The sequence below is a fragment of the Coturnix japonica genome, chromosome 27, assembly GCF_001577835.2.
Source record: "Coturnix japonica isolate 7356 chromosome 27, Coturnix japonica 2.1, whole genome shotgun sequence".
NCBI classification, from domain to species: domain Eukaryota; kingdom Metazoa; phylum Chordata; class Aves; order Galliformes; family Phasianidae; genus Coturnix; species Coturnix japonica.
Genome location: NC_029542.1, coordinates 1149524 through 1283063, shown reverse-complemented (window position 1 = coordinate 1283063; position 133540 = coordinate 1149524). Strand labels below are relative to the sequence as shown.

Genomic DNA, 133540 nt, shown 5'->3' with positions numbered 1-133540 from the left:
TTGGGGTATTCACTGCACACACCCCATTGCTGCAGAGAGGCAAACATTCCCTACATGCTGGGCTCTTGCTTGGCATCCTGGAACAGGATTTGGCTCCAGATGGGGCATTGAATCCAAATCCAGAGTGGAGAGCAGCTGGGGACTCACCATCCTGAGTCCCAGCTGAGTGCAAGGCATTGCATTCATCACTGCTCACATGCAGAGGGACCAAGCAGCTTTCTTGGCTTGAGTCTCAGCTCTGCCCACCCTGCTTACCACAACCAAAACCATCCTGCAGCTCTCTATATGGCAACAAAAGACTTCAAAAACCTGAGCAAAAAACCACTCAGATGGGGGCACTTCAAGCTGTGGGTTCCCAAAGAGAACTCAAGTCGTGGCATCCAACCCCAAGCAGCTCTGCTGGTCCCTGTATCCTAAAACCACTCTTCCCCCTGGATAATGCACAGAAGCAAATGCCTTTCCAGCAGCGTGCTCAAACCTCACAGAAGCAGCAGCCACTTGTTGTTGCTAATTAGTTGTGTTTTGTGGGAAGGAGAGGGTCAATATTTTAGTTTTCTATGGCCAACTTGACACCACCAAGACAACTTTATGGCTCCGACAAGATTTCCATCTGCCTTGGGAAGGATTGGCTGCCAGAGCAGAGCTCTCCATTCGCCATCTGTGGCAGGAGAGGAGGGAAAAGCCTTTCATCCATTAAACATGAAGGCAGCTCAGGAGGTGTGCGCAGGGAAATGAATGTGAGCGCCAACCCAGTGCAACAAGGAGCTTGTGGGCAATCAGCCTCCATTACTGCAACAGAGCTGTGGCACCAGCTGGGACCAAGGAACCCTCCCAGGCTTTGCTTGGGAGATAAATGCTTAGATATGCTGTAAATTCCCTCAGTTCCCATGTTAGAGGTGCCCATTCTGGATCCTCATGACTGAGTCAGACCCTGCTTGTCCAACCCAGGGATGGATAATGAACCTCCCCCCTACAGCCCCAAGGCAGCACCGCCTCTGCAGTCACTCTGTTAAACCAATAACTTGTGTTAACATCACCATCCCCAGCAAAGTTTTATGACACGCCGTAATCAACTCAAAGCAATGCAGGCTTAAATGGGGATGTGATATGAATTATTGAAGAGGGTCCAATGGGCTGGAAAGTTTAAATGCAAAGAAATTATCCACGACTCTTTGCTGGCTGTAAAAAGATGTAAAAATGTTGATGTTCCTTCATACCCCATTGGGGTCATTTGCTACGTGGTGATTTGCTGAGAGGAAAAGAATGGGAGCACCATTGAAACAAGGGGTCTGATGGAGAGGGTCGGGGCTGTTGGGATGAGTAGATAGAGGGAGGCTGCTCTGCTAAAAGGGAAATTGAAGGCAGAGAGGGAAACCTGGTGTGATTGCAGAAGGGTTTGTGCAGCAAGAGAGGTTTCCCTTCATGCTTCAGCTCCTGGATCCCTGCAGATATGAGGGATTCATCTGCATTTCTCATCGTGAAGGAGGAAAGGCTGAAAACGAAGGAAGTAAATAATGGAGCATCACTCCAGCAACATGCAGCGGGTGGGAGCCAATGCTGCTCCATGGTCCTGCTTACCCAGACAGGGCATGCAAAAGCACCTAAATGCCCTGAACTTGACCCATTTGCCCAGGAATGGTGACACAGCTCTGAGCTGCCCAATGTGGGTGATGCCATTCGCTCCCATGAGCTGCAGTCCCCAAAACTCAAGGGAAAACCAGACCAAAGTCAGAGGGCAGAGCTGCTCCAATGGGCCACCGCAGTAAGAGACTGCAGGGGGATGCAAGACATCCGATGCGGGGGCAAAATGGTATTTGGAGGAGGGAGTTATGAGAGAGAAGCAAAGAAATGTGCTCCCCAGAAGCAGTTCAGAGCCCATGCAGTGATGCTACAGCAACGTGTCAGATCCCTTCCTCCCCAAAAACAAATGGCTGAACACAGTGAGGGGGAAACCAATAAGCAGAGCCATCGCTTCTCTCTGAATGACAGGAGCACGATGCTGATAGAGGTTTGGATTATGTCCCCCTTCCTCCCACCCCTATTCCCACAGCATACATTATGACTCAGGATCTTTGGGGTTTCTCTCTGAGGATGGCGGATGTTTATTCCCCTCCACCCCCAAGCAATCAGCCCTTGCAGTGCTCTCCCATTTAGGTGCTGTCTCACACCTAAGTGGGCCCAGCAGCACTTTGCAGATCCACGATCCATCCCATTGGCAGTGCTTCTTCCCACCGAGAAGCAAAGCAAAGCCATCCACACGCTGCCTAAGCGATGGGAAGAGCTGCTACTTGCTTCTGTTTGAATCTGATTAAGGACAGAACGCTTCATTTCCTCCACAAACAGCTCTGAATCTCCTGCCCCCAAATAGTCCAACACTGCAAGCCGTAATAACTCTGGGTTTGAAGAGATGCAAAACAAGGAAATAATGGGCAAACCATCACCCAGCAACGACAGCAGGTTGCATTTGCACGCTGTGGCATTTGCATGCTTTGGAATTTGCACGTCATGGCATTTGTTTGCAGGTGCATTTGCACGTTGTAGCATTTGCACACCGTGATATCTGCATGCATTTGCACAATGTGGCATTTACACACCATGGTATTTGCAAGTCATAACATTTGCATGGCATTGCATTTGCATGCTGTGGTATTTGCATGCAGGTGCATTTGCTTGCAGGTGCATTTGCACACTGTGGCACTTGCTTGCAGATGCATTTGCACACTATGATATTTGCATGCTGTGCTATTTGCATGCTGTGGCATTTGCACGCTGTGGAATTTGCATGCTATAGCATTTGCACACCATGGCATTTGTTTGCAGGTGCATTTGCATGCTGTGGCTTTTGCACACCATGACATTTGCATGCATTTGCACACTGTGGCATTTACACACCATGGTATTTTCATGTCATAACATTTGCATACCATTGCATTTGCATGCTGTGGTATTTGCATACAGGTGCATTTGCTTGCAGGTGCATTTGCACACTGTGGCACTTGCAGATGCATTTGCACACTGTGGCACTTGCTTGCAGATGCATTTGCACACTATGATATTTGCATGCCACGACACTTGCATGCTGTGGTATTTGCACACTGTGGTATTTGCACGCTGTGGCATTTGCACACCACGACATTTGCATGCAGTTGCATTTGCACGTTGTGACATTTGCACGCCGTAGCATTTGCATGCAATTCCATTTGCATGCCATTGAGTTCGTAGCTATGGCACTTGCTCATCAGGACCCACATATGAAGGAGGATTCCGTGCTGCTCACACCAACTCAGGAGCTGTAGCATTAGAGCTAGAAGTTAACCCACACACCACACTGAAATGCAACTTGCCCCCACTGCAGCAGAGCAGCGTTTTGCCCTTAGTCCCCATCAGCTCCCTGTGTGCTGTCCCCTTGTCTCAGCCATGCCACACACTGCACTAACTTCCAAAGCCAGTGAGGACAGAAATCAATGGCTCTTGATGGAGAAGGCAATTAGCTGAGCATGTTAGCGACATCCTCTATGCCAGCCAGCCAGGGTGATGCTACAGAGAGCTGTGAGCACCGAGAGCTTTCTCTATATACCAAAGGGGAGAGGATCAGTTTGTTAAGGCAAAAACCCACCGACCCCCACAGCTTCCCCTGAAGCTTTAAAGCCCTGCAGCTGTCCCACTCCTATGAGCAGCCAGCTTGGCTGGCAGGGGAAGCAGTAAACGAAATAAGATGCTCTGCAGAGTTTATTTGCTACTGCTTTTGCCATAAAGCACAGCTTAAATTTCACTTCACCCGTTTTCTTGCTTAAATGAAGACCCATCTTCAGCTTCAATCTGCCTAAACTGCTCCATTCCCACTTATGATTTTTACTGCCTCCAACACTTCTCTCACCTTCGCTTATTGGCTGCCAGTAAAAATGGCAGAGAAGTGCCTTTAGGGAAAGCTTTCTCCATTAAAAGAGGTGGATTTGAACCAAGCAGAAGCTGCAGGCGTTTCTGCAGCAGCTCACCTCCAGGTGAGGTGGGGTTTTGCTCCCCACTGTTACAACCTGGCTCCCCAATTGCAATGCTCTGCACCCCCAGCTCCGACCATCACAGCCCCAACCCCTCCATATGGGGAAGAGATTCCCCTACAGCCACATTAATTCCCCACAGGTTGGCTCAGCCCCATCCTTCTGCAGGGCCCATCTCACAGCACATGTCTGCTGCTGAGCTTCCAGGTGTACAGCTATGTGCAGAGAGCTATTAGCCCTAATTACTACACAATGCCACAGGCCACCTGGGGCTGGTGACAAAAACACAGAGACCAAAGCCAAGCTATGCAGGGCATGCTGAGCTGGTGAGCAGGATGGTATTTATCCCCCCAAATTGAGCCAGCAATATGCAGTGCTGTGAAAATGAGTTTGTTTGTGGGGTTTATTTTGCTATAGCAAGGAGGAAAGAAGGAAAAATCCCAAAGCAGGAGCCAGGCTCACAAGCTGGTCGGTCTCCCAGTTTGAGGCAGGTTTTCCAGTTCATAAAGCAAACCTGGTGCACAAATGCTGTATTTGCTGACTCCCCTATTGTGGAGATGCTTAATGAATGCCCTTGGTCAGGGCTGGGGTCACCAAGAAGGGTTAGGATGCCTCATCCTGGGTTGCATTCCTCATCTCCTTGCAGACTTCAGCTCTACACCCACCCTCAGTGCTCGGTGCTGTGCATATCACCTGCAATGTTTCCTTGCATTATGGCACCACAAAGCCTCTTCCCTTAATTGCAGCCACACCAGCCTTGGATTAATCCTCACCTTTTTATGGATGGATGCTGTAAGCACCCCTGGGTCCGTGCCCCTCACAGCAGTGCTCCAACCCTCCCCCAGCCCTCAAGGATCTGCACCATGACTGCTGGCCCCTGCCCAGGCAAGGCACCATGTCCAAGCTGCATTGAGTGTTAGATATTCCACTGGGGCCTTGCCATGGGCTTGGGGTCCCACATAAGGATGGTGAAAGCCCACCAGCCCTATATGGCCATGGGGTGACAGCCATTCCTGGGATGCTGTTTGGGTTTTTGCTCCTTTTTTCTCTCTTAAGAGGCCCAAGAAAGTTCAGTTAGTGTTTCCCCTGACTATCCACTGATAGGTTTCCTCATTGCCCAAGGGGTTGTGGAAACCTCATCCCTGAAGTTGTTTAAAGGCAGTTTGATGAGGCAATCTGATCTAGTGCTGCATCTACTAGTTGGCAACCCGCTATGTAGCACTGGGAATGGAACCTGATGATCCTTGAGGTCCCTTCCAACCCGACCCATTCTGTGTCTCAATGACTCACATTCTGTTTTTCCAGCCAAAATGTCAAGATCTTCTCTGCAGAAAGCCATGTTTTTTAACAAAACATCTCCCCAGGATCTCCCCACAGCCCTGACCTGAGATCTTGTTTGTTTCCTCTACAAGAAGTGCCCCGTAAACCAACCCTTGCTCAGCTGGATGTGCTCAGTGTAACCTTTACCATCTCCTTGCCATAACTAATAGTGAGTTGCTGCCTATAGCACTGGCTCTTTGGAGAAAGGGCTCACCATGCCCTTGTGGTAGCAAGATTAAGGGAGAATCGAGGCTTTTCAGAGTGGGGTGTTTGGTGGAAGCCTGGCCATGTATTCATTCAGAGGATTTCAGCTGGCAGCTAAATATTTCCTATTGGAAGGGATTCACTCTGAGACTTCTATCTGCAATGCTGGAACAACACACACTTCATTACCGCCTCCTCCACCAGGAAGGTTGTTGCAGCCATTAGGTGAAAAACCCCGAGCACCTGATGAATCTTGACGTGCCTCCTGGGCTGCAGCAAAGGCTCCTTTCACAATCTTTCTGCACCTTTATTTTCTTTCATTTTATTTCCTTGGGAGGGGGGAATAAAAATAATAATAACACAGCTGAACTGTATTAATTTTGCTGTTACCAAACAAGACGTTCAGCCTGTGCGTTTGTCTGACTGCTTTTTTAATCAAGCTAACCCCAAGGGCCAGCAAACCTGCCTTGGGTTCAGTTGGTATAAATGAGTCCAAGGCTAAAGGAAGATTAACACGACAAAAGTACGTGTCATTTTTTGAATACCAAGGGTTGAGCAGCAGAGTTATGCAGAGTCCCTGAGCAGAAACTCCAATGGATTGGGGCTGTTTTTAATTAGATGCTCTGATTTGTATTTACAGCGAGGAAGAAGAAAGTGGTTGCTTTGCACAAAGGTGGTGCAATGCTGGGCAAGCAACGCTGGCGTCTCAGCACCTTTCTCTGCTAATGCCGTGGCCAGATGATCAAAGTGCTGCAAAGGGACTCCTCTAATGCATCCACAAAGCAAATCCCTCCAGGAGTTGGTGCAGAGATTGCACTGAATCACACAGAATCACAGAATGACCCGGGTTGGAAGGGACCTCAAGGATCGTGTAGTTCCAACCCCCCTGCCTAGCAGGGCCACCAAACATACACCTTTACTAGATCATGTTGCCCAGGGCCCCGTCCAATCTGGTCTTGAACACCTCCAAGGACAGGGCATCCACAACCTCCCTGGGCACTGCACCTTGTAAAGATGGGCATAGCTCAATGGGTACAGACAAATGGGCATGGAGAGAGCTAAGCACAGTTCAGTGAGCACGGACAGAGATGGGCAAAATAGGCACAGACAAAGCTGGGCACAGTGGGTAGGGACAGAGCTGGGCACATCACTATAGGCATGGACATAGCTGGGCACAGTGAGTGTGGATAGAAGTGGGCATAGTGGGCATGGATGGAACTGGGCACAAGGGTATGGAGGGAGAAGGGCACAATAAGCACAGACAAAGCTGGGAACAATGGTAGGGACAGAGCTGGGCACAGCACAGTGGCTATGGAGGGAGCTAGGCATAATAGACATGGACAGAGCTGGGTACAATAGGCACAGACAGAGCTTGGCATAGCACAGTGGGCATGGACAGAGCTGGGCACAGGGTATGAGCAGAGATGGGCACAGCACAGTGTGTATGGACAGAGCTGGGCAAGGTGGACATGGAAGCTGCTGGTGTAGGAGAAAGAGCTGAAGAAATAATGGAAGATTTGAGGATAGCTGTGTTCCCTAAGAAGGTTTTACTTGCAAAGAAGAACAGATGGAGGGAGAGGCAGAGAAGGAGTTTGTAAGAGATTTAAAAGTAAGCCAGTCCTGTGAATACAGGTTTTACAAGGCTCTTTAATAAAAACCAGAATGCCTTGAGATGTAGCAATAAAAACAGACCACATAACCTACAAATAGCTTCTGGGGGAGATGATTATAGTGCCAGGAAAAGTAATGTGTATATGCTGACAGATAGAAATCCCAGAAAGACAAATAAAAGCCTCAGAGAATGACCCAGGGATAGTTTATGAACTGAAAATGAAGAGAGTTTGGGGTCATCCACACGTAGCTGTGAGCCCAGATACTGGGCAGCCACTCAGCAAAGCCCCAAAAGGAGCCACCTCGAGGCTTAAACACTCTTTGGGGAAGGACCAGAAAGATCTGGGCAGGAATTAGACTAATTGGAAACAGATGGAATTGAGCAGCGCTGATCCTTACACAGCCTGAGAGCTCAAAGCTGTATGGCCCAAAGATGGTGGGAAAGCTTCATGCAAATCCCACAGCACAACTGTGTTAGAGCCCAGACCTCCTGCAAAGACCTCACGCCTCCCAAATCCCAGCTAGAAACCAAGAATGCCCCAAATAATCAATTCCTCTCAGTGGGGGGAATACAATACAATAAACAATCACGTTCTCGCTGAGATCCAACCAGAGATATTTCTTTCTTTTCCCCCTGTTTCAGCCAGAAAAACCATTGTTCTCACACAACAATGTGCTTGTTTATGGATTCCAGCAAGAGGGAACAGCAGAGCTAACGAGCATAGGGAGACTGAAATACAAACAGCAGCAGACTGTGGGAAGCCAGAAGGTGCCCAGCATTGAGAGGGACGTTCTGAAGCTCTCCCAGTATGGGATGGTGAAACTGAAGGCTCAGACGTGGCCTGTGTGGTGTCACAAACAGATGAGGAGGGAGAAAAAGCAGAAGGAAAAGTGGCAGGAGGATGGGAGTAGAGGAAGGGAAGTGGGAGAACAAGAGTTTGTGGCCACAAAAAGAAGGAAAAAATAGCAATAGCCCTACATTCAAGATGGATTTCCTCTTGATGGCAGCCAACTTCGTCATCCACAACCATGGCTGGTGCCACGTGCCTTGGTGTCATGGAGAAGCTCCATCAAGGTTTGGGATGCACAAATTTAGGGGTGAAAGAAGCTGTGGGATTTAGGTGTATTTTAGTAAGTGCAAAGTTTAACCATTTTCTGTCATCTTCCGAAAGAAATCATCACCTTTTTGATGTGACCTACACAGCCAGCCCTCTGTGCTAAAGGTCAGCACACATTGCATTGCTTTCCCATCCTCATGGGGGTCTTCACATCCTCACACGAAGCACGAATCCACCAGAAGAGTTGAGTCTGGTCATAGATAGCTTCATTATTATATATCTCTATCAAAAAGGGTTCATTGCAGATGGGATCACTGGGGAGATCTCATGCACAAACTGTCCCATGAGGTTAGACCTCTCCAGTTGGATCTGTACAACCCAACCAGCAGTTAGGAGACCCATTTGTAGGTCTTTGGAAGATGAACTGATCTTCAGTTGTATGACATGTGCCAACCCATAATGGTGCTAAAATACTTGGCACACTCCTTTCCTGGGTTGGTGCTCAGTGCCATCCCATTGCTGTGTGACTGAGTTGCTCTAAGGGCACCCAACTATCAGCGGATGCTCCTCAGAGGTGCAGAAGCATCTCTGATGGCTCCTCCAAGGTTTTGTCCCGTCACCATTCTATCTGCATGTGGAAATGGCATTTCCTCGATGATATCTGTGATGTTTTGTATCCATCTGTGGCCAGATGTGATGCTTTGATTGATGCTACTCAAGATACAGAAGTTATAGTCCTCACCTGCTGCTTTATCAGATGGTAGACCCAACACCTCTTAAACATTCTTTCTCATGTCCATAGGCATAGAAATGTCCCCCCCCCTATGGACACACATGCAACCAGAAGACGACAGAGCTATGTCCCCCCACTGTGATCCCACCCCACTGACCCACAATGTCTCAGTGCCCATAAAAGCAAGGCCAAACTGGCCAAAACCAGCTTGATATTCTCATTCCTGGATGAACTTCATCCAGATGCTCAGCCAAGCTGTGGTAATCATGATGGATATGAGGGAAATTTGGTAAAGAAACACTTCATAAATCAAGACAATTAAAAAAAAAAGAAGAAAGAAAGAAAGCATCCAAAGCATAAGTAACCCTGCTTTTACACCACGCTATATTTCTTGAGCTGTTTGTTTGCAAGCACCCTGAAGACAATAGCTCTGCACAACATTAATTTTCGTTACAAAGCCCCAGGCAGTGAATTGATTTTACCTGGGTTACGTTCAGCTCCAACAAAGAAAGGAGCAGCAGTGCAAAACCATGACTGCTGCAGGGGCAGGTGGTGCAGAGCTGCCTGTCTCTCATCACATCACCAGGCCCTTTCACACCCATTTATTTTGCAAGCAGCCTCTCTAAGATGCTAAAACCTGTTTGCTGATGAGCTTTCCCCGTGCCTTTAGCATCTGCTGTTGGGAATAGCTGAGACCACACAGAGCTGCTGTACACCCTGGTGGGATATGTGAGCTCTCTGCAGGATTTGCTATTTGCCTTCATTGAGGACTAAGTTGATCCATGGTTCTATGGTTCTGTTATTCTATGGTTCTATCATTATGTGGTTCTATGATTTTATGGTCCTACAGGTCTATCATTCCATGGTTCTGGGATTCTATGATTCTCTGTTTCCCTGGTTCTGTGGTTCTGTGGTTCTATGGTTCTATAATTCTATGGATCTATGATTCTGTTGTTCTATGACTCTATGGCTCTGTGGTTCTATGGTTCCACAGTCCTAGGGTTCCATGCTTCCATGACTTCACATTTCTATGGTTCTGTGACCTGTCCCTTTGCTCTGACCCGATTCACACTCAGGGCTATTACCAGCCCAACATACAACCAAAACAATTCACATATCCTAAGATATCCAAGTGCAGAACTGAGCTGCAGATATTTAGGCACAACCGTGTGGCTCATGTTGATGGATAAAACCAAGAAAGGGAGATCTATACAAGACTGAACCAAAAGCTGATGATTTCACCCCATTTCCAGGGCATTCCCAGGATCCTTGTGATGATGGGAGGACAGCAGAGACCAGCTTTGGAAATTCCAAAGCATGGTCCAACTGTGGGGAAATAGTTTGTCCACTTCTAGTTGGTCCAGGCCATGCAAAGCCTTCCTGAACCCTGCTCAAGGATCATTGATCTGAGCTGAGCTCAAAGTGGAAGAAAACCAACACAGAAGCCCAATGACTAATCACATTGACATCTGAACTGATTACTGGGGAGAAAAGAAAAAGAGCTGGGATTAGGGGCTTCATGAGGGCTGTATCTTCTATTCTCTTTATAGTAGCCTTGCTGGTAGAGCTGCCATGGAGTTACATTGATATCAACACTACAGCACTATCCCCCACAGCAGCAATAGCAGCCCCAGGGGCTGCATTGAGCTCCAGTCCCTCCTGCTAGTGGCAAAGCTCTGCTACACACCGATCAAGCAGCCCATGCATGGGGTAAGCAGAACAGCAAGCCTGCTGCCAGCACAGCACTGCATCCTCGTGAGCATCCTCCAGCATCACCCCCTGCATGCATCAAACCAAGCTTTAGGGAAATAAACTCTTGGCCAGACTGCAAACCTGCAACGCAGCCCCAGCAATCTCCCTCCTGGGGGCAGGATCTGTGTTCAGGCTTTGCAGTTTTAGCAGCACAGAGAGATACGGATGTCGGCTGCCTTTGCTTTGTCTCCTAATTTAGCGGTTCCATCAAAAATGTAATTAAGTTTGTCTGGCGTGATTTGTTCTTAATAAACCTGAGCTGCTCGTGGTACTGCTATCCTCCTGGTGTTTATAGCGGTTAATATTTGCCCAGCAAATTTGCTGGGATTTGAAACGAGATTTATATAAACCAGTGTATATTATCTAATTAATAAGCAATAGCAACACGCAAGAGGAAGAAAAGGAGACTTTGTGAACTCATTAATTCTGCCACTGCTCTGCTCTGTGTGCTGGGATCCCATACCCTGGGCTCACCCGTCTCCTCCTGCGCCACCATGTAGATCACAGCATCCCTGCATGCCTGGAAGCCCCCATGAGTATCTTTGGAGCTGCAAAAGGTCACTGGCTCCTTTAGAAATTGATTTCTGGAGTAACCAAGTGCATGGATGGCCAAAAGGCTCTGGTTTATGAAAACCATTAGTTCCATCATATGTTGTAATTAATGTCAATATTGGGTGACCCGCGTGTTGTGAGAGGAGATGAAAAGAGTCAAAACCAAAAGCCAAAAATGACAACGAATTACAGGAGGAGGTCCTTGCTTCATTCAGAAATGTCATAAATCTTGGTTATATTCTATTGGTTGCTCTCCTGGTGCTCGCTGTGGGTTCAGATGTAGGGTGGGCAACACATAGAGCCAAGCTTCAAGGCTAAGCTGTAGGAGCAAGGGTCCACCAAGAAAACTTCCACCCCTGTGAGCTCATCCATAGGGCAGAGCCGTGGCCATCCCCACATTTTGCACCCAGGACCCAACAATTCCCTGCAGCCCCCTCCCCATAACCTGCTCCACTGATTCCTGGCAGCTCCCTGCACCCCGTTCCCCACTCAGCTGCATTTAAAGGTGTGTTCCCCGTACAAAGTAGATGTTTACAGTTTGTAACGGTGTTCCACTTATGAGCTGGGAAAGCACCTGGAATCGAGCCTGTCTCTGTTATTTATGGGCAATGTAATCCTTACCCAGTAGATACCTCTCATGAAGAAAGCTAACATTTCTCACCAGAGCACTGAAAGCAATACCTCAAGCTAATAAAGTCTGTTATCAGAGGGAAGGAAGCCTGCACAGCCACTCACTGCCTCCCCAGAGAAGAGCATCCTGCAGCACAGGGATCCAGAGGTCTTGATCATAAAGCAGCATCTTTCCTGTGCTAACAGCATCTCTCCATTTCCCTCGTGCTGCACTGGGCTCATTTGGGAGCATCTGCAACTGGAAATTGTTTCACACTTTTGGGATGCCTTGTTGCCTGCTTCTCCAGGTGCCCTCGTGCTGCAGGGATGAAGGATGCTTGAAACAGCTGAACCTGGTTGTTCCTGGGGCACTTAGGGTGCCCAAAATGTCAGACATCACCTGGCTGCCTGCAGTGTCCCATATCTGTGGGGTGCCTGCTGGGTGGTGACACCAGGACCTAAAGAACCATTGAACCACAGAATCATTAAGGCTGGAAAATACCTCTAAGATCATCAAGCCCAACCTCCAGCCCATCCCCACCATGCCCACTGACATCATCCCTCAGTGCCACATCCACCAGCCTGGGGGTAGTTCACCTTGTCTTGCTCTGTCTGCATAGACTGCTCCAAGGCAGAGCCCTCCAAGCATCTTCTCCAGGATGCACAGTCTGATGGGCCTCCAGCACAGGGCATATCTATGTACATAAAGTATTATTGAAGCTCAGGAAGGAGCTAAATGCTTGAGCAAACCCACCCCACTGTCCTCAGCTCTATTCCCCACTGTAAGAAGAGCAGCAGGGAGGGCAGTCAGCTTCATCTCTCTCTTGGTGACCTTGATTTTGCATGACAAGCTGCATACTTAATTAATTACAAGGAAAAAAAACCCTCTCTCGGTTCTATCTAAAAGGCCATTATTTTAATTTTGACAGGTAATTACAAGAGAAGAAATGATAAATCTTCCCGAACGCTGTTTGTCTTTAGAGGAGGCGTTAATTATGGATGCTCGAATGCTGTGGCTGAAGACGTGTCAATGGGTGAAGAAGGACTCAGGACCATCTCATAGCAGCCCCATCTCTGTGCTTCTTGGTTCTCTATAGAATAGAAAGGATCGTGCTCCATAGCAAGAGCAAGGGATTGAGGCAGCTGCATAAAACTCCCTAGAAGCTCAGACTGGCGTGACACACTTGGCCTCCGGAACTCATTGCCATCATAGATCATCAGGCAGCATTTCAAAGAGGTTGTCATTTTAGGCAGATAAGAAAATCCAAAGTTGTATCCGAGGGAAAGGAAAAATAAAGAGCCAGATCTGGTTGTGAGCTGCCTGATGTGGGTTAGTGTGTTAAGCCCCTTAAATCTGCACATCCCACAGTGATATCCCCTCCTCCGTGTCCTCTGGAAGGCATCACCATCCTTCTCTTTGGCCATTGGGCTGATCCCAACCTCAGCACCCAACAGCCCATGTTCCCCTTGCACCAGGCATTAATCTGGGTTGCTATTCTCTGCCAAACCTCTGCAGGAGATGTAGGATCTCCATCAGCCCTTGGACCACTCTACACTTGGATGGGGTTTGATGAGGAGGAGTTGCACACCGTCATCCAAGGGGTCCCACTGCAGCATGAGCTGCATAGGAAGGGGTTTTCACTGCCCCTTCTGCCTTGGTGCTTTCAGCCCATTGCTTGCAAAGACTTCAGGCATAAAACCATGGGATCTTGTTGTGTCGCTCCTGGTAAAACTGTTAGTAATAATAATCAATGCTGGAGCCAGAAAGCAAGCAAAGTGCTTCAACTCCCAACCTGAGCATCCCAGGTGTAGTGGGGAGCACAGGGATCTCTTTTCTCCCCATTGAACTTCAACCAGCTAGAGATGAGACACCACTGTCCTCGTGCTCGATGCCCCAAGGCTTGGCAAAACACTGGCATGCCATCAAAAAGTGGCTTTAAGCTGCTCTGGTGCAGCTATTAGTTGCTTATCATGACCCATACAATGGGATGAGCACCAGCAATGCAGGCACGGTGACAGTGGGACACTGGGGACAGACTCTTGGAGCAGCTGCCAAGCAGACAGTGGCATCCCATCCTGTTCTTCTTCCCAACCTTTTGGCTTGCAGCGATTTCTTGCCTCTCTATGAATAAGCCAAAGTGCATCTGTCACTAGCAGGGTCATTTGCACATGCTGGAGTTGCAACCGTCATTAAGAGGGAGATTTGTGAAGACAAGCAGTAGGTCAATTAGGTATGACAGGATGTTAAAAGCAATGCCTGTCTGCAAAGGGGAGCTGATGGGCAGCTCACATTTCTAGTGCTGGCTGCCTCCTGCTTTGGCCCATCTGCCCATAAAACCCACATTCAGCAGAAGGATTTAGTCTGTTCCCAGCTACCCCAGCTGGCATCTCCTCCGGTAATTACACAGTGCTAGACTGAAGCAGGTGGACAGGTTTGGTGCTCTGGGGGGATGTTGGTAATGGGATAAAGAACCCAGAAGCTCCCATTGCCATTGAGTGATGGAGAGGGGCTCAGCTGGGGGGGATCTGCTGGACATAGACAGGAGCCTGGAGCATAGTGCTAGAGCACATAGACTCCAGCATTTGTCTCTGCTGTGTGTTGTGGGGGGGGATGGAGGGGGACATTTATCTCATCCTGGAGAAAGCTGGAGTTTTTCCATTCTGTTTTCCTTGCCAGAGGGCAGGTACAGCATGAAGGCATCCCAGCAAGCTGGGCTGGGCTCCTGCACAAAACACCCTGCCACCAAGCAACCTGCAGAGCACCAACAGCTCCAGAGCACAGCTGGCAGACACAAGAACCTCCTGTGCATTCACCCAAAGGAAACCACATCCCAAACACTCTAGAAGTGGCTGTGCAGGCTTTCTATGTGCCCAGGAGGAGCCCCCACAGTTCTTAACACAGCTGCTAAAAGAGAGCATCCCCAGCTGTTTAGTCTAACCTAGCATCTCTCTATTGTTCTTTGAGCAGCCTTGGACAGAAGCAAAGAATAAATCCAAATTATTAAAGCCCTTCATCACTTCTTGTCACCAAGCACAGAGAGAAGGGACAAGGGTGGGAGCATCAGGGACAGCCACAGCTGCTGTGGGGCTGAAATAGGGTGAAGTTGAGCCACCAGGGATGGTCTCCCACAGACCCTGCTGCACACAGCGGGTCCACGAGGCTCCCATGCGCTTTGTGGTCCCCAACCTGCTCCTTCTTCTCTTGTAAGCATCATGGGGCCAGCAGTGCCACTCTGCAAGAGCACTGAAGATGGTGAGGTATATTACTATGGTAACAAGACTGCCACATACCTGAGACAGACCAGGAGTTATCCATAGACCTCCATAAAAAAGGGGTGGAGAGGTGAAGAGGAACAGGAGGCTTATCCTAGCTCTTACTGTCTAGGAGCAGGCACCGTGCTATCAGCTGGACTGGTAGGTGATAAAGCTGATGGGGTGGGAGAGCTCTGCTGGGAGCTCAGAAGGGACAGACAGACAGACAGACACAGGGCATCCCAGCATGGCTCCAAAGCAGCAAGCATTAGGAAGGCAGTGTCCGCAAGGTGATCTGATGCAGAGCACCTTAATGCAGCCTGGGTACCACCTTGAGGCTCCAGAAAAACCCATCTCTTCCCTAATAAAACCTCATTTCTCACCCTTCTCCTGAGTGATTTGCTCCTTCAGAGATGCTCACACTGCAATCAATCCACCTGGCAGCTCTCTTTTTGAGGGGCTGAATAGCACAATCCCTTTCCCCCCCTCCATCAGGTGCTTTCTCCTGCTCATCCCTCACTGCAGGAGCAGCATAAAGGAGCCCATCCTGCACCCCCCCTCCCACTACCAGGTGTGGAAGGAGTCGGTTTGATCCCCTTTGCCTGCACAGAACTGCTCACACAGGTGCTCCAGGATTCGCAGAGGGGTATTTTTATCATTTACTCATCAAAGCTCTTCCCGATCCCTTAACGAGATGCAATTCAAGGCTGTTTGAAGAAGCATCGGCAGCTTCTGTAACAATCGACTCAAAAGCTCCATCCAAGTGCCTCTTTTATGTGGTTTCACCCATCAGCATGGCAGGGAGATAAACTTCTGTAATTTATTTCCTCTAATACAGTCAGACAGCAATTGATGCCTTTATGAGGGTGACTGTGTCGGTGGGATGTACTGATGTTTATAGGCTGCTAAATCTGATTTATACAGAACAGCCAGTGCTGCTATTGGTGAATGCCCAGTGTTTCCAGGAGAGCTAATAAGATTTGCATTGATTAGATTAATAGCAATTAAGCAGAGTGCAGAGGGGTGATTTCCACCCTCTCCAGCCCCAGCAGACGAAGGTGCTCTTTGCTTTCACGTGTTGGACTCGCAGCAGAAGGGATTTTGTTGCTCTCACTTGGATGAGCATCCCAGGATGCAGCAAGGAATGCAGCTCTCCTAATGCAGGAAGAATTGCCGAGTCCCAGAGAGGTGGGATTTAAATGGAAGGGCGTGCAGCAGGATGCAGGACGTCCTCTGGATGGGGAAGGTGAGGAGGGACTTTGCAGCCACAAACCATCACAGCGGTGTTCCAGTGCCCTCTTGTGCCCAAACACGACGGGTTAATGGAGGGGTCGATGCTGCCGTGTCTCTCTGTTGGTAATTCTGGGACGAGAGGAGGCGGCTCTGCAGTGGGAGCAGCACCCCCAGCGAGTGCTGTCCAATGGTGGAACAAAAACACACGAGGATGACCGATTTAATCCCGTTAAATACCGAGTGCCTGGGAAGGCAGGTGATGATGGAGCATCATAGGGCAGCTCAGTGCTTGGGATGGGTCTGGAGAGGATGCTGAGGGCCAAGGGACCTGATAACTGAGGTTCCCATCTCTGTACCCGGGGTGCTCAGCAACTTAAACTGATGCTCTCAGAGCATCTTGGCTGAGGTGTGCTGGAAGCACATCCCAGCTCTGTATTGCGGTACCAACAGCCTTTACCCCCCGACCCATGGGGATGGGAGGGACAGAGGGGGACCATCCCCAGGCTCCAGGCAATACAACCCATCCTGAACCCATCACAACCCCTTCTCACAGGGTTGGAGGCTCCGGATCCAACCTGAAAGCCTACAACCAACTGAGTGATGGTGCAATGAGGCAACAAACCCCTCCCTCATCAAAGCTGATAGGGAAACCTTCCTTGCATGGGGTAAAGAACTGGTTTCTGGCTGATAACTTACAGCCTCATTGCACACTTGGCTTCTTGCACACACACCCATAGAGTGGGAGATATGGAATCTAAAGGGGCTGGATGGATCTCTGTATTGCTGGTCACATTTATGAGGGATGTGACCTGTTCAGCACCCAAGCAGCAAAGATCTGTCCAGAGCTTCGTGCAAAACTTGCTGCTTCCCAAGCCAACATCCCTGCAGGCCAGGAAATGCTGCAACTCCCATCTCAGCCCTTTCCATGCAATAGGAGCTGGGGAACCAGTGGCAGGTGAGAAAAACAATGCAGGAAAAACAAACCAACCTGTAGCTGGAGATGTGCTCTATCATTTGTTCCTCTTGAACCCTGCAGCTCTCCTGCATGTGCAGCACCTGTCAGATCTGCTGCTTTCCTTCCCCACCCTCCCATCCCTCCGTCTCCCCAGCAGCACAACATAGAGGCTCACCACCTCCCTTCCACCCCCAGAAGCAGGATTTGGCCGGCAGAATGGATCTGCAATCTATGTGTTAATCATTATCTGCCCCCAGGAACCGTGCTGACCTCCTGAAAGGGAGTTTTCATTAACAAACACGCAATGGATGCTCCCAGTTTGCATCCAGAAAGAAAGTTTCCATGTTGGGTGCAAACTCACCAATGGGGGTCTCCCTAATTAGGCATCAGCCTGTGCTATGTGACAGGGAGAAGAGGCTGGGATAATTATCTCCTCCATAAAGGTCCTTTAATCAGCTCGCTCTGCATTCTGACCCTGTGCTAACGATGTGGCACCTGATGGGAGAGTGGAAAAGGGGAAGATCCAAAGAGGAACCCCAGCAAAGCATCGGTGCTCATCAATCACAATGAGGAGCTGGAAGCAGAGCTGGAGCAATGGGAGCAATGAGTGCAGGACTGGGAGGCAACGAGCTGCCCCCAGTGTGAGTTATGAGACATGCACAACCAGCTGCACGGCTGCAAACACACACTTGCACAGCCAAAGTGCAAAGCAACATGCCTGCACGTGCATGGTGCATGCACACGTGGACACATGTGCAAACACATGTGCAAACACACGTGCACACGTGGGCACATATGCAAGCATGTGCACACACATGGACACGTGCACAGCTGTGTACATACACATGTGCATGCATACGTGTGCACAGCTGCACATGCATGCACACACAAGTATGCATCAAAACACATGGACATACCCTGACACGCATGCACATGCATGTACACACTTACATACATGCTCACACATGTCCACATGCAGGCACATTTACACACATGTACACATGTGTGCATACACATAGAGACACGTGCATGTGTGTGCATACATGTGCACATATAGGCACATGCAAACATGTGAATACACATGTGCACACATACACATAAGGACATGCCTGCACATGGAGGTACATACATACACACAGAGGTACATACATGAGGTGTACACATGAAGATCCATATACACCCACACACACATGTATGAACATACATGCAATCATATGCACATATAATCACATGCACTAACAGCTACACACGTGTACACACATGCTAACACATGTACCCATGCACATCCATGCACACATGCAGATGTGTTTACACCACCCACACACATACACACATACATGCACACACATGTACACACGTACGTACATGTACTCAGGAAAACACATATGAACACACATGTACACTATTATGAACACGTGCACACATGTACACATACACACACATGCATGCAGAGTGGGCACGCATATGCACACACGTGTGCACACATATGCACATATCAGATGCATACACGGCCCTAAACATGCAAACACACACATGCTGGCAGAGATATGTGCACACAATCACACACATGTGCACACATACAGCCAATGGGGGCGGGGCCTCACAAGTGGGCGGGGCTTTGTTTAAGGGGCGTGGCCACACAGAGGGGGCGTGGCTTAGTGAAGGGGCGTGGCTTAGTGAAGTGGTGTGGCTTATTGGAGGGGGCGTGGCTTAGTGGCGGCTTTTGAGGGGGTGTGGCTTGGCAGAGGGGGCGTGGCTTTGCTCTGGGGGCGTGGCTTAGCGGAGGGGCGTGGATTATTGGAAGGGGCGTGGCTTATTGAAGGGGGCGTGGCTTATGGAAGGGGCGTGGCTTATTGGAGTTAGCTTGGCTTAGTGGATGGGCGTGGTTTATTGGGGGGCGTGGCTTTGCTCTGGGGGCGTGGCTTAGTGGAAGGGGCGTGGTTTTATCGGAGGGGGCGTGGCTTAGTGAACGGGGTGTGGCTTATCGGAGGCGTGGCTTTTGCTTTGGGGCGTGGCTTATTGGGTGGGGCGTGGCTTAGTGAAGGGTGTGGCTTTAGTGGAGGGCGTGGCTTATAGGATAGGGCGTGAACGGGTGTGGCTTATCGGGGCGTGGGTTATCGGGGGGCGTGGCTTTTTTCTCTGAGGGCGTGGTTTAGCGGAGGGGCGTGGCTTAATGTGGGAGTGGGCGTGGCTTAATGTGGGAGTGGGCGTGGCTTATCGTGGGAGTGGGCGTGGCTTATCGGGGGTGGGGGGCGTGGCTTCTCACGCCGCGCGCTCCCTCCGCTCCGGGCGCCGCCGCTTCCGAGTAAACAGCGCCGGGCCGCCCCCCCAGCTTTAGGCCCGGCCCGGTTCGGTTCTGCCCGGTCCAGCACCGCCATGGCCGCCCGTGGAGCTTTCCCTCTCAGCCCTCTGCCTCCCTCCGGCTCCGCCGCTCCTCCTCCTCCAGGGCCCGGACCCGGTATGATGAGAGGCCCCAACCCGACTCCGGCCTCCGGGGCCGCTCCGGGATATCGTCCGATGGGGCCTTCGGGAGCGCAGTACCAGGTGAGGGCGGGCGGGGGGCGGCTCTGTGCTCTGTATTGGGGATGGGAGGTGGGAGGTGGGATTGGGGGGTTACTTAGAGGCCTCCAAAGGGGCCGTGGGGGTTCAGAGGCCTTTTGGGCCCGGAGGAAGCGGCGCTGCTTCCTGAACGTGGGGCCCTGGCGGTGGGGGGGGAGCGGGGCTCCATAGGGGCGGCTGTCCTGGCCCCCCACCCCCATTAAAAAGTTAACGGAGAAGTGTTCTGCCCTATGGAGGTGGTCCCGTACCCCCCCAGGCTGTGCTGTGGGGGTCCTGGCCCAGGAGGGTCCATCACAGCCATCCTTGTGCATTTCCAGCTCCGGAGATGGAGCTGTGATGGTGAACGTTAAAGGGAAGGAATGGGGATAAAGGGGAGTAAATGTGACCCGCTGCAGTGCTGGAAGCTGTGGACTCTGCTCTCTTTCTGCTGCCTTTTCTGCTGTTGGTTCAGCCCCCACGTGTTGTGGGGTTGTTTATGGAGAAGCCTCGTTCTGCGATGAGTTCTGAGTTCCAAACCGAAGAAATCCAGTCATCCACATGGGGGGAATTTCCAACTGCTGTATCAAAGGAGGAGAAACAACCCGTGAAGCTGAAAAACCCCGAAGTGAAAACTGAGATGAGCTCAGCCAGGCCAATAGGGCCCTGCATTGGCTGTAATGTGACTCAGAGCTATAGGGAGGCTTCATCCCGACCTTCCCAGGTTGCAGAACCCAGCGGGCATCGCTCTGTTGTGGGTAAACAGGGGCACATATGTTTGCTTTCACCCCCCCCCCTTATCCCATGCTGGCCATAATACTGCACTCATGGCAGGTGTTGGGAGCGTATGGATGGGGTAGGGTGAGACTGGGAGCATATGGCAGTGCTGCAGTGTTTGGGTAATGCAAGTCGTTGTTGTCGTGTCTGGCCGGCAGTTTGCTGGCACAGGGAGGGGATTGGGGGCTGATCGATCCGGTCTGTCTTTTGTTTTGCAATTTGCAGGCCTGTTTAAAGCAGCTCCTCCCCACCAAGTGGTCAAAACTGCGGTGCCCGCAGGACTTCTCAGGGGGTAACCAGTGAGTCAGGCTCCTTCTGCTGCATTATGCTGGCTAGGAGAACACAGCAGCCCTCATGTATGGCAGCGGGTGCTTAGGGGCTCTTTAATCAGTGGATTATTAAATGTATGTTAATCCTTTGACATCCCTTGCCTGCCTGGCTATGCACCAGCAGCTCAAGAAGGGAAATGGGGAGGACAACTCACTCTAGCACTGATGTTTCCAGAGCAGAAAGGAGTGGGAGTGTGTTCATGCAATGGGCGATCAGCTGCACGGTGGTGTGTCCACCCCCATCCCAAGGCTCAGGTTAGCATAAATCCATCAGGAGTTCCCTCTGTTTGTTGTAATGGAGGTTTCAGGCTTGGGAGATCCTTCCCGAGTTATCAGGTTGATGCTGTGGTAGGGAATGGGCTCAGCTCTGTGATGCAGTGGAGGAGGGGCTGTGCAGAATGGCCTTGAGGTTGCCCTGTGCTGTCGCTTTGCTGGCGTAGATCAGTGGCAAAAAAAAGAAGAAGTGGAGTTAATGAAGTGCCCCGTTAAAAGCATTTCATTGGCACTTGCTGACAAGCAGGAATCCCATTTCCGTGGGACGGAAGGGCTGTTGCAAGCCAAACAACTGCTAACAAAGTGATATTGGAGGAAGCGTGGCTGTGCATGGAAGGAGTTGGAGCTTTCTGCTTCCAAACAGACCTGCTGGATCCCATTAGGAGAGGAGAGCTGGGTGCTTGTCCCATGGTTGGCCTGGGGACGGCAGCAAGGCTGGAAGTGCAGCACACAGCAGGGATCTGCAGCTTGCATTGCTGCATGACCCACCCTTCCCAGTGGGGGACTGTTTCCAAGGCAGGTTTCATCAGAGGCTGAGCATCCAGCAGAATGAAGCCGTGACACAAAGCAGAGCAATGCTGTGCTCTCAGTGCTGGATAGAAGCAGGCAGCAGCAGAGCTCAGGGCACCCTTTGTTTCTCCTTAAGGCTCATGGAGGTTCTGCTCGGTGGGAGCATCTCCAAAGCTTCCTGCTGGAGGCCTTTGCTCTGTCTTCCTCCATAGGGACCCTCAGAGCCTTTCCCTGCACATCTGAGCAGTGTTTTCCACTCTTCCCATTGCTTCCCCCTTTGTATTACTTGAGGCTGCCACGTTTTCAAGCAGGAACCCAACACCTTTCTTCCTTGTTCCTGCTTGTGTTTAAGGCATAAATCCCCTGAGTTCTTTCTCTGCCTGCTGCAGCCTCTGTTCCTTAGGTTGCTCTTTGTTTTACACCTCCTTCCCCCTCTTACCCTGTGCTCTCCATGGCCATCAGCACGAGGTGAAAGTCCCAGGCTGTAACTCGTGCATCCCTTCTGTTCTCTTGCCAAGTCCCTGCGGTGTGGAAGCTGCTGAGAAAACTTCACTTAATGTGGCCTTTCCCCTTCAGTGTCAGCATGGCTGCTGGGTCCTGGTGTGAGCGCTGCAGCCTGCACTGCTTGCAGCCCATGACCTGGATCATCTGCAGCTGCAAAGCCACACGTGGGCAAGTTTGCCTGAGCCCAGATATCTCAGCTGGTGCTTGACGTGTTGCCAGCACGTGTCCTCAGTCTGCTCGGCTTCGCTGCCTGTTGCTTTGCTGTCCGCTCTTTAATTTAATGCTTCCTCACCAAGTTTTGTAGCTGAGGCTCCTGCTGCTGGAGCACTGGATTGCAGCTGATCTGAGCATCGCAGCAGCCTGCCTGCATCCAAGAGCTTGCAGCGAAGGACGGACGCCTCACCAGCAGCAACAGCTTCCTGCTCATGTTCACTTTGTCTCCTCCCCTTGCAGGATGGGGTTTGCAATGCAAGTGTTTTGGGGTGTGCTGCAGGGGTTTCAGTTCATCCCAAGCAGTGCTTTTGTTGGGGCTGAGCAGCCCAGTGCAGAGCTGGGTTCCTGTTGTTGGGGCAGGGTTTGCTTTAGCCCACACCACAGCAGGAAGTGATGTGGGATGCACAGGGGGGGCTGGCAGGAAGAGCTGCCCCCCGGCACCTTTTGGGTGAGGACACACACATGGGTTTTCATTCCCCAATTATTTAGTGGGTGCCAAGAGCAAACTGAGTGGAAATGGGGCATTGCATCAGGACAGCTCGATGCAGTTTGGGGGGTTTTATGAGCCTTCCTCAAGGCTCTGCTTGGGGAGCCAGCAGGGAGCTGCTGGTGCTCAATGCATTGCAGCCTTCTTGCATGCTGGGGAGCTCACACCCTGCTCGTGGTCCTGGCATTGCCACAGTGGGAGGGGTGAGCTCAGTGCAGGAGGTTTGTGCAGCACCCCCTCACTGCTGGGTTCTGGAGAGAGGCTGATTTCTGACTTACTGCTTTTCTTCCAGCGTAATCTTCACCCTTCTTGCAGATCTATCCTTCAATGTTATGGCTGCTCACCACCCCACCCTCCTTTATTTCCCCCTTTCTGCTACCAGCATCTGCTTTCTGGCCTGTCCTTCCTCAAGAAGAGGCCTTTGGCACGCTGCAATGCTCCTGTCATGCTGCAGACTGTCCATCAAGAAGCATTCCAGCCCCTGCTTGCTCCAATTGAAGCTGACTCTAAACAGAGCTCCCCAAATGCAAGAGGCCTGTGCACTGACCTGGGATGAACCTCTGCTCCGCGGCCAGCCCGATTCGTTCTTCCAGCTTTGGCAGGGAACAGAAACAAGCTGTTTTTTGTCCCATTTCCAAATGGCTCTACTCATTCTCTGTGGGGAGGGCTGGATGCCATCCAGCTCTTTCCTGCTTGCGAGATTTTGCCCTTTGTCCGCCCTGTTGGTGGTGGGAGGAGGAAGAGGAGGAGGTTGTGGGGCAGAGAGGGGAGGATGAAGAAGCATCTGATAGGGGTAGGACCACAGTGCTGCCCCAAATGAAGGGGAGAGGATATCTGTTAGCCAGGAAGGATATAAGGAAGGTCACCATTTGAGCTGCTCTAATAAAATTTCCTGAATTTAAGCCCTCTTTGCATCCTGCTCAATTTGCAGGGCTTCTCAAGGGTGCTGGAGGCTTCACCCTGCTGGGGCTGTAATGCTGCTTAATGGCTTAGCTGGGGATTTATGGCTGTGCTGTGTTTGCGTGTCCAGAGCCGAGGGGGCTGTTTGCCCTTAGCAGGACTGCATGGCCACAGCAAAGGCTGCCTTGCTTTGCTCAGACACTTTTCCATTGCAAATCTTGAGGGCAAACTGAGAAATAGATGCACATGGAGGATTCCCCCTTCCCTTTTTTCCTATTGGAGGGGAAAAAAGGCGAAATGACTCCGTTCTGAGGGTTTCCATATGTCTTTGCTGCTAATCACAAGTGTCACAGCCTCTTTTCTTGCCCGTTTGTTCTCCATTAGCCCTTGCAGGCAAATCAACACGGTTCCTGCAGCGCCCATCCTGCTGTAGCCATGCACAGCCCCAGGCAGTGCCTTGCAGCGAGCAGAACCCTGCAGACAAAGCCTGTGCAGCCCTGTTTGCAGCGAGGCATTGCCAAAAACGGGGCTGATCAAAGGGAGCAAAACATCTGGGGGCTGTTAGGAAAAGCTTGTGTGCCTCGTAGCTCAGGCAGGTTGGCGAGCAGCTTCAAAGGGAAGCCAAGCAAAGGTGAAAGCAGCAGATGGTTGTGCAATGGGTTTCGTGCGTGTACTTGATGAATTCCTCCTGCAGTCCCCATCCTGCCACCTCCTGGGCTGCTGCTCTTTGGCTTTCCAGCTGTGGAATGCTCCTCCATGCTGAAGCTGGTGTATTTTGGGGGTTTCCTGCTGGGTTTGGCACTTGGGAGGGATGCCCGTGGCTATGGACTGTGGAGCAAGAGCTGTTCATATATTGTCCAGCAGCCTCAGCAATTCTGTTGTTTGCATTTATAGGCTTTTGGGCTATTCCAATGAAGGAGGTGAGTGGGTTTTGGCTCCAAGCACCCACAGTGTGGCTCTGAGCCTGCCTTTAAAAGCTGCTGAGGCCAGGCTGGCTGCTGCTGGTGATCTTATGTGGGATTTGCACTGGAATTAATGCCTACATGCAGATAAGCTCGTCAGCCTGCAGCATTGCCTGCGGCTGAGCTCTCCTTGCTGGACTCCTGGCCCCTTTGGGATAACGAGTTGGCTTTGCTAGCTCCTGTGCACCGAAGCTCTGTGTCTGTCTGCAGGATGTGGGTCAGAAGGCAGCAGGGGAGCTGCAGGAATTGTCTTGGCATGTCAGGGAACCTGCAGAGGGGAAGAAATGCTGTTCTGCTGGCTCGGTGGCTTTCCCAGCTTCACCAGTTCCTTGCCAGGGGGGAGCTGGAGGATCAGAGAATAACAGAGAGCAGGCAGAGCGTGCTGGAGCAAGTAGGGCTGAGCAGCAGTGGGGTGCTGGGAGCTTTTGTTGAGCACACAAGGGCTGTGCATGGGGCAGACCCAGAGTCAGCTGCTGATGCTGGAGATAGAGACCACAAGAACTGCTCCAGGCTGGAATTCATGCAACAGAAGTTAAACATCCCACGGGGGGGGGGGGTTGTAAACGCCCTGTGTAGGTGCCTGGAAGTGAAAGGATTCAGCACTACATCCATCAGGAATGAAGGCCACCCTCCTGATGTCCTTGCCCTGGTTAAGGGGCCCATGTTTAACACCCCCCTCTCTTGTCTCTCTCTCCCCTGCCAGCGCCCCGGGATGCCACCAGGCAGCCGTATGCCCATGGCAGGGCTGCAAGTGGGACCTCCAGGAGCACCCCCATATGGAGCAGCATCCCCACTGCGACCCGGCCTGCCACAGTCCATGATGGATCCCTTCAGGAAGCGTCTGCTGGCTCCCCAGTCCCAGCCACCCATGGCCACCCAGAGGAGAGGGTAAGGGCTGACACAGGAGCACCCTCAGCCAGTCTGGAGCGGAGGGGTTCACTCTCTACATCTGGTTGCTGTTTTCTGGTTGCATTTCTCCACTAAAACCTACAACATGGCCCAGTTGTTGGCACCGCAGCTGGTGGGAAAGCAGCCAGGGCTCAGTGCTGGGGTGGTGGGTCAGGCTGGGGTGCATCACTTGGCATGCAGCTTCCCCATGCTCTGATCTCCCCAATGCTAACCAAACAGCTGAATGCTTTAGCTTAAGCAGCAGCTTGTCAGAACCATTCCCTGTTCTCAGGGGCTTTGTGCTGTCCTGGGCAGGCACAGAGATAGATGGACACTCAATTCCCAGCCCTGGAAGGAGACAGGCAGAACTGCAGAGAGCTTCTGGCAGGTTGCAGGGATCCTCCCCAGATCTGTGGCTGTTTACTTGGGATGGTCTCTGTGAGCCATGAGGTTTTGCCAGCAGCTCCTCGCTTGTTTATGATGCTGCTAATCCCTCTGCTCTGTTCCTGTTTCTGTGAGGGCTTCTAGATTACTGGAGGTTATTCCTCAGGGTCCCTCAGTCCTAATGGATGTTCTGGTCCTGTTCCCTGCCCTTGCTGCACAGTGAGGCTGATGGCTTTATGATCCCTTTGCAGGGAGTGACCAGTGTCTCTATGCCAGGGCTGTGCATCCATTCTGTGCTCCAGAGCAAGCTGGGGATTAAGGACACAAGGCTGATGGGTCCTCGCCCACTGAACAGGGACGTCAGCAGCTGGATAAAGCTGTGGCTGCGTGGGATCAGCTGTGCTGGGGAGCTCAGGGCTGTGCACAGAGCTCTGCTGAGCTTCCCTGCTCCTGACTGGCTGTGGAAGGAAGGGGATTATAAGGGTGGCAGCACCAGCCCTTAGTGGCCAAATCCTGGGATGCCTCAGGATGGCAGCAGTAGTGCCACATTTTAGTGCCACATTTGCTGCCCTGTTGCTTTAGGTACTGTCAAGGGAAAGGAACTGTCCTGTGCATGCTGGGCTATAACGTAACTGTGAAAAATGGGGCCAAGTAAGAGAGCATTTTCCCATGTGTTTCTCTCTGTTCCTGGGGTACAGTGTCTTATCCACTTGCTTCCAAGGTTTCTGCTATTAGTTGCTTTTACAGCCTTTCTTCATTCCCTTCCTGCAGTTCTGAAATGCCTGTCCTGTAGCTGATGGGGGCATTTCCCCTTGGATCACGTTGTTTGCTGCAGTAGGATCTTGGAACCTGGCTTGAACTGATCCATCCCCATGGCATCACAGCACTCCCCAAAGCCTGGCCCCATGCATGGCCTGGGTGGGGCCAAAAGAGCCCCCACGCTGTGTCCCCCAAGACAGGCAGCCAATGAGATCTGCAGTGTCCTGAGGTTGCTGCAGGATGATTTCTTTTACTTCATTCTAATTGCAGGGTGAAGAGGAGGAAGATGGCTGACAAAGTCCTGCCACAGAGGGTGAGTGTCACTTTGGTGCATGGAAGGAGTTGACGATGAAACCCCCATGGTAGGACGATCTCATTGAACCTCGTGCTGCATGATGAATTGGATGAAATGCCTGGAACGTTTCAGTCTTGTAGGTTAGAGAGAGGGATGTGCACAGTTAAAACAAGCAGGGCTTTGGGTGAGCAGGGAGCAGCCCTGGCTTGCGATGCAGACCTCTGGTCATTCCCAAGCTTTTCTCTTGGGGTTCCTCTTGACAATGCAGGGTTATAATCCCTGCCTGTGATGTGGAGCAGGTACAGTGACAAGCTCCAATCAGTGCAGCTCTGTGGGCTGGTAAAGATGCTGGGCTTGAAATGGGATGCAGCACCACCTTCAGCACATGAGGGACTGACTTTTATCATTTGATAGATCCGGGAGCTTGTCCCAGAATCTCAGGCCTACATGGACCTCCTGGCCTTTGAGCGCAAGCTGGACCAAACCATCGCTCGGAAGAGGATGGAGATTCAAGAGGCCATCAAGAAACCACTGACGGTGCGTGGCTGGCCAGGAGGGCAAGCAGCTGAGGGAGGGTAGAGGTAGGAAATGGGAGCTTGCAGCCATCCTCTCGCTCCAAGCATCCCCACTCTTTGTTTTCCTATTCCACAGCAAAAGCGGAAGCTGAGGATTTACATCTCCAACACTTTCACCCCGGCCAAAGAAGAAGGGGAGGGTGGTGAGCGTGTGGCCTCTTGGGAGCTACGCGTGGAGGGCAAACTGCTGGAGGACGTAAGGATCTGGGCAGGGATCAACGTGGCAGTGGGAGGAGGGCTGAGAGCTCTGGTGCTCTGTGCTGAGAGCCTGGCTGGGATAGATGCAGCCTTTTTCTCCCTGGCTGCTGGAGGCAGGCGGTGTTTTGGGCTGGGGCCCTCCATGGTGTTGGCAGCATCAAGGCCAAGCCTCGCACGCAATGTTTTGCAGCCAAGCAAACAGAAGAGGAAGTTCTCCTCCTTTTTCAAGAGCCTCGTCATCGAGCTGGACAAAGAGCTGTACGGGCCAGACAACCATTTGGTGGAGGTGAGATGTCCTTGGCTGCACTGCGGGGCTGCACCCCAGGAGGGATGAGAGCTGTTCAGTGCAATGGGAGGTAGCCCTGCTTACCCAGCAGTGCTGAGCCATCCCCGAGGATCACGTTGCTGTACTTCCTAGGCTGCAGTTTGCAGCTCAGTGGTGCTGGCTGGCAGCCCGGTGAGGCCAGCCCAGCCCCTCTCACCTGGATGGCTCCCAGCTGCAGGCTGCTTGCTCCATGATAGCCCCAGGGTTGGTTCTTAACTCCCTCGTGTCCATGGGTGGAGCTGGGAGGCATCTGCTCTGATGGATGGCTTGGGCAGCCCCAGGCTCCTTCAGTTTTGTGACTGTACTTATGGCAAATACTGATTCCTGTGGTGATACCCCCTTGTTGGAGGTAAATCCCCATTAGGTGGGATGGTTTGTGAGAGCTGCTGTGGCATCGAGCCCCTATAGTGGGTGAAGCAGGACTGTGATCCCACAGTGACTCTGGGAGCTGTTTGAGCAATTGGAATCAAGCATTCAGCCCAATCCAGTGCTCCCGTAGTCCACCTGAACTGCCTACAGCTGGGCTGGAGCTCATCAGTGTTGGTGAAACCAAGTTAAACAGTGTCCCTTTATTCCTAGTGGCACCGTCTGCCCACGACCCAGGAGACTGATGGCTTCCAAGTGAAGCGTCCTGGCGATGTCAATGTGAAGTGCACCCTGCTGCTGATGCTGGATCACCAGGTAAGGCGTTAGCAGTGCCATGCTGCCCTCCAGCACAGCTGAGTGGGCTGAAACAAGCTGGGGAGGGTCTTGAATGAGGGAGGCAGTTGGGTAATGTGCTGTGATACAGAACAGGGACAGAAAGCAGTGGAGAGGAGCTCTAGGAATGAGCCCTCAGCCTGCAGCAGCACGAGGGCTGTGCAGGACACTGTGCTCACTGAAGGGCCACATGCCAAACATGCCCTTAATTCTGCATGTCCCTGCAGCCACCACAATACAAACTGGACCCTCGCCTGGCTCGCCTGCTGGGGGTGCACACCCAGACCCGTGCCAGCATCATGCAGGCGCTCTGGCTGTACATCAAGCACAACAAGCTGCAGGACAGCCACGAGAAGGAGTACATCAACTGCAACCGCTACTTCCGACAGGTGAGTCCACGGCTCTCCTTCACCTCCCTCTGGGATGCCCTTGCCCTCTTGTTTCTATGTGGGTCCCTGCTGGGGAGGAGAGCACCATTCCCCATCCTTCAAAGCCAAGAAAAGCATTTGTTCCTGGCTTGGAGTGGTCACTGTCCCCCTCCCCATGCTCTGTTGTGCAACTATCAGCTTGGCATGCACAAAGCAAGGTTGAGCAAAACCTTGTTCCTGCTCAGGTGGGTGGGTGGAAGGAGCCCCTGATACTGGCAGCTAAATGCTCTGCTTTTACCCCTCCAGATCTTCAACTGTGTCCGTATGCGCTTCTCTGAGATCCCCATGAAGTTAGCAGGGCTCCTGCAGCACCCGGATCCCATCATCATCAACCACACCATCAGGTAGGGCTGTGGGAGTGCTGGGCAATACCCCCTTTGGGGGGGCTGGGCTGCATGGAGCAATGGGTGGTAACTCTTTGATGAGGATGCAGGGCTGCAGGTGCTGTGAGATGTCCATCTCAGAACAGCAGTGAGTACAGAGGTTGTTGGGAGGGGAAAAATCAGCCCAATAACTTCAGGAGCTCCTTGGGGCAGTCCTTGTATTGCTTTTGAGGGTGGTTGATCTGCCTCCTCCTCAACACTCTGCCTCCTTCCAGCGTGGACCCCAATGACCAGAAGAAGACGGCCTGCTACGACATCGACGTGGAGGTGGATGATCCCCTGAAAGCTCAGATGAGCAACTTCTTGGCTTCCACCACCAACCAGCAGGAGATCGCCTCACTGGATGCCAAGGTGAGGGGCTCCCCCCTATCTGAACTGGGGGGGTTTGGTGCCAGCTGTGTCTTGGTTTGGGGGCTTCCATGAACTCCAGGTCCCATGTAGTTGTTCCACCTGCCTCTCTCACCTTCTGTCATCTCTGCAGATCCATGAGACCATCGAATCCATCAACCAGCTGAAGACACAGCGTGATTTCATGCTGAGCTTCAGCAACAACCCGCAGGATTTCATCCAGGAGTGGATCAAATCACAGAGGAGGGACCTCAAGGTAAAAATGTCGAGGGTAGGGCAGGGCGAGAGGCAGGGAGGCTGAGCAGGGGCCAGCCATAGCGCTCACCTTATGCTCTCCCTTATGCTTTGCTTAGATCATAACAGATGTGATTGGGAATCCTGAGGAGGAGCGACGAGCTGAGTTTTACCAACAGCCCTGGGCCCAGGAGGCTGTGGGCAGACACATCTTTGCCAAGGTGGGTTCTGTGCTGTGCTGGCGGGGTGCTCCTCTGGGCTGAGATGGCAGCAGGGAGGCTGAAAACAGGGAGCAGGGACTGCTTGTATGGAAGGAGTTGGTGCTCAGAGAGGGACAGGGCCTGCCCCAAGCCCTGCCTGACCTCCCTCGCCTCCTCCAGGTCCAGCAGCGTCGGCAGGAACTGGAACAAGTGCTTGGGATCCGCCTCACTTAAGAGGCCAGCAGGGCTCAGGAGCTGTTCCTCCTCCTCTCCCTGCTGCCTGAGCCTGTCGGTACTTCTTACTGGAATCAAATACAGCACTTGCACAAACCCTACGTGCCTGGAGGGATTTGGAACCTCTCGTACCCCTGGGCTCCCCTCAGCCAGGAAGCTCTCGCCACAGGCAGAGCAGCAGAGGGTCCCTAATTCTCCCTACCCCAAATCCTGCTGCATTAACACGTCCTTGCTTTTGCATCTTGCAGTTTGCCTCTCCCTGTAGCAATGGATGCCAGCACGCTGTCTGCCCCCATCCCCTCCTTGCCCTGCCTCTGGCCAAAGCCCCCTCCTGGCATTGCTTCCTGCCCTGCCAGCCCTTCCCTACCACCGTGAGGGCAGGCTCAGCCCTGCCCCCCTCTCTCTTTTAACCAAAGTTTGTCATTCCAAATGCCAGCCCTGCTGCTGGTGCCCGATGTTTTTTTGCACTATTTTTGTGAACAGGTTTTATAAAAAGAAAAAAGAAAAAAAAAAAGAAAAAGGAAAAAAAAAATAACATTTTGTACAGTGGGTTTGTATTTGATTAATATATTAGAGTTCCTCTTCCTGCACTCAATCACCTCAAACTATGCAGTGACTCGTGGTGTTGTCGGTGGGCTCGTCCAGCCCAAGCTGTTCTTTTTGTATGTAACTGAGTTTTTAGTGTTGGGTTCTTGACAATCAGTTGATTACTCCACCCCCCCTGTTGTTTTACACTTGTCCTGTGTTTGAGACGAGGTATGGGGGGGTAGCTCTGTCCCCAGGAACCTGCAGGCAGCAGCTTCTCCCCCCCTTTCCCCTTCCCCAGGGCTCTGAGAACTGGAGATGTTTGGGGCAAGGGGCTGAGTGTGGGGCCACTGCACTGGGGATGAGGGGACAGTGCACCACCCACCAGCCCCACTGAAGTGCCTTACCCTGCTGGCCCCATGCCTATGTTTTCTTTGTAGGGCAGCCCAGCTTCCTCTGGGCAGTCGCAGGCAGAGGGGGGGGGGGGGGTGTGTTTACATATTCCTAGGGTGTTATGGCTCAGGGGTGCCTGCTCTGCCTCTTGCGTAACCGTTTTGTCTGTTTTGGATTATTTTCTAATAAAACCAGTTAGCAGCAGTTCTGTGCGTGTGTGTGTGGTGGGGTTCCTTCCAGCAAAAAAGTGCTGCAGCCCCTGTACCCAAATCAGTGCATAGATGTGGATAAAGCAGCACTTTATTAGACAACACAGGCCCCAGCTCACCCTTACTTCCACAGCTTCTTGATGGACATGTTCTTCTCGCTGTCCTTCTGCATCACCTGGGTATAAGGAAGGGACAGTTAGTACCCAACACACAGTTCCCTTTAACCTTCAACTCCAAAAACTGCCTTTAAAAGCAACCTTCAGCCCTGCACTAGAGCTCTTCACCCCTCAGGACAGGCCATCCCCTCCCCAACCTATTGCCCTTAGCACTGTTGTTCAGCCCCAGGTCCTGCCAAACACTGCCAAGTATTTCTGCCTCCTGGACCTGAGATGAAGCAGCCAGCAGCTCCTCTGCAGCACTTACCTTGGCAACAGCCATTTCAAAGTCCTCCTGTGTGACGTGCACCCGCCTCTCCCTCAGTGCATACATGCCAGCTTCTGTGCACACCCCCTGTAAGGACAGAGGTGGTTCAGATGACCCCAGAGCTCCCAACAAGTGAAGACAAAGAGCACATATGGGACCCCCCCCCCCGCCCAGGGCTGCTGCAGGACCCAGCTCACCTTCACTTCTGCACCTGAAGCCCCTGGCATCAGCTCTGCAATCTTCCTCAGGTTGATGCCACGCGTCAGGTTCATTTTCCTAGAGTGGATTTTGAGGATATCCAGGCGGGCCTGGAAAGGGGAACAACAGCATTGAAACAAGGGGAGAAGCCACAGGAATCGTACCCTGACAGGGCTAGGGACAATGTGGTCTCCCTATGGAGAGGGTGAGGACAGCAGGGGACCAAAAGAGACCCCAGGCCAATTGTGGGGCCACCCACCAACCTCCTCATTGGGAGGGGGGAACTCGATCTTCCTGTCGATGCGACCAGGGCGCAGCAGAGCTGAGTCCAGGATGTCGATCCGGTTGGTGGCCATGATCACCTGCAGCAGAACAGCCACTGTCACCACAATAGTCACCCCGCTATGATCATGGGGCCAAGCAGGGCACTGCCCCATCCCCAGACAGCTCAGGCTTCAACCAGTCCCCCAGCACCCCCTACCTTAATGTTCTTGGTGGCCTCAAAACCATCGAGCTGGTTGAGGAGCTCCAGCATCGTGCGCTGCACTTCGCTGTCCCCACCAGAGCCACCCTCCAGGCGGGAGGAGCCGATGGAGTCGATCTCATCCATGAAGATGATGGAGGGAGCGTGTTCCCGGGCCATCACAAACAGCTCCCGCACCATGCGGGCACCTGCAGGAAGCAAAGCCTCATATTGTGCACCCTCAGCCTGCCCAGCACCCCATGCAGAAGACACTCATCCCCTACAGGCCAGTCCCAAGAGCATCCAGAACCATCAGATTCCTACAGGTCACACTGGCACAAGAAGCAGCTTCATGCCACTCTGCTTTACCTTCACCAATGAATTTCTGCACCAGTTCGGAGCCTGACACGCGGATGAAGGTGCAGTCGGTGTGATGGGCCACAGCTCTGGCCAGCAGGGTCTTGCCAGTGCCAGGGGGTCCATAGAGCAGCACACCCTGAAAGCACCAGGGGATGAGGCTCAGCACCACTGCTGGGTAAGCAGCCACACATAGTGAACTCCAAATAGGACTTACCTTGGGCTGAGCAATCCCCAGCGCCTCAAAGAGCTCAGGGTGCTTGACTGGCAGCTCAATCACTTCCTTGATCTCTTTTATCTGCTTGTCCAACCCTCCGATCATCTCGTAAGTGGAATCCGGGACCTTCTCCACCATCATCAGAGACACCAGAGGGTCCACTTTGTTGGGCAGGATCTTGTGCAGCGTGTAGCTGTCGTTGCGTAGGGCCACGCGGCAGTTTGGGGTCACCTGCGCTGAGAGCAGAGGGGAGAGCTCAGTGTTGGGCCCTTCCATGTGGCCCCACACCAGAGAAGGGGACAATCAATGGGGAGAAAGGAGCCACGATGCCCCTCCCACAGCCCCTAAACACTCACATCATTAATGTCAATGTTCTTGTCAACATCCACCACGAATTTCCCTTCTGGGTGAACCTGGAACACAGCAATTCACACCACTAAACTTACTTTATCCTTCAAGAATCCTGGCTGCACATCTCACCAACCACACCAGGAAGGGGCCCTAAAGCTCAGCCACCACCCAAACACCTCACAGCCCTCCTACCCTCAGAGAAAGACCTCTCACTTCATGCTTTTCTACTTGCTAAACCCTCTGCAGAGCTCGTGCTCTTGCAGGGACAAGGGGACAATCCATCCTGCACCATGGTAACTCAGCTCCATACCTTCACAAGCACCTTCTTCTTGTCCATAGCTCTCACCACCTCTCCCACATAAGAGCCCTGCTCCTGCAGCAGCTGCAGCTCCTCCCTCAACAGCCGCACTGTGGAGAGAATGGGACATCAGCAGGCAAACGGGGAGACCCAAAGCCCCACACTGAGGGGGCAGCACCCCCCAGCTGGGTGCCCCCACATCAGGGCTGGCCAATAGAAACTCAGGTTAAGGATGCTGAGAGGAACTGAGCTTTACCTTTAGCGTTCAACTCGTTTCTCTGCGCTTGCAAGCGCCGCAGGTTCTGGCTCTTCTCATTCACTATGAGCTGCGGGAGGAAAGGAGCTTTGGTAAGTTCTCAGCATCCTACATGGCTCAGAGCACACACAGCAGCCGTGAGCAGCTCCAGCATGAGAAACAAAGGCAGTTATTGTCCTGGGAGATACATGGAGATAGCAGGAGAGAAACATGGCCCTTCCCAGCACAACATAATGAGCCAAACCCTACTGGGAACAGCTAAACAACACCTTGGTTGTGGGGAGACCTCATTACAGCCTTCCACTATGTGTAAGGAGCTTAAAAGCAGGAGTTAGACTGACTTTGTGGTGTCTAATAAAGGCATGAGAAGGAGGAAGAACCTTAAACTACAAGAAGGAAAACTCAGACCGGTTGTTATGAAGAAACAATCTTCTCTGAGGGCTGTAAAGCCCCGAGGCGGCGGGTGGGAGGTACCCAAGGCCAGAAGCTGGTTAAGGACACACAACCCATGGCAGAAGGCTTTAAATGGGCGATGTTTAATGTCACAGAGAATCACAGAATGACCCGGGTTGGAAGGGATCTCAAGGATCATGTAGTTCCAACCCCCCTGCCTGGCAGGGCCACCAAACATACACCTTTACTACATCAGGTTGCCCAGGAGACTCCATAGATCCCCATAGAGACACCATAGACCCCATAGATCCCCATAGAGACCCCATAGAGACCCCATAGACCCCATAGATCCCCATAGAGACCCATACAGGCCCCATAGACCCCATATAGGCCCCATAGACCCCATACAGGCCCCATAGACCCCATATGGGCCCCATAGACCCCATACAGGCCCCACAACCCCATATAGGCCCCATAGACCCCATAGATCCCCATAGGCCCCATAGATCCCCATAGAGACCCCATAGAGACCCCATAGATCAGGTTGCCCAGGGCCCCGTCCAACCTGGCCTTGAACACCTCCAAGGACGGGGCATCCACAACCTCCCTGGGCAGCCTGTTCTAGGGCCTAACCACTCTCCTAGTGAAGAACTTCCCCCTAACATCCAACCTAAATCTTCCCTCTTTTAACTTAAAACCATTTCCCCGTGTCCTGCTATTGTCAGCCCTTTCCAAGAGTTTAAGGGAAGAGTAAGTTCCCTTCAGGTATTGAAAGGCTGCAATGAGGTCACCCCGCAACCTTCTCTTCTCCAGGCTGAACAAACCCAACTCTCTCAGTGTTTCCTCATAACAGCCGTGTCCCAGCTCACCTGCAGCTCCTCGATCTTGGACAGGTAATACTGCCGCAGCCCAGTGCCGCCCTTCCCATCGTCCATCTCCATCTGCAGAACATTATCATATCACAGTATCACAGTCTCGTGCGGGTTGGAAGGGACCTTAGAGATCATCGAGTCCAACCCCCGGGATTCGAGCCTGTAGCAGAGCGGCACTTCTACCACTTGCGCCACAGGGGGGATTCGAACCCGGGCCTCCGGTGTTGCCTCCACCGGGGCACACGTTAAGGTCGGATCAGCCCCATCCCAAGGCCTCGCCCCCCCCCCTTCCCTCCCCCCCCCCCCCCCCCCCACCCCGGGTCCCGCCGAGTCATAGCGCCCAGTAGGCCGCGATCGGCCCTATCCCCACACAGCCCCACAGCCGACACCAGGCCGGCCTAGCCCGCCTCACCCTTACCCCCCCAGCCGGCCGTGAGCACCGCCCGCCCGGCTCTACCTGCTCGGGACCGTCCACCGCCATCTTCTCTGCCGGCATCGAACCCCTATGGAACACTATTGCCGGCAATAAAGATGGCCGCCGCTCCACTTCCGCCGCGCGCAGGACGCGATGGCGTCACTTCCTGGACGTGAGTGAGCAGACAGCGCATGCGTACTGTGAAGCCTACAGATTGCGCATGCGTAGTTTTGTCCCGCGGTGCCAATGGGTAACGCGATAGTTCACGGTGCACATGCGAAGTACGAAGCGTGCCCGCCATATTGGTAAGGTCAATGACAGAGTCTTGATTTTATGGTGTGCAGAAAGACCGAAAGCAGAATATAACAACCCCTATGGAACGCAGTCAGCCATGCCAACTTACCCACCAATCTGTGTTTGTTATCTTGGCAGAGGATGCTGTAAAGCAGTTCGGGGCTCCACTCCCAAGATGGCGGCGAGAGCTGAACGGAAGCGGAAGTGAGGCGTGCCGCGCGGTGCACGACGGGACGGTGGTGTTGTGAGCACGTGGGGCAGCCGGGGCTGTTTCCCCCTTTGGCTCCGCGCAGTTCGCTGCCGTTAACGGACATTAAAGCAGCGGCAACATGGGCAAGAAAAGCAAAGTCGGGAAGAGCCGCAGGGACAAGTTCTACCACCTGGCCAAGGAGACGGGTGAGCATTGCATCCTATGGGCCCGGCTGGGCTGAGCTATGGCAGCTCCTGACCCTCATATCTGCCCTCCATAGGGTTCCGCTCCCGATCCGCCTTCAAACTGCTGCAGCTCAACAGGAAGTTCCAGTTCCTGCAGAAAGCGCGAGCGCTGCTCGACCTGTGTGCGGCACCGGGCGGGTGGTGAGTGACACGGGGTGCATTGATGGGCTGCGAGATCATGGCAACACAGAGCCATGCAATGCAATGCAATGCAATGCAAAGCAACGCAACACAATGCAACAATGCAAAGCAATACAATGAAATGCAAAGCAATGCAATGCAAAGCGACGCAACGCAATGCAATGCAGAGCAAAGCAATGCAAAGCAATGCAATGCAACAATGCAAAGCTATACAATGAAATGCAAAGCAATGCAATGCAAAGCGATGCAACGCACTGCAATACAATGCAACAATGCAAAGCAATACAATGCAGTGCAACGCAATGCAAAGCGACGCAACACAATGCAATGCAAAGCAACACAATGCAACAATGCAAAGCAATACAAAGCAGTGCAAAGCAACGCAATGCAAAGCAACACAATGCAATGCAATGCAGAGCAAAGCAATGCCGAGCAATGCAACGCAATGCAATACAATGCAACAATGCAAAGCAATACAGTGCAGTGCAAAGCAATGCAACGGTGCAAAGCAATACAATGCAATGGAGAGCAATGCAACGCAATGCAGAGCAGTGCAATGCAAAGCAACACAATGCAGAGCAATGCAACGCAATACAAAGCAATGCAAAGCAACGCAGTGCAAAGCAACACAATGCAATACAAGGCAATGCAAAGCAATGCAACGCAATGCAAAGCAATGCAATGCAATGCGATGCAAAGCAATGCAACACAATGCAATGCAATGCAAAGCAATGCAAAGCAAAGTAATGCAATGCAAAGCAATGCAATGCAAAGCAATGCAATGCAAAGTAACACAAAGCAAAGCAATGCAACGCAATGCAACACAAAGCAATGCAATGCAACGCAAAACAACGGAGAGCAATGCAAAGCAATGCAACACAATGCAAAGCAATGCAACGCAGCCCCTTTGCTTGCTGTTGTGGCAGCACTGATTGGGATTGAGGGCTCTTCTCAGTGCCTTTGGGCTTCTCTGTTCCTTACAGGCTGCAGGTGGCTTCCAAATTCATGCCAGTCTCCAGTTTGGTCATTGGTGAGTATTGAGGTGGTGGGTTGGGAGATGCCTTGGGATGGGATGGAGTGTATTACTGATGTGTGTTGTTCATATCAAGGGGTGGATCTGGTTCCTATCAAGCCCATTCCCAACGTTGTGACGCTGCAGGAGGACATCACCACTGAGAAATGCCGCCAGGTGAGGACTGGTGTCCTTTGCATTGAGTATCACTGCAGCTCTGTAAGGGATGGGGGTATCACCCTGCATGAATAGGACTCAATGAGGAGTGAAACCAGCAGCAGGGCTGAGCAGATCACTGTGTAGGGAGCTATGGATGCAGACTGGGGCGGTTGCTTGCTGGCTTATGCAAAACAACTTGTAACTTGTTGGCTCAAGCAGAACTAACACGAGTTCTGTCCTTCAGGCTCTGCGCAAGGAGCTGCAGACGTGGAAGGTGGACGTGGTGCTGAATGATGGAGCACCCAACGTGGGGGCCAGCTGGGTGCATGATGCCTATTCGCAAGGTGGGGGTCACCCAGAGCTGGTGCATGCTTGGAGAAGCTGGCGTAGCAATGTGCACTGTGAGACATGGAGCAGGTTGGTTGGGGACAGCACTAACTCTGATGACTGCTTTTCTCTACCGCTGCAGCCAACCTGACTCTCATGGCTCTGAAACTGGCCTGTGAGTTTCTCTGCAAAGGTGGATGGTTTATCACCAAGGTTTTTCGATCCCGGGACTACCAGCCTCTCCTCTGGATCTTCCAACAGTTCTTCCATAAAGTCCAGGCTACTAAACCACAAGCCTCACGCAATGAGTCTGCTGAGATCTTTGTGGTGTGCCAGGGTGAGTGGCTGTGCTGACTTCTTGTTGCTTCTTGTTGTATTAAATGGAGGCTTGGAGACACCCATTGGTCTCTAATTTCTCTCACTCCAGGTTATCAGGCTCCAGACAAAATTGACAGCAAGTTCTTTGACCCGAAATACGCCTTCAAGGAGGTGGAGGTTCACGCTAAGTCTGTTAGTGAGCTCATCAGCAAGAAAAAGCCAAAGGTATGAGGGGAGTTGTTTGTTGGGGTGGGCTGAGAGTTACTTATCATGGGGCTGTCCCATGTTAAGAGCCAAGGAAAGAGCCTCTGGCTCTACGTCTTTCCCTAGTCTTGCTTGTCCTGGCCAGCAATCTGATCTTCATGGGATAGGTGGACAAAGAAGCTTGTTTTTAGCTGCTAAGTCTGTGGAAAGCAGAGCTGGGTGGTTATAACAGACTTGCTGGCAGGTGAAGAGCTGCAGGAAGGTGGTAGCAGAGTGCTGGGCAGGCAACCAGTTTGTTTGTGGCCAAATAAATGAAAGGAGTTAGGGCTTGGGGCTAAAGAGAGTGTAATAGAAAGGTGTGGGGTATGAGGTGCTGGAATAGCCACTGTTAGGGGGGTTTATGCATTTAGATGGTGGTGCAGTGCTGGAGAAATGACAAGTTGTGAGGCTGAGAATGGGTCAGTAAAACTCCCTTTTGCAATAGCTGGCCTGTTGGTTTGTGAGTCATTGAGGTGCTTTTAGGACACACAACACTGAAAACTCTGCCAAGCAGCCTCAGCTGGACATGGAGCTTCACAAACCCTTATGTTATCACCTGTGTGCTAGGTGAGGCTGTAGGAGGCATCCTAGAGCTGTCCCCATTCTCAGCATGCAGGTAGGGGCTGTCCTTGTTCCTGGATTGCGTAGGCACGTTTATGTAGGCTGCTGCAACAACACATGAATGACATTGAATTGATAACATCTGGGAGATGGCTGAAGCTGCCTTGTGCCTTGCTGTAGCTTAAACAGTGCCTTCCTCCTGTAGGCAGAAGGATATGCAGATGGTGACACCACTCTCTACCACCGCTTCACCCTGATGGACTTCCTCAAGGCTCCCAACCCTGTGGACTTCCTCTCTAAGGCCAACGAGGTGAGAGGCTTTGGTGGCCCCAGAGATAGATCTGCATGAGCACAGAGCCGTGAGGAGGGGCAGCTGGGTGACCCAGGTCCCTTTTCCCTGTGGAAGGGAGGTAGGATGAAAGCTGGGTCTCGGAAGTCACGGCCTCATCACTGTTCATGCAGATCACGCTGGGGGATGGAGAGCTGGAGAATCACAGTTCCACCACGGAGGAGCTGCGTCAGTGCTGCAAGGACATCCGTGTGCTGGGGCGCAAGGAGCTCAGGTACTGGGGGGGACTGGGATAGAGACGAGGCATTACACTGGGTTTAATGGGGTGCTTCTAACAGGCTTTTTCCCTGCATAGAGCCTTGTTGAACTGGAGGACAAAACTGAGGCGATTCTTGACCAAAAAGCTGAAAGAGCAAGCAAAGGAGCTGGATATCAAGTAAGAGCAACAGAGCTGGTGTAGGAAGGAGCTGCCAGCAGGAAAGGTTCTCTGACCTCCTTCCTTTTGGCAGCCTGAGCTCTGGTGAAGAGGAGGAAGGCCGGGAGGAGGAGGAGAAGACAGCAAAAGCTGCAGCTGATGAGATGGCGAAAGAGGAAGAGGAGGTAGAGCTGGCGTTGGCGGAGATGAAGGCTAAGGAGCTGGCAGAGCTAAAAAGGTAAAAGCAGTTCAGCCAAGGAGAGTTGAGGGATCATTGTAGTAGCATGAGGGCTCTGGGCAGTGGTGTCAGGGTCTGTCTCTCTGTACATAGGGGGTTTGGTCTGGAGTTCTTGGGGTTGGGTCTGGGGTTCTTGGGGTCCTCTGCTTCTCCGAGCTGACATGGGCTCTCTTTGCCCTGAAGCTTGGACTCTCTCACAGTGGAGTGACTCCTGCTGTGCTCTCCATCCTCAGAGAGATAAGGTGTGAGTTGTGGCATTGGATGACCTGCTGCTAGTGCAGCCTCATTCCTTGGCCTTTTGTTATTTCTTCTTCCAGAAAGAAGAAGAAGATCCTGAAGGAACAGCGGAAGCAGCGTGAGCGCGTAGAGCTGAAGATGGACCTCCCTGGTGTCTCCATTGCTGACGATGGCGATACCAGCATGTTCTCCCTTCAGACTATCCAAAAGACCCAGGTGTGTGCCTGGGACAGCCCAGGCTCCTATAGCCACAGCAATGGGGCAGATATAGGCACGTGGCCGGCTGGCTTGAGCTCCTGATTCCTGTATCCCTTACATTGCAGCTGCTGAATGAGGTGTCCCGGGGAGACATGGCGTCGGCGGATGCCCTGCTGGAAATGAGTCCTGGGGATGACGACATCTGTGTCTCAGATGCAGATGATGAGGATGATGATATTTCCCTGGCCAGCGACCTGGACCCAGAGGAGCTGGTTGAGATTGAGGCCCGTCAGCGCCGGTTGGAGCGGGAGAGACGAGAGCAGCGTGTGAAGAGGTGAGAGCTGGGCTGGGCTGTCCTGGGGCAGGAGCTCCTTTAAGAGCTAATATAGAGACTGGCCTTTGGTGCTGGTTCTGCTGCTGTCACAGGGTGAAGCCTGTGGAGGAAGAGGAGGAGGAGGAGGAGGGGGAGGAGAATCCCCTACTGGTGCCCCTGGAGGAGAAGTCAGTGCTGCAGGAGCGGCAGACCAGCCTGTGGTTTGGGAAGGTGAGTTTCGACGTGTCAGAAATGAAACGAACACGGGCAGTTCCCACTGTGTCCCCTTAACTACTGCTCCCTGTCCCCAGGACGCTTTTGCTGGCATTGAGGATGATGCAGATGAGGACCTGGAGCTGGGACAGTCACAGATGTTGGCTGAAAGACAGCACGAGTCCCAGACAGGTTAGTGGGGGCTGCGTTGATATGGGGGCTGTGTTGGTATGGGGACACAGAGGGACAGCCCTATGTCCCTTCCTGGAGCATCAGGTCAAACTGTGATGTGGACACTGCTCAGAGCAGGACAAAGATGTTCAGAAGTTGCTTTCCCTTCTATGTCATTGCAAATGAGTTAGAACTAGCGCAGCATTAAGCTGCAGCTCTTATGGGATAGGCTTGCAGCGGGGCCTGCCTCTATCACCCACCGGTTCCTTTTCCCCAGGCAAAACAAAGAAGAAGGAGCAGAAGAAGAAGGTACCCCAGGAGGATGCTGTGGATGAACCTCGGGCTGCAGCAGACACAGCAGCTGACACTGCTGAAGCAGAGGCTGAGCAGAGCAGCGATGATGATGACAGCAGCAGCGACGAGGAGGGGTGAGAGGCAGACTGGATATGGTGCAGCTCCGCAGTCATGGAGAGCAGGACACTGACTGCTCTCCTGTCCTCCTTGCAGGCCACCAAAACCAGTGCAGAGAAAGCGGGGCCTGGTAGAGCCGTGTGGCTTCGAGGTGGTGCCCATTGAGGACCCAGGTGAGTGGAGAGTGCTGTGTTTTCCATGCGATGTCATATAGATCTCTTAGGTGACAGGAGGGTCAGGCCCTTCTCAATGGGGTGGGAGGGCTGCTTGTTGCTCTCTGGGTTTGGGGCTGTTGGTTGAGCTTTAATCTCTCTGTGTGCTGCAGTGAAGAAAGCACGTGTCCTGGATGCTGAGGGCCTGGCACTTGGCTCCATCATTGCCACCTCCAAAAAGGCCAAACGGGACTTGATTGATGATTCCTTCAACAGGTTGGTGCAGCTGTGGTTGGTGCTGGAGGAGAAACAGAATTCATTCTCTTCCTGAGCATAGGTTTAGTCTGTGTATTAGGAAGAAATGCTTTACTGTGAGGGCGGTGGGACACTGAAACAGGTTTCCCATTAAGGTTATTGATGCCCTTAACTGGAAGCATTCAAAGCTGGATGGGGCTGTGAGCAACCTGGTGTAAAGGAAGGTGTCCCTGCCTACAGCAGGGGGTTGGAACTACATGATCTTAAGGGTCCCTTCCAACTCAAACCATGCCATGATTCTACAATTATGGCATAGAAGATGCATCAAGGGACCTGGATGGGACCCCACAGTTCACTTGGTTCCCTTTTCTTGCAGGTATTCCTTCAATGAGGATGAAGGAGAACTGCCAGAGTGGTTCACAGAGGAGGAGAAGCAACACCGGCGCAAACAGATCCCCCTGGACAAGCAGACAGTGGAGGAATATCGGCAGCGCTGGCGTCAAATCAACGCCCGCCCCATCAAGAAGGTGGCGGAAGCCAAAGCTCGAAAGAAGAGGAGGGTGAGTGTGGGCTGTGCTCCTGGCTGGGTGCTTGGCTCCCCATTCTGCTCCCTGGTTTCACTGACCCTTTGCTGTCCCCGCAGATGCTGAAGAAAATGGAGCAGATGAAGAAGAGAGCGGAGGCCGTGGTGAGCACGGTGGACATTTCAGAGAGGGAGAAGGTGGCCCAGCTGCGGCGGTGAGTGGTTGGGACCCAGGTCCTTCATGGTCACAAAGCCCCATCCTTGTAGGGGATGTGTATTATGGGCTGGGTATGATGGGGGTAGGCCAAGGGGTGGGAGAGCTCCATCTTGGGGACCTGATACTGGCCCATAGACGTGTGCCAAAGGCAGTTCCTAGAGCAGGTCCCCCTCTGTGGATCTCAGTCTTATTTTTCCCTTCCTCCTGCAGCATCTACAAGAAGGCCGGGCTGGGCAAGGAGAAGCGACAGGTCACCTACCTGGTGGCTAAGAAGGGGGTTGGACCCCGGGTGCGCCGCCCCCCTGGTGTCAAGGGGCAGTTCAAGGTTGTCGACAGCCGCATGAAGAAGGATGTGAGGGCTCAGAAACGCAAAGAGCAGAAGAAACGCCGCAAGTGATGTGGGACTAACCCCAGTGAGGGACCTGGTTTGTGGGGCACAGGGCAGAGCTGGCTCCTGCCCTCCCACCTTCACCTCCCAGCTCAACCAGGGTGGGGAAAGGGCTGGGACTGAGCACCACGCTCCTGTTAGTGCCTTCATGTGACATCACCTCCTGTCCTGCTGTGGGGCACAGAGAGGTTGATTTGACCTCAGCCCTGTAGGGTTGGCCTTGTGCCTGTGATGGCCTGTGAGGCTGCACCTCCACGTTTGTCACTTGTGCTGGTTCTATTGGGATGCTGCTCACTGCAGAAATGACATGGGCATCCATCCAGCCCTTGCTGTCCCCATGCTGGTGACAAAATGGCCATGGCTAAAATCCCAAAGCTATGTGGGGCTGTAGATGCTGAGCAGTCTTTGGCCTTCACAGAACTCATTGTTTATGACAGAAATAAACTGTTCTGAGGGTGCTCTGGGCTGTGTTCTGCATCTTGGCAAGTTGAAGAGCTGCCATCCTCCTTTTGTCACCTCAGCACATCTCAATTAACATCTCAATTAACCTCTGAGCCAGAGGCTGAACCTGTGCTGATTCACCATACAGCCAGCACCCCACCAGGACAGCCCCCCAGCCAGCCCCATCATCCTCTCCAATGGGGGAATACAGCACATTTAAGAGTAAGTAGACAGACAGAAAAGGTGCACTTAAGTAAATTCTCTTTATTTAGACCCAGGGCAGTGGCTGGAGGGACTGTGGCCTCTTCTCTATTGATCAGTGTTCAGATGTGTTGTGGGGTTATCCTCAGGCGCCTGCGCTGTTAGTGGGAGGAGGGGGCCAGGAGCTCTGTGCACTGCTCCCATGGGGGGTGCACCACACTGTCCCCATAAAATTGGGGCAGGGGGTGCATTGCAGTGAGTTGTCCCCATCCACAGTGTGCCTCAGCAGGATGGTGGCAGGGCAGGAGCTGCACCAGGGGGGAGATGCTGCCAAACTGCGTGGTGCTGCTGGTGGAGCTGCCCCCTGTAGGAGCAGAGACTTTGGGCTGTCCTGGTTCTTGGCTGAGGGAATCAAGGTGGGCAGATGGGATCACCTGCTCCACGTGGGGCTTCTCTAGAAATTCTCCTTTGCCTGTTTGTCAGCCTCTTCAAAACAAAATAGAGACGTGGTGTGAAAGGAGAGCCCCTCTGCTTCCCCCCACCCCCAGCTCCTGTCCCTGTATCCCCCCATTCTATGGGGCCTGATGAAGGGGTGACCCCTCAGCCCCTACCTGAGCTGCAAGGGGCACTGTAGGCAGCATCTGTGCGGTCACCTGCAGCAGGAGCAAGGACATGGGCTCAATGAGCTGCTCCCATTAATGAGCCAAAGCTCATCAGCATCTGGTTTGGGGCTCCAGGGGCGGCTCACCCGTCTCGTAGTAGTCATACAGTGTCACAGTAGCAGGCTGGAGGTTCCTCACTGGGAAGTCCTGCGTGGCTGCAAAGCTGAAGGTCTCCTCCTCGTTTGTCAGCTGGGGGATGACCCGAGGGTGAGGCACAGCCACATCCCAACACCCCAATGTCATCCCTGTGCTATCGTCACCCATCTCACCTGGTCCAGGTAAATGGTCACCTGGTCGCTCTGCACCTCCACTTTCTTCACCAGTTTCTGCCTCTTCAGCTGCAGAATAGAGAGCACAGGGCTCAGCACCATGTGTGTGCCCCTCCGTCCCCATGTGCAGAGGGACAGCAGGGACCTCTCACCTCTACCACCGAGCTCTTGTCTGGGATGTATCCTGATGGCATCTTGGCTTCGATGACAACCATGTTGGTGGCAGCACGATTTCCAGTGTACCTACAAGGAAAAGCAGAGCCTCATGTTGAGGCTGGATGCTGTCAGGTCCCCACCAAACCCTTGGGGTGACCCCGAACCATACCGTGCCCTCAGGAGGAGGCGGAAGTGGGTGCTGGCATCACTTGTGCACGTTTTGGGCTCTGTTTCTACACTGAGATTGAACGTCCCTGTGCTGGGAGGTGGTGGCATGTTGTAGCGCAGCGTCACCTGGAGTGAAATGAATGGGGTTAAGGCAACCTGGAAGGTGATACCTGTGCATAGGGACCCTGTGCTGTACCCACCTGCACCAGAGCACAGCCCTGCCCCTGGGTTTTCACCCCGTACTGCCCTGGTAGCTCATGCAGGGCTGCCTGCTGCAGCACCAGTCGGTTGCTGGCTTCCAGCACAAAGTCCTGCTTGGAGCCTGTTGGGGATGTCACCGTCACTGCTAAGTCCCCGTTGTTGCTGTATGTCAGGGTGGCATACTTGGCCAAAGCTTGAAGGGCAACCACGGTGTCCTGGGCAAGAAGCAATGAGTTGGGGTCACCACAAGTTATAGCTTGGTGGCATCCCAGCCCCATGCTTGGAGACCCCATGGTGGTACCTGGGTGGAAGCAAAGCCTCCATAGGGGTTTTGCTGTTTGCTGAGCCAGCGGACGATCTGAGCAGCTCTGGCCATGTCAGCTTGGGATACTTGAGGCTGGGTCAGGAATGCCAGGAGGACATAGGCTGTCATCTCCACCTCTGCTGGTGCAGCCTCGGCCCAGAGGGACTCAGTGGATAGAGCTTTGTCCTTCCTCTTCCAGAAGAGCAGCCCGTCTGTGAAGAAAGGGTAAAGGGAAGTCCCCAGTTCCCAGCCCAGGGTAGGTGGGCAGCCCCAAGATCCCAGCTTGGGGGCACCACATGGGATGGGGTGGTTCAGAAGTACCTGCGCTGGTGCCACGCTGCAGCAGGCACTGCAGCCGGGCTTGCTGCTGCTCATGCTTTGCCAACCCATAAACATAAGCCATCAGTGCCTCCGTGTAGACGTTGTCAGTGCTTGATGCCTCCAAGCACTTCAGGGCTGAGATCACCACTGGGTCCTGTGGTGGAAAAAGGGGACACTGTGCAGTCAGGGATATGGACATAACCCAGAGGAGGACTTCTGCCTGGTTACAGCAGCATGGACTCCTCCATTGAGACCTCATTGCTGAGCTGGTCCCATGTCCCATCTCCTGTCCCCAACCCCACAGGCTTATCCTCACCTTTGGGGACATCCCCAGCTCCAGCAGCGCAGCTGTGACATAAGCTGACAGCGAGAGCTCATCTGATACACCACCCTGCCAAGAGACAGCGAGTCAGCATTGTCCATGCCACCTCCAGCCGCGTTGTCCCCATGTCCCCCCATCCCACCCCATCCCCACCTGCAGGGCGTTATTGAAGAGCTTGCCCACGCTGCGGAAGCATCCTGACTCCTGCTGCTGCTTCTGCAACCACTGCAGAGCATCCGTGATGTGCCGCTCCTCGATGGCCACGAAGGCTCTTGCTTGCCCAAAGGACTTGAGGACAAATGCTGTCAACCTACAAGGCATCAGAGGAGGGGGGAGCATGAAGGGCGAATGGGGATGGATTGCATTTGGTGGCAAGAGGAGGCGATGGGGATGGCATCTTGCTGCCCTGTGCCATGTAGACCCTCACCAGGTGTTGCCGCTGTCATCTCTCTCCCCAAAAGCACTGTAGGAGCCGTCACTGTGTTTGTAGAGCAGCTCTCGTTGGTAACCTGTGTGGGGATGGGGATGGCCACTGTCACATCTGACTCTGGGGGTACCCTAGAGGATGCCCACCCCTGGGTGCAGGTATGAAATGAGGAGGGAGGCAGGAGGAGGACGCTGACCGCTCTGCAGGAAGCTCTGTGCCTTGGCGCGGATGTCGGGGTTCATCTGCCCGCTCTTCTCCAGGTACTGCTGGATGTAGATGTTGGGGGCAAAGCGCACCATGTTCTGCTCCCCGCAGCCATAGGGCATGGCCAGGAGGCGGTCCACGTTCTGCAGCGCGTTGCCCATGATGTCACCTGCACCAGGTGAGGATCATCATCATCAGCCTGCACCCCCACGGCCCATCCCAGCAACATCAGGTCACCTCCAGCTGAGAGCTCTACACCTTGTTTCCATCCCTTACCCATCACAAGGACGTGAGCTCGCTGGGAGCCCTCCAAGATGTTGGCAGGAAGCTCCAGGGACACTTCTTCAGAGGCTGTGAGGATGGAGGCTGATGGTAATGGGGGGTGGCAGTGGACATGGCCCCACACCCACCCCTTGATGCTCCATCCCTCTATGGACTCCACAGGCTTGGGCCAGGAGACTCATGTCCATGGCTCCTGCAGCTTGTTGGCCAGCATGGCCAGCAGCCCCATGTCCCCGCAGTGGTACCAGGTGCTCCTACCTTCCTGGCAGATCAGGGAGCTGTGTGCCTTCTCCACCAGGATCCCACCGGGCTGTAGGAAGCAACACATGGTCAGTCCTGTGACCTCCACGTCCCCCAGGGCCATCCCTGCAGTGACACTTGGTGCTGTCCCACTCCCATGATGGGATGGGATCTTCCCATTGCACCCACAGGTCTGCTCAGCCCCCATCCCTCATTCATCCCTCATGACCTGACCTACCTGCACCAGTAATGGCTTTATCACAGTGTCCACACGTCCCTGGGCTGGAACCACAGGCTGCTCATTGCCACAGAGCTCCTCAGAGCTTATGGCCTCGGTGCTGACAGTGATGTTCACCTCCCCTGCAATGCCAATGGGACATCCAGTCATCATAGAGCCCCCCAGCCTGCACTGCAGCCCCATGGGCTTTGAATGGGGCTGGCTGGGTTGGGATGGGAGGTGACGGGGAAGGGATGAATGGAGCAGAGAAGAGCACTGCAGGTGGCATCATGTGTGCTGACACCATCCCTTGTCCACCCTGCTGTGTCAGGTGGTCTCCAAGTGTCAGGGCAGGGGATCCATGCACCCATACCCAGGTTGGTAGCCTTCACATCCCACCGGAACGTCTTGGCTTCATCCGCACAGATGCAGCTGCTGTACGTCACCCCTTCAACAGCTGACACCTCCAGCTCCACCGAGTCTGCCAGTGTCACCTGGACCTGCAGACCCCTACAACATCAGCCACCTACCAGGGCACAGCCCCCAGCCCCCTGCCCACCGCACTCACCCGTAGGCACTGCCGCAGGTAATTGAAGACGGTGGCAACCAGAGAGAAGGCTTCACCACGGATCACAGCATAGGGCAGCGCCAGATCCACGAAGAAGGGCTTGAAGACTGTGAGGGTTGTGGCAGGGGCCAGCCCCAAGCCCACGGGTGCTGTGCAGAACATCTCAGCTTTCCATTCCGTGATGGCATCGGGCACCGTCATCGCCATCTCTGCAGTGCCTTCCTCCCTGCAGGACAGAGCATCCAGAGGCTGACAAGTGTCACCGACTGGTGGTATTTGGGCTGGTTCTCTCCATCAAGAAGGAGCCATCCTGGGGTCTCTCCCCATTTCCACTCACCCCACAGGTACCAGGTCCCACAGCCATGTTTCTGGGAAATGAGTCCGGGGAGCTACTGTCTCTTCCTCATTGCTGGGAGCAGCTGGTGCAGCAGCTAATACTGGCATCGTTTGTACCCTGTTTTCCAGCATGCGCATATCCACCATATCTTCTGTGACACGGGCCGCGACTCTGCCTAGAAATAATAGAACAGAAATGAGGTTTCCATGAGTTTCTGCTGCCTGGCCCAGGGCTGGACATCCACAGAAGGCAGACAAAAGCAGCCAAAATCCCCTCAACCAAGAACTGAGCCAACATAGAATCACAGAATGGCTTAGGTTGAAAGGGACCTTAAAGTGGAATGACACTGTGGTTGGGCTGGAAAGGACCTTAAACATCAGAAGAACCATGGAATCGTGGCATGGTTGGATTGGAAGGGATCTTAAAGATCATACAGCCATGGGATCATAGCATGGCTGAGTTGGAAGGGACCTCAAAGGCCCACCAGCCCCCTCCCATTCCATGGGCTGCCCGTCCCCCATCAGATCAGGCTTTGAATGTCTGCAAGGCATGCTGGCGGGATGCTGACCTGGAGTACCCATCATAACGTGCATGTAAGGCCTGTAAAACTCTTCACAATCATGCATCGTCTTCGCATTGGTGAGAAGCTTCAGTGCTGCTTTCTGTGAAAAAGAAAAGAAGTTGGCCATCTCCAAAGCAGGTGGGATGATGATTCCCACCTGAACAGTGGATGGTCATGGCACCCTGCACAAACCATGGCTGGCTTTTAGCCATAAGGCTCAAGTCTTTACCTGAAATAACTTGTAGGGGTTTATCTCTAAATCATCCCAGTAAGGTCCTAAAATAGATCTCTTTGAAAGGCGAGCACCTTCAGGACCTCTTGCGATAACATCGGTGAAGTAGATGCGGTGATGGTACCACCTGGTACAGGGTGGTAGTTCTTGAATGCTTCCAGGGTAATCAAACCTGGGGAGCACTTTGTAGATCTGGGAATAAAGATATACATTAAGCACAAATAATAATACAAATAATAAGCCACCATCGCATCCCATGAGGGGGTTGAATGATTTACTCCATTATAATCTACTCATCCATCCTGCCCCGTCCATGGTGTTAAAGGGGAAAGTCACCTTGGAACTGCCTACCTCTGCCGTGGTGAGCTCAGCCTCAGGCTTCAGGAGCAGCACACTGCGATCCACAGCACGGATGGCACATAGGGAGCCTGGGGCTGCCGTCAGCTCCATCCTCAGTGCTGAGCCAGGCAGTGCCCGTTCCTTGGAAAAGGCCATTTTCACCTGGAGGGTGCACAGAGGAAGGACAAAGATGACAAAGATCCATGGATGTGGAGGTGTGGAGCAGCATGGCATGGGTAAAATCAAGCTGAAGGTTTGGGGGATTGGGGTGTGGGTTGGAAAGAGTGTGACACTGTGATTGTGTTTGGAGCAGGGAGAGGCAATGGGATCGTGTAATGATTTCACAGCTCACCTTGTTGGGGAGGCAGTTGAGCACATCGAGTCTGGTGCTGCCAGCCAGCATCTCGCCATTGGGGAGCACTGCATAGCCCAGCACTGTGGCTGTGGGTGCCAGCTCAGGGCTGGTGGGCAGCTCCATGGAGAAGGAGCCTTTCAATCCTGGGACAAAGAGGGAAATCAGATCCAGGCACAGACCTCAAAGCCCTACACAGCCCATCCATCTGCAGGACCCACCTGCACCCAAAGGCAGCTCCTTCCTGAGGATGTTGGCGATGGTCCCCTTGGCCATAACCTGCAAAAGAGGAGGGTGGAATGGCCAAGTCAGAGCCATACCCTGTTGGAGGATGGGTCTAAGGACTAGAGCGTTGGGTTGGTTTTGAGGTTGTCCTGTCTTTAGCCCCAACAAAGACTCCTATTTGCAAGTAGACATACATTGGTCCATTAGTCTAGCCAGGGGAGAACAACCATAGCCTGGCCCTCAGGGACACAGCCACTTGCATGTAGATAAGGAATCCATGCCCTTACACCAGCTGCCCTTTCCTCTCCAGGTGAAGGCTCACCAGGAAGACCACATCCAGGCTCTGCAGCTCGCTCCCCAGGGCCTCCTTGTTGAGGATGTAATCCACCTGGAGCTGCTCAGACTGGCTGCAGAACAGCTTGCCCTCCAGCCTGCGGATGTGCAGAAAGCTCTGGCTCTTGGAAAAGAAGGGTCTGAGGTTCAGATAAGCACTGTTGAAGGCGGGAGGTGAGGAGCCATTCTGGCTGGAAGTCGACGTGTTGACTTCACCCTGAGTGATGAGGGAACTGATATAAGCCGTGGGCTTGGCTTGGAGAAGGCTCCCAGCCTTGTAAAAATGGGGAAAGCCAAGTGAGAAGCCTCAAAGGGGTGACCCAAGTTACTTACAACCAGGCTGACTTTATTGGTCCAACCAGAGGTGTCCAGCTCAAAGGAGGCTCTCCCAGATTCGTCTGTCAGGAAGCTGTGTCTTTCCTTATTGTTAACAAGGACCACAAGCTGCTGCCCCCCCAGGGCAGAGCCGTCTGCTCTCTTCAGCTGCATCTGTAGAGAGGAAAGGTGGGGGGCATTCATTGGGCTGGAGCAGCAGGACAGGGGAGGGGAGTGGGGCTGCCAGGAACCCCCATTACCGTCCCAGTGTAGGGCAGCCCACGCTTATAGAAGTCATCAGAGTCTTCAAAGGTGACGGTGAAGATTTTCTCCAGAATTTTGCAGGTCTTGGTGTTGTTCATCTCCACCCCTGTGGAAAAGGAGCAGGGAGATGAGTGTGTCTTGGGGACACAGGGAGCAGATTAACTTGAGCTTGATTCCTGCACACCTGTACCTCTAAATCACAGCATTGCTCGCAGGTTTCCTTGGAAAGACCAATACCTCCATACTGTGTGCATTTGGGTACACAAGGGATGAATGGAAAAACACTCCCACCAGCACCATTACCTGTCCCCTCCTCCACCAACGATGCCTTCACGTGGACTTCCTTCCTCAGCCTGTAGTTGTTCAGGTTGAAGGAAGACATCATGACCTCTGTTGAAAAGCAGCCATTCTTCTCGGTCTAGAAGGAAGGAGTCAACCACATTCACCAGCACTGAGATGGGCTGTCCCAGTCTCACCCATGCTCCCAGCTTTGCTCACCTGCCCTCCAACCTCTGTGCAGATATCCTTGTTTTCCTCAAGAGCAAATGGGTACCCTCTGAAACTCCAAGGCTGGCACAAGCTAGCGTGGACCTTCCCCTGGACAGGCTTCCCATAGGTGTATCTATGGGGCAGAGGGTGATGAGGATGTTGAAGTTTCCTCTATCCATCCCCTCCATATTCCCATGACTTGGGCTCACCGTCCACAGATCTTCAGGTGGAACTTCTCATCCTTTTCCCACACGGTGGGGGGAAGATCAATAGTCACCTCAAATTTGGGCAGCACTGGTGGAGAAGAGAGTGGGGTTATCACTCCCAGCACAAGGTGGCCATGGGGATACACCAAGATGGGGCTCCCACCCGCCATGCACCTCCCATCCCCACACACCATATTCCTCCACAGTGAAGGAGTGAGTCTTCCTCTCCACGTGAATGGTATATGTGCCCAACGCTGGCTCTGCAGCCAATGGAAGGGACAGGTCCACGATGCCCTGCTGTGGGCTCACATCTCGCCACTGTGCAATGCGGTTCCCCCTGGGATCCTGTGCATGGTGAGACAAAGTTTAGCTTTCTCCTATCCCAGCTGTGCCCCCTTTCCCGTGCCCACCTTGGAGCTCTCCCACACTGACCTTCAGGAAGACGAGGGGTAGCTGGAAGGCAAAGAGGAGATGGTTAGAGGGGGGATTTAATGGGTCTCAGCAAGGTGGGGACACCTCTGAAGCCATGGGCAAAGCACAGTGAGAGCTATTTAGGTTCAATACTAGAAAAATTTTCTTCTCCAACAGTGTGATCAGGGATTGGAGCTGCTAAGGAAGTTATGGGTTCACTGTCCCTGGAGGTGCTCAAGAAACATGGTGCTGAGGGACATGGCTGGTGGGCAGACAGGTTGGCTTAGACTCAGAGATCTGAGAGGTCTTTTCCAAGTTCTATGCTTCTGTTTTTGGTATGCTGTAAAATTCCATCCTCATGACATGTTTTGGGGTTGATGATGAGCCTGTGGATGGCTTGAGATGGGCTGAGCACTGCCAGCACTGTATGGGGAGGTGGCATCTCCCAGCACCTTTGCCTTTGACATTTCATCTGGGAACCTTTTGCCCTTCCAATGACATGATTGATTGCTCAGGAGCACCTGACTGAACTAACCTGTAATTCCGGCATCCTGTGATCACATTGATATCAATAGCACTTTCCCTGCTTCCTACTCACTGCTCTTACATCTCTCAATGAAATTGGGAACGCTGCCACATCACGTGTGCAGTTCTGCTTCCTCCCTTCTTGCCTTGATGGATGACACAACACATTCCTAGCTCAGGGTACTCAGCAGCTCAGTTGGCTGGGGCAGGATTCCCACTGGCTGATCCCCACTCAGACAGAAGGACAAGGCCACCTCCCCCTGTCCTCAACCCTTCTCTCACCTTCTTGTCACTGGCAACGAGGTCTTTATCCAAAGAGACTATCCGAAATTTCACTGCAAAGAACAATGCAGGAGTGAGCAATGGATTCATTGCCAAAAGAAGATGGATAGAAAACCACCCCGAGCCCTGCAGTGGGGCTGGATTCCATCCCATCCCTCACCTTGCTGTCCAGGCTTGTAGACAGCCTTGTCTGTCTGTATGAAGATCCCAGGCTCCAGGGCTCTCAGCATCACGCTCTTCTTGGTGGTATTCAAGGAATCTCCTTCGATTGAGACGTGCAGATGTGCAATTTCCTCCTTCCCCTTGGAGGGTGCTGGAGTCTAATGGGGGGAAATGCCAAAAGACTGTCAAGGTGTACAGATATTTTCCCTTACCAAAAGGAAATCAGCCCAGCTCCCATCCATTCCTCAGTGGAGCTGGAGGCAATGGGATGCACAGGGAATCCTGGGGTAACACTCACAGGGAAGGTGACATTCAAAAGCAGCTGAGGCTCCTCAACCTTCCTCTCCAGCAGGGTGATGTTTCCAGCCCCCCCTGCTCTCTGCAGCTGGATGGTCACCTGTGTGGGCTGGTGGACATTGCTGAGATGGACCCATAGTGTTGCTGAGTATGGATAGTAGAACACAGGTGGGGACGTCACCACGTAATACCTGGGAAGGAGAAGAGTGAGTCACAGAATCATTAAGGTTGGGAAAAGAAACTCTAAGCTCATCAAGTCCCAACCCCTCCTCACCATGTCCACTCATAGAATCCCAGAGTCACCAGTGTTGGAAATGATTTCTTAGATCATCTGGTCCAACCATCTGCCTACCGCCAATATTGCCCTCTAACTAAACCATGTCCCTAAGTATGTTCTCATGTCCCATGTGTGGCAGCCAGGAGCACATAATGAGTCCTCATGGGGTGACACCAGCAATAAACCAGAGCCACCAGCCCCCAAAACTTCTAGGTTTCGTGTTCTTGATGCCTGTGGGCAGGGACAACCCGCTGCCCCAAGCATTCCCACTCTGAACAGCTGAGGAGTCAAGACCAGAATCATAGAACCATAGAATCATAATGTTGGAAAGGACCTATAAGATCATCTAGTCTAACCATCCTCCCTTTACCATACCTACAGAAAACCCCTAAACCATATCTCCTAACTCCCTGTCCCTTATCCCTACATTCTAAATGCCCTCCCAACAGGTACAGACAGACAGATGGACACAAAAAGGGCTTACAGTGCTTCAGATGATCCAATTGTGAGCTGGAGGATGAGAAGGAGCAGCCAGGTCGGGGCTGCTGGCGACTTCATGCTGATGAATGTCTGGGATGGGTGAAGCCTTCTGTAGCTGTTGAGTAGCTGTAGACCCGTGTCTGTTTTGCTGCAGGCTCTGAAATGAGAGCTTCAGTTTTCCCAGCTGAGCAAACAAGGCTTGGGATGAGCAGCCAGTGTAGAGCTGCAGATATAACCAAAGCAATGTTTGCCATCCTGGGTTCAAGGCCATGATGGATTTTTGCAATCTGGGATGTGTCCGTAGGCTGGAGAGGCTCCGGAGCAGGGGACAGGACCTGCCTACACTGCTTTGCTGGGAAGTGATGATAGGAGGGAGCAGAGCCATGTTCCCTAAATGACACTGTGTGAGTGGGTGGCAATTTCTCAGAAGGGTTTTGTTTCCACATCTTTCCAGTTTTCCCAAACAATAGAATCTGAGCTGCTTTTCTGCCAAACTTCCTTTTATCCCACCCAAACAGGCAGGAGCTCCGGAAGCCAGGATGGAGATGAGCCATTTTCCATGGGCTCCCCACTGTCCTTGCAGAAACAAAGGGAGAGTGTGGCTGCACACTGGCCCCCAGCCCATCCATCCACCCCCAGATGGGGGTGTGGGTCAGTGTCCTACCGGGTGCACCCAGTACAGCACAATCTGACAGTGAGCTCAGGGCCACCCCATAAGCTGTCTGGGACATGGAGGTGGGATAAAGGAGGGAACCAGGCAGCAAGGTCATGGGGAGATCAATATGAGGCCCTCTGCTTCTCTCATCTGTCCCCATTGGGGAAGTATTACAGGGAGGTTTTGTCACCTGGGGATGCAGGTGTTGCCATCCATGCAACAAACACTCTTCCGGTTCTAGTTCCAGCTTTTTATTTGGCAAAACAAAGCAGACAGTGAATGCAAACAAACCACAGCCCCTTAATGTACTGTTCAACAGGACAGGAACACTGCAACCCAAAGCACAAAGTGCCAGCCCTTGGGGGTGGCTGCGTCCAGGGATTCCGAGAAAGAGCCTGAAGACAAGGAGCTTTTTTGCAAGAAAAAACCTTTTGCTGCTTCTATTTCTTCTCTTATATTTGTCTTAATTTTCCAGCCTGGCTCATACAGGAGCAGCACAGACCATCCTCTGCATGGCCAGCCATTGCTCCTGGCTCATTTCAACTTCCATTGATCCCCAGGGCTTTTTTTTGCCCTTTTTTTTTTTTCTTTTCCAGGAATTACACTGCTGTCAGCTCAAGGGCAGCCACGTGACCCTGGTGGGCAGCAATGCAGACGTCTCCCATCAGTCCCTGATGTACACAGAGTGATGGAACTGACAGGTAGGAACTGGGACCTCAAGTGGATTCCCCATCTCAACCACGTTGCTGAAGGCTCCGGTCAGGCAAAGGGGGTGAAGCAGCAGGAATGGGCAGAGGCTCGAGAGTTGCCTGGATGCAGTCAGGAGCAGAACAGCCAGGAAGCTGCAGTTTCCATTCACATCAATCTTCAATGCTCTGAAGGCTAAAATACAGCAGGTATGAGGCCAGGATCAGAGTGAGCCCGACCTCCATCCCAGAAACACCTCTCCTCCTTCACACAGTCAACCTGTCTAGGTCACATCCTCATTGCCCTCCCAGCCACTGATGTGCCAGGAGAGCTCAGGACCCAGAGCAGAGCCCACATGGACCCCATCCCCACTGTCTCCCTGTCCAGGAAAGCTCAGGACCAAATGGAGAGAGCTGGGCTGTCCTAGGAGAAGCCCCATGCATGGTGTGACAAGAGGAGCAAACTGAGCACCATCCAGATTCACCTTCACAACCAGCAGTTTTGTCACAGTGTCCACATCCCTCTGTGCTGGCACCACGGGCACCTCAGATCCACACAGTTCCTCTGTGCTCAGGGCCTGGGCGCTGATGGTGACATTCACCTTCCCTGCAGGTACAGACAGGGACAGAGCTGTGACACAGCCCCAAGACCCCAGCCCTGCACCCAGCAGCAAATGCACTCATACTCGGACTGATGGCTTGCACATCCCACTGGAAGGTCCTGGCTTCGTATCCACACACACAGCCACCACCTGCTTCATCTGCCCTCTCCAACACCTCCAGATTTTCTGAGTCCTCCAGCATCACTCGAACCTGCAGACACCAACAATATCATCCCTCCATCAGGTTGTAGCCCCTGGACCCACAGTCCCCAGCCCACCCTGCTCACCCATAGGCAGCGCTGCAGGTGGTTGAAGATGGTGGCAGCCACAGCAAAGCTTTTTCCACTGGTGACAGCATAGGGCAGAGCCATCTCCACCGAGAAGGGCTTGTAAGTCACGAGGGTGGCAGTGGGGGCCAGCCCCACGCCTGTGGGCGCAGTGCAGAACATCCCAGCCTTCCACTCCTTGATGGCATCGGGCATCGTCACCGTCACCTCTGCAGAGCCATCCTCCCTGCAGGTGATGGGACAGAGCATAGAGGCCATCAAGGGTGGCCTGCTAATGGTGGCATCTGGGCTGGACTTTGGGGCCAGCTGTCATTGTGAGATTGGGGGTGGTTATGTCCCATATCTCCCATGGCACCCCCTGCCCTGAGGACTTTGCCATGGGCTGTCTGTGGGGATGGGGCTGGAGTGGGAGGGAAGGGGCTGGATGTGTCTTAGTGGATACGTGGACAACAGAGCCCTGGGTGCTGCACTCAGTGGGGAAGAGAATGTGATAAGGGCTCCATACTCACCCCACAGGGACCAGTTTCCACAGCCGTGTCCCCAGAAATTCCATCTGCTGTGCTTGATCCAGCCAGATTCTGTGCTCATCAACCTCTGGCTTTCCTAGTGGACACAGCATGAAAGCACTGCCCAAAAGGAAGATCAGGGCAGCATGGAGGCTGCTGCGAACCCTCTCTGCTCACCTGGTGTTTGGATTAAATCCAATAAGCACATATCCAGACCAGTGTTGGTGACACTTTTCAAGGCTGCATCCTGAATCATAATAGATAAGAGAGAATCACACCACTCTGAAGGCCCAGAGGTGCCCAAAGTCCTTCCCATCCCTCTGTATTCGCTCCAAGCCCAGGTTTGAGATGGAGGAGCAGACCTTACCCCCATCCACATCGAATGCTGCAATACTTGGACTGACAGATGCATTGCATGTGCCTGTCTCAGGCTGAAGTAGTGGGGTTTGGTGCATCTCATATGGGGGATGTAAGAGGATGGATCATGGGTATGGGGCAGACCCACCCTGGGAGGTAGAGGAGCACAAGGCAGGGCTGGGAGCACATACCGTGTCTGGGTCACACAAATTCCTATCGTCAAAGTACGATCGTCCCTTCCTATTCTTATGGCGTTTGGGTTTACGTCTAATGATGATGAACTCCTTAGGCACATCATTGGGGTTAAGTTCTATGAACTCCTCAGGCACATCATCGGGGTTAAGTACTATTAACTCCTTAGGCACATCATAGGGGTTAAGCGGTATGGAACACGATGGCCGGTTACCAAAGGGACAGTCAATAAATTTCTGGCCTTCATCTTCAGAGTAAAAGCTGACTTCAGAATAGAGGTGTAAGCTGGAGACCTAAACCAAAGAACATGAGGAATACATGAAGTACTCAAGGCTCAGCTCCAACCCCATTGCTTCTTGCCTTGATCCATTGCTCCTGCACCTCCCTGGGCATGGCAGTGATGCCAGTGAAGTCCCCAAGGAAATGCATCAGCCCAGTACAGAGACTGCTCCATACTCACTGTGTTGGAGCTGGTGGTGGCCTTGAGACCAGCATACCACGTGTGCTCATCTGTAATGTGGATGGCACACAAGGAGCCCGGAGCAGCCTGAACCTTCAGTTGGGTCTGAAAGCCTGCCAGAACCTTTTGTTCTGGGAAGGACAGCTTTACCTAGGGAGAAGGAAGGCTTGGGTAAGGGGAGAGGCTCCCAGCAAGGGCTTTCTCTCCATGCTCCAAAAATGGGCTGAGAGTGAATAGCAAGGGGTGAGGTGGAATTCAGGAGATGGGCTGCAGGCCCCCACACACCTGGTTGGGGAAGCACATGGGAACATGCAGCAGAGTCCAGTCAAACAAAACCCAGCCTTCAGGTACAACCGTGTAGCACGACACTGTAGCTGTGGGCACCAACTTGTGGGCAGCGGGCAGCTCGATGGAGAAGGAACCACTTAGTGCTGAGACAGAGAGGGAAATCAGGTCCAGATGTGAGCAGCAAAGCCCTGCACTGCCCATCCTGCTGCGGGACCCACCTGCATCCACAAACAGCTCCTTCCTGAGGATGGTCACAAGGGTCTCCTTGACCAGGATCTGCAAAAGAGGAGATGAGAATGGCTCAACCAGTGCTGCAGGACGAATGGAAACGGTACTCCAAGACCCAACAGTTGAAGACCAAGACCAAGCCCCAAAGCCAACAGTGCATCTCTAGGGCTTGCTGGAAATGGCTTCATCCTGGCAAGCCCAGCAGCTTTATTCTCATTTCAGATTACATTCTTATTTCAGATGAAGACTCACCAGGACGAACACTTCCAGGCTACTTCCAGGCTTCATCTTCAGAACCTCCATACTGAAGTTGTAATCCACCTGGATCTGCAGGGGCTGGATGCAGGGCGGAATCGCCTTCATCCTGCGGATCCTCAAGAATCTACTGCTGTCCTGATGGGAGGGAACTGGGATGTGACTGTCACTTTGGCTTTTGGGCTACAAAGACAGAGCCCTTGAGCTCATCCCGAGGACAGAGTGCCCCTGAGCTCATCCCAAGGAATGGAAATCAGAGATCTCAAAGGTAAAGGCAGCTCAGCATCCCTACAGGAGCGTTCCAATGAAACGTGATCCAGCTCTGCCCTGACCCCCTAAAAGAGTTGTGTGCCATCATGGGCTGGTTGAAAGGAAGGTCAAAGGGATGGAGTGGATGGCAAGAGGATAGGAAGGGAACAAGAACCCTAGAGCTATTTGGTCTTCTTCTGGGATGGTGAAGGCAGAAGGGATCCCATTGGCTCCCTTCAGCAGCATCTGCACTAAGAGCAAAGTGAGATGCCCAGGCTGAGCTGGAGCCATGGGGTGGGGGTGGCAAAGTGGGGCTGTGGGGCATGAGGAGCCCCCATTACCATTCCATCATAGGGCGTCCCATTTTCATTGAATCCATTGGTGTTCTTGGAGGCATTTAGGGGCATTTCAGGAAAAATCTTACAGCTTTTAGTAATGGTTTTTGTTCTCCCTGCAGAAAAAAAAGGAGGACAAAAAAAGAGAGGCTCTGGGTGACATGTTTTCCATCTCTGCTTTCCCCCATGTGTGCCCTCCCCCTGTGTCTTTGTGAACATCCTCAAGAATAGAGTAGAATAGAATAGAATAGAATAGAATAGAATAGAATAGAATAGAATAGAATAGAATAGAATAGAATAGAATAGAATAGAATAGAATAGAANAGAATAGAATAGAATAGAATAGAATAGAATAGAATAGAATAGAATAGAATAGAATAGAATAGAATAGAATAGAATAGAATAGAATAGATGTGTTGGTCCTTCAGTAGATGCCTACATGAACTGATGGAGACGGTCACACTGGGTCACCCTGAGCTAAATAAAAAGACCCAATGGCTTTCCATGCTCACGCCTACAGCTGAAGATCCTCACTGAGCAGTGCAGGAGATGACACCCAGCACTTTGTCCTGGTGACTCCCTCCAGGGCAGCTGGGCCAGTGCCTGCTCTCCAGTCCCCATTCTAACCAGTACAACCAGAACCTGCTGCTTGGACAGGTGCACTCCTTTCTCAGTAGAGTTGGTTGGACCCAGCAAGTGGTGGTGAGTAGAGTTACATCCAGCTGGTGACCAGTCATGGGTGCTGTTGCCCAGGGGTCAGTAATGGGGACAGATGTGTTAAATATCTTTATTGATGAGCTGGATGAGGGGATTGAGTGCAGCCTCACTAAGTTTGCAGATGACACCAAGTTGGGAAGAGGTATTGATCTGCTTGGGGGTAGGAACAGAGGGATCTGGACAGCCTGGATGCAGGACTGAGGCCAATGGGATAAGCTTCAATAAGACCAAGCACGGAGTCCTAAACTTTGGTACAACGACCCCATACAGCAATACAGGTGTGGGGCAGAATGGCTGGAAGGCTGTGGAGGAAGTAGACCTGGGGATGTTGATTGTTGCTCAGCTGAACATGAGCCAGCAGCGTGTCCAGGCTGCCAAGAAGGCCAACAGCATCCTGGCTTCTATCAGGAATAGTGCAGCCAGCAGGAGCAGGAGGTGATTGTCTCTCTGTACTCATTTGTGGTGAGTGAGGACTGTCCTCTGCTCCTGGTTACAGTGATAGGATGAGAGGGAATGGCCTCAAGTCGCACCAGAGGGTTTCAGTTTGGATATTAGGACAAATTTCTTCTCCAAAAGAGAGGTCAGGCAATGGAAAGGTCTGCCCAGGGAGAAGGTTGTGTGTCTGCCCATGGAGGTCAAGAAACATTTAGGTGATGGGGACATGGTGTAGTGGGAAAATATTAATAGGACTGGGTGATCTTGGAGGGTTTTTTTCCAATCTTTATGATTCTTTGATTCTATTGCATTGTTCTATGTTGCTACGATCTATGGTAAGATCTGTGCAGAGCAAAACCACATTTCAAGCATAATAAATTGTCAAGAGGGGTGACAGGAGCTGTAGCGTGAACAGAACCAGCAAAATCCAGGACCTGGGCACTACTGAAATACACATCCTGACCCAAAAATGTCCCTCTTAATGGCTGAAGGCCAATAGGAAGGGCTGAAGTTCTGCCATCTGTGCTGTGATGAACTTGGGATCTTTACCCAATCTTATCAGAGGTGCAGAACAACCCTACCTAGGCAGATAGCAACTGGACCAAAGTCAGAAAGACCTGATAAGAATAAGATAATCATCCTAACAGCTTTCCAGGCACTGATAAAGGATGCTAACCTGTCTCGGAGAGGCAGAGAGTAGGGAACGGAAAGTGAAAGATGGAGGAAGATCTGAGGTAGGAATTTGGACGGAGAAGAAACTCCTGATCCTTCTTCAGGACCTGAAGAAATGCTCCATAATGGGAGTGGAGGAGGAGGGACAGAAGGACAGACAGCCCAGGTGCACCCGGCTGTGCTTACCTGTGTCCTCATCCGTCAGAGATGCGTTGGCAAAGAGCCGCCTCACATGGTCAGAGCTGGTCAGGTTGAATAAAGCTGTGGACACCTGGGTGGAGAAGCAGCCATTCCTCTTCACCTGAAGGAGAGTGGCTCTTTGTTAGCAGCTCCCCGTGGCCATTGGGTGTCATCAGTGGGAGTGAGGTCAAACAGAGCTCTTGGGAGCTGTTGTTCTCCTCCATCCCAACCTACAGCCCAGGGTCTCCACTTGCCGCCCTCACCTGTCCTTCAAGCATCACACATCTTGAAGATTCATTCGAGGATCTAAGATAAGATTTGTGGAAATGGCACAGGGTGGCCTCAGCTTTGCCCTGGAAAGGTTTCCCTGATGAGTACCTGTGGGGATGGAACAGATGGGGATTATCTGTATGGGATCAAGCAGTCCCTCAGCTGCTCCCCAACTCACCTCCCACAGACGTGCAGCGGGATCTTCTCATCCATCTCCATCACAAAGGAGGGCAGCTGGAGCAGCACTCTGAAGCGGGGATTCCCTGATAAAGAGTGACCAAGAATGGAACCATGCCCATTTCTTGCCATCCTCCATGATGGCTCCTAGAAGCTTTCCTCCACAACTCACAGAGTCTCGTCACTTCAAAGGTGTGATTCTTCTCCTCTGTCTCAATGGTGTACGTGCCCAGGGCTGCGTCCCTGGCCAAAAGGAGGGACAGGTCCACGATGCCCTGCTGTGTGGTCACATCCTGCCACTGCACGATGCTGTTCCCTCTGGGATCCTGCACACAGGGACAGGCAATGTGAGCCCATGGAGGGGCTGGTGATGGGGTGTGAATGGGGAGTCCGTGCCCTTTTTGCCTCTCCTTGTGACTTCCCTGAAGCAGGGATGTCTTTCCTGTTCCTGCACATGGTCTCCAGCAGCACACACATATGGAATGGCACAGGGTGAGGACTCACTCACATGCACAGTCACTGAGGGAAGCTGCAAAAGAAGAAAGGAAGACTTTGTCATTCAGCACCAAAGCGTGAGATGTCCAACCCGTATCTGCCCATCTCCCTGCACCCATCCCCTTCACAATCATGGTGACACTACTGTTGGGACCCCACGTGTTTGGTGCATGGAGATCCTATTGCCTCCACACCCCCTACACCCTGATCCCATCTCACCTTTCTGTCACTGGGCATGAAGTCTTCATCCAAACGGAGAATTCGAAACTTCACTGGAAAGAGCAAATCCCAGAGCAGGAGTGAGTGCTGTGGGGCTGGGACCCAACCTGGGAACTCAACTGGAGATCCCATGCAAAGAGTCCTCAAGCTCTTCTGACAGCTCCAGATCTTTACCAGTTTGTCCAGGCTTGTAGGCAGTCCTGTCCATCTGTATTGTGGTCCACAGACCTGGGGCTTTCAGGAGGACCTTCCTATACCTGGAGACCGACAGGGAACTTCCTTGGATCGTGACGTGCACATATGCGAGCTCCTCAGTTGGGGTAGTGATCTGTCTCAGGGAAATCAAAGAAATGGGTTGTTATGGTGGGATTGGGTACCATCATCACTGCTTCCTTGTCCCTGCCTGCAGCAGGGACTGGTGTGCATGGGAAGATGATGGGGGAGAGTTCACAGGCTCTTTGTATATTCCCTTATCCCATTGCTTTTCAGGTCATTGCCCACCCAGGACAGCCTGTGTCCCCTCCCCATGGAGGGACCTAAGGGTGGACAGGACATCCCCTTCTGGGGTCACTCACGTTGGGGAAGAGAGGCCAGTCCAGCTGGAGGCTCTTGTTACCCATCGACTCCAGGGTGACGTTGGGGATGCTATGGCTGCTCCTCAGGCTGAGGGTGACACGTGCTGGCTCATCCAGGTTCACAAGATGGATGTGCACCTTGCCTCCATGCGGGTAGTAGATCACGTAGGGGAATGTCACCATATATATCCTAGGCAGAGGACACCTCCACAGTGGAGCTGGGCAGGGACCTCCACCAAATCCCAGTGCCCTGCAGCCACAGGCACTGATCCCTCTGTCCTCACAGGGACAACACAGCACCCCAAGCATTTCCACCCCAACCAAGCAACCACATTTATGATGAGGACTGACCCTGAGCACCAGCAGCGAGCTAAGACCGCCCACCATTGCACCCAGGATGGACAGACAGACAGACATGGACAGAGCTTACGGATGTGCAGCTTCTCCAGCAATGAGGTGCAGGACACAGAGAAGCAGGCAGGTCACGGCTGCTCTGTACCCCATACTCAAGGCAAGAACACAGAGGAAAGGTGAACTCTGAGCCTCCAGTTTAGTCTTCCTCTTCTCCCGTTCACCCTTGCCTCCCTGCTGCAGCTGAGGTCTCCAGCTGGGACAATGTTTAACCACCCAGTCCACACCCCGATGGGTTCAAGGCTCCAGGCAGCCAAACACAACCCATGGCAGAAGGCATGAAAAATCAGGTCCTCCCTGTGCCCTCTGCCACTGACCATCCCCATGTGACGGTTCCTGACCTGGAGAGCTCCAGCTCACCATTGCTAATAGTGTTACCCAGCAACTGCCCGTCATCTATCCACATGGACAGATGATTTCCACTGCTTTGCAGCATTTCTCCCAGACATTTCTGAGTAACAGCAATGATGAACCAAAGCACCGTGTATCTTTTTGCCCATGGTTTGCCCGTTATCTTCAGAGATGCTCCACATGCAGCATGGCCACCCCCACCTGCCCTCATCCCCCCAGGCTCAGGCATGGCACCGTGCACAAACACCAGCTGTGAAGTCTTTTATTGTTCACCTTCATCTCATCGCTCTGCACTGAGGAAGCTCTTCTAATGTGGGACTTTTCCCCTCCCCACATCCCTCCAGTCTCCACAGGCTCACCACACATTCTGGACCCCTCCTCATGGCTGGATGCATGAGGACAGCACGATCGGTAGGACCTTGTGCAACGAGCCCATGGGTGAACCACACCACAAGAGATGGAGAAGGGTGCAGCATGTTCTACCTGTCACCAGATACCCAACCTCCCTGGTGTCCCCTTAGGCTCTGCCTAATCACTGGTCCCAGTTGTGTCCTCGTCGTGCCACACGCCATCGGTCCCCTTGGTGGCCCCAGTGCTTGGGAGAAGAGGAAGCTCCGCAGGCCAATCCCTGCAGGGATTTGAGGACATCTCAGAGAAAACATCAACCATGGTTTTACGGACAGTTTCTGTCAGCTCCGGGACATCCTTTGGGCTCAGGCCACGGGTTTCTATCCTGGGGAGAACTCGGATGGTGAACGTCCCTGGAAATGGAGAGGAGAGGCCAGGGAGGTCAGGTCATCCCACCAGCATCCTTCACCACTGGATGCCTCCGTGCACATCAGTGTCCTTCATAAAGACCTCCAGCCCTCACTTGCTCCATCCCCACAACCTCAGCAAAAGGGCTTATTGTCCTCCACTTACCAGGGGTGAATTTCTTCTCCTTGGAGCTGAAGAAGTCCCAGTATGGAGAAATCACAATGGGGAAAATGGGAACCTGCAGGAGATGGAGGGTCATGCAGACCCCTCCCCAGTTAACACCAGTAGGGCTCCAGCTCCTGCCATGCCCCACGTCCCTGTCACCTCCCTGGGCTCTGCGGATCCCAGAAGACTCCAATGCCCGCATCCTCTTTGTCAAGGGCAGATGATGGAGAACGTTCTATGAGCAGGGTATGCCACCCCAACCTGATGCCTTACCTGAGCCTGCACAGCCAGGTGGAACGCCCCACGCTTGAAGGGCAGCATGGATCTGCTCTGGTTCCTGGTGCCTTCTGGGAATATCCACACTCGGAGCTGCACAGGACAGGGTGAGATGCAAGCACTGACCCCAGGACACCTCCCCACCGTGACACCCATGGTCCTCCCTGAGCCCTGTCTACCCCCAGCCCAGTTTCTCCTGCTCACGTTTTCACGCCGTATGGTCTCGGCCGTCTGGGAGATGACATCGATGGCATCTCCTGTCCTTTGGCGGTCGATGAAGATGATGCCACTGAGCCAGCAGGCCCAGCCCACAGTGCCCATGTACAGGAGCTCCTTCTTGGCGATGGGCACACAGCGCTTGGGGATGACCTCCACCATGCCTGGAGGATGGATGGGAAGGAAAGGATCAGCCCGTCCCTCACAGTTCTCATCACCAACCGCATCATGGAGTCCCAACCCTTTCCCTGCAGTGCACCCATAGCCCTGAGCTCTGCTCGACCCCAAAGGCTGCTCACGTGGTGATGAACCCCTCCCCTCCCCTGCACATACCCATGAGGTCAAGGGAAGCTTGGTGGTTGCAAACTATCACATAGGGCTCCTTGAGATTCAGGTGCTCGGCACCCAACACCTCTATCTTGATGCCATACAAGTGCTTGAGGGGCCGGATCGCAGCACAGAGGAGCCTAGGGCAGAGGGACACGTGTGGGGAGCAGATTGACACAGAGAGGTGGGAGGGGGTCATGACAAGAGCAGGGGAGGCAAGAACCAGCTCATCTTTGCTCATCAGAGCAACTCAGAATTGCTTCACTTGGCCTAAATTCATCAAGAGATGGAGGTTTTATCAGCTGGATGGGGAACGAGGAAGAGCCGCGTCACCATCCAGAAAGGCTTGGACAGGAAGCGTGACATTAGGAGAGCAGAGCTGATGAAGGGTGACGTTCAGTATGAGAATAACGAGAGGAATGGAGGGAGGATGGAGCAACGGGGATTGCAGCACCCATGCTGGAGATAAATACACTTTTGACGTTGAAATGGGGCACTTTCCAACTCATGGCAATGGAGAGCATCTGTGCCAAGGGTCTCAGATCCAGCAGTGAACGCTTCAAACCTAATGTGGAAAGGATGGTCAGGAAGAGCTCAGCACCAGGTGGGGAAGAGAAGAGGTTTGTGGCATGCCCCAAAGCCAGGTCTAATGGCAGGAACCAGCTCCAAGCCGGAGGCGTTGTGATTTGGAGGCTGAGGAGGAGGAGATGGGGCTGGGTGTGCTGTGACGGTGGGATGAGACAAGGCACTGTGAGTCACAGCTGCGTCATGACAGGGATTTCCACTGAGCCGGAAGCGTTTGCAAGGCTCAAAGCAAGAGGGAATACACGTGTGTGTGCATCATTCCTGCACGGAGAGAATGAGGGAGAATGGCTGCACGAGAGGACTGATAACACCAAACCTCTGACTGCAGTCCTGCCAATAGCTCCGGATCTGCCTGCACTGACACGTGATGGCTTGAGCTTAGAAATTCCACAGGCTCGTCTTTCATCCTGACACAATTACATCCCTCCACTATGCTATCATAGCCAGGAATTCAGCACCAGGGTTGCGTCAGCCCTGGAAGCAACTCGTGTTGCTCAGAGATGCTATCACGGCCACCACCACCCCCAGCTTAGCTGAGCAATGGGGCAGCACTGGGGCATCCTCTCTGGGACACTGAGCTGATGGCATCAGGAAATCCTGGAGTCCTGTTCTCAAAGTGGGATGCACTGACAGAGATGTGGGCATGCACGTATATCCTGATACTGAGTGCTGCAAACCCTTCCAGTCCCTCATTGTACCCAATGATGCAATGGCCAGTTTTCCCCTTTATGTTACTTGATCCAATGGGGACCAGCTAGCCCAGACCCAACTGTCTGCCCCACCATGGTGTGCCCATTGCTAACCATGGACATCACCACTACATCCCACCACAGCATGCAGATGCACCACATGAACTCATGGCAGCTCCAGGGCTCAACCTGCAGTCCTGGCTGTGGATACAACCACAAAACCCCATCACCACCAAACCCCAGATGCCTCCATGCTGGAAGCAATAAACCCCCAATCCATACTCACTTCATATTCTCCACGCAGCGTCCCCGAATTGCAGCGAAGGGGGAGAGGAGAGTCGCCATGGCCAAGACCCAGAGGTTGAAGAAAGTCACTTTGCAGAAGTAGTGGAAGGTGGCACAGTATCGGTAAAGCAGCACGGGGAGGATGAGGAGGAGCAGCAGCCCGTGGAGAAGGGCCACGTCCATTGTGCTATGTGGGGTGTGGGGATGTTGGGGAGCTCAGCCTGCGTCCCCAGAGCTGGGGTGGAGAGTAGGGTTGCCGGGAGCAGGGCAGGTGAAGCCGGTGGATCAGCAGAGTGTTGTGTGGGCGTTCGGGGCTGGTCCAGGGAAGGAGCTGCCCCATACAGAGGCTTGTAGGGCTGGCAGGCAGGCACAGCAGGTGAGGGTGGAGAGAAGGGGTGAGTCAACGCCAGAGACCCTGGGTCACCTGAGGAGTCACAGCTGATACGCATCCTGCTGGGCCATGAAGCACTGCAATGGTTTTTCACCAACACCTCTTACCTGGGAGGGGTGTGTGGGGGAATCACAGCCCCACTGCCTCATCCATGCACTCTCACCCAGACCCACTGGTTCCTTTGGCCCTTGGGTCACAGCCAGCATCCCAGCTGCTCTCTGACAGTGATGAACCTTCAGCAGAACTGCCCTACTCCACGTCCTCCAGAGCCCCTTCCCCCATCCCTCCTCCCCACTTATGGTAACCCTGGTTTTGTGCCCTGGCCATGGGTTATTTCTGTGCTGCTCAACCCGGTGTCACCCAGAGAGGGCTCCAGGGCTCACTTCCACTGCCTGTGTCGCAATCCCCATTGCACTATCCTCCCTCCCTTCCTCTTATTATTCCCATATTCAAGATTGGGACATCCCCCGGTGACTCCTCTCTTCCTCCTCATTTTGTCTGTATGGATACACAAAGCGTTGCACATTGGCATAGTTTCACCCCACACTCAGCTCAGCTTTTGGATGGTCTCCATTACATCTCCCATTTGCACCCACAGCCCCCATGGGCACCTCATAGACCCCATGGGCACCCCAATGAACACACAGCCCCCCTCCCTCACCGCCTTTGCTTGGAGGAAGCCTCACATTCAGGCTCAGGGCCAGCGGCCTGGATTAATGACAGATGCTTAATTAGTGTCAGCAGGGTGCTTTCTTAACAAAGCAAATTAATTACAGGCAATGTGCTGCATTGAGAGCTGGAGGGACTGGTGGAGATTGGGGACACCTGGCTTTGCACGACCCCACCCCATACACCAAACTTATGCATCCGTGCACCAAAGCAATAACATATCCACACCCCCAGAATAGCACATTTTGCCAGGTACATCACCTCCCTCCCCAAAACTGCGGGTACCATGGGGCACCCTGCAAGATCTCCTGGGTTGGAGGATGAGGATGTGCAGGAGGAGCCCCCTTTGGGCTGCAGGGTGCTCAGAGCCGCTCCTCCAACATGTCATAGTACTCTGTAGGGGGAAAGCACGGACTGAGGTTGGATAGAGGGAGTGGGGAGGGCTCAGCCTTAAGCTGGACATGTAGGGAGGTCTGTGCATCACCTCCTGATGAAGACACAGGGAAAAGGTCATACCTGATGCTGGTGGGACGCTGGCACCGACGGTCCCTGTAGCACTGGGGGGTGGAGGAGGTGGCACAGGGCTGATGGAGAGGGATGAGGACAGGAGTGAGTGCCTGCCTGGTGTTGTCCCATGTCCCACTGGTTGTGCAAGAGCTCCCCTTGCTACTCACACATCCCTGTTCTCTGTGGCTGTGCCCAGGTGCCGCACGGCTGCTGGCCCCATAGCCTGGTACTGGAGTGGCCAGGCCCAAAGGGGAGCAGAACTGGGATAAGGGATGTAGTGGTGGTGGAACACCATGGCCTCCTCTTCCTCCTCCTCTCCAGGCTGCAAAGGCACAGCAAGTGTCTATGAGGAGGAACAGAATCAGATACACTCCACGCTGGGGGTCAAACTGACCCAAACAGCTCTAAAACCCCAGGGAGATCAGAAGGCAGAAGGCACCTCTGGGTCCCACCCCATACCTGGGCAGTGGCTGGAGATGGCCCATACCCAAAGGACACCATTGCTGACACTGCCAGGCTGTTCATCACCACCTGGTGCATTTGGGAGTTCTGAATCATCATCAGCTCCAATAAATCTGCCGGGGAGCAAAGGGTCTCTGCGTCAGAGAGGGATTAGAGCGAGGGGAAGGGATGAGTGGTGCGGATGCATCCCTTAGGATAGCACCAAGGTTTGTCCTTATGCCAAGCACTGGGAGCCAACCCAGCCCCACATCCCAATTTGGAAGCCCTAGGTGGCATTTAAGAATTATTTTGCTCGGGTAAATCTTTAAAATAGAGATCATTTTGCCTTTCCCAATTGGCAAATGGGATTAAACATCTGGTCCGGCTGCTCACAAAAGGTGATTAGTGGGGCTGGAGTCTGTAGACTTTCCGCCCATTTGGAGGATTGCTGCAGTCCTGGCAGCACACAGGGCTTGGCAAAGCTTCCTTGGTGCATCCCCATTAAGACACCCCCATTAAGACATCCTCATTAAGACATCTCAATTAAAACACCCCCATTAAAACAACCCCATCTGCTGCAGGCACGAAATCCCCCCCTCCAAGTGCCTGCAAAGCCATTGGTGGGTGGTCCCCAGGACCCCACTGGTTTTGTATGTGAGTGATGTGGATCTCGCCCTTCAGTCCCTGTGTTTGGAGGCAGGAAGACACGAGGATGGTTTCACTGTAGGGCTGTGGTCACGCACCTCCCCGTAGCTGTGGGGGTCCTGTGGGATGGGCTGTGGCCATGGGAAGCTGCTGGATGATGGTCAGTGGCTGCGGGGACACCAACACAGGTGGGAGCTGAAAGAGAGGAGGGGGAGAAAAGCCCCAAGGATGGGGGTCTGGAGGAGGGGGCAGCTCACACCAGGCCCCTCTTGCCAAGGGGTGTCCCTATGCACACACACAGCCCCATGGAACCTGCTCAGGGTTATGCACGGAGCATTTACACCTTGCAAAAAGCAGATTGCAAACCAAACCCCACCACCCACCCCAAACCCTGACCCCATCCCCTCACCTCCCACCCACCCCATTTATCCCCAACATCCCCTGGGCTGCTCCTTGGGGCTCACCCTATGTGGGATGACATAGGTTCCTTCTGCAGGGTCCCCCCATACCCTGCTGGCATTCCCTGCTGCCCCAGGCTCCATGGCTGGATGAGCAGCAATACACCTGCAGCTCCTGCTCATTGCTATAGCTGCTGGGGGCAAACAAACCATCCCAGTGGGTTGGGCTGCTCGAGGTGCAATCCCAGGTTGCTTCTCCTTGCTTATGTCCCCAGGACACCCCACCCACAAAAGGGGTGGCACTAAGGGGTGGTTTGTGCCCCCTTAAAGGTGTTTCTGTCTCTGCAGGGCACTGGTGCTGTGTGTTCTTCCCAGCCCTGTGCCCTGGTCCCAGTGTTTGGGGTGCTCTGATGCCAGGACCTGGCCCCACCATGGACACACCAGCAGCATCCCATGGCTTTGGCCATGTGGTTTTGGGGGTCTTCCCTAAAATCCCACAGCCCCATGGTCTTCCTCGGGGCCACCCAATGTGGGTGGGGGGAGACAGCTCTGATCCCTGGGTGGGTGATAGAGAAAAGCCACCCAGAGGGTGGGGATGGGGGCTGTATGAGTTCACATGCACCTGGATTGCTGACTGGGGTGTGTTGAAAGGTCCCACTGAAAGCTGACAGAGGCAGCAGTGTGTCCCCATGGGGCTGGGTGTCACCTGCATCTGGGACAGGTTTCTATGTGGGAGCACTTGGAGGGATGTGGGGAAGGGGTTTAGCACCCTGTGGCCATGGGGTCTTCAGTGATGGAAGATGAAGGTCCACCTGCCCCATGGATGTCCCATAGCCCTCCAACATGTGTGTGTCCATGCAGCTGTGGGGTCTCCATGGATGGAGGATGAAGACCTGCCCACCCTACAGCTGGCCACTCTGACCCCATCCATGACCAAGGCATGGTGCAATAGGGGCAATTGCTCAGGCACTACTTTGGACTTGGTCCCCATGGATGGCCATAAGTCCTCTAGCATTCAAACCCACTGCAATGGAATATTTTCCCCATCCTCCCGCTGTCCTCTGGTATCTTTCCTCTGCCCCCGTGAGCTCTTCCACTGCCCTTCCATCTGATCATCTCATCAGCATTCAACCCAAAGCTCTCACTGTCCCCTAGCACTGATCTGGGAACATTTCCTTCAGCCCAGAGCCAGCTCAGCTCATGAAGTGGGAACAGAACCTATCAAAGCCCCCAAACCAGAGACACCTCCATATGGCAGGAGCAAAGTCAGCTGCTAAGACTCCAGCCCTTGGCTCTACAGGGGCTATTTTCCACTTGATTACACTTTACTCCATGTTCCTAATTTCTCCAAGCCCCCTCTGGATTGTTTCACTGCCTTTTGTTACAGCTCCCAAATCCCCATTATTTGCACATTTGATTACTGTGCTGATTACCCCTTGCTTCTGGCAGAGCCCCGCGTGCTCTGAGCGCAGCCTGCGTGTCCATCGTGCCAGCGCTCATCTTGTTCTTGTCTGCAAGAAGGACTCGAGCCCTGCAGCAAACCTTTTGCCATGGTGGGACAAGGGGATACAGTGGGAATTCCCTAAGACCTCCCATAGCATCCCAGTCCCCTTTGAGGGTGTTGTTGAGCCAAACCCAGTGTCAACCCACTGTAGGTCCATTGCAACTCCCAGCCCCAATGCATCTCAACACAAAGCAGAAGCTGGGGCTCAGCCTTGGGCATTTATTGGGGAACAACTGGGATTTCTTGCACTATAAAACCAAACCTTCACCTTACATCAAGCCCACAGCCCAGACCTCAGCCCCATCTGTGGCTTAGGGTGGGCTCCACCTGCAGCTCTGCTTTGGGCCGTGGTCTTGTATGGGCCCCACAAAGTCCCTCATCACATCCTATCCAGAGAGACCCCAAAACACAGACAGCAGGGGTGTGAAGCCCTCTGGTCCCATGGCAGTCTCACACTGGTCCCAAGGTTGTCCCATGGCAGTCCTATGGCAGTCCCATGGTGATCCAGTGCTGGCCATGCACGGCACTGCTGCATCACCAAAGCACAGGAGCTGATTTCCCATTGATCAAAGCCAATCACCTCTCAAACTGGATGCCACAAGGTGGCACCAGAGAAGTCTGTTCTATGGGGACACATGGGTGTCTTGGGGACCCCCACCCCCCAAGTTCCCCTCTATCCCACTCTGCCAGCACAGCATGGGCTTATTTGCACCCAGAACCATTTAATTTGCTTTCAGTGCCCCCCCACCCCCACCCCCCATTGCTTGTTTCCATGCTGTTGGAGAATTAAATGATTGAAATTGGATGTTTGCATTTCACTGGAAACTGAGATGTTAATGAGGCTGTCCGGGTCCCGGAGGCTCTTTGTGTCAATAGAACTGTGGGATCAGAGCTGTGCCTGCAAGAGCAGCATCGGTCACTCCTAATAGCACCAACCAAATGGCTTTAAATATTAAGGACCTGGTTGCTTTCTTTGCATTTTTAGCAGTATTTCTGTTACTCCTCTGAACTGCATTGGGTGCTTTGTACAACCCATTCTGCTCTGGTTTGGCACTCATTACCATCAGCTGAGATTACAGTGCACCTCTATGGGGTTTCTGGAGGACGAGGCAGCCCATCAAAGGGCTTTGATCTCACACAGATGGGGCAGAGTTTGGGTCATCCTGCCTGCCATACAACCAGCCCTTCTGTGTTAGCAGGGGCAATTGGAAAGGGAATTTGGGGTGCCCCTGCATGACAAGGACTTCCAGGACCACCCCTGTTCTGTGTGCATGCATGAGTCAGGCCATGTGTTGCCCAGCATCACAGCATCACAGCATCCCCTTTGGGATCCCCACCTTCCTTACCCCCCTCTGCATCATCCCTGCCTGCCCCTCGCTTCTCACACCCTTTGGATATTGGGTTTCCAGCTTAGCAGCATCCAAGCAGCAAGCAAAAGGACTCTGCATCCCCACTGTGCATGTCCACCTTTGGGGGGGGAGAGGGAGGAAAGACCCCAAAGGGCGCCGATAATGGGGTGGTGGGCAGTGCCAGGCCGGGTGAGCTGTGTGTTCAGCCCTGTGTATGGGGAGGGGGGGCGGGGGGCGGAGTCTGCACATCGCCTGGGCTGTGACATTCGGTCTGTCTGAGAGACGGAGCTGTGGGAAGAGCAGGGATAGAGGGGGGTGGGGAGCACGGGGGGAGGGTCAGGGACACTCTAAGGGTCTGAGCATCCGCAACGAGAAAGTGATTTGGAGGGAAGTGGGGGAAGAACAGGGCTGGGACTGAGAAGGGTGAGGGGAGCAGGGTTACTCCTGGAGCCGGGACCCCATGCCCAGGTCAATGCGGGAGGAGCGGGGCCATCCCCAGCCCATTGGGGACTGAGGGGGGTGTAACGGGGCTGCCTCCCACCATGGGATGCCCAAGGCTGAACTCCGGCTCCTGCGTGCTGCTGCTGCTCATGCTGCCAGTGCTGCAGGTAAGTGTGACCCCAGGGGGGACGTTGTGGGGGGACAGGGGGTGGTTGGTGGTCCCTACCTGTGGCAATGGAGAGTGTAGCAGCCACAGTCCTGGTGGGGTGAGCCCATGGGCTCAGGGGTCCCATGCACGTCCATCCCACCCCAGGGCTGTGACACCAGCTCAGTATGGGACGAGGTGCTTCAGTGTCCTTGGGGAGGAAAACTCTACAGAGTGCTGTGGGGTGGCAACAGTGCTGCTGTGTGTGTGTGTTGGTGATGTGGGGGTTTGGGAGAGGGGACTGGGGGAGGAAGGGAGGGAAAGGGAAAGAAAGGGAAAGGGAAAAAGGGAAGGGAAGGGAAGGGAAGGGAAGGAGGGAAGGGAAGGGAGGGAAAGGGAAGGAAGGGAAGGGAAGGGAAGGGAAGGGAAGGGAGGGAAGGGAGGGAAGGAAAGGAAGGGAAGAAGGGAAAGGAAAGGGAAAGGAAGGGAAGGGAAAAGGAAAAGGGAAGGGAACGAGGGAAAAAGGGAACGGGATTAAGGAAGGGAAAAAGGAAGATGGAGAACGAAGGGGAAAAAGGGGAGGGAAAAAGGCAAGGGGAAGGGGGAAAAAGGCAAGGGGAAGGGGGAAAAAGGCAAGGGGAAGGAGAAGGGAATAAGGTAAGGGAAGGGAAGGCGAAGGGGAAGGGAAGGGGAAGGGAGGGAAGGGAAGGGAAGGGAAGGGAAGGGAAGGGAAGGGGGAGAAACTGAGGCACGGTGGTGGATTGGCTCCAAAGGTGCATTTGGGTTTGAGGAGCGCTCATCATTTCAGGGTTCAGTGAGGATGGGCCACGTCTCAGTAGGTCTCCATCTCTCATTGCGGTTCTGCGGGTGGGGCCTGCCCTTCTGTTTTTGCCGCCTGTGTGGTGCCCTGAAGCTTTTAGGAGGGAATTAGAGTTAATTGCGGTTCTTGATGATGTGTACAAAGCAAACAGCTGAAAGCTGGGGAAATGTCAGGGCTGGGCTGTGGGCAGCTGCTATTAAATGGGGTGGTTTGGGCTGGGGTCACCCCATGCATCCCCCTGTCAGGTGAGAGCGACGCATCCCGACTGCTCCATCATCCTCTACTTCCAAGAGCGAGAGAATGAGTGCCTGGAGGCCATCAGGAGTGAGAGCCAAACACAGCCCCCCAATGGGCAGCGAGGTGAGAACCCCCACATGCGTGGATAGAGGGTTTGCTGTGAAAGAGGGTTTGCTGGTGGTGGTCAGTGGTGATGGGGTGGCAGCATCCTTGGAGAGCATAAGGAAGAAGGGAGAGGGGATTGAGACCTGTGGGACTACAGTGTGCAAACAGCCATCGGGGATGAGAACCTCATAGTTATGGCATGTGGTCCTAACCCTAACCCTAACCCTAACCCTGCCATGCAGGGCACTGTGCCCCCATCTGCCCCTTCCTCACCACCATTGCACAGCACACGTCACCCCTTTCCCTTCCCTAATTCACTCAGTTTTAACACAGAACACGTTCTGAGCAACTCATTTTTTACATATCCGGGACTTTTAAGCAGATTAACTAATTGGAAATATGGGGAGTGGGGGGGGGAAGTAATGATAATAATAATAAATTAACCACTTTTAAAGTGCTGCTTTTGGACATTTTGTTTAACCACGTTCAATTTCCATCCCCCGACGCAGCTCGCCTCAAATCCTGGGTAAAAATTATCACCCAGTGAATAAGAAATGAGTCATTCAGTGGGTCTCAGATAATGCGAATGTAGAAATGAAGCACCTCAATAAATGCACGTTAAGGTTGCATAATTGTACAAGTAAGAGTGCAGGGATAAAGTGCGTCCTGCTTAGCACAGGAAAGCCACATTGGTTGGAAATGGTCCGTTCTGCAGCCAGGGGAAGGAAAATAACCAAGAGGCACAAATGTATAATTAAAGTCAGTGTTTTATCATGAGATTCCTGCTCTGGAAGTCTGCTGTGAGCTGTTTGGATGGAGATAACCATATATATAGAGATATATAGAGAGGTGTCCAGGTACCACGGAGAGCAGACAGAAATAGGGCACCAACCAACAACCTCTGCCTATGGTGAGCCCATGGGAATGCTGAGAAGAATCCCATCAGAAAACAGGAAACGCTCCTTTCCTCTTCACTTCTTCTGCTTGGGGAGGTCATTCCTATTTCACACAATGATAAGTGAGGTGGGATTTTGAGTTGCAGCAGCTCAGGAGAGAGAAACTGAGTGGGTAGAGGAACCTCCCCATCCCAAGGACTTTATTCCCTGACCGGCCTAACAGGAGATGGATGCACTTACAGGACAACTCACTGATGTATCCAGGTGCTCCCCCAAAATAAAGCAACCCCTTGCATTAACAATCCCATGCTCCATTCTCCTGCAGAAGTGCAGACATCCCTCAGTGCTGCAAGGCCAGCCCTGCAGATCTCTCCATCCTGGCTGGATACCTTGTAGAATTCAGAGGAAACTAATTAGATGTGTCTGAGCCCACACTCCTTGGCTGGGAATAGAAGTGGCTCCAGGTTAATAATGTATACCTGCAAGGTTAATCACATCCGTGTGTGAGAAGAGCTGTCCTGGATGTGTGATGTCTGGGTCTCGCCTGCTCGTTTCCAAGGCAATTTGGGAGTCATTGAAACACTGACGTGGGGCAGGAGAGAGGAGAGAAGTGTGGATAATTGCTCTCCAGCTAAACTCTCATGGTGCTTATTGCTTTCTTCTTCCAGGGCGATGTCCCCAAGCTGTGTCTGCTCTTTGCATGTCCCCATCCTCCCCTCTCTCTGTTTTGTCCCCTCCTCGGTCTTTGTGGAAGATCTTTGCAGGTTCTTAGAGGATGGAGCGTCTCTGCTGGCCACACTGCTCCTGGTCGATGGGAGATGACCAAGTTCATCCCACATAGACAGAAAACTGCTGGCTCCTCCTGATCCCCCGGATCCCCCCATCACCTTCCATTAAAACAGGACTCTTGGAGGTGGCACTTTGGTGGCCACATCCTCAGATCATCCCATCCTGTCTCTCCATAGGCTGCCGGACAGCGTGGGATGGAGTGAGCTGCTGGCCAGCCATGCCTGTGGGTCAGTCCTACGCTGTTGCTTGTCCTGATGTCCCCCACATCTTCAAGAAGTCCCAAGGTGCAGAGATATGAATGTGGGTGCTCATCCTGTAACATCCCAACCCTTGGTCCCACTGCTCCAACCCCTCCAAAACCTCATGGCATACCACAACACAAGGGATGGGTGGATGGGATGATGACTATCAGGAACATCCCCAAGCCCTCTTGCCACCCAGAGGATGCTCTCCCTCTTGAGCAGAGTGCTTACCTTCCCCAATTGGGTGGCAGCAGGGCAGTCCCCAACCCCATTTCTCCAACAGTAGACACAACTGCTGCCCTGGTTGGCACAGCACATAGGGATGGGTTGTGCCATGGTGCTCCCATGGTGCCCACCAAGCTCCTGGCTGGGTGTCAGCATTTGGGCACCATCACAATGTTGGTTGTACAAGTGGACATTCTGGGGATGCTGATGGAGAAGCTGAGACCAGCACGTGGCTCTTCTCCCTGCAGTGCTGATCCACAGGAACTGCACTGAGGTGGGATGGAGTCCCCCCAGCCCACCCTACTACAGCGCCTGTGAGCTGGAGCCTGTTGGGAGCAGCAACAACACTGAGGCCAAGGCAAGTGGGTGCCTCCGGGTCTACCAGGGGCCTCATCCTTGGTGCTTAGTACATCCAGAGCTTGGCTGGGTGATGGAACAAACCTAGAGCAACCCGATGCGGATGGAGTTCCCAACACATACCGCCTCCTTTAGCTGGTATTTTTCCTTCCAGAGAGGTTACTTCATCACCATGAAGGTGCTCTACACCTGCGGCTACTCCACATCCTTGGCAGCCCTGTTCATGGCCATTGGAATCTTCTCCTGCTTCAGGTAAGGCTGGAGGACAACCCATGAGCAGAGTTGGGAGATGTCCAGATCCTCCCTCCCAGAGATGCCCCATGGATGACTTAAAACCCTCCAACTTCCCTTTCTCCCCATGGACATAGCATGTCTCTTCCATCCATAGGAAGCTGCACTGTACCAGGAACTCCATCCACATCCACTTCTTCACCTCCTTCATCCTACGTGGGGCTTCTGTGCTCATCAAGGACGCCGTCCTCTTCTCTGATGAGTCTGTTGACCACTGCACCATGTCAACGGTGAGGTCCAGAGCAGCAGACATAATAAATAAGAAACAAAAATAAGAAACATAGAAGCAGTGAATACAGAGTCATAGAATCATAGAATGGTTGGGTTGGAAAGGACCTCACAGATCACCTCTTTCCAACCTCTCTGTCATGGGCAGGGTAACTAACCACTAGATCAAAAATATCTTCAAAACAGGCTTGGGTAGACATCAGGAGGTTCACAACAGCATCTCTCTTCATAGGCTTGTCTGTAGACACAGTGTTCTTGCCCTCAGAGTTCTCTCTGTTTGGGTCTCAGCACCACTGAACCTTTCCTCTTCCTCATCCTCACAGGTGAAGTGCAAAGCATCCATTGCCTTTGTGCAGTACTCAGTGTTGGCCAACTTCTTCTGGCTGCTGGTGGAGGGCATGTACCTGCAGACCCTGCTGCTGCTCACCTTCACCTCTGACCGGAGCTACATCTGGTGGTATATCCTCATTGGATGGGGTGAGCCTTGGGATCTCAACCCCTCCAGGGGCTCCCAGAGTCCACCCCAGGAGCTGGGTTAGATGTAGGAATGGACCAAGAGGTGACACATCACCATCGGTGGCCGTCATCCCTTTCAAAGTCCTGGAAAAACTGTCACCCTGCTGTTATCTCCAGAGCCTCAGGATGTGGGGTTGTGGATAAGGGTTGGAGGGAGGTGCCAGAGCCATGGGGTGACACTGTGTCCCTATACAGGTGTCCCCGTGTTGACGGTGTGTGTGTGGGTGTTCACCAGGCTGCAGTACGACGACCATGGGTAAGGGCAGCCTCCTCCCCTCTTCCTCTTGCCCACGTGCCCCCTATGCAAGCCAAGGGGACAGCCCACTTGCTAGGGAAGCTCAAGATGGGAGGAATGAGGCAATGATTTATTTTAATGCTGTGTCTATTTTCTGGTGGGGCCTAAAGACCCCTGTGCAAACAGGACAGGAGAATGAGACCTGAGCTAAAAACAGGTTTGTTCTCCTCTCCCACAGGTGCTGGGATGACTACAGCAGCCCCTACTGGTGGGTGATCAAGGCTCCCATCCTCCTGGCCATATTTGTGAGCACGTCCCCACCCCAAGCATCCCATTGTGGGACCCCATTCGTGCAGGGCTGAGACAAGCTTCCATGGCAGGTGAACTTCCTCATCTTCCTCAACGTCACCAGGATGTTGGCACAGAAGATCCGATCCCCAGACATCAGCAAGAACCACAAGCAGCAATACATGTGAGGGCAACTGGGTTGTTGGGGGGATACAGGGCTCTTTGGAGGAGCACAAAGGAGGACCCAGGGCCACCAAGATCCCCAAAATCATTGAACTCCAGCCCTGCTGATGTTGTTCTCCCCACAGGAGGCTGACCAAGTCCACGCTGCTCCTCATCCCCCTCTTTGGGGTGCACTACGTGGTGTTCGCACTCTTCCCTGAGCACATCGGGGTGGACGCCCGGCTGTACTTTGAGCTGGTCCTCGGTTCCTACCAGGTGCAGATGTGGGGTGATGGGAAGTGATGGGAAGCTGAAATCCCACCCCATCCCACCATATGCTTTCCCAGCCCCATCCCTTGCCATCCCCACTCTTTCCCATACCATCCTTTCCCATCCTCATCCCTTCTATCCCATCCCATCACTCCCTATCCCATCCCTTCCCATATCATACCATCCTACCCTATTATATCCTTTCCTATCCCATCCCAATCCCTTCCTAACCCACTCCATCCTATTCTCACCCCACCCATTCCATCCCTATCTCCATTTCCATCCCTAAGCTTTCCTATACCAGCTCCATACCTTCCTATTCCTATCCCTTCCCACCTCCATCCCATCCCCTCCCTTCTTAACCCTATCCTATCCTATCCTATCCTATCCTATCCTATCCTATCCTATCCTATCCTATCCTATCCTATCCTATCCTATCTCTTCCTAACGTATTCCATCCCTATCCTGTCCCTATCTCCATCCCTTCTTACCCCATCCCATCCCACCCCACGGAGTAGGGTGCCCCTTTTTTGGGTAAAATTTGCTGTTTCTGACTATTTCTTTTTCCAGGGTTTCCTGGTGGCTCTGCTCTATTGCTTCCTGAATGGGGAGGTGGGCATCCAACACACAAGGGACCCCCCTCACTGGCACCCAAGCCCCTCATGGAGCAGTGCAGCTCCCACCCCATGGGTGCCCCAACTGCCAGCACCAATCCTGGTGTCACTTCAGGTCCAGGCTGAGATCAAGAGAAACTGGGGCAAGTGGCAGACATCCATGGAGAGCAACGTCTTCAACATGGCAACCCAAGACTTCACGGCGTGATGAGGATGGCAGTCAGGGGACATTCCTCCCTAAGGATGGTGGCCATAGAAACAAAGGGGGATTTGTAGGTTCTGGCTCCTGCACCTTCAGTGCCTGGCTCTGCCTGTATGGTGTGGGGGCTTGGGATGGAGTGGGATGGGATTGGATGGGTTGGGATGGGTTTGGAGGGGGCTGGATGAAATGAGGTGGGATGGGATGGGATGGATGGGGATGGGATGGATGGGATGGATGGGATTGGATGGGATGGGATGGGATGGGATGGGATGCGAGATGGATGGGATGGGATGGGGTGGGGTGGGATGGGAAGGTATGAGATGGGATAGAATGGAGTGGGATGCGGGTGGGGGTGGGATGGGATGGGATGGGATGGGATAGGAAGGGGTAAGTTGGAATGGGATGGGATGAGATGAAGTGGTATTGGGTGGGATGGGATGGGATGGGATGGGATGGGATGGGATGGGATGGGATAGAATGGAGTGGTATGGGGTGCAGGTGGGATGGGATGCATATCCTGAGGCTTCAGCTGCCCATCTCCCCATATCTGCACCAGCTGAGAGCTGAGGACCAGCTTGAAGGACTCCTGCCATTTTTCATTTGGCACCAGATTCACAGCTGGGGTGACCTCAGCACCGGAGGGATCCACCAATGTTGTTTTTTTCCCCCTTCTTTTACATAAGAAATGCATTCCCTTATGAGAAGATGCCAACACAGCCCCCAGCAGCCAACCTGAGCGGGGAGAAGCCGCCACTGCAGCCCATTCTGCTCACAACACCCCATCTGCTGCCCTGGTTAGGAAGGCATCGGATGCCCCTTCCCAAACCTCTCCTGGCTTTGCTGAGCCACCTGATCTCAGCAGAGCTTCTCAGGCTTTCTAGGTTGTAATTTCTCCCCATGGCCAAGTGCCCTTCCTTAAATAAAACCCACAGATTGGCCTCATCCCAGGCGACCCGACCTCCTGACATCCCACCTGGTCTCACAAAGGGGCAGCAGAACCTGGACCCGATGTGGGGTGAGCTGGAGGATGCTCCATGAGCCCCCCCAATGGGTGCACAAATATCTCTGCTCGCTATGGAGGCTGGTTTGGGCGGGGAGAGGAGACCACAAACTGCACTGGGGATGGGGATGCTCAATGGGGATGTCACCATGGACGTAAAGCTTTGCAAGTCATTGGCTTTGCATTTATTTTCTGCTGGCAGTGAGGCTAAAGCTGTTATAATCCCCTGTTATAGGGCTTGCTTGGCATTCAATCCAATGCTTGCAAGGCAGCAGCTCGTGGTGGGCATGGGGGGCACACAGTGTGACACACAAAGCTCTGCTGCACCCCTACATGCACAGTGCCCTATAGCAGCCTATATGGGGCGGCATAGCCCCCTATGACCCTGAATCCATCACTCCCTGGAGATGCAGCCGGGGCGGTGTTTTGCCTTGGGGGGTGTTTTGCTTGGGGCCGGTGGGTGGCACTGCGGCCCTACGCCGCAGGCGGTGACAGTGGATCCACGGGACAACCCCAAAGCCACAGCGGCCCCACGGCTGTCCCGGCACCGCCGGCACCAAAGGACTGTGCCCGCCCGGCACCACCAGAGGAAGGTAAGGGGTTCGCTGCTGGGTGCCTGCAGAGCTTCACCCCCATCTCCATCCCCACTCTGGGATGTGCTTCATATAGATCCCATAGGCAGTGCTTGGCTCTGAATCCCATTCTGCCACCCCAAAGGTGCTTTTGCTGCTGGGTTTTGCACCCACTTCAGCATCATGGGTACCCCCGGGTACCCACAGACCCTCATTCTGTGCCCACCCCACGGTGCCCACAGCCCCCAGGGGCACATCCCAGTGCTCCCATCATTGCATGCTCCCCATAGGGTTTGCTCTAGGCTATGTGCAAAGCAAAACAAGATTATAGGGACTTCCTAGGGGTGATAGGGCTGGGATCCATCACGATGAAGGTCCCTACAACCATAATGGGGACGTTCCCATCCCTGCCCTATACCTGCAGATGCACTGGGGCTGCTCTTTGCTCACTTGGAGTGCAAAGCTGGAGTTCTTCCCTTGGTGGTGGGTGCTCATTGGCTTGGGGAAGATCTCTGTGGGGTATATGGGGCCAGAGAGGCAGCAGAAGGGTGGCATGGAGCCTACAGACCAGGACAGGTGGTTGCTGCACCCCAGAATGGACCAACCCTATGAGATGGGTATGGCCCTTCTGCACCCCAAAACATGCAAACAGCACCCAAAAACACCATGGGGAAAAGCAGGGCACACACCAGGACACCTCCTCACGCCATCCCTGGGCTGGATATGACTTTGGGGTCCGGCACAGCGCTGGACATGGGGACACAAGGTGCTGAAGCAGGATGAGTGCAGCATCACATCACACAGGGATGTGGTCCCGGGTCCTTTCTTGGGGCACATTGGAGCTGATGGACCCTGGGGTCTGTGCTAATGGGGCCGGGCGCTGCCACCCCCTTGATTGGCGCCGCGGGGGACGAATGCCGCAGCTGAGTCGGCCGAGGGTACCTGAAGGATCCGCGTGTCCTCAGGTTTCACTCATGACCATCTGACAGCAGCAGCAGCTGCGCTGCCAACAGGCGCTCGCGGAGCCAAAGGAGCCGAAGGAGAGGGAAATTCTGGCCCCGAAAGGTCTCTCTTTGGGATTTCGCTTTTCCCACCCAACGGTAAGAGCCGGGTCCAGCACTGGGACAGCACCAGGCTGCTGGGAAAGGGGGCTCTGATGGCCCTGGGTTCCTCTTTCTTCTTGGGGTTGTGCCATGGAGCACCACAGCAGGAGGTCGGTGTTGTGGGGTTTATTGCTTTTGCCCCCCCACCCCGGGCCATAAACAGATGGGGATGGGGGCTGGCAGTTCTCTGAAGGGCAATGGGACGCGGTGGCTGTGGTGACACCGACCGTCCGGTGGCTTTGAGGGTTGGGGTGGCTGAAAAGTCCCAAGTCGCCTTTCTCCTGGCTTCTCTTCCTAAATATAAGGGGATCTAAATATAAACCCGGCCTGGGCCAAGCCAAGGTTGCAGGAAAGGTCTGCAGTGCTGAGCAGTGTCCCCTTTCCGAAGGCGCTGTCCCCATAGGGACGTACCTCTATGTCCCCATTCTGCACAGAGCAGAGGAATGGGGTGGGATTCAGCTCTGATTTGGGGTGAGAACCCCCACTCCTGGTGCATGGAGCATCCCCATGGCTGTTTTATGGGGCAAGACGCCACGGTGACCCCCCATCCCTGGTGACAGCCACTGTCCCATGGGACACAAGCAATCCATCCTCTGCCCACACCATGATGTGTCCAACATATGGGGACATGTTGCAAAATAATAGTGGATATCACTGAGCATCACTTGCATAACACCAGTGGGAAGGTTGGATGCGTGTCCTTGGTTGTATGGAGACCCTACAAGCAACCCTACAAGTGTGGGTGGCGGAGTGATGCTCTGAGCTGTTCCTGGAAAATCCCTGATGTAATAACGGGCACTTTAATGGGAATTGGGCAATTGAGTCCCACGGGATTAAGTTGTGCTGATATTTGGAGAGCATTTTCCACTCCCAGGGCAAAGGGTCCCAGTGCAGCGGCTGTGTGTTCCTGTGGGAAGACTGCTGGAGTTGAGGTATGAAGGGAGAAGTTGCTTTGGGGTGGGTGATGGCAGAGGAATAATGCAAGAAATAAGGGCGTGAGGGTCCAGCGTGGGTCTAATTTGGGTCCAGTGGTATCCGATAGGGGGAAATCGGTATCCTTTAGGATGAGGTGCTGCAGGGACCACAGTATGGCAAACCCTATGTGATCTCCATCTCCCATTGCCAGCACTGTGAACCCATTGTCACCCATTATGGGACGAGCTGACATCCCGCTCCCAGCCTGGGCAGGACGGGGTTAGTGTCAGTTGCTGGGGGATGTTGCAACCTCCTATTTCCATCTGCGGGCAGGAGAGCATCCCAGGACTTCGCAGCTTGCAGCCTATGTGTGCCACCCCCAGCTCCGAGTACATCGAGGTACCGTGGGGGCATTAAAGCGCCCGTACCCCATATGGGATGGTAGCAATTAATGGATATCATGGAGTTAATTTCCACACAGCTCACGGGTACAGGGCAGGCAGAGGGGAGAAGTGCTGTGTGTTCCCCTGAGCAAGACAGAAAGCAGAAGCTTGGTGTGATTGGTGTGTGAGGGGAGCAGCAATGTCTGTGTTTGGGGGGTTGGTGGTGTGTGTGAGTCCCAAATGGGGAAGGGCAGAGGGATGCTGGTGGGCAGCACCACGGAGTTGGCCATGCAGAGCAAGCTGGGGAGCATAGGGACCCACGGCATGGAACTGGGGCCCATCACCCCATTGGCACCCATTGCTCAGAGCCCCACAGCAGGGGCAGCCCCTACCCCAAGGCAGCAAAAATCCCACCTGAAAACCCAGCGTGTTCTTTTGCATCAAGCCATGCATCCATCCCAGCCATGCGGGTGCTGCTGTGCATCCAGTGGGTGACCCCTGTTGGTCCCCACCGAGCAGAAGGACCGTGGTGACAATAAGGAGCGTGGCATTGCTTGCCAAAGGCAGCTCTCCCATGTTGCTGCACAGCTCCCAGCATGACAGATGCTGCCTGGAAGCATCCTGCATTCCTGCATTCCGGAATGCACCAAACCACCCAGCAGCACTGGGAGGGCAGCATCGCCTGCAGGGATTTCCAGACCCTAAAAAGCCTCCCCTTAAAGGAGAGCAGCCTACAGACAGAGTGAGGACATGGGGAGCTGAGATGGGGCTGCATCCCCCCCAGTTGGGGTCAGGGGAGGCATTTGATCACAAAACTTGGAGTCACTGTGTATCTCCCCAGGTCGGCTTTGTAATGCGTAGCCAAGCATTGAGGCATGGCCGTATATCTGGGGTTAGCAAACACCAGGCTCTGAAATAGAACGTTATCATCTTACCGAATGGGACATCGAGTTGTTTATAAATGGGCCCATTTCACCCAGCCGAGCTGCTCTGTTTGTCCCAGTTGCTGCTGGAAACTCCTGGAATCCCACAAACACTCACCCAGCTCTGGGCTCTGGTCTGTGCACTGTTAAACCTTCCAGCAGAGCTCTCTTCTCCCTGCGTTGAGATTGTTCCCCATTTTCCCTTTTTTGTTGGCTTTTTGGGTGCTTTTTTTGGGGGTGAAAAACAAAACAGGACTTGCTCAAGCCACAGCATCCATAAAACAATACCTGGAGGATTATCTTTCCTCTAACCATCAGCAAAGAGCTGTGTCACCACCTTGTATTCATGTACCTTCATAACCTTAAATACCCACAAATAAAACCTATGGCAGCCAATGGCATCACCACCACAGCGCTGTGTCCTGCTTCCCAGCCAGGACCAAGAGGCTTTGGTGATATTTGGACCCTCTCTGCCCACTGCTGCTTTCTGATCATCCCTGAACCCCATATCAGCTCCCCAATGCAGCTGCCACCTCACCCCACACCCTCAGATGGGGATAAATGAGCGAGGGATGGAGTCAGCTCCTGGGTTCTCAGCTGGATTTGGGGTGAAAGAAATAAGGAAGGGGTCCTGCAGGGTTGTGCTGGGTTATGTTGTGTTGGGTTATAGTGTGCTGTATTGTGTTGTGTTGTGTTGGGTTATAGTGTGCTGTATTGGGTTGGGTTGTGTTGGGTTATAGTGTGCTGTATTGGGTTGGGTTGTGTTATAGTGTGCTGTATTGTGTTGGATTGTGTTGTGTTGGGTTATAGTGTGCTGTGTTGTGTTGTGTTGTGTTGTGTTGTATTGTGTTGTGTTGTGTTATAGTGCGCTGTATTGGGTTGTGTTGTGTTGTGTTGTGTTGTGTTATAGTGCGCTGTATTGGGTTGTGTTGGGTTATAGTGTGCTGTATTGTGTTGTGTTGTGTTGTGTTGTGTTGTGTTGTGTTGTGTTGTGTTGTGTTGTGTTATAGTGCGCTGTATTGGGTTGTGTTGGGTTATAGTGTGCTGTACTGTGATGGGTTATGTTGTGTTGTGTTATAGTGTGCTGTATTGTGTTGTGTTGTGCTGTGTTATGTTGTGATGGTTTGTGTTGGGTTATGTTGTGTTGTGTTATAGTGTGCTGTATTGTGTTGTGCTGTATTATGTTGTGATAGTTTGTGTTGTGTTGGTTTATATTGTGTCCTGTTGGGTTGTGCCATGTTGTGTTGGTGCAGGGCAGGTTCTGCTTTCCATCCCGCAGCCCTTCAGCTGCCAGGTGCTGGCTTCCCTCCATCCCCCAGCATCAGTTTCTCACAGCTCCACACGTGGGCAGAGCTGGCTGCTGGCTGGTGTCGGGGCACGAGCTAATTGTTCTCCTGCTAATCCCTGCTGCAGGGATGCCCCTGATGTATTGCAGTTGGCTCAGCAGCACTTTGGTGAAGGAAGCTGCTCTACACTTGCTGATGGCTCTGTAGGTCGGTGTTCTTCTTGGACCTGAGGCTCTATCTGCCTCTGCTGAGCGGTGCACACCATGCCAACGGCACTGGGGTGGTTTGATCCCTGCAGGAGCACTGCAGCTGCTGTCACACAGGCACTGGTGTCCCGTCAGACCAACACTGATCTCTGGAGAAAAGAAGCCTTGTGGAGCATTCTCTGATCCCAAGGTAGTGGGGCTGACCCCAGAGTCACCCAGGTGCCAGGGGCTGGCAGTGGGCAAGTGGGACCCCTCTGTGCCAGCCCCACACCAGTGTGGGCCATGGGTTCATTGGGGCAGGAGAGCAGGTCTGCATTTGATCCCTTCTCTTTGGGGAAGCAGAGATTGACCACAGAGTCAGTGAATATTCTGAATTGGAAGGGATGCAAAGGGAGCACGGAGTCCAGCTGATGGCTCCAATGCAGGAGGTTCAGATCTCGGATGTAGCTGAAGTTTTGCACCTCTGGGCATCCCCAAAGGGGATGGTGGGCCAGGGGGCTGCAGGGGAACAGACCCCAAATGGACACAGCAGCATCCCTTTGGAGGACCTCCTGTTTAGCCCCAGCGTCTCCCTTTCCTACCCTATGGCAGTGCAATGTGTGCAGCCCAGTAAAAAGCAAACTTAGGGTTGAAAGCAAAGCTGGGGCCGTGCACACACGTTCCCCTCCTGCCCCGGCTCCCAGCAGGGAGGAATGAGCAGAGTCATGGGGCTGCAGAAACCCGACCCCGAGCATGATGGCTGGCAGCAGCTGGAGGCTGGGCCGCCTCCACCGGCACTGCACGCTGCGGATAAGGCTGTGCTGTGGGTTCTATGGGTTGTGCAGCACCCTGTGCACTTGTAGGGTTTGCTATAGGTCCATCCTTCTACCAGCAGCATTAAGCTGCATTACAGCACCACTGGGTCAAGGCTGATCACAAAGTGCCCCGGTGCTGCGACACCTCTGCAGGGATCAGCAGCTTTTGGCAGAAGGAAATCCATTTTGCACAATGAGATGCAGTTCAGCAACAGCAAAGGGCAGTTCCTAAAGTGCAGCCATCTGCAGCAATGCAAAATCAATACCTCCCTTCGCCTTTGCTTTTATCGCTGGGTTTTGTAATCACTGTAGGAACACACTGACACTGCTCCAAGGGTCTGTTCCCAATGAACCTATAAATGTTCTCCTTAATTACAAAGGGTTTCCAGCTCTCTGCATCCAGCAGGGCGGTTCGGGGTTGGGGTATGAGGAGTATTGATCCTAAAGCTCTTTCAGGGTCAGCTGCCCCATAGCACTGCATAAAGCATTGGAGTGCAGAGGGGGCGATGCTCAGAGCGCTGCTGGTCAGTGGGATGCTCATCTTGGGGCGGGGGTACACACAACTCTTTTCCTTACCCTCCCCAAAGCATCAGGGCTCCTCCAGAGCAGAGCTGTAGTGCTGTAGGGCACCCCACATTCCTACCAATGGGATGGGTGATGGGAAATGACCACCGACCACCAGAACTGAGGTCTTCTGGCCTAGGAACCTCTTACTTGAGTGTTAAGAGGAAAGCTTTGATCCTTTGCAATTATATTGCCAAGAGCTGGAGCGGTGCCACTGCTGCTGAAGGTGTTTGATTTTGTTGAGCAACTTTGGTTGTGAAATTACATGTCTAATGAGCCAGCTGGTGCAGAGCCCAGGAGAAAGGCAGAGGGATGGTGTTTTTTGGTTGGGTTTGGGAGGGGAAGGGGGAAGCAGGGTGCTGTGCAACCCAGATGTGTCCATTTGGATACAACATGCAACCCAAGCATTTTCCTTGTGATTTCAATGGTTCTGGAGCTGCTGGCTCGGAAGAAAGCCAACTGCAAAAGCCCACCAAGAACTTTCCATCACCAAGCTCCTAAATGCCCTCATTGCCCCCATTGGCTACCACCCGTCTTCAAATCCCAACCTCGTAACAGCCCCCATTGTTCCCATCCTGCACCAATTTCTGAGCCCTGCTCTCCCCAGCAGGTCGGGCGCAGGCGTCCCGCAAGCAGAATGAGAGCATGGCTGGCCTGCCGTACATCCCGGGCCCTGAAAACCTGCGCCCTTTCACCCCCGCCTCGTTGGCTGCCATCGAGCAGCGCATCGCCGAGGCAGAGGCACTTAAGTTAAAGAAGCAGCAGGTGGAGATGCCCGAGGAAGAGGAGCTCAAGCCCAGCAGTGACCTGGAAGCCGGCAAGAACCTGCCCCTTATCTATGGAGATCCCCCCTTAGAGCTCATCGGGACCCCCCTGGAGGATCTGGACCCTTTCTACAAGGATAAGAAGGTGAGGGACAGTGCTTGACCTGTGGGTGTTAGGTGCAAGACACCAAAAAACCCAGAGCGTGGACCCCTCCTCCTTCCATCCGTGCCTCTGGGTGCCATCTGAGCCCACCTGGGTGAGCCACAGCCCCACATTGCTCTGTTTCCTTCTCCTCTGAAGCAGAGCATCCCTTCCCTGAACGGTTCTCCAGCCTTCAGAGATTCAAAATACGCACTTATGAAGGCATCACTTTATCCATGGAGTTGTGCCATTCTGTGTCTCACCTCTCTTTTCTCTGCAGACGTTCATAGTCCTCAACAAAGGGAAGTCCATCTTCCGCTTCTCAGCTACTCCTGCGCTCTACCTGCTGGGGCCCTTCCACCCCATCCGGAGAGGAGCCATCAAAGTGCTCATCCATTCATATCCTTGCTTCAGTCCTGATGCTGGGAGGGGAGGGGGGGAGGGCTGGGGGTGTTTTTTGTTGCTGTCATAAGTAATTCTCATTGGGTTGGTCGCCACCATGACCAGGGTCCAGAGCTAAAAGCTTTTGTCCCTTCCCAAGGAATGGGAGCCCAAAGGTTTGGGGCACCTTGGTGGCAATCACCAAGATCTGTCCTAGAATCATTTTGGTTGGAACAAGGAGGACACCTATATACGGTGGAGCTTCCTAAGATGAGGCCCAAGCCTTCCAAACCAAGAAGTTCTTGGCTTTCTACCCATAAGAAGGGGGGAGTGTAGACAGCAGCCACAGCAATTCTCCTTGACCAGGTTGTAAATTATTCAGCATGTTCATCATGATCACGATTTTAACCAACTGTGTGTTTATGACGATGAGCAACCCCCCGGCGTGGTCCAAGAACGTGGAGTAAGTTCCTGCTGGACATTGGGGTGGGGGGCATCCCAGACTGAAGGGATGGGATGGGATGGGATGGGATGGGATGGGATGGGATGGGATGGGATGGGACCAAGGCTGGGACAGAGCTGTTGGGATCCAGACACCCTTTAGAGGAGCAGAAGTGTCCTTGAGAGGTGATGGTGGCCCTCTCCATCCTAGATGTCCCTGTTTAAGAAGGAACATCCATGCTCTGCATCAGACATTGCAGAGAAGAAGTGCTTCAGAGTTGTCCAAAATCTGAAGGGAAAGGAAAAAACACATCATTTTTTTTTCTTTGCAGTTCTGTACAATAGGGCTCAGAAAGGTTTAAAGAGAAAATAGTGCTGATAGTGACAGCAGTCAGAGATGCCATGCAGGATTGTCACCACAGCTGGTGAGATGTCCCAGCTCACTCTGTTGAGTGGAGGTGATAGGAGAACCTGCCCCACTGAGCATCCCCTGAGTCACCATTCTCATTTCAGATACGCCTTCACTGGAATATACACCTTCGAGTCCCTCATTAAGATACTGTCGAGAGGTTTCTGCATCGATGACTTTACATTCCTGCGTGACCCGTGGAACTGGCTGGACTTCATGGTCATCTCCATGGCGTGAGTGCAGTGGGACCCTGGGGACCTCGGGGACCTCAGAGACAGTGTGGGGTGACCTTCACACCTTCTCCTCTGCCGTCCTGCAGCTACATCACTGAGTTTGTGGACCTGGGGAACATCTCTGCCCTCAGAACCTTCCGTGTCCTCCGTGCCTTGAAAACCATCACAGTGATACCAGGTGGGGCAATTAGCTGTGATCTCTCATTATTTAATCAGCAAAAGCTTCCTTCCAGCCAGACATGGAGTTTTTAGGGCTCCTTGGGGATTCTTCCTTGGGTTTATGGCCCCAGTTAACACGATCCTTACAGTTTCCTCAGTCCTTGGAGCCATAAATGCAGCTTTCTCCCCATTGCTGAGCATTCTGCTTATCAGGATTGGGATATTTAATGGCTCTTAGTGTGAGCGGCCAGCCCCAAATATCCATCACGCTGCATTAGGGGCACGTTACCAAATAGCTCTGAGGGGTTGCTTCCCAAATCTGATACCATTTCAAGACCCCACGTGGACGCAGAAACAACAGGTCAGAGCCCTGAAGGAGCATGAGATAAAATTACAACGGTAATTTATCATCCCACTCATTTTATGTCCCTGCATCTTCCAGACCTTTGGGCTTCCTATTTGAGTTGCTTTAATCAAACAAGCTAAAAGTTGCACTCTGCAAAAAGTGCATTTCCTTCTTAATCCCAGGGCTCTTATTCCTGGCATGGCTTCCCCCCCAACCCCCCCATCCCTCCACCCTCCTCCCCATGAGGCTCTGCAGAAATAGCAGCTGCAAAAATAAGCTGTTTCTGAAAGGTGGTCCTAATCGTTTTCCCAACATAGACAAGCCCTGGGAGAACGGGGATTTTAACCTAAATAGTTTGGGGAACAAAGGGGCTAAAAAACCCCCTTGTCTTGCGGGATGTGCCTCCATGCACATTGCTCTGAGCTGCCTGAAGCTCAATGTCAGAATGTCCCGGTGTCACCCATCACCCGCACAGACAATTCCTCCTCAAAAGTCCGCCGCCGTCTGCAGAGGAAGCGAGTTAATCCCGGTGCTTAATGCAAACTGTCACTTCCATCCCCTCTGATCGAATGCCGGAGGGTTGCTCTGGAAGGGACCAGCTGGCTCCTGGCTGCCTGTAGGGACAGCACATGTCGGGGTTTGGGGTCATGGGGGTTTCTTGTGCAGCCAAAGCCATGAGCAGTGCACGGCATCATCCGGTCGGGTTGGCGGATTGCCGCTATGTCATGTGGTCTGCTCAGCAGTTTGGGGCTGAAAAAGCACTTTAGTGTTTGGAAGGAAAACATGCAGACAAAAGGAATGGATGGCTGCCAGCAAGGATGGGCTCTGAGTTGCAATGCCCAGGTCAAGGCATGGAGACAGGTGACTGCCCTGCTGCAAAGGGGATGTTACCCATTGATGTGTGAGATCTGAGTCCATAGGGTGAAACTGGGGGTACCCGTGTCTCTACTAACTCTGTAGCTTTGGGAAGCACTGCAGCACATCCTCTATGATCAGCTCATGAGCAGGTAGATCAGTAGGGCTGACTCCCTCCCAGGCCTGAAGACTATTGTGGGAGCCCTAATTCAGTCTGTGAAGAAGCTCTCAGATGTTATGATCCTGACTGTGTTTTGTCTGAGTGTATTTGCACTAATAGGGCTGCAGCTGTTCATGGGCAACTTGAGGAATAAATGCCTGCAGTGGCCGCCCCTCAATGACACCCTGATGGGGGACTTTGGTTTGGACAACGCCACGTTGGCCAACACAACGCTCTACGGCAACTTCACCGACGGCAACTTCACCAGCAACAGCACCTTCGATTTCGAAGCCTACATCAACGATGAAGGTAAGGACTCACTGCTCCCCTTCTGCACTGGCACATCACCATGGTTTTCAATTTACCCCATTCTTCCTCCTTGTCTAACCAAGATGGTTCATTCCTGTGGGTCTTCCCACTGAGGTGCTTCAATAGGATTTGGGTTTTGCAAGGCTATAGGGTGAAGCAGGAGTTGTGCGTGCTCAGGGGGTGGGCAGATGGAAAAATGCCCCCAAAAGTGTGGTAGTTTATTCTTGTTTGGCTCATTTTATTTTTTTTAACGTGACATGAAATTGTAAATATAGCATCAAATCCGCCAGGGAGGCTTCCATTTGCCTTTAATTGATGTTTTCTTAGAGATTTCTGAGTAATTGTGGCTTTCTTCTTTATTTTTCCTTCCACTGACACCCTCTTGGTCCCCAAACCTGGGGAAAGCTCAGCCCCAGACACAGGCTCTGCCTTTGGGGCAGATTGTCAGATTGTTCATCACCTTGTGCAATCAATCTGAGCACTAACCAGACCAAACACAAAAGCCCAAAGCAGGAGGCAGCATCCAAAAACAATATTGTGTTGGAAAAATCCATTCGGGGTCACAGATCGAATGCAGACTGGCCTAGAGCAAGCTGCGCTCCAGGGACTGTCTCTAAGGAGAAGTTTCATGACCCATTTTGGGCACTCAGAGCTCAGGAGACGGTCGGGTTACATCTGGGCTGAGCTGCTTCACCCTGTTGGGGAAGTAAGCATCGGTTACAGGAAGGCTTCGTTGCAGGGGTGCAAAATTCAATATATGGGATCCAATGAGTGCAGCACAAATAGCAACAGCACGCTGCAGGCGTGTATTCGGGCTGGCAGCCCTCAGGGCCAGGCTAAATGCGTATCACCTGAGCAGCAGGAGGAGGATGATGGCCATGGGCCCTTTGCCCAAGTTTTTGGACCCCCACCACCCCTGTGCTTTAGGATAAACCCTGCTATCCCACCTTACCATGAGACCTGACCCACTTGGCCATCCCCAGCCCTCGGTGGGCTCACAGCCACCCAGCTGGGCATGTGAAGCAATGCCACGAGCTCTCTGAGCTGGAGACAAGCATTGCAATGCAGAGAGTGAAGCCAACAGGGAGGAGAGAGCCCAGCCCTGGGATGTGGGACAGTTACTCTGACAGCGAGAACTGCCAAGAGCTTTAAAAATCTATATCCGTGTTTGTTTATTTTTCCTATTTTCTGCTTTTTTTCCCCAACTGTGAAGCAAATTTCTACTTCCTGGAGGGAGCGCTTGATGCCCTGCTCTGTGGGAACAGCAGTGATGCTGGGTGAGTGTAGCAGCCCCCTCTGGGTGGGTCCATGCAGGACCACCGTGCAGCCCAACCATCCCTTAGCCCTCTGTGCTGGTGATGCTTCCATCAAACCTGCCTCCTGACATGGTTTATCTCAGCAAAGGGACCTTAAAAATTGGATAACCCAAGTATCACAGCACAACTGGGTTGGAAGAGACTTTCAAAGCCCCCCATGCCCCCAAAGCCCCCCCACCCCATCACGCTGCCCAGGGCATCATCCCATCTGCACCCAATTGGGTGTTCTCCTGCCAGGCATTCCCACCACGGGGTGGAACAACTGGAACTGATTTTCCATCACTGGAAGCTCCTACTATGAGAAGCGTCCAGAGTTGGGTGGGAAGGGGCTTTGTGTGATCAGGATCTACTGAAAGATACCCCAGAAAAATGGATCTTTGAGGGTTCCTTCCCAACCCCCAACCATTCTATGGGCACACGAGGGGTGATGACAGGGACTGATGCCATCTGCCCTTTGACAGGAAGTGCCCAGAAGGGTATATGTGTGTGAAAGCTGGTAGAAACCCCAACTATGGCTACACAAGTTTTGACACATTCAGCTGGGCTTTCCTCTCCTTATTCCGCCTGATGACACAGGACTTCTGGGAGAACCTCTTCCAGCTGGTAGGTGCCAATGGGACAACGGCAGGTGGGTACATGGCTGAGCCCCTTGCTTAGTGGCTATGGCTTCTATTTCATATTTGGTGTATTCACTGCTTACTTTGGAGTTCTACCATTTCAATGCTGCACTTGGCCTTGTAAAAAGACACTGGATTGGAAACTCATTGGGCTTTGACCCATGGCTGAGGGACAAGGCATGGATGGGGCATGCTCTCACTCAGTGTGGGGTATAATGGAAACCAGGGAATTATAGAAATATTTAGTGCAGCTCTGGCTTGAGATAATGGAGAGGGTAAAGAGGGAAAACTCTCCTCCTGGATGTTCTATGGGCAGAATTTGCATGAAATTCCAGTTTTCCTGTAGGTAATGGGTTCAACCCCTGAGTCCAGAGCTGGTTAGGTCAGAAAAGCAAGACTGAAAGCTGTGTGTGTCCTCTGGAGAAGATTATTCCCTAATCTGAAATTAGAGTGTGCCCCAAGGGTGGGACCTGAGATACAGCAGTGCAAGGCCATGATGAGTTACCAGTCCCACCTTGGGCCTCCATCTGGCATGGGGAATGCAGTTGAGCTGGCCAAGATCTCAGCCCGTTCATCCCATCCCCAACCCAAAGCCACGAGCTGCAGGAAGGTCAGCTGAGCAACAAGAACCACTTGGGGAGATGGGAGCAAAGTCTCATCTTCCTCCCATGACCAGTAGGCAGATAGTGCCAGACTTGACCAACACTATAATATATATGTTTGTTTGGAAGCATCACACTGTGCCAAGGAGGTGTGACGGCTCGTGCTTCCTCTTCCCACAGACACTACGTGCAGCTGGGAAAACATACATGATATTTTTCGTTCTGGTGATTTTTCTGGGTTCCTTCTACCTCATCAACCTCATCCTGGCCGTGGTGGCCATGGCCTACGCAGAGCAAAACGATGCCACGATGCTGGAGGCGCAGCAGAAGGAGGAGGAGTTCCAGCAGCTCATGGAGCAGCTGAAGAAGCAGCAGGAGGAGCAGGAGAAGCAGGTTGGTGGGAAGGAAGAAGGTCTCAGTGAGTTAGGATGACGGGAGAAAGAGAGAGGCAGAGACACACGTAGGGATATTCCCAGTCGTATGAAATAAGTCTTGCTTGTTCTCAACCAAGTAAAAATAAGAACTGAGTAACTACTTGAGGTCATCAGCTGAATCCAGAAATTGATGTATGCATGGAAAAAAATAGGCCAAAAAGATTTAATTTCCACATCTAAAGACCAACACAGGGAGCACTGGGAGGCAGCAGAGAGGTGCAGCACACAACGTGCAGATCAGATTGAAAGAAGGAGGTGAGGAACAAGGCAGGCATCAGAATGATCGGTCCCTGTACAGCACATCAAGAGCAGGAAGCCTGGCAGAGCGCCTGCATGTGCAGGTTGCAATTAGGGTAGGAAAGAAGCACACAAGGGAGACAGGGCGGTTGCAGCAAAGTTAAATGAATTAGCAAACCATTTGCTTCTGGCCAATGCTGAAAAATAGAAGAGCCCAGCATCTTGCCTGAGTTGTGGTGTCCTTGTAAGAGTTTGGGCATATGACGAGTGCTTCTTTTTCTCATTTGGAATGAAGGCGTATTCCAAAGATTAACATTCACCACAAGACAAAAATCAGAGGTTTTACGTAGAAACATGGAATTATAGGGTCATTAAGGTTGGAAAAGCCCTCTAAGATCATCATGTCCAACCCCAACACATAACCACCGTGCCCACTCAGAGTCATTAGGGTTGGAAAAGACCACTAAGATCATCCAATCCGACCGCTGTGCCACTCACCACATATTTATATCCTTGTGAATTACTCACCCCGGCCAAATTCAAAACATGTGAGGATTTGGGAAGTTCAGACTGCAGTGATGGAGATGTGGTTGCTGCAGTTGCAGGACAGGCAATCCAGCAGCAGTTCCCTGCACAGCAGCGCGGCCGGGAAGAAGAGCGACTCGGATCTGAACAGCGACCAGGACAAGGCAAAGGACTGCAATGGGCAGGTGGTCCCCAAGGTTGTGCTGCAACGCTCTGCCACGGTGATCGAAGTACGTGCTCTGCCCCTGCTGTGACCCAACACAACCCCCCACATCCTTTAGAAGTGCCCGCTGGTCCTACCAACCTTCCTGCAGCTCTATGTTGCACCCAAGGTCTCTAGACCAAGACCCTTTTGTCTTCTCAGCCTCTAAGTGCGTTCAATACTTGTTCACCTCTGTGTCCTCCTCTCCTCTAGTTCAACCCAGCCAATGAGCCGGAGAAATCAGACTCCAACCATCTCACTGTGGGCAACCCAGATGGGCCAGGGCTTGAGAAGAGGGTGGGAAGCGCCATCAGTGTCATCTCCAACACCATGGAAGGTATGGCCTGGTTGCATTTTGGGCTTGGGTTGGAAGAGACCTTAAAAATCGTAGAGTCAGGGAATCACATCATGGCTGGGTTGGAAAGGACCTTAAAGATCGTAGAGTCAGGGAATCACATCATGGTTGGGTTGGAAGGGACCTTAAAGATCGTAGAGTCAGGGAATCACAAAATGGTTGGGTTGGAAAGGACCTTAAAGATCGTAGAGTCAGGGAATCACAGAATGGTTGGGTTGGAAGGGACCTTAAAGATCATAGAGTCAGGGAATCACAGCGTGGTTGGGTTCAAAGGGACCTTAAAAATTGGATAACCTGAGTATCACAGCACAGTTGGGTTGGAAGAGACCTCAAAGCCCCCCCAGGTCCCCAAAGCCCCCCACCCCATCATGCTGCCCAGGGCATCGTCCAAGGGGTGGGAGCTCCCAGGAATGGGTTTTCCCACCCAAGGGAGGACAGGGGACGCTCACGCTGATGTCAGTTTTCCTTCCTGCCCTCAGAGCTGGAGGAAGCTCACCAGAAGTGCCCGTCCTGGTGGTACAAATTTGCCCACACGTTCCTGGTGTGGGACTGCTGCTACCCATGGCTGAAGCTGAAGGAGTTTGTCAAGCTGGTGGTGATGGATCCCTTTGTGGACCTGGGCATCACTATCTGCATCGTGCTCAACACGCTGTTCATGGCCATGGAGCACTACCCCATGACGGAGGAGTTTGAGAACGTGCTGACTGTGGGGAACCTGGTAGGCAGAGACCACCACCCCATCCCTCCTTGCTTTAAGCCACAGCCTCCAAATAACCACCAGCTTTCAGCTGCATGCAATCTGCTGGTAGGACAAGGCCAAGAAGCTCCTGGTTTCTTTAGCAAACCCATCTGTGGACTGGGAAAGAGAAGAGGGAGGGCTGCATCTTCCCTCCTACCACCTTGCCCTGCTCCAGCACCTGCTGGGACCTCTCTGTGCGCAGGCATGCTGGTGACACATGCTTAGCACATAGCTGCTTTGTCTCTGGTTTCATTCAGGAAATAAAAGGGGATTAATGGGCTGTTGCTCAAAGCATGGTCACACTCCAAAAAAAAAAACAACAACAGCTCCAGCTTCTCCCGGGGGACAGCAGTGATTTCTGGATGTGTACAGAACCAAAGGGATGGGGAACCCAATGGGGCTGGGAGGGGCAGAAGAAGTACTGATGCACACAATGGGATGACATAAGGGCAGCTCCTGGGATGCTGGTGGTAGAACCCACCCTGTGACCAACATACAGGGTGAAATCTGCCCCCTGTGCATGCCATGCCATGCAATTCAACTGAGGACACTAATTGTCACATCGCTGACACCGCCCTGGAGTAATGTGATAATGCTCAGGGCTGTTGTGGTCCCAGGGAAAGTGATGTGTAGGAGCTGGCTCAGCTTTTTCGCAGTCCTGTATCATTCTGGTTTATGGAATCGCTGTGATAGGAGGGGATTCCTTTGCCAATTAGAATTCTGCTTTTAATCTCCATCCATAAGCGGTCACCACTGCTCCCCACCATCCAAACTGGGAGGTGGTTCCCAATAAGAGCCGAACCCAATGGGACAAAATGCTCAATATGGGGAAAGTACCTCATTTTAATTTGGGTATTTCCCCCAAAACGAGGTGCCACCCACCCCACATAGAAGCTTGGCAATGACTTACAAGCAAACCAAGACTGCCATGTTCCCCACAGGTCTTCACGGGGATCTTCACAGCAGAGATGGTGCTGAAGCTCATCGCTCTGGATCCCTATGAGTATTTCCAGCAGGGCTGGAACATTTTTGACAGCATAATTGTCACATTGAGCCTGGTGGAGCTGGGGTTGGCCAACGTGCAGGGGCTCTCTGTGCTGCGCTCCTTCCGCTTGGTATGTGGAATGGGGATTAAGTCTGTGGGTTTGGGGTGAAATCACCACCCAAATGGGGTGGGAAATGGCTCATTCAATGGCAGCCACCAGCTTGTCCCCGATTGAGGACAGAACTGTAGAATGACAAGGGTTGGAAGGGACCTCAAAGATCACCCAGTGCCAACCTCTGGGATGACACCACCATTGGAGCCAAGTATTGAGGAATGTGTCTCTTTGCAAAGCTGTTGGGTGCTTAATCCATCCTAAAACTGCCACGTGAGAGTCCAATCCCAACCCCTGTGGCAGTGAAAGCTCCCATCAATTCACACCTTACCTCCTTGCTCCTACAGCTGAGGGTCTTCAAACTGGCAAAATCCTGGCCAACTCTAAATATGCTGATTAAGATTATTGGCAACTCAGTGGGAGCTTTGGGCAATTTGACCCTGGTGCTGGCCATCATTGTGTTCATTTTTGCTGTGGTTGGGATGCAGCTGTTTGGGAAAAGCTACATGGAGTGTGTCTGCAAGATCTCCCTGGACTGCACGCTGCCCCGCTGGCACATGCATGACTTCTTCCACTCCTTCCTCATTGTCTTCCGCATCCTGTGCGGAGAGTGGATCGAGACCATGTGGGACTGCATGGAGGTGGCTGGCCAGACCATGTGCCTTATCGTCTTCATGATGGTCATGGTCATCGGGAACCTGGTGGTGAGTGGCTGCAGGACAAGGGAGGAGGGTGGCATGGGTGGGTATGTCCCCCTCCCCACTCACTGTGCTGTAGTTGAAGCTGTGAAGTGAAGCTCACCCATACAGCCATCCCCTATAGGGTTGGTCTTGTGGGTGGAGAATATCATGGGGCTGGACATCTCCCCACCTCCACCCATTGCATTCTGTTTGATGCTGTGCATCTCAGCTCATTGATAGGTTGACCCTTATAGGGCTGGTCATGTTGGATCTGTACAGAATCTCCCTCCTGTGCTGTGTACTCAAATCTTAACAAAGTAGGATTATATCAGATTTCTATCTGAGGGATCTTCAGCTAAAGCCAGAGCAGAAGCAGAAGGGGAAACTGAGGCACAGAAACCAGTGGGCCCCATTCGCCCCCTGCTAACCTGACCCGCTCACCACTGCCTGCGAGTTCCAGGCGAGCACAGAATCCTTTCTAAACTTGGTAACCCGTTTGCTGGCGGCTCTGGAGCTTGTTTTCCCAGCAGCCTGGGCCCCGCTCTCCCTTCTTAAGGAGCAAGGCAGGGGAGGGAAGCGCAGCAGCTCCCTGGATCGCTCCTATTACTTGCCAGGGTTGTGTAAGCCCTTTGGAATTTGCTTTGAAAAACTATCTGGCTTGGAGCTGCTGACGTGTTGCCCCGCATGGCGCATGGCTGCTCCGGCCCCGTACGGGTGAAAGCAGAACACAGACCGCCCCAGGGCTCAGATTAGCATGGAGCATCCCTGTTTTGGGGTTAGAAAGTTGGGATCTGGGTGTTGCGCTGTTTATGTGGAGTGCTGAGTCTTCCTTCTTCAGCTCTTTTTCTCTCCGGAGCAATAGGGCAGAGCAGCTCGTCCTGTAACATTAATGGCACTTTGAGCATTTCCCTTTGGAGTTACTAAGGGAGAAGGGAAGAAGCCCACTGGGTGACACAGCAATGGAGGCCTGTCCAAAAAGGCAGCACCGACAGAGGCTATTAGCTGTAATTGGTACCTAACGTGAGCATTACAGTGATGGGATACTGGGGATTTATTTAAAGATGCGGTTTAAGTCATATGGCATGAGCCATGTGAAAACAGCAGTGACCTTGAATAGCAGCTAATTCCCTTCTCAGACGCACTGCTGGCACAAAAAGGCACAAACACCAACAGCTGTGGGCTTGGCCCCGCAGCCGCTTCGCACAGCATTCCTGGGTCCTGCTGGAGCTCCATGCCCTACACAGAGCCCAGCTCCCAGTTCCTGGCATGCTGTGGGGTGCACGGTGCCAAGCATCAGCACTGGGGTTGCCCCGGGGTCCAGGCACGTTTTGGACACGGCATAGTGGGATTGAGATGGAAAGAGGTCGTGTGTGGCGTGCACAACCAGAGAGCTGACTTCTGCACAAGTGAAATTCTGCCCTATGGAGCACAGTAAGAAGGGGTGAGGTTAAGGATGTGGCTCTGAGCTGCTGGAGACCTCCAGAAGTTTGATAGGAATCATTAAGGTTGGAAAGACCTTCAAGATCCCCAAACCCAGCCCACCATGCCCACAACTGTGTCCCCAAGTGCCATATCTCACCAGAGGCAGATAGAACACATTGCACTGCCATAAGGTAGAAAAGGGAGATGCTGGGGCTAAACAGGAGGTCCTCCAAAGAGATGCTGCTGTGTCCATGTGGGGTCTGTTCCCCTGCAGCCCCCTGACCCACCATCCCCTTTGGGGATGCCCAGAGGTGCAAGACTTCAGCTACATCCGAGATCTGAACCTCCTGCATTGGAGCCACCAGCTGGACTCCGTGCTCCCTTTGCATCCCTTCCAATTCAGAATATTCACTGACTCTGTGGTCAATCTCTGCTTCCCCAAAGAGAAGGAATCAAATGCAGACCTGCGCTCCTGCCCCAATGAACCCATGGCCCACACTGGTGTGGGGCTGGCACAGAGGGGTCCCACTTGCCCACTGCCAGCCCCTGGCACCTGGGTGACTCTGGGGTCAGCCCCACTACCTTGGGATCAGAGAATGCTCCACAAGGCTTCTTTTCTCCAGAGATCAGTGTTGGTCTGACGGGACACCAGTGCCTGTGTGACAGCAGCTGCAGTGCTCCTGCAGGGATCAAACCACCCCAGTGCCATTGGCATGGTGTGCACAGCTCAGCAGAGGCAGATAGAGCCTCAGGTCCAAGAAGAACACCGACCTACAGAGCCATCAGCAAGTGTAGAGCAGCTTCCTTCACCAAAGCGCTGCTGAGCCAACTGCAATACATCAGGGGCATCCCTGCAGCAGGGATTAGCAGGAGAACAATTAGCTCGTGCCCCGACACCAGCCAGCAGCCAGCTCTGCCCACGTGTGGAGCTGTGAGAAACTGATGCTGGGGGATGGAGGGAAGCCAGCACCTGGCAGCTGAAGGGCTGCGGGATGGAAAGCAGAACCTGCCCTGCACCAACACAACATGGCACAACCCAACAGGACACAATATAACCCAACACAACACAAACCATCACAACATAACACAGCACAGCACATCACAATACAGCACACTATAACCCAACACAACATAACCCATCACAGTACAGCACACTATAACCCAACACAACCCAATACAGCGCACTATAACACAACACAACACAACCCAATCCAACACAATACAGCACACTATAACCCAACACAACACAAACCATCACAACATAACACAACACAACATAACCCAACACAAACCATCACAACATAACACAACATAACCCAACCCAACATAACACAACATAACATAACCAAACACAACACAGCACAACACAACACAACACAACACAACCCAGCACAACACAACACAACACAACACAACACAATACAGCACACTATAACCCAACACAACACAACACAAAACAATACAGCACACAATAACCCAACACAACACAACCCAATCCAATACAATACAGCACACTATAACCCAACCCAACACAACACAACACAACACAACACAACACAACACAGCACAACACAACCCAACACAACCCAACACAACATAACACAAAACAACATAAGACAACATGACACGACACAACCCAACCCAACACAACACAATACCGCGAAACAACGTGACAGAGCACAACATGGAACAACACACAACACAACACAGCACAACCCCGACACAATACAAACCAACCCAACATGAAACAACATAACCTGACCCAACACAAACCAACACAACACAAAACAACCCAATCCAATCCAACACAACCCAGCACAACCCTGCAGGACCCCTTCCTTACCACCTGCACCCCAAAACCAGCTGAGAACCCAGCAGCTGACTCCATCCCTCACTCATTTATCCCCATCTGAGGGTGCAGGGTGGGATGGCAGCTGCAGTGGGACCAGATGTGGGGTATGGGAACGATCACAGGTCGATGTTGGCTGCTCAGCCATGTGGATCCCACAAGCAGCTGCAGACTGGGCTGTGTGGGGATGAGTAAACTCCACACTGAGGAACCCCAAAGGTTACCACCTTATCTCGTGTTGTAGCCATGTGGGGCCACAGAGGAAAGGCAGAAGGAGTGGGGCCAGGCCCTGGCTGGGCAGAGGGGGTCCAAATATCCCCTAACCCTCTTGGTCCAAACTGGGATGCAGGACACAGAGCCATGTTGGAGATGCCATTGGCTTTATGGGTTTCTATTGGGGATAATTAAGTTTATGATGCTGGAGTTCAAAGGGTGCCACAAAGCAGGATGGGTGGAGGAACAAACCTCCTGGTATGGTTTAGAAATGCCATGGCTTGAGAAAGTCCTGTGGGGTCTTCACTTCCCACTGTATTAAAAAGAAATAGAAATGTGAGAAAAATCTCAAGGGATGAGTTTTGTTTGCAGCACACTCAGTGAAGGGAAATTCTCCATGGCTCCAGGTATGGATGTCCCCATTGCTGTTGACTTTGTCCCTTCCAGGTGCTCAACCTGTTCCTGGCCTTGCTGCTGAGCTCCTTTAGTGCCGACAACCTTGCGGCCTCAGATGATGATGGTGAGATGAACAACCTGCAGATCGCCATCGGCCGGATCACCAGGGGCATCGACTTCCTCAAGTCTTCTGTCCTCATGCTGCTGCGGAGGCTGTGGAAGGGCAAAAAGGTGGCCCCGGAGGAAGAGCAGGAGCCCAGCAAAGGGGACAACTCTGTGCTGAACCACGTGGATAGCAGCCCGGATCCCAAGCCGGATTACATGGACGGAGTCGCAGGGAAGGAATATTTGTTGATGGATGAGTTGGACCACATGAATTTCATCAACAATCCCAACCTGACCGTGCAGGTCCCCATCGCCTCGGAGGAGTCCGACCTCTATGAGGAGACGAGCACTCAGTCTGACACTGAGGATGCCAAGGTGGGTTGCAGGGCTTCAGCCTCTGAACGACACCATCTGGGGTGACTTTTAGCTTCTCCATGGACCAAACTTGGGGTGTTTCAGCAAGAAATGGCTCTCTGTTTCCTAGCATGAGATTGGGGTCTAAGTGGAGGTTTTTGCCAACGCCTGCAATGCAGGGTCAGTGCACTCCTTTTGGGGTTAAAGATGTCCCAGAGCAACTTGATGCCAGGAAATCTGCTGATGGCACTAACATTGGATCTACTGCTAATGCCTCCAAAAGCAGTGTGGGGGAGGGAGGGCACGGAACCAGATGGAGGGGCTTAGCACGAGCGAACATGAAGCAATGCATCTTGGATCCAAAGCAAATGAGACAACTGATATCAACTGCATCAGGTCAGGGCTCGTGGGACAGTGATCTGCAAGAATGAGAGGGAGAGGAGATGAGAAATGCAGAAAAACAACGGCAGGTAGACTAAGGAGGATGGTGGTGTGATGGGACATTGCTGCTAGCAATGGGGTTGCACCATATCAAGGATATGGGGAAATGTAGGGCTGTGGGATTGCATGTGTTCAGGAAGGGAGAGCAGGGATGTGATGCTAATGCCCACCTAGATACCAAGGGAGCACATGTCCAGACCCAAGGCCCTCAGTTCCTTGCTCATCCTCTTATCTGTGCTGAATTGAGTGGAGAAATTCCATCAATTATGGCCAACAGGATGGAGGATCATCCTCCCAACAGGACGGGATGGGCTGGCAGCCATTGCATGAGATTCCTGCCTAGTAATTAGAAACGAGGTGCTAATTGATAGCAGCTCTGAGAAGTCTGCTGTTTGCTTGCTGAGTTCTCATGCCGTTGATTAGCTCCAGATGGAGCCAAAGTCTTGTGCTGGGAACACGGTGACGATGAGCTGGGAGATTTCTCTGGATGGGCTGCTCAGAAAATGCTGACAAACGCTCTTCCCTTTCCTTCCCTTCCCTTTCCTTCCCTTCCCTTTTCCTGCTTGCTGAGACCACACCACCAAATCTGCTCTGGGCACAGGGTGCTGTGGGGCTCCTGGCTTTACAGCCTTGTTTCCCAGCTTCCTGGTGGCTCTGCCCACCGTGTGTCCTGGAGGCAGGTGGTTTCCATCTGTCCTTCCCCAGGGTCACAGCTTGCCTGGCTCCCAGCTGAGCTCTCCTAATCCCCCTGCCCCTCCTCTCCTCCCAAGGACCCAGCAGGGAGCTGCCCCCAAAGCAATGTCTTCACCCAGTGGTCCGTGGGGCTGTAGGCAGTGATGATGCCCCATATTACCCCCACCTTGGGGTCTTCCCTGGCCTACAGGAGGATGGAGCAACTCCTTTTTGTACCACCAACCTCAGGGCAGGGCGATTTCCTTCCATGCAAGCCAACACCATCCTGCACTCATTCTTCCCCATGAGAACCCCATCCAAGATCTGGTTGCTCCCATTTGGGATGGGCAGGTCTGGAGATTTGCTTCTCCTTCTTTAAAAGCCAGAAGAAAAAAAAAGAGAAATAAGAGATAATTAAGAGGTAAAACAGTCCCAGGGGCGTGCCAGGCTTTTCTCTCATTATCAGCCCCTCCAGCCTTGCTGAGTGGTGTCTGGGAAGGCAGCCAAGCTGAGTGATGCAGGGAGAGCTATTTGGGACATGGGTTCTGAACTGGGGTGAACCTCAGCCTACAAGCCCTGCGAGCCAGCAGAGTGCCACAGTGGCAAACCAGGCTGGTCTAATTATGCCATAGGGTGATTAGAAGTGCATTCATTAGGGCACACAGAGGTACGGAGCAGCCCAGGGGGTGGAGATGGGATGGGAGGCAGGATGAGGACAGTAGCCCCTCCAAACCCAGATGTAAAGCAAAGGCTTTACATCCAACTCCACATATGGGTGATGCCCTGAGGTTTGCAGCTCTCATCATCCAATGGCTTTTATCAGGGCTGGAAAGAGATTGAGAGCAACCTCCAAGCAAAGGGCTCCCAACCCTTTGGGCAATGCTCCTTCCATCGCACCAGCACTTGGGTGGATCAGTCCATCATAAAACCCCAATGGCAGATGACAGCTCCGTCCTACTCACATAAAGCCCCAGTGCCAAATATCTCCTTTCTCTTTGTGCTCAATTTAAATCTACTGTGAGTAGGGACTTGTGGTTTTGGGAACCAGCCAAGAGCTGGAAAGCTTTAGGAATATTGCCGTGATTAAGAGGAAATGTGTAGAAATGGAATCAGAAACACCAGGGGATTAATTACTGGCAGTATCTCCTTAAAAGCACCCTCCATTCCCCTCAGCTTTCTAATTTCTTTTGTTTTTTGCCCCTATCAGGAGAAGGGCTGATGCCTGCCCTGGTAATGAGGCACATTGGCTGGAGATAGAATCATAGAATCATAGAATTACCCAGGCTGGAAAAGACCTTGAAGATCATCAAGTCCAACCACAGCCTAACCAGTACCCTAACTCTAAACACCCTCCACTAAATCATATCCCTGAGCACCACATCCAAACGGCTCTTAAACACAACCAGGGATGGCGATTCAACCACCTCCCTGGGGCGCCTATTCCAGTACCTAACTACCCTTTCTATAAAGAAGTTCTTCCTAATATCCAACCTAAACTTGCCCTGGCGCAACTTGAGGCCATTAATGGATGGTCATGGTCAATGGATGGTCAAGATGGTCAAAAACAAAAGATCCAGTGGCCAACACAGGGCGCTGTGTGGTTGTTTCCACACCAGAGGATCCAGTAGGTCTGTTCTTTTCAAGTCTTGATGGGCCCTTTCCATTGGGTTCAGCCCCATTGGTAGTAAAGTTCAAAGCCATACATGAGCATTCCCTATGAAATGTTTGTTCCCAACTCATCTCCTGTGGAGCATCTCCTGGCCCCGCATCACCACCCTGACCATCCCGAATCCCCCTCTCCTGTTGCAGAACCCCCTTTCCAGCGACAACGCCTCGTCCCTGTGCAGCACCGTGGACTACAAACCACCTCAGCCCGAGGAAGAGGAGGTGGCTGAAGAGGCTGAAGAGAGCAATGAGCCGGAGGAGTGCTTCACTGAAGGTGAGAGTTACGAGCACCCTGGAGAGGGGTGTTCAAAGACTCCAAATTCTCCCGTTTCCATTGAGATGGTTCCCAGGAGCGGACATCTCATAACGGGGTTCAAATGCCAACAAACAGAGGTGGGGAGTCGACCCAGGTTCTGTCTCCACCCCCAGGCTGCGTCAAGAGGTTTCCCTGTCTCCATGTGGACATCACCAGCGACAGAGGGAAGATCTGGTGGAACCTCCGGAAAACCTGCTACAGCATTGTTGAACACAACTGGTTTGAGACCTTCATTGTCTTCATGATTCTCCTCAGCAGTGGAGCTCTGGTAGGTCCCATCCCTCCCTGTTCCCCATCCCCTTTGCTCATTAGCAGTTGCAAGCCAGTTGTTTTAGTTAAAACTCCTTTTGGGCCATGCTTGCTCTATGCAAGGCAATCTAAGCATCCTCCAGGTGCCCTGCATTGATAGAACCTCATACAACCCTCCTCAGCCTCCACTTTTCAAGTTGCCCCAGCAAAGTAGGGATGATGTAGCCATGGTCATGCACCGAGCCGTGCAGTGGGTCTAATGGAAGAATGACTGTCATGTAGTTCCGTGCCTCTTCCAGGCTTTTGAGGACATCTACATAGAGCAGAGGAAGGTGATCCGCACCATCCTGGAGTACGCTGATAAGGTCTTCTCCTACATCTTTGTCATTGAGATGCTGCTCAAGTGGGTGGCCTATGGCTTCAAGGTGTACTTCACCAATGCGTGGTGCTGGCTGGACTTCCTCATTGTCGATGTAAGTGGTGCTGAATGAGCACCTACAGTGTCATCCCTGAAGATGCAGGGGGTTGTGGTAGTTGTTGCTAACCAGCCCTTTCTTGTATGGGAATGAGGGCTTAGACTCATGGTGGTTGGGAGGGAGGGCCACCCCTTTTCCAGGCTGCAGGAACCCTTTCAAACCCTTTTGATGTTTTATGGATGCACCAAGCACTCCGTGCTGTATTAGAACCCAGCAGAGGTGTGAAGGGACACGGGGTTTCTCACAAAGCAAACATTTACCTGCCCAGTATTTCTGTGTTCCACATCACTTCCACCCTCCTACCCAAAAAGAAGGGACATTCTGGTGGCAGCCCCGTCACCACAGAACCAAAGACTCAAAGCCATTCCCTGCGTCCCAAGACAACACAATACCCACATGCTGGGAAGAGAGAAGGGCAGAAGGGCATCACACTCTGATTTTTTCCACCTGAGATGCTACTCATTCCTCGGGCTGCTCCTTCCAGGTCTCCCTTGTCAGCCTAACAGCCAACTGGTTGGGATACTCCGAGCTGGGAGCCATCAAATCTCTGCGGACACTGAGAGCACTGAGACCCCTGCGTGCCCTGTCCAGATTTGAAGGCATGAGGGTAAGTGCAGAGCTGGTGCCTTGCTGGTGACCTCCATTTGGAACCCATCCCTGGTGGTTTTCAGAGGCCTTCAGATCAGTGGGACTGAACACAGCCAAAGGGAAGGGTTTGGGTTCAGATGGTGCAGTGTGGAGCCAGGACTCAATGATCCAGTTCAAGGTTTTTTTGTGATGCTATGGTTGTGTCTCCTTGCAGGTGGTGGTAAACGCATTGCTGGGTGCCATCCCCTCCATTATGAACGTCCTGCTGGTCTGCCTCATCTTCTGGCTGATATTCAGTATCATGGGGGTGAACCTCTTCGCGGGGAAGTACTACCGATGCGTCAACACCACCACGGGGGAACTCTTTGACATCAGCGTGGTGAACAACAAGAGCGACTGCATGGCTCTGCTCTACACCAACGAGGTCAGATGGGTCAACGTCAAAGTCAACTTCGACAACGTGGGCTTGGGATACCTGTCCTTGCTGCAGGTGGTACGTACTGATCACAAGGCAATATCATAGCATGGGGTGAACGGTGTCAAAGCGAAAAGGAAATGCAACTCGGAAGTCCAGATCAGGGTTCTTGGCTGCTTCAAGATTTAATTTAACCCAAAAACCCTGCAGGCTCGTGGAGGAAAGGGGCAAGATAGAAGATGGGAGGGGAAAATTAAGTGTAGCAAGGGAACTGTTGGGGAAGAGCGCACAAAACACCAACATTGGAGCTCCTACAGAGCACGGCAGGCAGGAGCAAGGAGGAGAAAGAGTTTTAAGCACCATTATTTGTTAAAGGAAGATGCTGTGAGCCAGGGATAGAGCAACTTGGGCCTCCCACCTGCTCAACCTGTCTCAGCCTTCCCAAAATCAAGACTCCTATCACCCCTTTGCAGCCTCCCTGCATGGAGATGTTCTTGCTAGAGTGGGGTCTGCTACAGTCATAGGCTGCAAGAGTTTGGCCTGGGGAAGATGACGACTGGAAAAAAGCCCATGTGAGCGTTGGCCATGGGTGAATGCAGCCATGCTTCCATCGAACTCACCGCAGCTGAGCAAGGCGAGCAGAAGGGGAACTGCTCACCACAGCATTAATACAAATATAGGTGTGGGCTATGTTATTGGGTTACTCCCACTGGATCCAGGGGAACCAGTGGTTGCAGAACTAAAGCAGAACCCAAACTGATCAACCAGCTATAAACTCAGCTTCCTCTTCAAGGCTTGTTGTTTCCTCCAACTCAGGAAATCAGATGTTCAGGCTTTTTGCTTAACAAATCAGCTGCAGGAGCCTATAAAGGTTGCAATAAGCCCCTACCTCAGTGGGACAGAATCACACGACCATAGAATGACCGGGATGGGAGGGAGAATGGCTGGGTTGGAAGGGACCTCAGAGATCATTCAGTTCCAACCCCATTGCTTTGAGCCGTGTTGCCAACCACCAGATCAGGTTGCCCAGGGCCGTATCCAACCTGGCCTTGAACACCTCCAGGGATGGGGCATCCACAGCTTTTCTGGGCAGCTGTTCCCCACCACCATCTCCATGAAAGATTTCCCTCTGCCATCTGAACCCCAACCTAAGCCCCAGGAGCGTCTCCATTGATTTCCACTCCCTTCATAGCCCCGTACATCTCCTGTTGAGCTTGCTCTTCTCTCCTAATCCCCACAGGCCACATTTAAAGGTTGGATGGATATTATGTATGCAGCAGTGGATTCACGAGAGGTGAGGGACATCTTAGTACCAGACAGGTTCCACTCAATTGATCCATCCCAAAATGTGTCCCTGTACCAGACCATGGCCATGGGATGCTGCAGTAGAAGGGACATCGCCCCCCCTTCCCTACAGAAGCACAGATTTGCCCATGCCCCATTGGGGTCTGCCCCACACACCAGCTTCAGCTGCCAAACACCCAGGCAGAAAGCTGTTTGGGGAGAAAAAGTGATCTGCCCTGCCAAGAGCTCCCCTTCAAACTGGGAATTGTGGTACCTTGGGATGCTCCAGCTGAAATATGGAGCAGAATTAAATGATGCGTTAGGCATCTTGCTACCCCCCAGCCCTACAAGCATAGAATCATAGAAGCACAGTGTAGGTTATGGGTACCCTTGACCCAGTGTCCAGCTGGTCCCTGCTCCCATCCCACATCTGCCAAACGTTTTCTATCATCCACCCCAGCTCAGTCTGGGTATGGTGACCCTTGGACACCTGGGGACACATTTCCCATCTCACCCAATCAGATTGAAGAGCAGCCAGTGTATGAGATCAACCTCTACATGTACATCTACTTCGTCATCTTCATCATCTTTGGATCCTTCTTCACCTTGAACCTCTTCATTGGTGTCATCATCGACAATTTCAACCAGCAGAAGAAAAAGATAAGTATTTTCTGGGTCTGGTCCAGGACAAAGGGGAGCAGCAATGACCTTTATTTTCCCCACTGTGACCCTTTCTCATCATCTTTCCATGCATCAGGGAAAGATGGAACAAAGAAGCAAAGAGCATGGGACAAATGGGTGGGCGGAGGGTGTGTAATGTGGTGTGTTTTTTGGAAGGAAGAGGTGAATTCCTAAGTCTAATAGTGGTGATTTCCTTTATACTTTGGAGGCAAAGACATCTTCATGACAGAAGAGCAGAAGAAATACTATAATGCCATGAAGAAGCTCGGCTCCAAGAAACCCCAGAAGCCCATCCCCAGGCCCTCGGTACGTTGGGGTGATCCCCATGGCATGCAGTGAGCCACCAACTATCCCACAGTGAACAGGGAGAGTTTGGGGTTTGAGCTCTTCCACCACAAAGAGACAATTCTTGGCTCCTTGGAAAGGACCTTGCTAAGAGTTGGGGTATCAGAAAAGGTTCATATCTGGCAGCTTCATTTGGATCTCTTCTTCAGTCCTGGACCTGCAGGGCAATGGAGGGGGGGGGGGGTCACTTTTGTAGGGGCTGAGGATTTTCTCCCCGAGGAGTCAGACTTGGGGAAAACTCAGCTTCTGTTTCTCCTAGAAAGGAAACTGGTCCACCCAATACATGCACAGCCATGATTTGAGCTTTCCCAGCTCAAGTGAGGTATTTTCCCATGGGTTCATTGCTGCCCTGATGGATACACATTGGAAATAACTATCTATCTCCTGTGTCCACACCTCCCGCCCACAATGGCTTCAGGTTCTGGGTATCCTCCTCCCACATCTTCCTGCACGCTCCTAAATCTGGTTCCTTCTTCTTTTTCTGTTGTGTCTTTGTTGTGTGTGTGTGTGTGTCCCGCATTCCCACCTCACGTCTGGCTCTCCACCATCACCCCTATGGCAGAACAAGTTTCAAGGCATGGTCTTTGATTTTGTCACCAAGCAAGTATTTGACATCAGCATCATGATACTTATCTGTCTTAACATGGTCACCATGATGGTAGAAACAGACGATCAAAGCGAGACCAAAACTGACATCCTCTACAAAATCAACCTGGTCTTCATCGTCATCTTCACTGGAGAGTGTGTGCTAAAGATGTTCGCCTTGCGCTACTACTACTTCACCATTGGCTGGAACATCTTTGACTTTGTGGTGGTCATCCTCTCCATCGCAGGTAAGCGCTGAGGGTTCGACTGGATAATGAAGAGTAGGAGTCGTGTGGGCAAGTGGAACCCTGTGCCACCTCACCTTCCTATCGCACGTGCAGAGCCAAATTCACCTCTTCTTCATCCTTTCACAGGTATTGTCCTCTCTGACATCATAGAGAAGTACTTCGTGTCACCCACGCTCTTCAGGGTCATCAGGCTGGCAAGGATCGGCCGCGTCCTCCGGCTGATCCGGGGAGCTAAAGGCATCCGGACGCTGCTCTTCGCTCTCATGATGTCCCTCCCTGCCCTGTTCAACATCGGCCTCCTGCTCTTCCTCGTCATGTTCATCTACTCCATCTTCGGGATGTCCAACTTCGCCTACGTAAAGAAGGAGGCGGGGATTGATGACATCTTCAACTTTGAGACTTTTGGGAACAGCATCATCTGCCTCTTCCAGATCACCACGTCGGCCGGATGGGATGGGCTGCTCAGCCCGATCCTAAACAGCGGCCCCCCCGACTGCGACCCCAACCTGGAGAACCCTGGCAGCTCAATAAAGGGCAACTGCGGCAATCCATCCATAGGCATCTTCTTCTTCTGCAGCTATATCATTATATCCTTCCTCATCGTAGTAAACATGTACATAGCTGTTATTTTGGAGAACTTCAATGTTGCTACTGAGGAAAGCAGCGAGCCGCTCTGCGAAGACGATTTTGAGATGTTTTATGAAATCTGGGAGAAGTTTGACCCTGATGCCACCCAGTTCATTGCGTACAGCACCTTGTCTGACTTTGTGGACACCTTACAGGAGCCACTCAGGATCCCCAAGCCAAACAAGATCAAGCTGATCACCATGGATTTACCGATGGTCGCTGGGGACAAAATCCACTGCCTGGATATCCTCTTTGCCCTGACGAAGGAAGTGCTGGGGGACTCAGGAGAGATGGACGCCTTGAAGGACACTATGGAGGAGAAGTTCATGGCAGCCAATCCTTCTAAAGTCTCCTATGAACCAATCACAACCACTCTGAAGAGGAAACAGGAGGAGGTGTGTGCAACGAAAATCCAGCGGGCGTTCCGGAGGTACCTGCTGAGGCGCTCGGTCAAGCAGGCGTCCTACATGTACCGACACAGCAAGGATGAGGAGGCACTGATGGGGGATGCCCCTGAGAAGGAAGGTCTGATTGCAACCAAAATGCACGAGACGTATGGGAACAGTGGGACCGATGCGGAGATGGGCGCTGCTATTGATCTCGCACCCGTCCCGAGCTCAGAGACTCAAAGTGCTCCCGTAGAATCAAAGCCACCGAGTGGGCAACGTGTTGTGAAGGAGTCACTGGTATAACAGAGCGACTCCCATTTCCTGGCATCTGAAAAGGCTCTGATTGTGTCTCCTCTTCAAGAAACCTTCCATGTTCACATCGGTAGGTCTTAGATGTTGAGCTGATTTCGGATGTTTCAAGCTGACACCTTCAATCTTCCGAGTAGGATCTCCTCCGAATCCTTCTTAATAGCTCACTGCACTGGCAAAGAGTTGGCTATTTTTCTTATGGGACTGACATGTGAAATCTGTCTATTGTTGGTGAGAAACAGTTTAGTTTTTAAATGATCTAATCATGGTAACGACGTTTTTCAGACATTAACAAACGAGTACGGCTGTCCTTTTACTTCAGGTAATTGTTCATTAATGTTAGTTCACTATTTCTTGCCTATTATCCCCCCCAGAGGGCAGCGGGTGAAAGATGAGCCAAGTGAAACAACATCAAGAACAACTACAGAAAGACTTACGTGAACAAAAAGCCTCCAAAGTCTTAAAGTCGCACCTTTCTTTGGGATCTTTACATAAGCTCGATGGATTCGTTTTTTGTTCTATACAAAGAAAGTACAATGATGTCTTAAACATTTGTTTGCATCCGCAGGTACGTTCTCAGGGTTAAATATCAGGTGTTAAAGGGCTCAGAACATGCATCGAAGTCATGAATGATTCACGTCTCTGCCGTTTGAATGTAAACTATCCATACTCCTGTTTTTTTCCCTGTTCCATCCAAATTTCGTGGCAGGAAAGCAATGGGCAGAGATGGTCTCTGCTGGGGATTCCCTGTAACAAAAGCACTTTGATCCCCACAGTGAGCGGAAATTAGTGTTAGTTAATGGGACGCATCCCTGGGGTCTGGGGAATGGTCTTTGCATTGAGTTGCTCCAATGGGGCCCCATAAGTCAAAACAACCACGAACCAAAACCTCTTCCACTTAAAATAAGGGCTGCTGCGTGAAGCCAAAGGGTCTGTCTTTTTTTTTTTTCCTTTTTTTTTTCCTGTTTTTTATTATTATTAATTATTAATAATTATTATTAATTATTATTATTCTTTCTTTTTCCTCGGGCTGGTTTTGGCTCCCAGCCATTGCGGATGCCCTGTGGCACCCCATAGAGCTCGGTGGGTCCCCATGCGTTCGGCCGGGTGCTTTCCAGCCCGGGTTGAGGTTCACAATGAATGCTGCTTGTATGTACATGTCGTCGGTGACGGGAAAATGCCAAAGAGCAGAGTTTGTGTCAGCTGAAGCCATTTTTTCTTTGTACATTTCTTAAAATAAACAATCGTGAACGGTCTCTTATTACGATACCGAATGCGTTGGTGTGTGTTAGAGGAGGAAGTGCTTTCCATACACCTGGGAGGGGGAAATCACCTCCTCGGCTTATAAACACCCCCTCCTGGGGGTCCAGAGACCTCCTGGATGGGTCTGGACCCCAATGGGGATCTGTCCAGAATCTATGGGCTGAAACCCCCAAAGCAACCCCAGAACTGCTTGTGGATGCAACTATGGGCTGCTGGGTGCCTCCTGCCAGCCCCATAGAAGATGCAGCTGTTGGTCCAGCCAAGGTGAAGGGAGATTTGGGGACCTTCTGGACATGCCAGGACCTCAATATGGCACTGTCCAACAGCTGTGGACTGAAATCCCCCCCACAACTCCCAAAGCATCACATGAATGGGACCACGGTTCTGCTGGGTGCCTCCTCCTAACCCTGTAGGGGCTGTAGGAGATGCTGCCATGGATCCAGCCAAGGAGAAGGGTTGGTGAAGAAAAGGTGCAGACTGCTTTGAGTTGCCTCATACTGGAATCTGTGGGCGAAGCTGAACCTGCCCCACTGGCTACCCGGCAACAGCTCAGCATCACAGGGAGGGGGTGAAGGATGTTCCTGCACCTGTGTGTGGTGAAGGCTGAGTCACCCCTAGGACCCACAGAGGTCCCCATGGGACATGGCAAGGCCTCAGTGCTATTTTGTCTTTGCTGGAACAACTCACGCAGGGGCCAGTGTAATCCAAGCAGGGTCCCCACGCAGGCAGAGGGCTGCAGGGAGGGGTGGCATGAGCCAGCATCCTTCTCCCCACACAACAACAGGGGAGGACAGCAGTGAAACCCAAGCCACCATGAATAGGAATGGGCTGAGGAAGGGTGCAGCTGCCCAGCAGCAGCTCTGCACAGCTCACAGCGCAGCTCATCCCACCCTGGGGGCATCTCCACTGCTTCTGTCTTCCTGGGACACCGTGGCTGTGTTCTTGTATCAAATGCTGGGCTGCTCTGCATGGAGGAGGCACTTCTCCCACCATCTCTTTCCCCCCATGAGGCCACAGTTTCTCATGTAACCTTTATTCCTGCTCCCTTGCACACAGGCTGGCTCCCAGCAGCGCCGTATGCTCAGAAACACAAAGGAAACGACCTGCAGGAGGTGAGGGTTTGGGGAGGCCCCCAGGAGGCAAAGCTGGGCTCTGGGGACCAGCCTGGCTGACAGAAGGACCCCAAGGTGCTTTTTGCAGGGAGTTATGGCCCAGTGCTCACTCACAGAGCATGGTGCTTGGAGATACACTGTGCCACAGTGATGGGGAACCACAGGGCTGAGTCAGAGCCAAGGGGTGAGGTGCAGCCCTGGGGTGCAATGGTAGAACCATTAATGATGGAGAAAACCTCCAAGACCACCAAGCCCAATCACCAACCCATCCCCACCACGTGCACCCATAGAACAACACAATCACAAAATCTTTAAGACTGAAAAGACTTCTGGTATCTCCAAGCCCAAGCATCAACCACCTCCACCAGGTCCACCAAACCATGTCCCCAAATAGAATCACACAATTGTGAAGGTTGGAAACGACTTCCAAGACCCCCAGGTCCAACCCCAGCCCGTCCCCACCGTCCCCACTGTCCCCACTATAGGGATGGAAGAGATGGTTGGATTTGATGATCTTGGAGGTCTTTCTCAACCTGAGTGATTCCATAGTGGGGATGGGGTGGGACTGGACTAGAGCTGCACCCATCCCACCACGGCTCATTCATTGAATCATTAAGGTTGGAAAAGATCTCCAAGATCCTCAATTCCAACTCCAACCCATCCCACTGTGCCCACATGTAGAATCATTCAGGCTGGAGAAGACCTCCAAGATCTCCAAGTCCAACCCCAACCTGTCCCCACCACGTCCCCCGGTGCCACATCCCCATGGTTGTGGATCACCTCCAGGGATGGTGATTCCCCACCTCCCCAGGCAGCCCATTCCCAAATCCTGCCTCACTCGGGCTCCCTGTTGTACAGCACTAACTCTCACCCCCACACAGCTCTGCAAGCCTAATGTTGGCACTGCCAAGCTTAGGGACAGCCAGCCCACTGTCTGCGCTGCATTCAAAGCCACCCCCCCAAAGGAAAGTCCCCACCACAGCCCATTTACATGAGCAGGAAAGGCAGCGCCGTGCGTAGAGCGGCACTGCGCCATTTTTGGGTGCGGAGGTCGGAGCACCGCGGTGTTAAGGTCGGTACCTGGATGCTGCCCTGCTGCCCGCAGTGAGAAGATGGGAGATCTCTACACGAGGCTATGGGTGCTCCAGGCCAACCTCTGGCTGATGGCCGTGGCTGCAGGTAGGCATCGATGAGGGCTCTGTGCTGCAGAGGGTCGGAGCAGTGAGGAGCACAGGGTGCCACGCGTCCCTGTGCTCTGTGCACCAAGAGATTCCATCCAGCCAACTGCATCCAAATGGATCTGCTTTAAGCTTTGTGGTTGTGCATGTAGGCAGCCCGTGGGTGATGGAGGGGTGGCAACGGAAGCTGGGGGGCAGCTAGGAGCCTTCATGGCTAAGGGGCACAAAAACGTGGGATTTTTCACCATTTATGACCCTCAGAGTATGGGAAGAAATCAGGCCAACACATTGCTAAAGCTACAGCCAAGCCACCTCCCTTTACTCCATAGGATTGAGCACCAAGGAGAGGAGAAACAGCAGCAAAAAGGCTTTGAGGGTGGAATTGTTTGGGCTTTCCATCCCTGCAGAACCAGCATTACAACCCAGGACATGGCTCCTGTCCCTTCCTCCCCCTTTTGCTCACTCCCAAACTCTGCAGCAGCTCCCACCCCATCTTCAGGCTGGGGGTCTTTCCTTGGGGGTCTTCCCCTTGCAGAGCATCTGCTGGGTGCCGGCCTGAGCCCTGCATGGATTTGGGGTGACCAGGTTTCACTATGGCTCTTGGGGTGGCTTTGGGGGACCCAGTGTAACACGGACTTTGTCTTTGGAGGTTCTGTGGGGTGCACAGTGAGGAATCAGTGGGGTTTGGCAGTGAGCAGATGGAGGTGGGCACTGAAGCGATGCAATAAACAGAGCTGTGCTTCCTGCCCAGCTGCAGCAAAAGCAACCGGGGTGCTTGCGGTGCTGGGGGTCCCCAGGTTTAGAAGCAAAGACAGGTTTTGGGGTGGGATGTCAACCAGAAAGCTGCTTACCTAGAGGAAATTCAGGAGATGGGGTGGATGTAAAGGGATCTGTACTCCAATGTCCTGGTTGAAGCTCCAAAGCATGCTGTCCTATGTGGGGTGGGCACGCACAGTACATGTCATCCCATTTGGGTTTGTCCACATGGGCTTGTCATACATGGGTTTGCTCTACATTGACTTGTCTTACAAGGCTTTGTATTATGAAGGTTTCTCCACATGGGTCTGTCCTACATGGTTTTGTCCTACATGGGTCTGTCCTACATGGTTTTGTCCTACATGGGTTTGTCCTACATGGGTCTGTCCTACATGGGTCTGTCCTACATGGGTTTGTCCTACATGGGTCTGTCCTACATGGTTTTGTCCTACATGGGTTTGTCCTACATATGGGTCTGTCCTACATGGTTTTGTCCTACATGGGTTTGTCCTACATGGGTCTGTCCTACACGGGCTCTTGTCCGCTGTCTCAGGCACCTTCTCTTGTCCTGCAGGTGGGATCCCAACAGATGGGAACAGCACCAGTAACAGCACAGGTAACACCTCCAACCTGTCAGGTTCTACCCGTGGGGTCTCCCATCCATGGGGCTGCCCCAAAGCCCCCCCCAGGCTGTGCCCTCCTCCATGGCACATCCCCAGCCCCACATCTGCACAGCTGGATCTGCTCTGCCCCTCTGATAATTGGGCTGTTATCTGGGAGCACACTGAGCCTAACCAAGTACCAACAGGGAGGGGTGGGAGCACCAAGAAACCACCCCATTGAAGCCGTTCCCTTAGAAAACTAAGGCTGCACTCAAAGCCTGTTGGCTTGCCCTGCCCATCCATGTCCCCCATAGGCAGCGGATGCTCTGGGATATGGCAGCACCCACGTTTCATGGCTGCCAAGAAGAACATGCCTGTCCAGTTCATCTGCTACACCCGTCAGCCCCACAACATGCGTTGGTACAAAGCACCGGTGGATAAGGAGGAGTTCCAGGTGTTGGATCAGAGTTCTGACCGCTTCAGCATCCAGAACACAGAAAACTACATCAACTTCACCATCTTCAAGGTCAGCTACGAGGACAACGGGGTCTATGTGTGCGACAGCAAGAACCTGACGGAGGAGAAGAGGCAGCCATACTTGTGTGGGACGGAGCTCAGAGTCGTGAGTGAGTGGGAGCCCCATCACTTCCATCACTTCACTTGTTTCTCCTCTTTTTCACCTTATTCCCAGCTCTGTAAGCCTTATATCACCCTCCTGTACACCCAGCTCTCCTTGTGCTGGACACACGGTATGTGCCATCCTATATGGAATGGCCTACTTGGGTTGATCTACTTGGATTTATCCTACATTGGTTGGTCCACATGGGTTTGTCCTACATGGGCTTGTCCACGTGTGCTTCACATACAGCGGTGGGTTCTCCATCACACAGCAGGTGGTTCTTTGCTTGTTGTCTGCCCCCATCCCACAGACACCATGTTCCTCACATAAATCACTTCTTCCTGCTCCTGGTCTTGCTCAGGACATCCCATAGTGGGATGGACATCCCATAGGCTATAGGCTATGGACACCCCATAGCCCCTGAAGCCAGTCCCATTGCGCTGCAATGTCTCTCCCAAGGGACACTGTCCCAGTCCCCTCCTCTCTGTGTTCCCACTCATTGGGATCCCAGCACAAAGAGGGGACTTGGGTTTTTCCCTGTGCTGCTGCTCCCAGGTCGCAGCAGCATCCAGCAGATCCAGAGCAGGAACACGCTGAAGGACACCATCATCATCATCCAGACCATCCTGCTGGTCATCTTCATCAGCGTCCCCATGCTCCTCTTCCTAGAAAAGGTGAGTGACAGCATCTCCAGTAACAGGACTGTGTTGGTTTTGTCACTGCCATCCTACCAGCAGTGCCCCATGTTTTGGGCAGGGCAACGAGGGCAGAGATGGTGTTTGGGGCCATTGAATGGGAGCATTTCATGGGGCGTGTGGGACTGTCTGTGGCAGCTGTAGGGCCTGGTTTTGGGGCTGGGGCTGGGGGACCCCACAACATGCTGTGCTGGCTATGCTCAGCCTGTGACTTCCTTCTCCATAGGGTGACAGAAAGGAAATCCCCGATGAAGACCACACCTATGAGGTAATGCTGCATGAGTGATAGAAATACCCCTACAAAACCAGCCCGACCCTTGGTCCAGCCAGCTGTGCCCTCCCAGGTGTCTGCCACCAGCGCTTGTAGGGCACGTGGGGCACATCCATCCCCAGTGCTTGATGCACGTTGGCCATAAAGAGCTGCTGATACGGCCAAGCTCTATGCACATTCACCCACCTATTACTGCCTCCTTCCATCCCAGCTGCCCTCTTCTCTGGGGGAACACTCCAGGGATGTGGGTCCCTGTGTCCCAACCTCCTCTTTCTTGGTGCAGGGCCTGGAGGTGGAGCAGATTGCCACCTATGAGGACATCACTCCTTTCCGGGACATGAAGGCCAAATGGACAGTGGGGGAGCACCCAGGAGAGGAGTGAGGGGTGTTGTACCCACCACCAGGATGGCACCAGCAGCACCACCCCACGGCAGCACCACACTGGTGTCACCATGGACCTTCAAGGACCTGGTGCCACCTTCAAGGACCTGGTGCCACCACCTCCAGCTGCCTTGTACAGAGCTCAGGTCCTGCTGCCCCTCAGCTCTCACTTGGTCACCTGTGCCCAGTAAGACCGTCCTGCCCTGGCTGCTGTCCTTCCTGCCCCACTGCTGAACCCCAAAACCCTATGTAGATATTAGGAACCAACCTCAGAGCCCAGCAGCCCCACACCGCAGTGCTGAGCTGTGGCACAATTAATGCCACCAAGGTGCTATGCTGGTGACCCTATGGACACATACAATCCCTCCCCATGCTGCAAGGACCCTGCTGGGCTGTGAGACCCCACCACCAGCCCTGTGCCCCTGGTAGGGGAGCAGCACCATGGGGCTGGTAGAACTGGGGCCGTTGTGTTACCTCTCAAGACATAGACACATCCAGTTGGCAAAGATGGAAGTCGGCCATACTGGTTGCTGTCTGAGATGGAGGACCCTCCAGAACTGCCTTGTTTTATCCCAAAGACTAAGGAAAGACCTGGGAGACAAGGGCACATAGAGCTTGATCCTCTCCGGGTAGGAGCTGTCACAGGGATGTCCCCATGGCTGAGGGACACTCAGAACCAATGGGAAGGGTGTAAATAGCAGGACACAAACATCCAACTGCTCTTTCAAGTCAATAAAGTCAATAAAGTTCAATAAAGGTGATGGGTGAATTCCCACCTTGCACACCTCACCAGCTGTGTTGTACCATGTCTGATCCTGATGGGGGTGCTGGGGGGTGGCAATGGGCTGAGGGTCCCTCGCTGAGCAGCTGCACCATGTTGCTCATTGCTTCTCGGCCCTGAGGAGGAGCAGATGGGGCTGTGCTGCTGCAAACAGCCTGCAAAGAATGGAGGGCACACTGAGAGCAAACAGGGCTGCTCAGCAGGGAGAAGCGAGCCCCGGTTCCTAAGCTGGGAAGGGTTATAGGATGAATGGAGCTCACCCCTCCATGTCCTGTTTCTAATGATGAAATGGAAGAGGAAGGAGAGCATTTCATCCATCCCAGCAACCAGCTGCTTCCTCTGCTCTGGGTAAACAACCCACCCAACAGAGCAGAGCCAGGCAGACACACGGACCTGCAGGCTGCACCTGGGGAGGAAACCACTGGTGACAAGAGCAGTTTCAGTGCCCCCGGTTCCGCTCTGCTGCTCATTGCAAGGCGCCTCCGCTGCCTTTGAAATGACAGAAGCAAAGAAACATTCCTGCATTTCTGTGTTATTTGAAGGGCTTCAATGAGCTTCTAGGATGAAGGGAGAGGGGTCTGGGTTTAGTGTTATATTGGAATGGGTCTGTATTTCAAGTGCAGTCAGTGTGTATATACGGGGAAGGGAAGGGAAGGGAAGGGAAGGGAAGGGAAGGAAGGGGAAGGGAAGGGAAGGGAAGGGAAGGGAAGGGGAGGGAAGGGAAGGAAGGGGAATGGAAGGGGAATGGAAGGGGAATGGAAGGGAAGGGAAAGGGAAAGGGAAAGGGAAGGGAAGGGAAGGAAAGGGAAGGAAGGGAAGGGAAGGGAAAGTGAAGGGAAGGGAAGGGAATAAAAGGAAGGGAAGGGAAGGGAAGGGAGAGGAGGAAAGGGAAGGGAAGGGAAAGGGAAGGGAAGGGAAGGGAAGAAAAAAGGGAAGGGAAGGGAGGAGGGAAGTGAAGGGAAGGGAGGAAGGGAAGGGAAGGGAAGGGAAAGGGAAAGGGGAAGGGAAGGGAAGGGAGGGATAGGAAGGAAGGGAAGGGAAGGAAGGGGAAGGGAAGGGAAGGGAAGGGAAGGGAAGGAAAGGGGGAAGGGAGGGAAGGGAAGGGAAGGAAAGGGAGGAAAGGAAAGGAAAGGAAAGGAAAGGAAGGGAAAAGGAAAGGAAAGGAAAGGAAAAGGAACAGGAAGGAAGGAAGGAAGGAAAGGAGAAGGAAGAGGAAACAGGAAAAAAAGGAAAGGAAAGGAAGAAAAGGAATAGGGAAAAAATAGGAAAGGAAAGGATTCCCTCTTGCAAATAAGAACTGCATTCTGGAGGTTACTGAGCATCATGCTGCCTTCTGACATGACCCCTTGGGTTGCACATGCGGGCACGTGAAAGGCAGAAGGATGCCAAGCTGACGTCTGAGCGCTGCTTATACAGCTGCCATTGTGCCAGTGGGAAGCAATCTCAGCCACGCATCGCCTTCTGCCCCACTGCATGCAAAAAAGCATGAAAAAGCAGCCCTATGGGGCAGTGCATGGCCTGGAACATGGCATCTCCTGGCTGCAAGGATGTGGCATCATTGCCTGCTGCCCCGCTCCTCTCTGACAAACACGGACATATTTAAACAGGATCTGGAGCAGAAAAACACCCCCAGATGTTGCTGGCTATTGGGTGACCGGATACCTGATAGCTGCAGGACCCACTGTTCCCTCTCCTCTAGGGACTGACATTTACACGCGCAAACACGGCGGGGCTTCTCGGAACAGCTCGTTTATTAACAAGCTCTCACACCCCGTGCTGCGGTGATGATGCTCTTGGAAATCAGAGCCAAACCAGGGGCAGGTCGGACCCACAAATGGGGCAAAGTGCTGTTAGTGCCCTATGGAGAGTGAAAGCCCTCCTGGAGTCGTCCATCCCAGGTTCTACCTCGTGTGGTTCAGGGGTTGGTGTGCTGGGACTTCTGCTCCTCTTCTCTTCCCCCTTTCCACACCAGTCCTCTGCTTAATGCTGAGGTCTCTCTCATTCCTACTGCCAGTTCTTTTCTCATTCATATCAAGCAAGAGCAGAAGGCCCCTGGGTTCACTGTGACGGCCAGACCCCACAGCTTCACCCCCCAGAGCTCTGCCATTGGGTTCTGCAGTGGGCAGGTGGATCCAAGCAAGCACTGCCTGTCTTAGGACAATATCCATCCTGCTCTAAGCCATCTACATGGGAAACCATCCCACCTGCTCTCAGCCCTGCACTGCCCTACCAGCCTTGCTAACCATGGGGCAGCAAAACCAGGTAGGAAAACCAGTGTGAGAACTTCCTCCACGTAAGCACAGAACAGATTTGGGATGGGTCTTTCAATGGTGACAAACCCTCTGTTTGCCATAAACGGCAGAATATGAAGAAAAAAAAGTTCAGCATGAATTTTATCCGCAGGCAAACATCCTCCCCAACCTTTCCATCTCCGTATAAATGACTACAATGAGGTGGCGCCATGGCGAACACACCTGCATTTATGCAAGGAGGGGATATGGAGAGGTGGCAGCGATCGTGATCACCCCCATCCATTTTAAACAGACCCCCAGCTATATAAGGGGGGTCTCACCTGCCAGCATCACTCGATGAAAGGAGGAAACATTCAAGAGACACCCGAGCAACTCTCCCGGCAGGAATGGCTCCAGGTACTTTGCTTTATCTCAGCTGGATGTGCCAATGCTGCTGCATGCTTTGGGTGAGGGGATGTGATGGAGGGGTGGTGCTGAGGTGGGCTGCAAACACAGTGTCAGCTCTGAATTCAAACAGATCAATGACAAAGGAAATCTCTCCCTACAGCGTGGCTATAAACCATGAGCTGACTCAGGTAACCCTGAGCTTCACCTTGGTAAGGGGCAGGTATGAGTTGCGGAATACAAAGAACAAGGCAAAGCAGAGTTGTAATAGTTATTGCTCTCATATATGAAGCCAGGAACATTAAAACTCAATTCCGAGGCTTTAAACAGGGATCGGGGTGATGTCTGATCATAGACTCATAGAATGGCCTGGCTTGAAAAGCACTTCAAAGACCATTTACTTTCCAACCCCCTGCACTTGTCCCCAAGTCCTGCAGGCTCCAGGGCACTCCTCCACTGATGTTCACCTCCATTGAGCTTAACTTTATAAGTGGACACTCATGTGAGCTGGATGTCGAAGGTTAATAACCTTCCAGCTTGACAGCGACCTCCAGATCCTACATGTGTGTCCCAGGGAGCAGCAGTGCAGGTAACACAACCACTTCTCATCCCAATGAAGGCAGCACAGTGCAAACAGAGGCTCAGCTGAGCTGCTCCCAGTCTTCATCCAGTGCTCTCCGTCCTGTTTGCTCCCCAAAACCATGGGGAAAATAAAGGGAAAGACTCCCGTTTTCATGGAGCAATGATGATTCTGGGAGCAGCACGAGCCTTGGGGGCACATCCAATGAGAGGGGATGGGGTTTTGTGGAGGGCTGCACTGTGGGTGGACACAACCCTGATAACCAGGTGCCACCAAAGCACAGGTAACCCCTCTCCTCTCCTCTCTGCTCCGCTGCAGGCTCGTGGTTTTCTCCTCTCCTCCTCACTGTGGTCACGCTGGGACTGCCATGGGGAGCTGCGGCCACCTTCCCTGCCATGCCCCTCTCCAACCTGTTTGCCAACGCTGTGCTGAGGGCTCAGCACCTCCACCTCCTGGCTGCCGAGACATACAAAGAGTTTGTAAGTGTTGGCCACCTCCTTAGTTTGTAAGTGTTGGCCACCTCCTTAGTTTGTAAGTGTTGGCCACCTCCTTAGCTTGTAAGTGTTGGCCATCTCCTTAGCTTGTAAGTGTTGGCCATCCCCTTAGCTTGTAAGTGTTGGCCATCTCTTTAGCTTGTAAGTGTTGGCCATCCCCTTAGCTTGATGCTTCCAGGGCCGCGCCGTGTCTTCCCACCCTGAATAAATTCCTTCCAGCAGAGACTATGCAGCTCTCAGTGTCTCCTGAGGGGGAAAAGGGGTCTTTAATGGGGTAGGACAGATGATGACCGACCAGGCTGTGCTCCCCGCAGCTCCCTGCCTCCTCCTGCAAGGGGTCACCTCCTCCTGTCTGCGTGTTTCGTGCTCACCTCAACCCTCTGCCCCACTGAGAGCAGATCTGTAGGTCCAGTAGGGGTTGAGATGCACATCACGTCCCACGTTTCCTTTGTGAAAAGAGCAACCAGCCAGGAAAGAGCGAGGAAAGGGTCCGTGCTCTTATCACACAATCTGAATGTATTCGGGGTGTCTCCACAGGAACGTACCTACATCCCAGAGGACCAGAGATACACCAACAAAAACTCCCAGGCTGCTTTTTGTTACTCAGAAACCATCCCAGCTCCCACGGGGAAGGATGACGCCCAGCAGAAGTCGGTAAGTTCACTGCACTGCATTGCTTTATGAGGGTTTCCATGTGGTATCACACCTGAGAAGGAGAGCTGCCTCCTCACTGTGCAGCTCTGAATTCCTTTTGTCATTTCAGGACATGGAGCTGCTTCGGTTTTCATTGGTTCTCATCCAGTCCTGGCTGACCCCCGTGCAATACCTCAGCAAGGTGTTCACCAACAATTTGGTTTTCGGCACCTCAGACAGAGTGTTTGAGAAACTAAAGGACCTGGAAGAAGGGATCCAAGCCCTGATGAGGGTAGGTCTGTGTATGGCACGTGGCACTGAGGGACGTGGTTATGGGGATGGTGGGGTGGGTTGGGGTTGAGCTTCGGGATCTTGGAGGTCTTTCCAACCTTAATGACTCTATGATGAAGTTTCACTCTGTTATTTCGAATGACGTTGCTTGTTGTCAGAAACCCAGCCCACGGCACGGGGTGGGACTGGGGGGCTTTGAGGTCCCTTCCAACCCAATTATGCCGTGATTCGATGGTACTATGAACTTTAAGAACCCAACTATGCTGTGATTCTGCAGCCCTGCAATCCTTGAGGTCCCTTCCAACCCAATGGTGCCATGATTCCATGGTTCTATGAACCTGAAGGTCCCTTCCAACCCAACCACACCATGATCCCATGGTTCTATGAACTTTAAGGTCCCTTCCAACCAAACTATGCTATGATTCCACAGTCCTACAATCCTTGAGGTCCCTTCCAACCCAATGGTGCCATGATTCCATGGCTCTGTGATCCTTAAGGTCCCTTCCAACCCAACCACACCATGATCCCATGGTTCTATGACCTTGAAGGTCCCTTCCAACCCAAGCACGCTGTGACTCCATGCCACTCCAGCTGCAGCTCCATGTGCATTTACCACGTCCAGACTTTGCTGTCCATTGATATGACTGTGGGTGCTGAGAACCGACACTCAGAACACCCCCATCCCTCCCACTGCCATTTACTTACCCCAGACACTTCCAATCCATGCGGGGTGAGCAGCAGGTGCAGATCACACCCCCAGGATGCCCAGGGCTGGCTCAGAGCTTTATTCACTGTTAAATCAAAAGCAAAGCCAGCATTGCTTTGCCAGCAGCCCCCACCCACAGCCCTCTTCCCCTGCAGGAGGTGGAGGACCGCAGCCCGCGGGGTCCGCAGCTCCTCAGACCCACCTACGACAAGTTCGACATCCACCTTCGTAACGAGGACGCCCTGCTGAAGAACTACGGGCTGCTGTCCTGCTTCAAGAAGGACCTGCACAAAGTGGAGACCTACCTGAAGGTGATGAAGTGCCGGCGCTTCGGGGAGAGCAACTGCACCATATGAAGCCCCCGTGTCTGCGCCATGGCTGACGGGCACATCTCCCCCCTTATCCCACCCCCCTTATCTCACCCCTGTCATTAAATACATGAGGAATAAAGCCTACAATGCTGAGCTGTGCGTGCTGCCTGATGGATGGGGATAAGGGGAGGGTTGGGGGCGGGGAAAGGGGAGGGAGGAGGTGGGCAAAGGGGAGGGAGGAGGTGGGCAAAGGGGAGGGAGGAGGTGGGGACAGGCCATGGCGGAGGTGCTGCAGTTCCTGGTGCCTACGGGGAGTGGGCAGACATTGCTGGTGTGGGGGCTGGAACCCAAGCCGGGCCTGGAGGTGGGGATGGGGTCGGGGTCGGGGTCGGGGTCGGAGTTGGGGTTGGGGTTGGGGTTGAGGCTGAGGCTTGGAGATGGGGTTGGGGTTGGGGATGGGGATGGGGGTCGAGGCCTGAGCCTGGAGCAGGGGTCGGGACCTGGGCATGAGGATGGGGGCGAGGTTTGGGGCTGGGTTTGTGAATGGGGCTGGGTTTGGGAATGGGGGATGGGGAACGAAGCCTGGGGTTGTCAGGAGCTGGAAATAGGGTCAGGGCCTGGGGTCTGAGGATGGGGTCAGGGTTTGGGCCTGTCTGAGGATGGGGTCAGGGTTTGGGCCTGGGATTGGGGTCTGAGGATGGGGTTAGGGCCGGGACCTGGGATTGGGGTTGGGCCAGGAGTTGGGCCTGGGGTTGGGGTTGTGGTCTGATGATGGGGTCAGGGCCTGGGGATGGGGATGGGAATGAGTTTGGGGCCTGGGCCTGAGACTGGGCCTGGGGATGGGATGGGGATTGGGATTGGGACTGGGAATGGGGCTGAGGGCAGGGATGGGGATGGGGATGAGGATCAGAACCTGGGGATGGGATCAGGAGCCTGGGGAAGGGCCTGGGGTGGGGTTAGAGCTGTGTCTGGGGAGCAGGGCCCCCCTGGTGCTAAAGGGTGAGGCTGGGACCTGCTGGGACCCTTAGAGACAAGGCCCTGGTTCTGATCGGTTCTCCCATTGCATTCCCTTCATGTGAATGTAATTCTTACCCTCACCCCCACCTCTCATTGCCTCGTATTGTTTTGATCACATTTTAACTTCCCCTTGAGGCATTTTGGGTGATCCTGAGGGAGATTTGTGCCCCTCTGGTCTGCAAAGCAAAGCTGCTGGGAGAGCAGCAACGTGGCTGAGAGCTGCAATAAAACTGTGCCAACCTGCACGTAGAGTGTAAGAGCATCAGCAGAGCAGTGTGCCCACATAGAGCAGGGGGGTCGGAGCTGGTCAGCCCCTGAGGTACACACAGATGTTCTATAAAATGCACTTTTTTTCTCTCTTGCTTTGTTTGTTGGTGGTGTTTTGGTGGTTTTCTTCCCCAAAGCATTCCCTGTTTGCAGTGTTCTCAAAGTTCGGGTTGCTGTACTCAGTGCGAGCGCACAGCAATGCTGCAGTGGCCGGGCCTGGCTGCTACGCCATCATCAAGTTCTACTCAGCTGCAGATGCCAGCAGAGCCCAGCAGGCCTGCAATGGGCAAACGCTGTTTCAGAGCTCTCCATTGAAGGTAAGGAGGACGGCCACGCTGTGCCACCAATGGGCACCGGGACCTTTAGTATTAGGGTAGAAACTCTGGGTGTATCTGTTGATCTGAGTGATGCTCCCTGTGTTAACTTCTTTTCTGAGCAGGTTTGTGTTTGCACCAAGCAGAAGGGATTCCAGCAGCAGGTCCTTGCTCTCAACAGCAACAAGTGCCAGGAGTTGGCCAACCACTACCTTGGCTTTAACGGCTGGTCCAGCCGCATCATCACAGTAAGGAGCCCCTTAGAGTCTTAGAACCAGAGAATCTTTGAGGTTGGAAAAGAGCACTGAGATCATCAGCCCATCGCCAGCATGGCAGCTTATGGAGCCATTAAGGTCTCGAAAGACCACTGAGATCATAAAGCCATCAACTCATCACCACTATGCCCACTGAACTGTGTCCCTCCATGCCACATCCTTGTTGCTCACCCACCAGCCTTCCCCTCGTTCTCCCATATTCCATATTCCCTTCATTCAGTCCCATACTCTGAACAAAAGCAGTTGGTGAAGTGAACAGAATTGTCCTGCAGTCAGTAAATAATGAGGTCAGCTTCAGGAACTGCAATTTGGACTTACTTTGAAAGCTTGAGGAGAGAAGATTGCTGTGGGTGAAGGCATTGGCTGGGTTTCTGTTTGCACACATGAGGGCAGCAGGTTTTCATGCAGTGAATAAAGCAGTGCCAGAGCTTGTATTTGTATGCTGAGCTCCTGAGGTGTCTGAGACTCTGAAACAGGGTCAGAACAGTCAGCAGCCCCACTGTGCCTCCATAAAGCTCTGTGCTTTGCTGTGGCTGATCGGTCACAACACCCCCTTCCTCTTTTAATCTCAAACAATGACTTGTGGCCTTCCCAACAGCTGCAGAACGTGTCCGGCTTTGATGATGAGAATGAGGAAGTGGGAAAGAAACCATCCGTCAGGTACCTGTGTGCTGTGGAAGTGACGCTGCCCAAGCATGGGGTGCAGAGCCGGGGAGTTGGGCTGGGTGAGGCAGACCTGGAAAATGGTGAAGGTTCGTATTGGCTTGTTTGATTTTTGTCTCCCAGCTCCGTGCTGGGATGATGGGCTTCGTCTGCAGGCTGCCATCTTCATTAACGTGCTGTTTGATGGGTGTAGATCCTCTGGAGTTGGTCACAGCCACGAGAAGAGTTCAGAAGCTGGCAGCGGGCAGAGCTTTGTCCAGTGCCTTCCAGAAGATTCTCCTTGTGGTTCTAGGTAAGGGCTGGTTTGGGGTTAAACGAGCGCTCAGTGATCCCTGCCCTTTTGCTGTCTACTATTGGGGCTACTATTAGAGATGACAGTCAAGGAGGCTGGTTCTGTGCTGACCCAGAAACTGCTGGATTTCACATCTGGTGTTTGCTGAGCTCTCAGATGACACTGAATGACGTGTTAACTGAGTACATCAGCCTGTAACACATTCACCTTCAGGACAGGCCCCTCATGTGATGAGGTCAGTACCACCATCCTCACTTACACAAAGGAAAGGCTTCCATGCTGAGCACCACCTCCGGTATTGACACAGCAAACCATCTGAGCAGGAACATGGTTAAATACAGCAGCATTTAATTAACCTGTCAGCTTCCTCCCCGGGGCTCTTTAAAGCATTCCTTTCAAAGGTGGGTCTGTGGACGCAGATGTTTTGCAGTTCTTTTTGCCTTCTGGCCCATCACATACACACAGCCCAGTAATAAACACATTCCGTATCCTCATTCTCAGTTTCCAGCCCATTTAATCAGAACCTGTTGGTTTTCTGCAAGAGAAGACAAAGAAGCAGCATTACACAATGCAGCGACCACGTCTCTTTTCCTCTGTACCTTATAATTAACGTGACAAACCCTTCAGCTCTGTCCTGAATGAAGTAATGAAGCAGAGCTGCCCCATTGAAGCTGAGGGTGGGTTTAGTCTCACTAAGTAACGTTGCCTCTGTCTGCGTGTCCTGTTTCAGAGAGTGGTAAAGTGGCTGTGGAGTACAACCCCACTGCAGAGGAGCCCATAGACTCCCTAACAGAGGAGGAGCTGGAGGGGCTGGTTCAGGTAACAGCAGCTGATATTCAGCACTTGTACAGTGGGAATCCTAGTGAGGTGACAGTAGGTTTAATCAAGTAATTTTTTAATTGAAAAAGCTAGAAATGTGCTCCATAAACTCATCCCAACCGCAGGGAATGGCTGCTAAAAGCTCAGATGAAATCCCTGCAGGTCATTGTTGGAGCCCTTAGCGTGCACCCAACGAAGGCACACAGATAGAGTGCATTGGTTGTCATTCATCTCAGTGGGATGGATTCTGAACGACCCTCAGCTCACCAAGGCTGTGCTCTTTGGAAAGCAAGCATCACTCTCACGTGATGCGTCAGCAACACACAGTGCAGTGTCCAATTCCTCCTGCGGTTCTGCAAGAAGGAAGTGGCTGATGAACCTTGTGACACACGTTGGTGTCACTGTGTTTGATGGGGCTGAGTCACCCACTGTCCAGAGGAACCATCATCTTTCCTACTCAAACAGGAGGGTTTTGTGTCTGAAGCAGCCGATGTCCACCCGGTTTGTTTTATCTGTTGAGATGAAATGAACGCTTGGATTTCTCTTCCCAGGTCAATGAATTGCGTTTGGAACCGTTTGACCTCGAAGAAGAAGTTGTGTCTGACCTGAGTCTGGATGATGAATGAACTCCCTGTGTGGGAGATGCTGTTTAATTAGTGCAGGTCTGTCTTCAGATCACTTCCAAAAGCTTGATTAGGACTGAAAGCCTAAAGCTCTGCAATGGCATCTACCTCATATCCAACGTTTTGTTTATACATTAGACCAGTGAAAGAAATGGGTGACAGACCTACAGTTACTAAAATTAAGCCCAAAAATATGTTCTGTTTCTGGAGATAAAGCGTTTTCCTGTCAGCCTATCCAGGTCAGCTATATATGGAAGCCAGCTTTACCTAACGTGGTTATTATTTAGGCAGCAGAACAGATGTGCACAGGACAAGCAGGAGCGTGCAGTTTGGGTTAGTTGTGATCAGCAGGAGGAAGGCAGAGGTGGAATGAGATGTTACACCAGCAGGAGTAGCTGTGGTACTTAATGCTCCTCTTATCTCTTAGATAAACCTATGTGTTGATGTATTGAACAGCTGGGACATTATCATGTAAAGCAAAGATTCTTTTTAACTTTGAACACGTTTTTCATTAAATGAAATACATTTCTTTGGTTTTTTTTGTAACTCTGTGTGCTGTGTGAGTCTTTGGGGCAGTGAATTCAATAGGGATGTCCACCCACCTCCACTGATCTGCAGGGCTCTCAAGTTGGAAATAGTTGGGCTGACATGAAGTTAAATCCTGTGTCCTATTGGCACATTTAATAATGGATCTTCCAAGCAGCAGCCCAATGGAAAGATCCCATCCCAGCGTGGGCATCCCATGGTTGCGGAGCTGCCTTCACCTCAAGGACACAATATACACAGCAAGATCATTCCTATGTGCTTTATTTGAGGGACAGTGACACTCAAAGAAGGACAGAACCACCCAAATGACCCAAAGCCACACATGGGAGCCATGAGGTGCAGCGAGGCCTACACAAGCCCGAGGCCCATATACATCCAAAGCCTACACACCTAAACACACCTGAGGCCTACACATGCTCAAGGCCTACACTCGCCTGAGGCCTACACAAACCCAAGGCCTACAGCCATCCAAGGCTTACACATACCCAAGGCCTACACACATCTACACACACATGAGGCCTTCACACATCCAAGTTCTGCACACACCTGAAGCCTGCACACACCTGAGGCCTACACACACCCAAGGCCTAAACATATCTGAGGCCTACACACACCCGAGGCCTACACACACCCAAGGCCCACACATATCTGAGGCCTACACCCACCTGAGGCCTTTCCAAACCTGATGCCTACACTCAATTGAGGCCTACAGCCACCTGAGGCCTACACATGCACAAGGCCTATACACACCTGAGGCCTATACAGGCCCGAGGCCTACACGCACCTGAGGCCTATACAGGCCCAAGGCCTACATGCACCTGAAGCCTATACAGGCCCAAGGCCTATACACACCTGAGGCCTATACAGGCCCAAGGCCTACACACACCTGAGGCCTATACAGGCCCGAGGCCTACACACACCTGAGGCCTGCACAGACCCGAGGCCTGCAGCCTGGTTGCCTGGCGACCATGGTGGCAACACCATGGTTCTACCCCAACTGCACCATCCATTCCTCTTCTTCCTGGTGCTCCTGTTGGCGGCAGCTCTGTCCCCAGGGCAGCCCATAGCCCTATGCCCATCTTCCTGCCGCTGTCACAGTTGGTTGCTAGACTGCAGCCAAGCCTCCATGGACGCAGTGCCTCGGGCCACCCGCCGCTGGGCCCTGTCTATACTGTGAGTAGTTTGAAGGGGAACAGGGCTCACCTTGGAGGACCCCCATTCCCATTGAGAAGGAATGGGAAAGAGGAATTTACGCATAACGTCATTAAAGGACTGACTGAAATCCTCGTGGTAATGATAGAAGCAGCTCTGAGACGGGGCAATAGGACGAGAGATGGTGGTGGCCTCGAGTTGTGGCAGGGGAGGGTCAGGTTGGATGTGAGGAAACGTTTCTTCTCGGAAAGAGTGGGGATGTATCAGCACAGACTGCACAGGGCGGGTGGGAGGGAGTCATCAGCCATGGAAGGGCCCATGGAAAGAGGAGGAGTGGCAATGAGGCACATGGTTTAGTGGCAATATTGGTGGTAGGAAAATGAGCTTAGAAGACTTTTCCGTCCTTAACAATTGTATCATTTGCCAGCAGTCTTTCTGCAGGCTCCTTTTTGCAGCCCTTTTAGCAATCACAGTCACGTGCCGCTCATTTGTTTGCAGAGATTTCAGCAACAACTCTATTTCTTCCATTGAAAAAGAGACATGGAGGGAATACCCGTGGGCTGAGTACATGTAAGTATTCACTTTAAATGTCAGGAGTTGAGATAGTTTCAATCCAAACACTATTTCTCTAAGCTGAGGGTATGAGGAACACAAGCAGGAGCACACAAAGCATTTCCATGTGAGTTCAGAGCTGAGCTGCTCAGCAAGGAGGGATGAGAAGCCCCATAACTTCCAGGAGGGGTCGAAATGCTGTGAGTTACAGGCAATGCTAACGGTGCCAGTCTAACAGGGCCAACCCTGTGCCTTAATTAGTTAACAATCAGGCTGCAATTGGCTTCGGTAGCTGTGGGGGCAATGCCTGCTCCCTCTGATATAGCAGTAAATGTTTGTTTTGTTGCAGAACCCTCCGGGACAATGATTTGAAGGTGGTGAAGAGCCATTCGCTGGAGGGTTTGCTGCTGCTGAAGCATCTGTACGTGCAGGCTGGTTCTGTCCAGGCTGGTTCTGTCCAGGCTGGTTCTGTCCCACTTTGCTTCTGCTCAGGTTCAGATGGAAAACTGCAGTCCAGACAGAGCCCTGTGCTGATCACTCCCAGGACACGCTCTCAGCTTCCTTGCTGTATTCCTGCAGTCCCCCTGGCTGCCTGTGTCCCTTCCCATGCCCACAGCCCATGACAGAGAACCTCACATAGAGGTTGTATCTATGGGGTGCATCCATAGGGGCACACACTTGGTTGTGGTCCATGCAAGTGCTTCCTCAGCTGCTAAAGAATCTGTTAGAGGGGAAAATGGAGCCCTGAAATGGAGATGAAAGTCACCTCCAGGTTATGGCAGGTTACACATAAACAC

The 133540-nt window shown here is 52.7% G+C and overlaps 13 protein-coding genes and 2 long non-coding RNA genes across 21 annotated transcripts in view; 8 read left to right on the top strand and 7 right to left on the bottom strand.

The window, feature by feature from the left end:
• Positions 1-19514: 19514 nt before the first annotated feature.
• SMARCD2 (SWI/SNF related, matrix associated, actin dependent regulator of chromatin, subfamily d, member 2) lies at positions 19515-31839 on the top strand. Its single transcript, XM_015885531.2, has 13 exons — positions 19515-19821; positions 25471-25655; positions 27069-27111; positions 27508-27630; positions 27745-27864; positions 28057-28152; positions 28771-28872; positions 29118-29279; positions 29565-29662; positions 29917-30052; positions 30183-30305; positions 30403-30504; positions 30664-31839. Exons 1-13 carry the CDS (start codon positions 19654-19656, stop codon positions 30715-30717), a joined length of 1512 nt encoding a protein of 503 aa, XP_015741017.1. The 5' UTR covers positions 19515-19653; the 3' UTR covers positions 30718-31839.
• A 78-nt stretch (positions 31840-31917) lies between these two features.
• On the bottom strand, positions 31918-36265 carry PSMC5 (proteasome 26S subunit, ATPase 5). Its single transcript, XM_015885532.1, has 12 exons — positions 36130-36265; positions 35670-35741; positions 34408-34477; positions 34164-34261; positions 33859-33915; positions 33503-33733; positions 33298-33424; positions 32947-33137; positions 32729-32827; positions 32465-32575; positions 32268-32354; positions 31918-32019 (listed from the first exon to the last, which is right to left on the bottom strand). The coding sequence occupies exons 1-12, from the start codon at positions 36166-36168 to the stop codon at positions 31966-31968; spliced, it is 1236 nt and encodes a 411-aa protein (XP_015741018.1). The 5' UTR covers positions 36169-36265; the 3' UTR covers positions 31918-31965.
• Positions 36266-36594: 329 nt separating this feature from the next.
• On the top strand, positions 36595-44058 carry FTSJ3 (FtsJ RNA 2'-O-methyltransferase 3). The gene is made up of 21 exons (XM_015885529.2): positions 36595-36777; positions 36852-36957; positions 37941-37987; positions 38067-38146; positions 38373-38472; positions 38598-38792; positions 38883-38998; positions 39783-39887; positions 40040-40140; positions 40222-40302; positions 40376-40519; positions 40837-40972; positions 41080-41288; positions 41381-41498; positions 41579-41672; positions 41929-42079; positions 42159-42235; positions 42388-42490; positions 42846-43029; positions 43113-43207; positions 43420-44058. The coding sequence occupies exons 1-21, from the start codon at positions 36711-36713 to the stop codon at positions 43604-43606; spliced, it is 2496 nt and encodes an 831-aa protein (XP_015741015.1). The 5' UTR covers positions 36595-36710; the 3' UTR covers positions 43607-44058.
• Positions 44059-44282: 224 nt separating this feature from the next.
• On the bottom strand, positions 44283-54884 carry LOC107325044 (alpha-2-macroglobulin-like protein 1). The gene is made up of 36 exons (XM_015885528.2): positions 54673-54884; positions 53913-54102; positions 53613-53772; positions 53453-53505; positions 52667-52687; positions 52426-52579; positions 52238-52322; positions 52038-52161; positions 51843-51957; positions 51536-51645; positions 51294-51449; positions 50950-51177; positions 50624-50681; positions 50403-50548; positions 50063-50212; positions 49709-49903; positions 49486-49579; positions 48918-49092; positions 48581-48806; positions 48386-48512; positions 48034-48155; positions 47814-47865; positions 47550-47624; positions 47266-47442; positions 47070-47151; positions 46796-46952; positions 46637-46711; positions 46321-46474; positions 45997-46211; positions 45695-45910; positions 45496-45620; positions 45323-45413; positions 45171-45239; positions 44988-45090; positions 44851-44892; positions 44283-44725 (listed from the first exon to the last, which is right to left on the bottom strand). Exons 1-36 carry the CDS (start codon positions 54744-54746, stop codon positions 44694-44696), a joined length of 4428 nt encoding a protein of 1475 aa, XP_015741014.1. The 5' UTR covers positions 54747-54884; the 3' UTR covers positions 44283-44693.
• Positions 54885-55558: 674 nt separating this feature from the next.
• On the bottom strand, positions 55559-64134 carry LOC107325057 (alpha-2-macroglobulin-like protein 1). The gene is made up of 21 exons (XM_015885553.2): positions 63939-64134; positions 63509-63698; positions 63108-63261; positions 62934-62986; positions 62728-62748; positions 62392-62545; positions 62221-62305; positions 62036-62150; positions 61779-61893; positions 59775-59884; positions 59182-59322; positions 58920-58977; positions 58699-58844; positions 58414-58563; positions 57953-58246; positions 57582-57651; positions 57408-57501; positions 56899-57124; positions 56696-56822; positions 56495-56616; positions 55559-56205 (listed from the first exon to the last, which is right to left on the bottom strand). Exons 1-21 carry the CDS (start codon positions 64010-64012, stop codon positions 56191-56193), a joined length of 2514 nt encoding a protein of 837 aa, XP_015741039.1. The 5' UTR covers positions 64013-64134; the 3' UTR covers positions 55559-56190.
• Positions 64135-64526: 392 nt separating this feature from the next.
• LOC107325038 (1-acyl-sn-glycerol-3-phosphate acyltransferase alpha-like) lies at positions 64527-67956 on the bottom strand. Its single transcript, XM_015885520.2, has 6 exons — positions 67571-67956; positions 66017-66150; positions 65672-65847; positions 65465-65560; positions 65192-65264; positions 64527-65031 (listed from the first exon to the last, which is right to left on the bottom strand). The coding sequence occupies exons 1-6, from the start codon at positions 67750-67752 to the stop codon at positions 64799-64801; spliced, it is 894 nt and encodes a 297-aa protein (XP_015741006.1). The 5' UTR covers positions 67753-67956; the 3' UTR covers positions 64527-64798.
• A 735-nt stretch (positions 67957-68691) lies between these two features.
• Positions 68692-70861, bottom strand: PRR29 (proline rich 29). Of its 2 annotated transcripts, none has more exons than XM_015885527.2 (6): positions 70687-70861; positions 70321-70417; positions 69596-69711; positions 69304-69458; positions 69146-69213; positions 68692-69023 (listed from the first exon to the last, which is right to left on the bottom strand). In XM_015885527.2, exons 1-6 carry the CDS (start codon positions 70831-70833, stop codon positions 68992-68994), a joined length of 615 nt encoding a protein of 204 aa, XP_015741013.2. In that variant the 5' UTR covers positions 70834-70861; the 3' UTR covers positions 68692-68991. The 2 variants fall into 2 exon arrangements, with proteins under 2 accessions (XP_015741013.2, XP_015741012.2); XM_015885526.2 differs by having other exon boundaries at positions 69304-69479; positions 70687-70859.
• A 2930-nt stretch (positions 70862-73791) lies between these two features.
• LOC107325042 (vasoactive intestinal polypeptide receptor 1-like) lies at positions 73792-81479 on the top strand. 3 transcript variants are annotated; one of them, XM_015885524.2, is made up of 14 exons: positions 73795-74081; positions 75125-75239; positions 77083-77190; positions 77622-77731; positions 77885-77982; positions 78119-78251; positions 78573-78726; positions 78961-79021; positions 79239-79305; positions 79381-79472; positions 79597-79726; positions 80291-80332; positions 80450-80606; positions 81220-81479. In XM_015885524.2, the coding sequence occupies exons 1-13, from the start codon at positions 74016-74018 to the stop codon at positions 80540-80542; spliced, it is 1269 nt and encodes a 422-aa protein (XP_015741010.1). In that variant the 5' UTR covers positions 73795-74015; the 3' UTR covers positions 80543-80606; positions 81220-81479. The 3 variants fall into 3 exon arrangements, with proteins under 3 accessions (XP_032296812.1, XP_015741010.1, XP_032296813.1); XM_032440921.1 differs by having other exon boundaries at positions 73792-74081; positions 80291-80606; XM_032440922.1 differs by lacking the exon at positions 73795-74081 and having other exon boundaries at positions 75130-75239; positions 77083-77206.
• Positions 81480-83078: 1599 nt separating this feature from the next.
• SCN4A (sodium voltage-gated channel alpha subunit 4) lies at positions 83079-114178 on the top strand. Its single transcript, XM_015885544.2, has 26 exons — positions 83079-83208; positions 88893-89191; positions 89469-89587; positions 89943-90032; positions 90524-90652; positions 90739-90830; positions 92194-92481; positions 93695-93758; positions 94259-94400; positions 95197-95409; positions 96287-96442; positions 96628-96751; positions 97249-97487; positions 98450-98623; positions 98953-99309; positions 103217-103645; positions 106547-106676; positions 106832-106986; positions 107267-107440; positions 107928-108050; positions 108246-108524; positions 109687-109740; positions 110253-110390; positions 110613-110717; positions 111319-111589; positions 111716-114178. Exons 2-26 carry the CDS (start codon positions 88928-88930, stop codon positions 112906-112908), a joined length of 5502 nt encoding a protein of 1833 aa, XP_015741030.1. The 5' UTR covers positions 83079-83208; positions 88893-88927; the 3' UTR covers positions 112909-114178.
• LOC107325052 lies at positions 103639-106690 on the bottom strand. Its single transcript, XR_004305419.1, has 3 exons — positions 106605-106690; positions 104982-105110; positions 103639-104043 (listed from the first exon to the last, which is right to left on the bottom strand). It is a non-coding gene; the product is annotated as an uncharacterized LOC107325052 (long non-coding RNA).
• On the bottom strand, positions 113598-118140 carry LOC116652418. Its single transcript, XR_004305420.1, has 2 exons — positions 116370-118140; positions 113598-115486 (listed from the first exon to the last, which is right to left on the bottom strand). It is a non-coding gene; the product is annotated as an uncharacterized LOC116652418 (long non-coding RNA).
• On the top strand, positions 116251-120580 carry CD79B (CD79b molecule). Its single transcript, XM_015885542.2, has 6 exons — positions 116251-116468; positions 117798-117839; positions 118140-118451; positions 119000-119118; positions 119366-119407; positions 119694-120580. The coding sequence occupies exons 1-6, from the start codon at positions 116402-116404 to the stop codon at positions 119790-119792; spliced, it is 681 nt and encodes a 226-aa protein (XP_015741028.1). The 5' UTR covers positions 116251-116401; the 3' UTR covers positions 119793-120580.
• Positions 120581-123210: 2630 nt separating this feature from the next.
• LOC107325039 (somatotropin) lies at positions 123211-126464 on the top strand. The gene is made up of 5 exons (XM_015885521.2): positions 123211-123220; positions 124107-124267; positions 124820-124936; positions 125046-125207; positions 126068-126464. The coding sequence occupies exons 1-5, from the start codon at positions 123211-123213 to the stop codon at positions 126266-126268; spliced, it is 651 nt and encodes a 216-aa protein (XP_015741007.2). The 3' UTR covers positions 126269-126464.
• Positions 126465-126471: 7 nt separating this feature from the next.
• RDM1 (RAD52 motif containing 1) lies at positions 126472-131034 on the top strand. Of its 4 annotated transcripts, XM_015885546.2 has the most exons (7): positions 126472-126587; positions 127645-127824; positions 127947-128069; positions 128695-128848; positions 128953-129051; positions 129782-129870; positions 130422-131034. In XM_015885546.2, exons 1-7 carry the CDS (start codon positions 126501-126503, stop codon positions 130494-130496), a joined length of 807 nt encoding a protein of 268 aa, XP_015741032.1. In that variant the 5' UTR covers positions 126472-126500; the 3' UTR covers positions 130497-131034. The 4 variants fall into 4 exon arrangements, with proteins under 4 accessions (XP_015741032.1, XP_032296789.1, XP_015741033.1 ...); XM_032440898.1 differs by lacking the exon at positions 127947-128069 and having other exon boundaries at positions 130422-131014; XM_015885547.2 differs by lacking the exons at positions 129782-129870; positions 130422-131034 and adding an exon at positions 129265-129545.
• Positions 131035-131962: 928 nt separating this feature from the next.
• The window catches only part of LOC107325053 (leucine-rich repeat-containing protein 37A-like), a 9222-nt gene continuing 7644 nt past the window's right edge, over positions 131963-133540 (top strand). Inside the window, exons 1-3 of the mRNA XM_015885545.2 lie at positions 131963-132212; positions 132690-132761; positions 133093-133164. Of these exons, the coding sequence (XP_015741031.1) occupies positions 132022-132212; positions 132690-132761; positions 133093-133164 (335 nt within the window). The 5' untranslated portion in view covers positions 131963-132021. The remainder of the gene's footprint in view (positions 132213-132689; positions 132762-133092; positions 133165-133540) is intronic.

What these genes read in the sequence shown, in the direction of transcription:
- SMARCD2 (XM_015885531.2), top strand. Translation starts at nt 19,654, where the DNA reads ATGGCCGCCCGTGGAGCTTTCCCTCTCAGCCCTCTGCCTCCCTCCGGC. An exon ending in ACAAAGTCCTGCCACAGAGG is followed by an intron (nt 27,112 to 27,507) that starts GTGAGTGTCACT and finishes ATCATTTGATAG; the next exon opens with ATCCGGGAGCTTGTCCCAGA. An exon ending in GCAGACACATCTTTGCCAAG is followed by an intron (nt 30,505 to 30,663) that starts GTGGGTTCTGTG and finishes CGCCTCCTCCAG; the next exon opens with GTCCAGCAGCGTCGGCAGGA.
- PSMC5 (XM_015885532.1), bottom strand. Translation starts at nt 36,168, where the DNA reads ATGCCGGCAGAGAAGATGGCGGTGGACGGTCCCGAGCAG. An exon ending in AAACGAGTTGAACGCTAAAG is followed by an intron (nt 34,262 to 34,407) that starts GTAAAGCTCAGT and finishes TTCTCTCCACAG; the next exon opens with TGCGGCTGTTGAGGGAGGAG. An exon ending in AGGCCACCAAGAACATTAAG is followed by an intron (nt 32,828 to 32,946) that starts GTAGGGGGTGCT and finishes GTTCTGCTGCAG; the next exon opens with GTGATCATGGCCACCAACCG.
- FTSJ3 (XM_015885529.2), top strand. Translation starts at nt 36,711, where the DNA reads ATGGGCAAGAAAAGCAAAGTCGGGAAGAGCCGCAGGGACAAGTTCTAC. An exon ending in AGTCTCCAGTTTGGTCATTG is followed by an intron (nt 37,988 to 38,066) that starts GTGAGTATTGAG and finishes GTTCATATCAAG; the next exon opens with GGGTGGATCTGGTTCCTATC. An exon ending in AAGGTGGCCCAGCTGCGGCG is followed by an intron (nt 43,208 to 43,419) that starts GTGAGTGGTTGG and finishes TTCCTCCTGCAG; the next exon opens with CATCTACAAGAAGGCCGGGC.
- LOC107325044 (XM_015885528.2), bottom strand. Translation starts at nt 54,746, where the DNA reads ATGAAGTCGCCAGCAGCCCCGACCTGGCTGCTCCTTCTCATCCTCCAG. An exon ending in TGTGAAGGCTACCAACCTGG is followed by an intron (nt 48,156 to 48,385) that starts GTATGGGTGCAT and finishes TTGGCATTGCAG; the next exon opens with GGGAGGTGAACATCACTGTC. An exon ending in TCTTCAATAACGCCCTGCAG is followed by an intron (nt 46,712 to 46,795) that starts GTGGGGATGGGG and finishes GTCTCTTGGCAG; the next exon opens with GGTGGTGTATCAGATGAGCT.
- LOC107325057 (XM_015885553.2), bottom strand. Translation starts at nt 64,012, where the DNA reads ATGGGGTACAGAGCAGCCGTGACCTGCCTGCTTCTCTGTGTCCTGCAC. An exon ending in ACTGGCCTCTCTTCCCCAAC is followed by an intron (nt 63,262 to 63,508) that starts GTGAGTGACCCC and finishes TCCCTGAGACAG; the next exon opens with ATCACTACCCCAACTGAGGA. An exon ending in TGGAAACTGGTCCCTGTGGG is followed by an intron (nt 57,125 to 57,407) that starts GTGAGTATGGAG and finishes CATCACCTGCAG; the next exon opens with GGAGGATGGCTCTGCAGAGG.
- LOC107325038 (XM_015885520.2), bottom strand. Translation starts at nt 67,752, where the DNA reads ATGGACGTGGCCCTTCTCCACGGGCTGCTGCTCCTCCTCATCCTCCCC. An exon ending in AGCTTCCCTTGACCTCATGG is followed by an intron (nt 65,848 to 66,016) that starts GTATGTGCAGGG and finishes TCCATCCTCCAG; the next exon opens with GCATGGTGGAGGTCATCCCC. An exon ending in AGACCATACGGCGTGAAAAC is followed by an intron (nt 65,561 to 65,671) that starts GTGAGCAGGAGA and finishes TGTCCTGTGCAG; the next exon opens with CTCCGAGTGTGGATATTCCC.
- PRR29 (XM_015885526.2), bottom strand. Translation starts at nt 70,833, where the DNA reads ATGGTTTGTTTGCCCCCAGCAGCTATAGCAATGAGCAGGAGCTGCAGG. An exon ending in CATCTCCAGCCACTGCCCAG is followed by an intron (nt 69,480 to 69,595) that starts GTATGGGGTGGG and finishes TCCTCCTCATAG; the next exon opens with ACACTTGCTGTGCCTTTGCA. An exon ending in GCCACAGAGAACAGGGATGT is followed by an intron (nt 69,214 to 69,303) that starts GTGAGTAGCAAG and finishes CCTCTCCATCAG; the next exon opens with CCCTGTGCCACCTCCTCCAC.
- LOC107325042 (XM_032440921.1), top strand. Translation starts at nt 74,016, where the DNA reads ATGGGATGCCCAAGGCTGAACTCCGGCTCCTGCGTGCTGCTGCTGCTC. An exon ending in CATCTTCAAGAAGTCCCAAG is followed by an intron (nt 77,191 to 77,621) that starts GTGCAGAGATAT and finishes TTCTCCCTGCAG; the next exon opens with TGCTGATCCACAGGAACTGC. An exon ending in GCAACAACACTGAGGCCAAG is followed by an intron (nt 77,732 to 77,884) that starts GCAAGTGGGTGC and finishes TTTTCCTTCCAG; the next exon opens with AGAGGTTACTTCATCACCAT.
- SCN4A (XM_015885544.2), top strand. Translation starts at nt 88,928, where the DNA reads ATGGCTGGCCTGCCGTACATCCCGGGCCCTGAAAACCTGCGCCCTTTC. An exon ending in AGCCTACATCAACGATGAAG is followed by an intron (nt 92,482 to 93,694) that starts GTAAGGACTCAC and finishes CCAACTGTGAAG; the next exon opens with CAAATTTCTACTTCCTGGAG. An exon ending in ACCTGTCCTTGCTGCAGGTG is followed by an intron (nt 108,525 to 109,686) that starts GTACGTACTGAT and finishes TAATCCCCACAG; the next exon opens with GCCACATTTAAAGGTTGGAT.
- CD79B (XM_015885542.2), top strand. Translation starts at nt 116,402, where the DNA reads ATGGGAGATCTCTACACGAGGCTATGGGTGCTCCAGGCCAACCTCTGG. An exon ending in GCTGATGGCCGTGGCTGCAG is followed by an intron (nt 116,469 to 117,797) that starts GTAGGCATCGAT and finishes CTTGTCCTGCAG; the next exon opens with GTGGGATCCCAACAGATGGG. An exon ending in TGCTCCTCTTCCTAGAAAAG is followed by an intron (nt 119,119 to 119,365) that starts GTGAGTGACAGC and finishes CCTTCTCCATAG; the next exon opens with GGTGACAGAAAGGAAATCCC.
- LOC107325039 (XM_015885521.2), top strand. An exon ending in ATGACGCCCAGCAGAAGTCG is followed by an intron (nt 124,937 to 125,045) that starts GTAAGTTCACTG and finishes TTGTCATTTCAG; the next exon opens with GACATGGAGCTGCTTCGGTT. An exon ending in GGATCCAAGCCCTGATGAGG is followed by an intron (nt 125,208 to 126,067) that starts GTAGGTCTGTGT and finishes CTTCCCCTGCAG; the next exon opens with GAGGTGGAGGACCGCAGCCC.
- RDM1 (XM_015885546.2), top strand. Translation starts at nt 126,501, where the DNA reads ATGGCGGAGGTGCTGCAGTTCCTGGTGCCTACGGGGAGTGGGCAGACA. An exon ending in GGTCCAGCCGCATCATCACA is followed by an intron (nt 128,070 to 128,694) that starts GTAAGGAGCCCC and finishes CCTTCCCAACAG; the next exon opens with CTGCAGAACGTGTCCGGCTT. An exon ending in GATTCTCCTTGTGGTTCTAG is followed by an intron (nt 129,052 to 129,781) that starts GTAAGGGCTGGT and finishes GTCCTGTTTCAG; the next exon opens with AGAGTGGTAAAGTGGCTGTG.